General features: G+C 42.8%; 2 protein-coding genes and 1 long non-coding RNA gene across 7 annotated transcripts in view; 2 read left to right on the top strand and 1 right to left on the bottom strand.

The window, feature by feature from the left end:
- Positions 1-21740, bottom strand: part of ECSIT (evolutionarily conserved signaling intermediate in Toll pathway, mitochondrial) — a 148887-nt gene extending 127147 nt beyond the window's left edge. For 2 of the 4 annotated variants that reach the window (XM_053775696.2, XM_053775697.2), the window contains exons 1-2: positions 21572-21740; positions 5270-5474 (exon numbers count right to left, since the gene is read on the bottom strand). In XM_053775696.2, the coding sequence (XP_053631671.1) occupies positions 5270-5430 (161 nt within the window). In that variant the 5' untranslated portion in view covers positions 5431-5474; positions 21572-21740. The other 2 variants (XM_053775694.2, XM_053775695.2) reach the window with 2 other exon arrangements.
- A 24287-nt stretch (positions 21741-46027) lies between these two features.
- LOC128687859 (uncharacterized) lies at positions 46028-123402 on the top strand. Of its 2 annotated transcripts, none has more exons than XM_070083755.1 (7): positions 46028-46083; positions 77806-77887; positions 82256-82321; positions 99308-99529; positions 100019-100249; positions 100544-100939; positions 120843-123402. In XM_070083755.1, exons 2-7 carry the CDS (start codon positions 77842-77844, stop codon positions 122600-122602), a joined length of 2721 nt encoding a protein of 906 aa, XP_069939856.1. In that variant the 5' UTR covers positions 46028-46083; positions 77806-77841; the 3' UTR covers positions 122603-123402. The 2 variants fall into 2 exon arrangements, with proteins under 2 accessions (XP_069939856.1, XP_069939855.1); XM_070083754.1 differs by lacking the exon at positions 46028-46083 and adding an exon at positions 46209-46372 and having other exon boundaries at positions 77809-77887; positions 120843-123400.
- A 2941-nt stretch (positions 123403-126343) lies between these two features.
- Positions 126344-127392, top strand: LOC138852504 (uncharacterized). The gene is made up of 2 exons (XR_011391823.1): positions 126344-126983; positions 127159-127392. It is a non-coding gene; the product is annotated as an uncharacterized lncRNA (long non-coding RNA).
- The last annotated feature ends 16787 nt before the right edge of the window (positions 127393-144179 follow it).

Genomic DNA, 144179 nt, shown 5'->3' with positions numbered 1-144179 from the left:
GGCCACACGTGGGACGCGTCCCGGATGAATCACGTAAGGCGAGTTTTTTATCATAAGGCGAGGCAAAATTTTTGCATTCAAATGCTTTGTATGGCGGATTTAAGGTAATGCAATGCGTTCTTAAGGCAGGGGTCCACTGTATTTAGGTACAGGTACACATAAGCATAAGTTTAAAACCCTTAAATGGTCCAAACATTTACATATGTTCACTTGCGTAGTGCCCCAAATTTTTTGAGGAAAAAAAATCATTTTTTTTAATAGGAAAAAAGAACATATGGTACCCAGGCATCCCCAATTATTTAAATATGGTGCACAGTGAGTGCACACACCCATTCTCTCATGTCTAGGCAACTCAGGCTTATCGTGGCAATGTTGAATGAATGACAAAGAAAACGCATATAGTACATGTACAGTGGTCCCCCGCTTTTCGTAGTTCCCGGAAATCATAAAATTCGCCAATCATAGGGGTATTTTCATATAAACATGGACTCGCTTTTCATAGGTTGATTCGCGAGTCGTAGTTCGTCCGGGACGCGTACGCACGGCGTGAGCCAGGGCTGCAGCCAGTCTGACATTGTTTACCAGTGAGCGAAGGTCCCCTCACGTGCTCCAGCGAAATATTTCATAATATTCCATTTATTTTAGTGCTTGCAAGTATGTACTAAATAAGTTACCATGGCTCCAAAGAAAGCTCCTAGTGCCAAGCCTGTGGTAAAGAAGGTGAGAAATACGATTGAATTTAAGAAAACCATCATTGAACAATATGAAAGTGGTACAAGTGTGGCCGAACTGTCCAGGATGTATAAGAAACCCTACACAACCTTATGTTCCAAAGTGGCCAAGAAAAATGAAATAAAGGATGCTGTTGTTGCAAAGGGAGTAACTATGCTGACAAAAATGAGATCACCAGTACTGGAAGAGGTTGAGAAGTTATTATTGGTGTGGATAAATGAGAAACAATTAGCAGGAGATACTCTTATGACTTCGTTTATTTGTGAAAAGGCTAGGCAGTTGCATAAAGATTTGGTAAAGAAATTGCCTGCAAATAGTGGTGAAGTGAGTGAATTTAAGGCCAGCAAAGGCTGGTTTGAGAGATTTAAGAACCGTACTGGCATACACAGTGTGGTAAGGCATGGTGAGGCTGCCAGTTCAGACCACAAGGCGGCTGAAAAGTATGTGCATGAATTCCAGGAGCACATAAACAGTGAAGGACTGAAACCTGAACAAGTGTTCAATTGTGATGAAACAGGCCTCTTTTGGAAGAAAATGCCAAAGAGGACCTTCATTACACAAGAGGAAAAGGCAATGCCAGGACATAAGCCTATGAAAGACAGGCTGATGCTAATGTTCTGCACTAATGCTAGTGGGGATTTCAAAGTGAAGCCAATACTAGTGTACCATTCTGAAAATCCCAGAGTGTTCAGGAAAAACAATGTTATGAAGAGTAAATTGTGTGTGTTTTGGAAATCTAATAGTAAGGCATGGGTCACGAGGGAAATTTTCGTCGAGTGGTTCAATGAAGTGTTTGGCCCTAGTGTGAAGGAGTATCTCCTGGAAAAGAAATTGGATCTCAAGTGCGTGCTAGTACAGTGGACCCCCGCATACCGTCGGCATCACATAACGTACAATCCGCATACCGCTCGCTTTTATCGCAAAAATTTTGCCTCGCATACCGCTCAAAAACCCGCTCACCGCTCTTCGTCCGAGATGCGTCCAATGTGCGCCCTTAGCCAGCCTCACATGTTCCGCCGGTGGCATTGTTTACCAGCCAGCCTCCGCGGTAACATCCAAGCATACAATCGGAACATTTCGTATTATTACAGTGTTTTTGGTGATTTTATCTGCAAAATAAGTGACCATGGGCCCCAAGAAAGCTTCTAGTACCAACCCTACAGCAATAAGGGTGAGAATTACTACAGAGATGAAGAAAAAGATCATTGATAAGTATGAAAGTGGAGTGCGTGTCTCCGAGCTGGCCAGGTTGTATAATAAACCCCAATCAACCATTGCTACTATTGGTGGTACAGCTGCTGCTGCTGCTGTACCACCGTCAGCTGCTGCTGCTGCTGTAGTACCATCTGCTGCTGCTGTAGCATCGTCTGCTGCTGCTGTAGCATCGTCTGCTGCTGCTGTAGCATCGTCTGCTGCTGCTGTAGCATCGTCTGCTGCTGCTGTAGCACTGTCAGCTGCTGCTGCTGCTGTACCACCGTCAGCTGCTGCTGCTGCTGTAGTACCATCTGCTGCTGCTGTAGCATCGTCTGCTGCTGCTGTAGCATCGTCTGCTGCTGCTGTAGCATCGTCTGCTGCTGCTGTAGCACTGTCAGCTGCTGCTGCTGCTGTACCACCGTCAGCTGCTGCTGCTGTAGTACTGTCTGCTGCTGCTGTAGCATCGTCTGCTGCTGCTGTAGCATCATCTGCTGCTGCTGTAGCATCGTCTGCTGCTGCTGTAGCACTGTCAGCTGCTGCTGTAGCACCGTTGTTGGTGTGGCTTATTGAGAATACCAAGAAACAATTAACCCCAGAGGATTTGCCACCCAGGATAACCCAAAAAAGTCAGTGTCATCGAAGACTGTCTAACTTATTTCCATTGGGGTCCTTAATCTTGTCTCCCAGGATGCAACCCACACCAGTCGACTAACACCCAGGTGAACAGGGAAAAATGCCTGGAACTAGTGCTCATATTGGTGAATTTAAAGCCAGCAAAGGTTGGTTTGAGAGATTTAAGAATCGTAGTGGCATACACTACGACCTACAGTACTCAGGAGGAAAAGGCACTCCCAGGACACAGTGTCTCATCAGTCATTGCTGCATCTTCAATAAAGGTGTCATTTATTCTTCATTTAGTAGAGTAGTACATGCACAATATATATTGTGCATGTACTACTCTACTATTGTGCATGTATCCTTCTCTCTGTGTGTAGGAAAATGTATATTTCATGTGGTAAAAATTTTTTTTTCATACTTTTGGGTGTCTTGCACGGATTAATTTGATTTCCATTATTTCTTATGGAGAAAATTCATTCGCATACCGATCATTTCGCATAACAATGAGCCCTCTTGCACGGATTAAACTCGCTATGCGGGGGTCCACTGTAATGGACAATGCACCTGCTCATCCTCCAAACTTGGATGACCTAATTTTCGAGGAGTTTGGGTTCATCACAGTAAAGTTCTTGCCCCTGAATACCACTCCTCTCCTCCAACCCATGGACCAGCAGGTTATTGCAAACTTTAAAAAACTCTACACAAAAGCAATGTTTCACAGGTGCTTGACTGTGACCACAGACACTCACTTGACCCTAAGGGAATTTTGGAGAGAACACTTCAGCATCCTCCACTGCATAACCCTTATAGGTATGGCTTGGGAGGGAGTGACTACCAGGACTTTGAACTCTGCCTGGAGAAAATTGTGGCCAGATTGTGTCGACAAGGGGGATTTTGAAGGATTTGGGACTGACCCTAATGAGCCTATGTCTGTTGTAAAATCAATTGTGGCACTGGGGAGTTTCATGGGGTTGGATGTGAGTTTGGAGGATGTGGAAGAATTGGTGGAAGACCACAATGAAGAGCTCACCACTGAGGAGCTGCAAGAGCTTCAGCAGGAAGAGCAACACATCGCAGCTCAGAATCTTGCTGCAGAGGAGGAGGAAGAGAGATGGAAGAAGGTGCCTTCTTCAGAAATTAAAGAGATTTTTACTATGTGGGGTAAGATGGAAAGCTTTATGGAGAAACATCACCCTAACAAGGTTGTTGCAAGCCAGGTTGGCAACATGTACAGTGACAAAGTCTTGGGCCATTTTAGGGAAGTGTTAAAGAGACGCCAGAAACAGAGCTCTCTCCACAGTTATTTTGTGAGACAGGACTCCAGTGACTCTCAAGGTGGCCCAAGTGGCATTAAGAAACAGAGAAGAGAAGCAACCCCAGAAAAGTAAATGGTACCTGAGGTGTTGATGGAAGGGGATTCCCCTTCCAAACTACAAACAGTCCATTCTCTCTCCTCCTCCAGTCTCCCATACACTAAGAAGAATCTCCAATAAAGGTAAGTGTTATGCTGTTAATGTTTCATTCACCATTTCCCATTGTATTGTTTATGTACTACATGTATATTTCATGTTAAAAATTTTTTTGTTTTAATACTTCTGGGTGTCAGGAACGGATTAATTGTATTTACATTATTTCTTATGGGGAAAATTGATTCGTAAATCGTAAATTTCGTGTATAGTAACGGCTCCAGGAACGGATTAATTACGAACAATGAGGGACCACTGTATACGTTTGGGGGCACTACACGAGAGAACGTATATATACGTTTGGACCGTTTAGGGGTCAAAACACTTGAAATTTTGGAAAATTTCCAGACATAATACATGTGCTCACAAGCAATGTAAACAAACCGGGTAGGGGGGGGTGGTATTTGAAAGACCACTTGCCGTATAGCAAATTTTGGTCATAATTTGAAAACACTGTATTAGCGGAATGCCGTAAGGCGAAACGCCATAAAGTGGGGCCCTACTGTATATGTAAAATATGAAATAACTTTTAAAAACACTTGAAATTTTGGAGTTTCCAGACATAATGGAGAGACGTAGTGCTTACAGATCTCACATAGAATGTAAACAAACCGGGTGGGGTGCGGTGACCGTATTAGAAAGTCAGGTGGGGGGAGCCGTATAGAGAGTTTTGGTCATAATTTGAAATGACCATATTAGCGGAATGCCGCAAAGCGAAATGCCATAAAGCGAGGCCCTACTGTATTTTTTTTTTGTGAATATTTTTGGGTTTCTTGAATGGATTAATTGTATTTACATTATTTCTTATGGGAAATATTGCTTCAAGTTTTGAACGTTTCGACTTTAGAACTAGCTCCTGGAACGGATTAAGTTCGAAACTCGGGGTACCACTGTACTTCAGTTTTTGTCTATTTCGGATTTCAACCGACCTTCTGGAATGAATTAAGGACGAAAACCGGGGTTCCACTGTATTTCAAGAACTTCTATTCTCACTAATTGGCCTGTCCAGTGTCTTTATGCCAACTAAAGACTGCATCAAACTACAATTTGATTAAATTGTAAGTTTTAGGATTAATTTGCTCAAAATGCTTTGCATATTAAGTGGCTTTCTTTTTAACATACAACTGAATAAAGTAATTTTTACCAAAATTGAATCAAACCTATGACCAAACTGAACTTTTCAATCATTTTAAGTTCTATGTATGCTTCTTATAAATAAAGATTTTGACTTGATTTTGATATGTAAAAGTACTTCTTACCTCGCTGCCTCTAATACAGAAGAAGTTGAAACTCTTCTAATGTGACGTGGCAAGGTTTGTGTCGAGACTGGTGAATGCAGTGTTCTATTAACGCTGCTTAAAAATGTAAGAATAGTTCTGGATGATGCTCTACCACAGAGCAGGGATGTTGATGCCATCATGAAAATTTTGTGGAAAAATGTTAGCTTGTAGTCTCAAATGTCATCTGAAATAAAGAGACAATAGCAAGGTTAGAATACCACACCTTAGCACCTTGTTGTGTATATAATACTGCATTTTATGCACCCTGTTGTGTATAGAATACATCTTATGCACCTTCTTGTGTATAGAATACTGCATCATATGCACATTGCTGTGTATAAAATAATGCATCTTATGCACCTTGACCTTGCTGTGTATATAATACTGCATTTTATGCACCTTGTGTATAGAATACTGCATCTTATGCACCTTGCTGTATATAGAATACTGCATCATATGAACCTTGCTGTGTATACAATACTGTATCTGATGCACCTTGTTTTGTATAGAATACTGCGTCATATGCACCTTCATGTGTATATAATAATGCATCTTATGCACCTTGACCTTGCTGTATACAGAATACTGCATCATATGAACCCTGCTGTGTATAAGTGTGAAGGTCCAACAGAACATACACAGTAGGAATACCTTTCTGTGCACATAATTGGTAAAACATAAGTTGGATGCACTTCCCTATCTGTGACAATATGCCTTTATCAAGTACACACACACACTAAACCATGGTATATAAAAATTATGAAAAATTAATGAATATTGTATTGTATAACAGTATTTGATAAGTAAATGAAAATGCCTAGCCTCACATTAGGCATTTTCATTTACTTATCAAATACTGTTATACAATAGGGGAGAAAAGGGGAATTTATAGGCGCATCAAAAGAGGAGAGGTTAACCTTACTGACCAATATGTTCAGCTAAAAGAGAAGTAAAAAAGGAGATTAGAACGGCTAAACGTGACTATGAAATTAGAGTTGCTAATGAACCAAAGATTAATCCTAAGGGGTTCTTTCAAGTATATAGGACAAAGGTGAAGGAAAAAGTAGGACCTCTGAAAATTGAGAATGGACAGCTGATGGATAACGAACTGGAAATGAGTTCCCTGACTAGCTTGTGCTTGGACTAGCTTGTGCTTGGACCTGACTAGCTTGTGCTGCTGGGTCTGGTGCCATGCTCCATCCTTGAGTGGAGGTGACCAGACTGGGTGAGTCATTGGGTTAATCCGGGGAGGGGGTCATTGGGCTAATTCAGGGGGGGGGTCATTGGGCTAATCCAGGGGGGGGGACATGGACCTGCTCCGCATGGGTCAGTAGGCCTGTTGCAGTGTTCCTTCTTTCTTATGTTCTTATGTTCTTATTTAATGACTATTTTTTGTCAGTTTTTACACAGGAAGACATAATTGAGATTCCAGAAATTAACAATTATTCAGTTCCTGATGAATTCAAATTAACTAATATTACTGTCACGAGGGACATGGTTATCAAACAGATAGTCAAAATGAAGCAAAATAAGTCCCCGGGACCTGATGAGTTGTTTTCCAAGGTACTTAAAGAATGCAAGATGGAACTTAGCCATTAACGAGTGTGTGTAATGTGTCCATCCTTACTGGTGTTGTGCCTGAGATGTGGAAGATGGCTAATGTGATTCCTATATTCAAATCAGAGGATAAGTCCATTCCTTCAAATTACCATCCATTAAGCCTGACGTCTATAGTAGGCAAATTATTATAATCAATTTCAGCTGACATTATTAGAAGTCACCGTGAAGAGCATAATTTGATTAATGAATCTCAGCATGGGTTCACGAGAGGTCGTTCCTGCCTAACAAATTTACTGACGTTCTTCAATAGAACATATGAGACAGTAGACAGTGATAAAGAATATGATATTGTTAATCTGGATTTTAGTAAGGCCTTCGAAAGAGTACCTCACAAGAGACTCTTAAGAAAAGTGGCAGCTCATTGTATAGGAGATAAAGTCCTAGCATGGATAGAGGCATGGGTTACCAACAGAAAGCAGAGAGTTTCCATTAATGGGGTCAAATCTGAATGGGGATTAGTCACTAGTGGCATTCCACAAAGATCAGTTTTAAGCCCTATGAATGAAAGTTAAGACACAATTGTTAAAAATTTGTTTAACCCTTTGAGGGTCGACAGGCCCTCTCAGAAACTCGTTCTCAGGGTCGGCCAAATTTAAAAAAAAAAATATTTTTTTCTTATGAAAAGATAGAGAATCTTTTCCCGATCATAATGACACCAAAATTATGACATTTGATGGAAAACTTATGGAATTATGCTCTCGCGAAGTTAGCGGTCTCGGCGATTTTTACGCATCGGCGATTTTGCCCACTTTGAGCCCCATTTTCGGCCAATTCCACTGTACTAGTCGACAAAAAACATGAATATTTCGCTAGAACTACATTTTTTCTATTGAATAAGTGCAAGAAACCACCCATTTACCATTTTCAACTATCCAATACAGAGGTCAGAATTTAGCAATTTTGCCAATTTCACACAAATTTCAAAAAATGTCAATTTCCGAATAGGGTCCAGAACAAACAAAAAATACATTCCTGGCACTAAAATGACATTTCCTCTGTTCATTAGTCACGTCTCAAGGCCCCTCTTACATTCTTTTACTTTCCACTTTGAATTTTTATTCTCACAAAAAATAGAAGATTTACTGTTATGCAGACTACTGCATTAGTGTAAAAAATAGTATAAATCATATTGGCGCACTTGCAAAAGAATATTAGACTCACCAGTTGACGTGTATTGGACGCTTGGCATGATTTGTTTACTTTTGAACTTTGGTAAAAATCAAACATTTCTGCTACTTTGAGCTCAATTTCAAGGTACTTTTCATTGTAAAACCAGTCAAAATCATCTCAATTTATGTGATATGCCTTCCATTCTATAAAATGAGACCAAGAAAACTAGAATACAACAATAAATACCATACGAAAATACAGTGCAATGTGGCTGTTTTATTCCAAAAAAACGGTCAAAGTTTTTTTTTTCTCATTATGCGCTGTGTGCTGCAGGATTTTTTTTATACTGTGCACACTGACCATATAGACTCATTCTTTCATATGGAGGCCTACCAGCCTTTTCCCGCGAGATTTGACGGCGCTAGAATTTATGCGTACTAGTACATCAAAAAACCCTGTGCGTAAGACGTACTAGTACGTCCGAAACCCTCAAAGGGTTAATACCATAATTACTATCAGTGCATTTTACTTCTGTATATTTTTTACATATTATTAATTACCATTACAGTGGACCCCCACCTTACGAACGCATCGCGTTACGTTAAATCCACCATACAAAGCATCTGAACGCAAAAATTTTGCCTCGCCTCACAATAAAAAACTTGCCTCACGTGATTCGTCCGGGACGCGTCCCACGTAGCCTCAGCTGCCCCGTGCGTGCCAGTGTTTACAAGCCAGCCAGTGCGGTCGTATCTAAGCATACATTTGGTACATTTCATATTATCACAGTGATTTTAGTGCTTGTAGCTGCAAAATAAGTCACCATGGGCCTCAAGAAAGCTTCTAGTGTCAACCCTGTGGCAAAAAGGGTGAAAATTACTATGGAAATGAAGAAAGAGATAATAGCTAAGTACGAAAGTGGAGTGCGTGTCTTGGAGCTGGCCAGGTTGTATATCAAATCCCAACCAACCATCGCTACTATCTTGGCCAACAAAATGGCAATCAAGGAACCTTTTCTTGCAAAAGGTGCAAGTTTGTTATCGAAACAGAGATCACAAGTACTCGAAGATGTTGAGAGACTGTTATTGGTGTGGATAAACAAAAAACAGATAGCAGGAAATAGCATCTCTCAAGCGATCATATGTAAAAAGGCTAGGAAGTTGCATGATGATTTAATTAGAAAAATACCTGCAACTAGTGGTGATGTGAGTGAATTTAAGGCCAGCAAAGGTTAGTTTGAGAGATTTAAGAATCGTAGTGGCATACATAGTGTGATAAGGCATGGTGAGGCTGCCAGTTCAGACCAAAAAGCGGCTGAAAAATATGTGAAGGAATTCAAGGAGTACATAAACAGTGAAGAACTGAAACCTGAACAAGTGTTTAATTGCATCAAAACAGGCCTGTTTTGGAAGAAACTGCCAAGCAAGACCTAAATTACTCAGGAGGAAAAGGCACTCCCAGGACATAAGCCTATGAAAGACAGGCTTAATCTTCTGATGTGTGCTAATGCTAGTGGTGATTGCAAAGTGAAGCCTTTATTGGTGTATCACTCTGAAACACCCAGAGCGTTCAGGCAAAACAATGTCATCAAGACTAATTTGTGTGTGCTGTGGAGGGCAAACAGTAAGGCATGGGTCACTAGGGACTTTTTCTATGACTGGTTACACCATGCATTTGCCCCCACTGTGAAAAATTACCTAATGGAAAAGAAATTGAACCTTAAGTGCCTCCTGGTATTAGACAATGCTCCTGGTCATCCTTCAGACTTGGCAGAGCGACTTTCTAGGGACATGAGCTTCATTAAGGTCAAGTTTTTGCCTCCTAATACGACTCCTCTCCTGCAGCCCATGGACCAGCAGGTCATTTCAAACTTCCAAAAATTGTACACAAAAGCTATGTTTCAAAAGTGCTTTGAAGTGACCTCAGACACTCGAATGACTCAAAGAGAGAGTTTTAGAAAGATCATTTTAGCATCCTCAGTTGTGTAAACCTTATAGAGAGTGACTAAGAGGACCTTGAACTCTGCTTGGAAGAAACTGTGGCCACAATGTATAGAAGAAAGGGATTTTGAAGGGTTTGGGGCTAACCCTGAGAAGCGTATGCCAGTTGTGGAATCCACTGTGGCACTGGGGAAGTCCTTGGGGATGGAGGTTAGTGGGGAGGATGTGGAAGAGTTGGTGGAGGAGGGGAGGAGGACAATGAAGAACTAACCACTGAAGAGCTGCAAGATCATCTTCAACAGCAAGAGGCCAGACCTGAGGAAACTGCTTCAGAGGAGGGGAGAGAGAAATTGAGGTAGTTGCCTACTTCAAAGATTAAGGAAATATGTGCAAAGTGGGTTGAACTGAAAACCTTTGTGGATGAAAATCACTCTGACACAGCTATTGTAAGCCGTGCTGGTGACTATTACAATGACAATGTTATGGCCCATTTTAATAAAGTCTTAAAGGAATGGGAGGTACAGACCTCTATGGACAGATTTGTTGTGTGACAGAGGTCCAGTGATTCTCAAGCTAGTCCTAGTGGCATTAAAAGAAGAAGGGAAGTAACCCCGGAAAAGGACTTGATACCTCAAGTCCTAATGGAAGGGGATTCCCCTTCTAAACAATAACAACTTCCACACTCCCCTCCTCCCATCCCATCAATCATCACCAGATCTTCAATAAAGGTAAGTGTCATGTATTGTATTGTATTCTTAGTAGAGTATTAGCCCTTTCAGGGTTTCCGACATACTAGTATGGCTTACGCACCAGGGTTTTTGATGTACTAGTACGCCTAAATTCTAGTGCCCTCAGTAAATCTTCTATTTTCTGTGAGAATAAAAATTCAAAGTGGAAAGCAAAAGAATATAAGAGGGCCGTGGGACGTGACTAATGAACAGAGGAAATGTTATTTTAGTGCCAGGAATGTCTTTCTTGTTTATTGTGGACCCTATTTGTAAATTGGCATCTTTTGAAATTTGTGTGAAATTGGCAAAATTGCTAAATTCTGACCACTTTATTGGATAGTTGAAATTGGTAAATGGGTGGTTTCTTGTACTCATTCAATAGAAAAAATGGAGTTCTAGCAAAATAGTTATGATTTTTGTCAACTAGTACAGTGGTCCCTCAATAATCGTCCGGCCTGAAAGTTGTCCATTTCAGAAATAGTCCCATTATTTCGTCTAAACATTGGCTCGCAAATGGTCCGTTAACTCGCAAATCGTCCTGCGTCTGGGACGCGTACTCACGCTCTGAGCCGCCTGGACCTGTCTTCCCAGCCAGTGTGCCATTGTTTACCAGCGAGTGACGGTCCCCTCACTTGCTCCTACGAAATATTTCATAATATTCCATTGATTTTAGTGCTTGCAAGTGCTAAATAAGCTACCTTGGCTCCAAAGAAAGCTTCTAGTGCCAGCCCTTTGGTAAAGAATGTGAGAAACACATATAATTTATGAAAAAGTTTGTAGAAAAATACAAAAGTGGTGGTAGTAGAGTGGAAGCAGTTGTGATAGTGGATGATGGTAGAAGGTAGTAGTGATGGTGGTAACAGTTGTAATAGTGGTAGAAGGTCATAGTGATGGTGGTAGAGGGTTCCTTCTTTAGTGATTCAGCAATTCTACCAACTCCTCCAATGTTGTTGGAGTTATATAGGGCTACAGAAAACACCCCTGCCTCAGCTGCTGCTTCACCACCATTATGGACGGCTTACTCTCAGTGGCCCTTATATACCCAACAACAACACAACACCTCTTGTGACATACGTTATGACTTATTTTATTCATTCTAGAGTATATTCCATGTTTCTATGTTATTAATATTGTTTATTATGTCATATTAGTTGAATTGCGATAGATAAATAAGCCGTAGAGTTGATATTAGTGTCATATTCTCCAACAATAAACTTACCATCCCTCCCTCACACACCCTTCAAGGGAGGTTCCTGGATGCTGGTGAGGGGCTCTTGATCTAGGGAATTGGATCTGTGCTCCAGTTCCCTGAATTGAGCCTGAATGCCTCCCATCCCCCCACATGCGCTGTATAATCCTACAGGTTTAGCGCTCCCCCATAATTATAATAATAATAATCCCTCACAAACAAGTCTTCAATAAGAACATAAGAAAGGAGGAACACTGCAGTAGGCCTGCTGGCCCATACTAGGCTGGTCCTTCACAAATCCAACCCACTAACAGAACAAATGCTACCCAAGCAATAAGCTCAGGTGCAAGTCCGACTCAAATCCAACCCCTCTCACTCGTGTATTTATCCAACCTAAATTTGAAACTACCCAATGTTTTAGCTTTGGTCACCCTACTAGGCAGACCGTTCCACTCATCAACTACCCCTATTACCAATGTTCATTTATACATTTTATTAGTGCTTTACATTTATTTGGCATTCTTTTCTGCATGTAAATCTATATTTATGCTAGGGAAGTGACCCCTGAAGTGACTTAGAGTCCTTATGGATTCCCCTTCCAAACAATAACCTCTCTTCCCTCTCTCCTCCTCCCTGTCTTCCATTCATCAGCAACAGCCTTCAGTAAAGGTAACTGTCATGTTGAATGTTCATTCTTTTGTGCATGTAAATCTATCTTTTAGGTAAAAAAAAAATTGTTGTTGATACTTCTGGGTGTCTGGAACGAATTAATTGGATTTACATTATTTCTTATGGGGAAAATTGATTCGAAAATCGTCTATTTCAATAATAGTCCCACTTCCAGGAAAGGATTAAGGACGATAATTGAGGGACCACTGTACACTGGAATTGGCGGAAAATAGGGCTCAAAGTGGGCAAAATCGCCGATGCATAAACATCGTCGAGACCGCTAACTTTGCGAGAGCATAATTCTTGTAAGTTTTCCATCAAATTTCATATTTTTGGTGTCATTATGATCGGGAAAAGATTCTCTATCTTTTCATCAGAAAAAAATAATTTTCTTTTTTTGAAAATTTGGCGACCCTGAGAACAAGTCTGGGAGAGGGCCTGTCGACCCTGAAAGGGTTAATTGCGCATGTCTTCTTAAGTTTGTGTGTATTAAAATTAATATTTCATGTGGTAAAATTTTTTTTTTTCATACTTTGTGGTGTCTTGCACGGATTAATTTGATTTCCATTATTTCTTATGGGGAAAATTAATTCGCCATATGATAATTTCAGCTTATGATGAGCTCTCATGAACGGATTAATATTGTAAGGCAGGGGTCCAATGTACTTACTAAAAACTTATTTTAATATCACATTTATTATCAGTCCATTCTACTTTATACAATTAATCACTATACTCTCTTAGTGTAGTTCTTTACTTTTAAATAGTTTCTATTGCCTTTATAAGCTCTAGTATTACTACCAGTGCAATACTGAATCCTATACAGTGGAACCTTGACTTACGAGTGTCCCAACTTATGAGTTTTTTGAGATACAAGCTGTCCCTGGGTCAATTATTTGCTCTGAGTTACGAGCCAACATTTGAGTTACGAGCCAGCTCCCCCCCTCCCTCTTCCCCCTCAACCCAAAACCTGGACACCTCACTTGTTTATCTATGATTTCATGCTTAATTCCATGGAAATCATTCTCTTTTTCTTCTTAGCAATAATAATAATAATAATACAATATTATTACAGTCGAGTCACTCAGTAAGTCAGTCAAGTCACTCAGTAAGCCAGTCAAGTCACTCAGTAAGTAAGTAAGTCAGTCAGTCAGTCATTCAGTAAGTAAGTCAGTCAGTAAGTCAGTCATTCAGTCACACAAACTCATGTTAACCTCTTTTTCTGTGTACGAAGTAACACTTCAATTATGACTACAGGTTATCTCTTGTCTAATATCTTTGTTAATTCCAAGACCTAAGTGCTTATACCTCTTCGTGCCACTTTCAGCAACACTGTTATGGCTACTGGGTGTCATGATTGCTTGGCAGATACAAGATATAGTAATTAAAATATCATAACACAATTGACAAATACAGCTGCCTTGCAGCAGAGAAAGACTGGACACGAATTACGAGTGTTGGGATAATGGGGGGTGGTGTTGGGGAGTGGTAGGGAAGGGCTCCCCGGCTGCTCCACAACAAGGCGGCCGCTTGAGCAAAAGAGAATTTTTTTTTTCTTTCCACAAACTGAACAATTTTAAATTAATTATAGGACGTGTTACATAAAACTGTGCAGCAATTCTTCAGTGGCGGTCTACTGTATTATTATAATAACGATAAAGGTTCATTTCCCGAAATTAATAATAAGAGCAATAATAATAATATGCAATAATACTACTACTAATAATATAATATTATTATTATAGAGCTTCGGTTCCCTTAATAATAATAATAATTATTATAATTATGACAGACTTTCAGTTCCCTAAATAATAATAATAATAATAATAATAATAATAATAATAATAATGCATAATATGTACGTAATAATAATTCAGATTGCTTCTGCTAGTTGGCACAGCTGGTAAGCAGTAAACATGTTTACATCCCTGTGAGGGCAGTTCTCTCGTGCTTGTTTGCATTTTTTTAGCATTTGGCCAAATTTCTTTTTTCTAACCATGGGTCCTAGTGATCTACTGCAGTTAGCCTCAAAAATACTCTGTTTTCTCTTACAGTAAGAACATGGGAAGATACTATACTCAAATTGGGGCAGAAATGGCGACTCTTTTGCCACTGCCTCTGCCACCATATTATGGCCTCTTTTATTCATTCTAGAGTATATAGCATGTTTCTGTGCTAATTCTATTGTTTATTATGTCATATTAGATGATTTGTGATAGATAAATAAGCCATATAGTTGATAATAGCGTTATATTCAAGTATTTTTTCTCGTCTCTCCTGAGTGCAGGAACGAATTAATGGCTTTTTAATTAATTTAAATTAGGAAAATTAATTTGATATACGAGTAAATTGAGTTTCGATCTAGCTCCTGGAATGGATTAAACTCGTAAGTCAAGGTTCCACTGTAGTTGTTAATAAAAATATAATACTTGTAACAGAAATTATTTTTTTTTATATTTTTAAATTAATATTACTTACTTAAATTTTGTTCACTACCACATTTACTATCAGTCCATTGTACTTTAGTACAATTTTTACTTTAATATAATTTTTAATTTACCATTACTTGCTTACTATTATAAATTATTATTATCGAACTGATAACCAGTACAATATTATACTGTCAAACGTGTGCCATAATAAGAGTTAGCATAATCCTTGTATTTTATAATTACTTATTTTAATCTACTATTATAAACTATTATTTTTGTTTTCTCCTATTTCTTTATAACTACCATTACCTGCAGACTTTTAATTTAATTATCACTTCCAGTACTAAGCAATTTTACTGTGTTCAGTAAACTTCTATACTAAATCTACAACTTTTGTCAAACTTTTAAACTATAACCATTCAATATTAAATCATCAAATCTGTACCATATTAAGAGTAAACTGTATCTCTATATTTTTTAAAACTACTTATAACAATCCATTAGCTAGTAAGATAAATTAGTTTGGTATCATAATTATTAAGTTTAACATAACACTTTATTCAAAAGTCTAGTTGTAGAGCCACTCACAATCTTATGATTACAAGCATTGATCTTGATCTCAACCTTTTATTAAATGACTTACACGAATCGAACAGCAACTATAATTATTTTACAGCAGACCAAGCAAAGACATTACTCAGAGCCAACAATAACATAACCATCTTTAATTACAATCTCGGATCTTTGAGCAAACATTACGATGACCTCACAGCATTACTCAATTCCCTTCATACCAGTATGTCAAGCATTACACTCACAGAAACCTGGCTAAAGCCTGGTACCACAGATGTCTATGCCATTCCTGGTTACACAGCCATATACAACTGTAGGACAGAACAGCAAGGGGGTGGAACAGCTATATACTACTCAGATCAACTTGAATGTACACGTATCAATAATTCTTGCACAAGGGATGAACATGGAGAATATATTATAGCTAAATTTAAATCAAAAGACCTGCAAAAACCTCTCACAGTGATAAACATCTACAGAATACCACAGTCAAACATTTACCATTTTAGTGAAAAGTTAGGAAACATGATAACTGATGCACATATGAACAAAGACCACTTGCTGCTCACAGGAGATTTCAACATGACTACTACATGACCAGGACCCACAAGTAGCAGAATTCACAAACACTATGAGCAACTGCTTGTTGCTACCAGCAATAACAAAACCTACAAGAATCTCTGAGACTAGTTTCTCCTTATTAGACCACATCTGGGCTAACACCATATTCCTCTTTAAAATCAGGCATAATCACAGACAACACCACAGACTACTGCCCTACCTTTTTCATAACCAACCTAGGTAAATTGCCCCAAGACACTACAATATTAAAGTTACCTTCAGACTACATAACGAGACAGCTGTTAATAACTTTATAACAGCTATGAATAACATTGACTGGTATAATGAGCTTGAAACATATACAGATATGAATGAATGCATTAATAATTTTCTAAAAAAAAAAAAAAACCCACTACCTCTATAGCAAGCACTGCCCTAAAAAAAACTAAACAGATCACAGCTAAGAGACTGAATAGTCCCTGGCTAACACCCAGCATCCTTAAATCCATTAACACAAAGCACCTATATGAAAAACAGTACAGAATAGTTCAAATAACTAGAGACCATTCTAAATGTTGCTCATCAATCCTTGCCAGCCTGATAAGAAGGTCAAAAAAATTGTATTATGAAAACAGATTACATAACATAAAAGGTGATATGAAAAAGACCTGGAAAACCCTATCCAAAATTCTAGGAACTAAAAAGATATCCAAAAACAAAACAATCAAATTAACAAAATCAGACGAACCCCTACTCCCACCAACTGAAACAGCAAACAGACTCAATGTTTTCTTCTCCACCATAGGAAAGAATCTAGCGAGCAAAGTCCCAAGCTCAAACACCCATCCATCAGACTACCTCACGGCACCTACCCGAATACACTATTCCTAGCCCCAACCAACCCAACAGAAGTCTTGCTCATCATCAACACCCTTAAAAATAAGGCAGGGGACATAAATAACTTACCACCTTTCATGTACGAAAAAGCATCACAAGTACTGTCACCAATTATTGTAACACTCTTTAACAAATTCATCAAATCCTCCACCTCCCCAGCAATTCTCAAAATAGCGAGGGTCACCCCGATCCACAAAGGAGGTGATCAAACCAACTTGAATAACTATAGACCAATATCTAACCTACCTCTGCTCTCTAAAATCTTTGAAAAATTAATTCATAGAGAGATCTATTCCTACCTCGTCTCACACAACATACTAAACCCCTGTCAGTTTGGATTCAGGACTTATAAAAGCACAAATGATGCTATTATACACATGCTAGAACTAATATACACCGCTCTCGAGAAGAAAGAAGTCCCGCTGGGAATCTTCATTGATTTATGCAAATCTTTTGATACAGCTGATCATGATTTGCTGCACATTAAATTAACACACTTGGTATAAGAGGGCACTCCCTCAACTACCTAAAGTCATACCTTAGTAACAGAAGCCAATATGTGTACACAAACGAAGCAAACTCTTCCACTCAACCAATCACAGTCGGTGTCCCACAAGGAAGTGTCCTTGGCCCACTCCTCTTTCTCATTTACATCAATGACCTACTGAATGCATCACAGCAACTCAAACCCATATTATTTGCAGATGACACAACATACATCTTCTCTCACCCAAACCCAGTCATACTGGCTAACACTGTTAACCCTTTGACTGTCGCGGCCGTATATATACGTCTTACGAGGTACCGTGTTTGACGTATATATACTCATAAATTCTTGCGGCTTCAAACCAAGCAGGAGAAAGCTGGTAGGCCCACATGTGAGAGAATGGGTCTGTGTGGTCAGTGTGCACCATATAAAAAAAATCCTGGAGCATGCAGTGCATAATGAGAAAAAAAAAACTCCGACCGTTTTTTTTAATTAAAATGCCGACTTTGTGGTCTATTTTCGTATAGTATTAATGGTTGTATTCTCGTTTTCTTGGTCTCATTTGATAGAATGGAAAACATATTATAGAAATAGAGGTGATTTTGATTGATTTTACTATAAAAAGAACCTAGAAATGGAGCTCAAAGTAGGGGAAATGTTTGATTTTTGCCAATGTTCAAAAGTAAACAAATGATGCCATTGTCCAATAAATGTCCAACTAGCCATTCTAATATGCAGTCATGAATGGGTTGATGTTATTTGTACAACTATTACAGTATTGCAGTAGTCTGCATAATAGTAAGTCTTCTATTTTTTGTTTGAATAAAAATTCAAAATAGAAAGCAAGAGTAATATCAGAGGGGCCTGGAGACATGACTGATGAGCAAAGAAAATGTTATTTTAGAGCCAGGAATGTCTGCATTGTTCATTCTGGACCTTATTTTGAAATTGTCATATTTTTTAGTTTTTGAGAAATTGGCCAAATTGCAAATTTCTGACCACATTATTAGGTAGTTCATATCGGTAAATGGGCAGTTTCTTGTACTCAATCGATAGAAAAAATGGAGTTCTAAAGAAATAGCTATGAGTTTGGGCGACTGGAACAGTGGAATTAGCCGAAAATAGGGCTCAAAGTGGGCGAAATCGCCGATTTGTAAACAGCGCCGAGGTCGCTAACTTCACGAGAGCATAATTCCGTCAGTTTTCCATCAAATTTCGTTTTTTTTTGTGTCATTTCAATCGGGAAAAGATTCTCTATCATTTCATAAGAAAAAATAATTTTTTTTTTTTTAAATTTTGCGACACCAGGAGACACCTCAGGATTGGGGGTTGCGACAGTCAAAGGGTTAATGCCGAATTGCAGAAAATAACTACCTGGATGATGATAAATAAGCTTACCCTCAATACTGACAAAACCTATTTCATTCAGTTTGGAAACAGAGCTGCAAATGTTCCACTTAACATAACGCTAAATGGATCACCCATCACAAGACTCACAGAGGTAAAATTCCTAGGAATCCACCTTGACAGTAGCCTCAAATTCCAGACACACATACAACAAATTTCTAAGAAAATACACAAATAACCCGCACATAAAAGAGAGGCATACTATGAAAGATACGGTACTATGTTCCTTGCACTGTATCATTCACTCATCTACCCTTATCTCACATATGGAATTGTGCATGGGGATCAACAACATTAAATCACTTAAGGCCCAGGAAAAGGCAGCAGTCAGAATGATAACAAATTCCCACTCCAGACAGCATACTCCACCAATATTCAAAAGTCTAAAACTGCTCACCATTAAGAACATCCATACTTATTCTTGTGCCTACTACACTGTTACACGCCACTCCCTTATGCTCCATTGTATACGAAAAAGGCCTGACTATAATAAGTCCTGTAATATTATATCGTGAACTACTTTATTACCAGATAGATGAAGAAGGTTCGACTATATATTATTATCGGGTATTGTATAAATGATAGTTACTCTCGAGCAAGGTTGTACGTACTTAATAAGATTTATGTTATTCATTAGGTATTTCTATTGTATCATACACATGTCATGAATATTGTATTACAGTAGGTTGATTAATGTGTTCTGTTATGCAAGTGGGAAACCACTACTTTGGGGACTGGTTGATGGTTCCAGAATTGGCGCCTCGCGCTACCTCCTGACCGACCTGACGTCAGACCATTGAGTGTATTTGAACAGTCAGTCAGATCATAGCACTGACTCTGATCAGGTCTTCAACCCAGAGCTCTTAACTTAGTCAAGAATTCTAAATCATGCCTATTGTCTTAACTTTGCTGTTAATTCCCATAACTAATTTACTTCCTTGAAGCTCCCATAGTCGTTGAACGCTGGGATTGACAAATTAGACATTCTTATTTTGACTGTTCATTGTAATTATTGTATTATACTTAATTTATGAGGATTTGAACATAGAATTACATTCCTCATTGTACAGTCCCATTTCATTGATAATAGTGAATTGTCATTTTAATTCACTGACTGGATACCAATAAAGTTTCATAATTGGTAGTAAATAAAACTAACCAAAAAACAAAGCGAAGTAATTATTCCCCTATTGTGACGGCATAGAGCAAGTCGTAACATACATACATAGAACACTACTCTCAAATACAAACCCTCCACTCAAACTTCTCCTCACCAACCTTAACAGGACACACGACCATAACACAAGACACAGATCTTTGTTTGATGTACCCTGTGTCCATATCACACTGTGTAAAAACTCTGTGCACATAAAGGGCCCGAAAATTTGGAATTCATTACTAGTAAATACTAAAGTAACCAGGTCTGAACACCAATTTAGGGCTCTTCTCAAAAATCACCTACTCACCCTAAACTAAATACTCAATACTCAATACATAAATAACCTGCACATAGAAGAGAGGAGCTTACGACGACGTTTCGGTCCGACTTGTACCATTTACAAAGTCACACCAAAACGTCGTCGTAAGCTCCTCTCTTCTATGTGCGGGTTATTTTTATATCGTTCCAGTCACGGTATTGTGCCTTTTTTGTTATTCAATACTCAATATTTAACTTTACCAAAAGTCTCCCAATCACCGAAATCTTAAAACTTCAAATCTAGACGCCCAAAGTTCATACATTATTAATACTACATTGTAGTATAAATACGTACACAAAACAATACTGCCTCACACCCGACTGTAATATTGTAAACTACTTCCAACAACTCACAATGTTATATTCACATAATATAATGTCAATATTTACTATTGAAACTATTGTAATTTGAGTAAAATTAGTCTACAATAAATAAAAAAAAGATGTACAACTTAAACAAACTATGATCAATTTCTTTAGTATTAAGTAGTCTGTCAACCATTAAGTTAAGTCTGTCCATAATGCCTAGACATGATAGTGGCCTTTGTACTGCAACTCATTATTGTAATTTCATAATCTCAATGTAATCTTGCAAGGAAATAAAATTTGTTTGTTTGTTTACTGTACTTGTTTTAATTTTTAAGATTATAATCAGGATTGATTTCTGCTGTATCTAATATCGCCCCTCAAGGAAGGTTCCTTGATGTTGGTGAGGGGCTCTTGATTTAGGGAATTGGATCTGTGCTCCAGTTCCCCGAATTAAGCCTGAATGCCTTCCACATCCCCCCCCCCCCAGGCGCTGTATAATCCTCCGGGTTTAGCGCTTCCCCTTGATTATAATAATAATAATAATAATGTATCTAATATCTAACTTTTAAATAAGATATTACAAGGACCCCAATGGAAATTAGTTACTCTGACTTTGGGTTATCCTGAGTAATTTACACATATGTTACTATATATGATAATCGTAATCCCCTAAATCTGTATAACTGTACTTAGGTACCAGTACCTAACTAAACTTACTAAGACTTGCAGAGATCCTAATGGAACTGCGCTGATGTTTGAGCCACATGCAACACCTCTGCCTAAATCTACATAATGTAATATTTTATGTGTGTGCTAACAACATGCGTCAGGGCAAGGCCAATTAAAAAAAAAATGTTGTGTGATACCAAAATAAAAACATACTTGTTGGTGTTGTTGGGGTTTATAGGGCCACTGAGAACCTGTGCAGTATCGAGCTTTTCCTTCCAATGTCCGGGAAAAAACCTCAACCACACTGAGAGGATGTTTACTAGTGGTGGGACATATATGTCCCATCAAGGTGCAAGCACAGGAAATGATCTCCTGACGGTCTGGAAGATCAAACCTCTCCCCATTGAGGTGCAGGTTTCGATTCACTGCGAGGGTTGAAACACTGGGAGTGTTTCTCTACAACGATTGTCTATGTTCCCCATCAGTAAAATGAATACCTGGGTATTAGTCGACTGGTGTGGGTCGCATCCTGGGGCAAAACTGACCTAATTTGCCCGAATTACTCTGCTTATTATTATTATAATCAAGGGGAAGCGCTAAACCCGGAGGATTATACAGCGCCTGGGGGGGATGTGGAAGGCATTCAGGCTTAATTCGGGGAACTGGAGCACAGATCCAATTCCCTAAATCAAGAGCCCCTCACCAACATCAAGGAACCTTCCTTGAGGGGATTACTCTGCATAACAAGTGGCTTTCCATATAGTAGTATGTCATTGATGTCAGCTAGGACTGTATACCTTGTACATGTACTTCTAGAAATATTACTATTATTATTTTATTTATTAGAGATGTAAGGTTAAGGACTGCTCTCCGAATTAGCTTAAGATTAGATTTAGATTTTGCCACCGAAGTGGCTAATTTACTGTGCACCCCAAGGCCTGAGCTTGCTACCATCTGCAGCTCATGACTGCCATCCCCACGAGTCCCTTTGGGGCGGGGCAGATGGCAGACCAGAGGCCTAGCTTCTCCCTACGAGCCCCGTGAGGGCGGGGACTGTGGCTAGGCCTGGGGACAGTTGGTACCTCCTCCCATGGGAGACTTAGGTCTCGAGACACTCCCCAGATAGGGAGCCAAGGCCGGGTCACCACTACTTGGAAAAGACCCGGGCCGGGAGAGTACCGGCGAATAAAAAAAAAAAAAAACTGTGCACCCCATGTCCATCGTGTGGACGGTAGCGCAAGAGGATATAAGAACATGAGAAAGAAGGAACACTGCAACAGGCCTACTGGCCCATGCGGAGCAGGTCCATGAGTTCCCTCCGGATTAGCCAAATGACTCCCCCCCCCCGGATTAGCCCAATGACCCACCCAGTCTGGTCACCTCCACTCAAGGATGGAGCACGGCACCAGACCCAGCAGCACAAGCTAGTCAGGTCCAACTCACACCCACCCACACCCACTCATGTATTTTTCTAACCTACACAACGTTTTAGCCTCAATAACTGTACTCGGGAGTTTGTTCCACTCATCCACAACTCTATTACCAAACCAGTGCTTTCCTATATCCTTCCTGAATCTGAATTGTTCCAACTTGAAACCATTGCTGCGAGTCCTGTCTTGGCTGGAAATTTTCAGCACGCTATTTACATCCCCTTTATTTATTCCTGTTTTCCATTTATACATCTCGATCATATCCCCCCTAATTCTGCGCCTTTCGAGAGAGTCCAGATTCAGGGCCCTCAGTCTATCCTCATAGGGAAGATTTCTGATACAGGGGATCATCTTTGTCATCCTCCTCTGTACGTTTTCCAGAGCAATTATATCCATTCTATAATACGGTGACCAGAACTGAGAAGCATAGTCTAAATGAGGCCTAAAAAAGGATATATAGAGTTGAAGAACAACCTGGAGTTTACCTGGAGAGAGTTTCGGGGGTCAACGCCCCCGCGGCCCGGTCTGTGACCAGGCCTCCTGGTGGATCAGCGCCTGATCAACCAGGCTGTTGCTGCTGGCTGCACGCAAACCAACGTACGAGCCACAGCCCGGCTGATCAGGAACTGACTTTAGTTGCTTGTCCAGTGCCAGCTTGAAGACTGCCAGGGGTCTGTTGGTAATCCCCCTTATGTGTGCTGGGAGGCAGTTGAACAGTCTCGGGCCCCTGACACTTATTGTATGGTCTCTTAACGTGCTAGTGACACCCCTGCTTTTCATTGGGGGGATGGTGCATCGTCTGCCAAGTCTTTTGCTTTCGTAGTGAGTGATTTTCGTGTGCAAGTTTGGTACTAGTCCCTCTAGGATTTTCCAGGTGTATATAATCATGTATCTCTCCCTCCTGCGTTCCAGGGAATACAGGTTTAGAAACCTCAAGCGCTCCCAGTAATTGAGGTGTTTTATCTCCGTTATGCGCGCCGTGAAAGTTCTCTGTACATTTTCTAGGTCGGCAATTTCACCTGCCTTGAAAGGTGCTGTTAGAGTGCAGCAATATTCCAGCCTAGATAGAACAAGTGACCTGAAGAGTGTCATCATGGGCTTGGCCTCCCTAGTTTTGAAGGTTCTCATTATCCATCCTGTCATTTTTCTAGCAGATGCGATTGATACAATGTTATGGTCCTTGAAGGTGAGATCCTCCGACATAATCACTCCTAGGTCTTTGACGTTGGTGTTTCGCTCTATTTTGTGGCCAGAATTTGTTTTGTACTCTGATGAAGATTTAATTTCCTCATGTTTACCATATCTGAGTAATTGAAATTTCTCATCGTTGAACTTCATATTGTTTTCTGCAGCCCACTGAAAGATTTGGTTGATGTCCGCCTGGAGCCTTTCAGTGTCTGCAATGGAAGACACTGTCATGCAGATTCGGGTGTCATCTGCAAAGGAAGACACGGTGCTGTGGCTGACATCCTTGTCTATGTCGGATATGAGGATGAGGAACAAGATGGGAGCTAGTACTGTGCCTTGTGGGACAGAGCTTTTCACCGTAGCTGCCTCGGACTTTACTCTGTTGACGACTACTCTCTGTGTTCTGTTAGTGAGGAAATTATAGATCCATCGACCGACTTTTCCTGTTATTCCTTTAGCGCGCATTTTGTGCGCTATTACGCCATGGTCACACTTGTCGAAGGCTTTTGCAAAGTCTGTATATATTACATCTGCATTCTTTTTGTCTTCTAGTGCATTTAGGACCTTGTCGTAGTGATCCAGTAGTTGAGACAGACAGGAGCGACCTGTTCTAAACCCATGTTGCCCTGGGTTGTGTAACTGATGGGTTTCTAGATGGGTGGTGATCTTGCTTCTTAGGACCCTTTCAAAGATTTTTATGATATGGGATGTTAGTGCTATTGGTCTGTAGTTCTTTGCTGTTGCTTTACTGCCCCCTTTGTGGAGTGGGGCTATGTCTGTTGTTTTTAGTAACTGAGGGACGACCCCCGTGTCCATGCTCCCTCTCCATAGGATGGAAAAGGCTCGTGATAGGGGCTTCTTGCAGTTCTTGATGAACACAGAGTTCCATGAGTCTGGCCCTGGGGCAGAGTGCATGGGCATGTCATTTATCGCCTGTTCGAAGTCATTTGGCGTCAGGATAACATCGGATAGGCTTGTGTTAGTCAAATTTTGTGGCTCTCTCATAAAAAATTCATTTTGGTCTTCGACTCTCAGTCTGGTTAGCGGCTTGCTAAAAACTGAGTCATATTGGGACTTGAGTAGCTCACTCATTTCCTTGCTGTCATCTGTGTAGGACCCATCTTGTTTAAGTAGGGGCCCAATACTGGACGTTGTTCTCGATTTTGATTTGGCATAGGAGAAGAAATACTTTGGGTTTCTTTCGATTTCATTTATGGCTTTTAGTTCTTCCCGCGATTCCTGACTCCTAAAGGATTCTTTTAGCTTAAGTTCGATGCTTGCTATTTCTCTGACCAGTGTCTCCCTGCGCATTTCAGATATATTGACCTCTTTTAGCCGCTCTGTTATTCTTTTCCGTCGCCTGTAAAGGGAGCGCCTGTCTCTTTCTATTTTACATCTACTCCTCCTTTTTCTTAGAGGAATAAGCCTTGTGCATACATCGAGTGCCACCGAGTTAATCTGTTCTAGGCATAAGTTTGGGTCTGTGTTGCTTAGTATATCTTCCCAGCTTATATCGGTTAGGACTTGGTTTACTTGGTCCCACTTTATGTTTTTGTTATTGAAGTTGAATTTGGTGAATGCTCCCTCGTGACTAGTCTCATTTTGTCGGTCTGGGGCTCCATGCATACATGTCTGAACCTCAATTATGTTGTGATCTGAGTATATTGTTTTTGATATGGTGACATTTCTTATCAGATCATCATTGTTAGTGAAGATGAGGTCTAGTGTATTCTCCAGTCTTGTAGGCTCTATTATTTGCTGGTTTAAATTGAATTTTGTGCAGAGATTTAAAAGCTCGTGTGAGTGTGAGTTTTCATCAGAGCTGCCTCCTGGTGTTATTACTGCAACAATATTATTTGCTATATTCCTCCATTTTAGGTGCCTTAAGTTGAAATCCCCCAGGAGCAAGATGTTGGGTGCAGGAGCTGGAAGATTTTCCAGACAGTGGTCAATTTTTAACAGCTGTTCCTGGAATTGCTGGGATGTTGCATCCGGAGGCTTGTAGACTACCACAATGACTAGGTTTTGGTTCTCGACCTTTACTGCTAAAACTTCCACTACGTCATTTGAGGCATTAAGCAGTTCTGTGCAAACAAGTGACTCTGCAATGTACAGGCCAACCCCCCCCTTTTGCCTGTTCACTCTGTCACATCTGTATAGGTTGTAACCTGGGATCCATACTTCGTTGTCCAAGTGATCCTTTATGTGGGTCTCAGTGAAAGCCGCGAACATTGCCTTTGCCTCTGCAAGCAGTCCACGGATGAAAGGTATTTTGTTGTTTGTAGCTGGCTTTAGACCCTGTATATTTGCAAAGAAGAATGTTATCGGACTGGTGGTATTGTTGGTACTGGGGGGGGATTTTTTTTCCGGCATTAGTATCTGTATCTGTTGGTTTGGAGTGGAGGCCATCGACTGTGGTTCCACTCCAGGAATGACTGGATTTGGTGTACGATTTCTGCCATTTCCTGCCAGTTTTTTTTCCTTCCTGGCACTAAAAAACCTCTCCCTCTTGAGTGGCTGTGGCTACCCAGGTTTTCCCATGGCCTGGATGTTTTGTATCTTTTTGTCCCCTTTAGATGGTATGCCTGGCAATTTAAGTTATAGCACAGTCTTTCCTGTACTGAAGAGGTACACATTTCAGGGTGAAAAAGCTTACAGGAAGGGAGTTTGCATTTTCCTGTTTTCATATGGGCATGGCATTTTCTAGGGTGGTCATAGTTGCATGTCCCATCTGTTTTTCCAGATTTCCCATGCCAGCAGATACCAGGCTTGGTTTCCGCTTGCCTTGGGTTTCTGTGACTGTATTCCCTGTTGGTGCATGTTTCCCTGTCTTACTTCTATCCTCCCTAGCACCAACAATGGAGCTCCCACCAGTTGTTTTTGGTAATTTATCCTCACTATTGCTATTGGAGTCCTCTTGTTTGCTATTTCCTGCGGTATTTCTAGTTTGCAATATTGGTTTTATCTTATCTTTGACTACACTTGTTTCCCTACTATGGCTCCTGTCCCCTATGAGATCATTTATATGTATTCCTTCCTGCGTATAATTCCCGACTACCTGGACAATATCTCCAGCTTCACCATTTCTGTCTCCCAGGACAGTATCTCCAGCTTCACCATTTCTGTCTCCCAGGACAGCACCTCCAGCTTCACCATTACTGTCTCCCAGGACAGTATCTCCAGCTTCACCATTTCTGTCTCCCAGGACAGCACCTCCAGCTTCACCATTTCTGTCTCCCAGGACAGTATCTCCAGCTTCACCATTTCTGTCTCCCAGGACAGCACCTCCAGCTTCACCATTACTGTCTCCCAGGACAGCACCTCCAGCTTCACCATTACTGTCTCCCAGGACAGCACCTCCAGCTTCACCATTACTGTCTCCCAGGACAGCACTATCAGCCCCACATTTACTGACTACCAGGACATCACCTCCAGCCTTACAGTTTATGACTACATGGCCAGTATCAAGGGCAGTACCATTCAGCCCAGACATTTTATGTTCCCATCTGTTGTAGAAAGCTTCCAGGTTTTCTATGAAAGCAGCTTTGATGTTGTCCTCTTTTAATACCCTTGTGATTTTAGTCCACAGATTTTCCTCATTTGAGCATACCCAAAAACACTTCTCTGTTTTAATACTGCTTGTAGCTAGTTCTGGGATATCTGCACAAGGGGCGTGACACCAATTTCCACAAAAATGACAATTTATCCATGTGGAAGCCCGTTTGTTTGACTGACCACAGACTACACAGGGCTTCATAATGATTTGAATGGTTGATTTACTGCAAATTCTACTAGCAACCTCTTGAAAATTCTATTCTATTATATATACTTCTAGATATGAAGCCAAGAATTCTGTTAGCTTTATTGCGAAAACTAATGCACTGTTGTCTTGGTTTTTAGATTACTGCTAACCAGAACTCCTAAATCCTTTTCGTAATCAGTAGTATTAAGATATACATTATTTAGTTTAAATGTGGCATGGTTATTTAACTGTCTAACATTTAGAACTCTGCATTTGTCAATATTAAACTGCATTTGCCACTTCTCCGACCATTGCATTATCCTGGAGTGCTCTAGTGTCCTCATTAGAATGAATTGGACGGCCTATTTTGGTGCCATCAGCAAATTTGCTTATTTTTTTTTTATCACACTGGCCGATTCCCACCAAGGCAGGGTGGCCCGAAAAAGAAAAACTTTCACCATCATTCACTCCATCACTGTCTTGCCAGAAGGGTGCTTTACACTACAGTTTTTAAACTGCAACATTAACACCCCTCCTTCAGAGTGCAGGCACTGTACTTCTCATCTCCAGGACTCAAGTCCGGCCTGCCGGTTTCCCTGAACCCCTGAACCACCGGGGGGCCCGGTGGCCTGGTGGCTAAAGCACCCGCTTCACACACGGAGGGCCCGGGTTCGATTCCCGCCGGGTGGAAACATTCGACACGTTTCCTTACACCTGTTGTCCTGTTCACCTAGCAGCAAATAGGTACCTGGGTGTTAGTCGACTGGTGTGGGTCGCATCCTGGGGGACAAGATTAAGGACCCCAATGGAAATAAGTTAGACAGTCCTCGATGACGCACTGACTTTCTTGGGTTATCCTGGGTGGCTAACCCTCCGGGGTTAAAAATCCGAACGAAATCTTATCTTATCTTATCTTATAAATGTTACTTTGCTCACACTCCAACAGCACGTAAAGTATTAAAAACCATTCGTCTCCATTCACTCCTATCAAACACGCTCACGCACGCCTGCTGGAAGTCCAAGCCCCTCGCACACAAAACCTCCTTTACCCCCTCCCTCCAACCTTTCCTAGGCCGACCCCTACCCCGCCTTCCCTCCACTACAGACTGATACACTCTTGAAGTCATTCTGTTTCGCTCCATTCTTTCTACATGTCCGAACCACCTCAACAACCCTTCCTCAGCCCTCTGGACAACAGTTTTGGTAATCCCGCACCTCCTCCTAACTTCCAAACTACGAATTCTCTGCATTATATTCACACCACACATTGCCCTCAGACATGACATCTCCACTGCCTCCAGCCTTCTCCTCGCTGCAACATTCATCACCCATGCTTCACACCCATATAAGAGTGTTGGTAAAACTATACTCTCATACATTCCCCTCTTTGCCTCCAAGGACAAAGTTCTTTGTTTCCACAGACTCCTAAGTGCACCACTCACCCATTTCCCCTCATCAATTCTATGATTCACCTCATCCTTCATAGACCCATCTGCTGACACGTCCACTCCCAAATATCTGAATACATTCACCTCCTCCATACTCTCTCCCTCCAATCTGATATCCAATCTTTCATCGCCTAATCTTTTTGTTATCCTCATAACCTTACTCTTTCCTGTATTCACTTTTAATTTTCTTCTTTTGCACACCCTACCAAATTCATCCACCAATCTCTGCAACTTCTCTTCAGAATCTCCCAAGAGCAGTGTCACCAGCAAAGAGCAACTGTGACAACTCCCACTTTATGTGTGATTCTTTATCTTTTAACTCCACGCCTCTTGTCAAGACCCTCGCATTTACTTCTCTTACAACCCCATCTATAAATATATTAAACAACCACGGTGACATCACACATCCTTGTCTAAGGCCTACTTTTACTGGGAAATAATTTCCCTCTTTCCTATGTACTCTAACTTGAGCCTCACTATCCTCGTAAAAACTCTTCACTGCTTTCAGTAACCTACCTCCTACACCATACACCTGCAACATCTGCCACATTGCCCCCCTATCCACCCTGTCATACGCCTTTTCCAAATCCATAAATGCCACAAAGACCTCTTTAACCTTATCTAAATACTGTTCACTTATATGTTTCACTGTAAACACCTGGTCCACACACCCCCTACCTTTCCTAAAGCCTCCTTGTTCATCTGCTATCCTATTCTACGTCTTACTTTTAATTCTTTCAATAATAACTCTACCATACACTTTACCAGGTATACTCAACAGACTTATCCCCCTATAATTTTTGCACTTTCTTTTGTCCCTTTTGCCTTTATACAAAGGAACTATGCATGCTCTCTGCCAATCCCTAGGTACCTTACCCTCTTCCATACATTTATTAAATAATTGCACCAACCACTCCAAAACTATATCCCCACCTGCTTTTAACATTTCTATCTTTATCCCATCAATCCCGGCTGCCTTACCCCCTTTCATTTTACCTACTGCCTCACGAACTTCCCCCACACTCACAACTGGCTCTTCCTCACTCCTACAAGATGTTATTCCTCCTTGCCCTATACACGAAATCACAGCTTCCCTATCTTCATCAACATTTAACAATTCCTCAAAATATTCCCTCCATCTTCCCAATACCTCTAACTCTCCATTTAATAACTCTCCTCTCCTATTTTTAACTGACAAATCCATTTGTTCTCTAGGCTTCCTTAACTTGTTAATCTCACTCCAAAACTTTTTCTTATTTTCAACAAAATTTGTTGATAACATCTCACCCACTCTCTCATTTGCTCTCTTTTTACATTGCTTCACCACTCTCTTAACCTCTCTCTTTTTCTCCATATACTCTTCCCTCTTTGCATCACTTGTACTTTGTAAAAACTTCTCATATGCTAACTTTTTCTCCCTTACTACTCTCTTTACATCATCATTCTACCAATCGCTCCTCTTCCCTCCCTCACCCACTTTCCTGTAACCACAAACTTCTGCTGAACACTCTAACACTACATTTTTAAACCTACCCCATACCTCTTCGACCCCATTGCCTATGCTCTCATTAGCCCATCTATCCTCCAATAGCTGTTTATATCTTTCCCTAACTGCCTCCTCTTTTAGTTTATAAACCTTCACCTCTCTCTTCCCTGATGCTTCTATTCTCCTTGTATCCCATCTACCTTTTACTCTCAGTGTAGCTACAACTAGAAAGTGATCTGATATATCTGTGGCCCCTCTATAAACATGTACATCCTGAAGTCTACTCAACAGTCTTTTATCTACCAATACATAATCCAACAAACTACTGTCATTTCGCCCTACATCATATCTTGTATACTTATTTATCCTCTTTTTCTTAAAATATGTATTACCTATAACTAAACCCCTTTCTATACAAAGTTCAATCAAAGGGCTCCCATTATCATTTACACCTGGCACCCCAAACTTACCTACCACACCCTCTCTAAAAGTTTCTCCTACTTTAGCATTCAGGTCCCCTACCACAATTACTCTCTCACTTGGTTCAAAGGCTCCTATACATTCACTTAACATCTCCCAAAATCTCTCTCTCTCCTCTGCATTCCTCTCTTCTCCAGGTGCATACACGCTTATTATGACCCACTTCTCGCATCCAACCTTTACTTTAATCCACATAATTCTTGCATTTACACATTCATATTCTCTTTTCTCCTTCCATAACTGATCATTCAACATTACTGCTACCCCTTCCTTTGCTCTAACTCTCTCAGATATTCCAGATTTAATCCCATTTATTTCCCCCCACCGAAACTCCCCTACCCCCTTCAGCTTTGTTTCTCTTAGGGCCAGGACATCCAACTTCTTTTCATTCATAACATCAGCAATCATCTGTTTCTTGTCATCTGCACTACATCCACGCACATTCAAGCATCCCAGTTTTATAAAGTTTTTCTTCTTCTCTTTTTTAGTTAATGTCTACAGGAGAAGGGGTTACTAGCCCATTGCTCCCGGCATTTTAGTCGCCTCATACGACACGCATGGCTTACGGAGGAAAGATTCTTTTCCACTTCCCCATGGACAATAGAAGAAATAAAGAAGAACAAGAGCTATGTAGAAAAAGGAGAAAAACCTAGATGTATGTATATATATATGCATGTGTATGTCTGTGAAGTGTGACCAAAGTGCAAGTTGGAGTAGCAAGATATCCCTGTTATCTAGCGTGTTTATGAGACAGAAAAAGACCAGCAATCCTACCATCATGCAAAACAGTTACAGGTTTCTGTTTCACAGTCATCTGGCAGGACGGTAGTACTTCCCTGGGTGGTTGCTGTCTACCAACCTACTACCAAATTTGCTTATGTCGCTATTTATTCCCTCATCTACGTCGTTTATGTAAATTGTGAACAACAACGGGCCCAACACTGACCCCTGAGGAACACCGCTTGTGACGTGCCCCCGTTCTGATTTCTCCCCATTTATGCAAACTCTCTGCTGCCTATTTGTCAACCATGCCTCTACCCAGGAAAAAAATTCTCCTCCTATTCCGTGTGCCTTAAGTTTCCTCAATAGCCTCTGATGTGGAACTCTATCGAAAGCCTTACTGAACTCCATATACACAATATTTTATTCATTACCATGATCTACCTCCTCAAAGATTAAGATAAGATTTCTTTCGGATTTTTAACCCCGAAGGGTTAGCCACCCAGGATAACCCAAGAAAGTCAGTGCGTCATCGAGGACTGTCTAACTTATTTCCATTGGGGTCCTCAATCTTGTCCCCCAGGATGCGACCCACACCAGCCGACTAACACCCAGGTACCTATTTGCTGCCAGGTGAACAGGACAACAGGTGTAAGGAGACATGTTGAAATGTTTCCACCTGCCGGGAATCGAACCCGGGCCCTCCATGTGTGAAGTGGGAGCTTTAACCACCAGGCCACCGGGCCACCACGTTAAAAAAGTTAGTAAATTCGAAAGACAGGAACGCCCCTTTGTAAAACTGTGTTGAGATTCATTAATCAATCTGTGCCTATCAAGATGGTTGCGAATTGCTTGGGCAATTATTGATTCCATAAATTTTCCCACTATGGAGGTAAGGCTTATTGGTCTATAGTTCAAAGTCAAGGACCTGTCACCTGCCTTGTAAATAGGTATTACATTTGCCATTTTCCACTTTTCAGGCACTATGCGAGTTTGTAGTGATATGTTAAAAAGATTAGCCAAAGGTATGCTAAGTTCCTCTTTACATTCCTTTAACGCCCTTGCAAAGAGTTCATCAGGACCTGGGGATTTGTTAGGTTTTAGTTTCTCTATTTGTCTGAGGACCATGTCACTAGTTACCGCAATCGTACATAGTTTATTATCATCCTGTTCTACGTAATCTATTATTTCAGGAATATCGCTAGTATTTTCCTGGGTGAAAACTGAGAGGAAGTACGTATTGAGAATTTCATATATATCCTTATCACTGTCAGTGATCTGACCAGAGTTACTCTTAAATGGGCCAATCTTGTTCCTAATCTTACTTCTGTATACCTGAAAGAACCCTTTTGGGTTAGTCTTTGAATCCCTTGCGACCTTAGCCTCATAATCCCTTTGTGGAAAATTTTATAGGGGTGATTACCTTTATGTACCTCGACATTATATACATACAAGTAATCTCATTGGGAGACAACCCTATATTGTTTACCGTAGTCACCCCGTGTAGATATGTGAGAAAACTTCACCACCTCTGGTCGCTGGAGGTGGGCCTTCGACCTCACAATCTTATCCATATCTATCCGAGACCAGTATAGATTGGATAGCACCCACAAGTACGGCGCTACTAATTAATTTTGGACTGTATAGATTATATTAGTGTAACTGAATGAAGGGGGGGGTAGGTTACACATGGATATATCCAACAAAGAAAAACATTTGTATGTATTCCCACCACTTACCAGATATTCTCTGGGGGTCACTTGATGTAGCTGTATCACCCATAACCTATCCAATTACAACATACCTAACTGGCCAGTATCGGTCTGCTATAACTAGAAGGGTTACTTAACTGTGGGTGATTGATACTCCTTATTTCCTCCATTCACCATCTCATTTCGATGTCCTGCTACACCGACACGGTTCTCATTCCAGCAGGACGAGGTATCCGTCGGTTTGTCCCGGTTTAGAAGTCGTGACTCAATGAACTTCACTTTCCTCGTGACGGAAACAACGTGGTCTAGCGTGTTCACTCGAAGCAAGGCGATTTATTTCACTTCACGCATTCTCTTAACTTAGCGTTATTATCATTAATTACATTACAATTCACAAGACGATTTAATGTCTCATAATTATTATACACATTAGAGATCACTCCATTAAGATCTGAGACCGATGAGTGATGATTAAACCAAGGGTAATTTTCCCCGGGACACAGTCCATGGCGACGTGCCAGTCACCCGGTCCTACCCTTATTCACTTATTTTACCACTCTATTACGGTGGTCCCGTAAATCACGTTCCCTCACTCTCCACCAGGAACAGTTACGACACTTCCTATTATGAAATGAGGCCTATATTAATCCTTAGGCCGCCGTGAACGCCAATTTCCTGGTTCCATGCTTTCCCAGGCTCCTCACTACCTTCAAAACACTCCCGCCTCTCGTGCCCCAGCTCTCCCCCCCCCCGGCACATCTGCGCAGGCGCAGCGGGAACCCAGTTGGTTCCATTCAAAATACAAATACATTTTGACCCAAATCAACACATTAAACACTTATTAGGCACTATAGCTTCGGAAATTAAATAATTTCCACACTCTTTTTGCTTTTCTTATTCCTTTCTTTATTTCTCTCTTTAATTGAATATATTGATTTCTTACTGCCCATCCCCTCTTTTGATACGCCTATATATGCCTCTCTTTTGACCAATGAGATGTTTTAATCTATTGTTCATCCATTTGGGATTATTTTTGTTAGCTCTAATTTCCCTACTCGGAACAAAAGTTGTCTGGGTAGCTAGAACTATGCTCTGAAAAACGTCATATTGGCAACCAAGATCACCTACCTGACCCATAGTCAGGACATCCCAATTTAGCCAATCCAGGTAGTTTTTTAGTCCTATGAAGCCGGCCAAGCAAAAATCTGGGACAGAGATTTGATTGCAGTTATCTGGGTAATTCCATGATATATTGAAACTAAGTGATTTGTGATCACTTTCCCCAAGCTCATCATTAACCTCAAGATTATTAATTAGTGAATTTTTGTTGGCAAGAACCAAGTCAAGCAGATTGTTTCCTCTAGTTGGTTCTGTCACAATCTGTTCTAAAAAGCAATCCTGAACCGTATCAAGAAAGTCACTAGACTCAAGATTTCCTGTCATATTGTTCCAATCAATTTGTCTAAAGTTAAAATCTCCCATTCTCACAACATTTTCATATCTAGATGCCTTATGAATTTCGTCCCATAACAGCTTACTGCACTCCCTATCAAGGTTTGGGGGCCTATAAATCACATCCAAAATTAATTTGTCACGTCCCTCGAGAAACTGTAGCCAAACAGATTCTGTGTTCGATGTTTCTAATCTTATATCATGTCTAAGACAGCAATTTAAATTTTCTCTGACACACATCGCCACTCCACCACCCTTCCTGTTGACCCTATCAGTGTGGAATAGTTTATAACCTTGTATGTTGCATTCAGAAGGCATTTCTCTATCTTTCAGGTTGAACGAGGTCTCTGTTATACCGGTAATATCTATATTACCTACACTTGCAAGTAATCTTAGCTCATCTATCTTATTTCTTAGACTCCTACTATTTGTATAGTAAACCTTAAGGGAGCTAGTCACTCGTTGCCCTCTACTATCTCTCTTTGTTTGTTGATCAATTGATTTGTCATTACTAGCAACTTTATTTTGAATATTGTCTTTTAAACATATCATTGAGGTATCCCGGTAATAACTGCTGTTTTTAACCCTAAGGGCTCATGGTCAAAATTTAAGCCTACTTTTTTATTTTTCAACTATTTTTTTTTATTTTTGGTGTACATTTAGAGGTTCATATGTAGAAGAATGTGACAAAGTTTCAGCATGATTGGCCAACAAACAACAGAGAAAAAAAATATTTAATGACTTTTCATATATGGCAGCAAGGCATGACAAAATGGCACTACGAGTGGCACTTCCGACAATCCCAACCGTTAGAATACATCTGACACGAATTTTTGATGCACATGTTTCATCTAATATATCTTATTATCATGGAAAAAAAAATGCATTTGATAGACTTTTTGGCATTCACCAAAATATCTGCCTTTTACCTCCCACAAAATCAAAAATATTTGATTTATTCCAAAAAAAAGAAGCAGCAAATAGTCAAACACACTTTGTTTTATATTGTCAGTGAAAATCATTTCAATACAATCATTAATAATGGTGTAGGTCAGCGAAATAAGTGAAAAAGTTACTTCCGAGATAAAGGCCTGGAACGCCAGCCTGCCCGCCGTCTCAATTTTTTTTTTCGCGAAAATCGCGTTTGTTTCAGTGGTTTTCTAAGTAAACTGATGTTCTAGTGCAGTTATCCTCTTCAAAATACCGTTTTCTATCACTCACAGACCAAACAATACAACAAGGAGACGAGAAGTAACTCATTTATATCGAAATATTGCTGGTGGACTCTCGCCATATTATGGCCTATTTTATTCAGTCTAGAGTATATAACATGTTTGTTTGTTATTTATAGTGTTTATTATATCATATTAGATCAATTTTGATAGATAAATAAGCCGTACAGTTGATATATAAGCTGATATAAACGTAATGATGAAGTGATTTCACCTGGCACCATCTGGAGGGGGAGTACTGCCGAGTGTTCTCAGATGGCTCCCGATTGGCTGGCACTCTACTGATAAGCTCCACCTACTCTTATATGATGCCAAATAATCAATTATTATATTAGAAAGAATAATGCAAAGAAAAAGCAATAAAAAACAAGGAAAAAATTCCAAAAAATACATGGGTTGAGAACAGACGCGCTACCTACATCGCCGTTACCATACATGATATAAATGACTATAATTTCTTGTAGAAACGTCTTATGTATGATAATTCTATGTAACTGTATTTGTGTATACCTAAATAAACTTACTTACTTAACGTTGATTCTTGTACCATTGTGTTGCCAAAGAGTTAAGCTATTTTTCGGTATATATAACCCAATTTCCATAATTTTTCGATTTTTGGTTCAGCGCGCGCGGAAATTTGCCCTAGCGCACCCTAATGCTGCAGCCTGATTGTTTCCCACAAACACCCATACCTCTATAATCTATCAGTTTAAATTCCTAGGCAAGTCATCAATTACCCTCTCAATTGAACTGGCTAATGCAACCACTCCATCCCCAGAGAGATGAACCCCATCCCTTGCATACATATCACGTTTGCCAAAGAAAAGGTCCCAGTTATCAATGAATGTGATTGCAAGTTCCTTGCAGTACCTGTCTAGCCAGCAATTTATACCAATTGCCCTGGACATCCATTCATTGCCCACTCCCTTTCTAGGCAAGATGCTACATATGACTGGGATCCCTCCCTTAGACCTAACTACTTCTATGGCTGACCTGTACTTATCCAGCAGCTCCTCTCTCCTGCCCTTCCCAATGTCATTACCCCCAGCACTAAGACAAATAATGGGCTTGTTCCCATTACCTGCCATAATATTATCCAACCTGCTGACTATGTTACCAACACCAGCTCCAGGAAGGCCCACTCTCTGTCTGACCTTTCTGTTACAAAATGCACGGCCCATATATCTTACCTGAGAATCACCTATTAAAATATTCTTACCTTGATTAGCAGGGGAACCTTCAACTTCACTAACCACTGAAGTACACTCGTCTTGGAGAACAGAGAATCGATTTCCTACCTTCACATCTTCTCTATTAACTCTCCTCATCTTCCCTCTTCCTGAGCTGTGAACCACTTGCCACTTAAAGCGGCTGCCACTATCACTGCTGGTGACCATTTCCTTCTTACCAGCTAAATCCTTCTCACACTCGCTCCCAAACTCATCTATGTGAAGCTTCAGCTTCCTATTTTCCTCCTGAAGAAGTAGAATCTCCTTCAACACTTGAACCTGAGATTCTAAAACACTACAACAAGCCATGGTGCTTGGTAACAGCCCACGATAACTCCCAAGAGCTTAGGCAGGTATGACCGCAGGCGACCACTGGCCTCAGCGTATACACAGCGGATACACAAAAGGCCTAGGAACTAATCCTCAAAAACGTTAACAGGTGTATATATGGATTTATATCTACATATCTACAGTTCACTTATGTGTCACAAGAAAGTCTAGGAAATTTGCTTAGTATATCTGGTATCTTATTTTCATTAATAAGATATCTTGACATGTCACATAGGTTATTATACTGTCTGTCACTGTATTCCTCAATAAGTGGACGATTAACCACACAGTGTTCAAGAAAGTGACCATATGCCTGGAGTTTACCTGGAGTTTACCTGGAGAGAGTTCCGGGGGTCAACGCCCCCGCGGCCCGGTCTGTGACCAGGCCTCCTGGTGGATCAGAGCCTGATCAACCAGGCTGTTACCGCTGGCTGCACGCAAACCAACGTACGAGCCACAGCCCGGCTGATCAGGAACCGACTTTAGGTGCTTGTCCAGTGCCAGCTTGAAGACTGCCAGGGGTCTGTTGGTAATTCCCCTTATGTATGCTGGGAGGCAGTTGAACAGTCTCGGGCCCCTGACACTAATTGTATGGTCTCTTAACGTGCTAGTGACACCCCTGCTTTTCATTGGGGGGATGTTGCATCGTCTGCCAAGTCTTTTGCTTTCGTAGTGAGTGATTTTCGTTTGCAAGTTCGGTACTAGTCCCTCTAGGATTTTCCAGGTGTATATAATCATGTATCTCTCCCGCCTGCATTCCAGGGAATACAGGTTCAGGAACCTCAAGCGCTCCCAGTAATTGAGGTGTTTTATCTCCATTATGCGTGCCGTGAAAGTTCTCTGTACATTTTCTAGGTCAGCAATTTCACCTGCCTTGAAAGGTGCTGTTAGTGTGCAGCAATATTCCAGCCAAGATAGAACAAGTGACCTGAAGGTGTCATCATGGGCTTGGCCTCCCTAGTTTTGAAGGTTCTCATTATCCATCCTGTCATTTTTCTAGCAGATGCGATTGATACAATGTTATGGTCCTTGAAGGTGAGATCCTCCGACATGATCACTCCCAGGTCTTTGACGTTGGTGTTACGCTCTATTTTGTGGCCAGAATTTGTTTTGTACTCTGATGAAGATTTAATTTCCTCGTGTTTACCATATCTGAGTAATTGAAATTTCTCATCGTTGAACTTCATATTGTTTTCTGCAGCCCACTGAAAGATTTGGTTGATGTCCGCCTGGAGTCCTGCAGTGTCCGCAATGGAAGACACTGTCATGCAGATTCGAGTGTCATCTGCAAAGGAAGACACGGTGCTGTGGCTGACATCCTTGTCTATGTCAGATATGAGGATGAGGAACAAGATGGGAGCGAGTACTGTGCCTTGTGGAACAGAGCGTTTTACCGTGACACTTTACTCTGTTGACTACTACTCTCTGTGTTCTGTTAGTGAGGAAATTATAGATCCATCGACCGACTTTTCCTGTTATTCCTTTAGCACGCATTTTGTACGCTATTACGCCATGGTCACACTTGTCGAAGGCTTTTGCAAAGTCTGTATATATTACATCTGCATTCTTTTTGTCTTCTAGTGCATCAAGGACCTTGTCGTAGTGATCCAATAGTTGAGACAGACAGGAGCGACCTGTTCTAAACCCATGTTGCCCTTGGTTGTGTAATTGATGTGTTTCTAGATGGGTGGTGATCTTGCTTCTTAGGACCCTTTCAAAGATTTTTATGATATGGGATGTTAGTGCTATCGGTCTGTAGTTCTTTGCTGTTGCTTTACTGCCCCCTTTGTGGAGTGGGGCTATGTCTGTTGTTTTTAGTAACTGTGGGACGACCCCCGTGTCCATGCTCGCTCTCCATAGGATGGTAAAGGCTCGTGATAGGGGCTTCTTGCAGTTCTTGATGAACACGGAGTTCCATGAGTCTGGCCCTGGGGCAGAGTGCATGGGCATGTCATTTATCGCCTGTTCGAAGTCATTTGGCGTCAGGATAACATCAGATAGGCTTGTGTTAACCAAATTCTGTGGCTCTCTCATAAAAAATTAATTTTGATCTTCGACTCTCAGTCTGGTTAGTGGCTTGCTAAAAACTGAGTCATATTGGGACTTGAGTAGCTCACTCATTTCCTTGCTGTCATCTGTGTAGGACCCATCTTGTTTAAGTAAGGGCCCAATACTGGACGTTGTTCTCGACTTTGATTTGGCATAGGAAAAGAAATACTTTGGGTTTCTTTCGATTTCATTTATGGCTTTTAGTTCTTCCCTCGATTCCTGACTCCTATAAGATTCCTTTAGCTTAAGTTCGATGTTTGCTATTTCTCTGACCAGTGTCTCCCTACGCATTTCAGATATATTGACCTCTTTTAGCCGGTCTGTTATTCTTTTCCGTCGCCTGTAAAGGGAGCGCCTGTCTCTTTCTATTTTACATCTACTCCTCCTTTTTCTTAGAGGAATAAGCCTTGTGCATACATCGAGTGCCACCGAGTTAATCTGTTCTAGGCATAAGTTGGGGTCTGTGTTGCTTAGTATATCTTCCCAGCTTATATCAGTTAGGACTTGGTTTACTTGGTCCCACTTTATGTTTTTGTTATTGAAGTTGAATTTGGTGAATGCTCCCTCGTGACTAATTTCATTATGTCGGTCTGGGGCTCTGCGCATACATGTCTGAACCTCAATTATGTTGTGATCTGAGTATATTGTTTTTGATATGGTGACATTTCTTATCAGATCATCATTGTTAGTGAAGATGAGGCCTAGTGTATTCTCCAGTCTAGTCGGCTCTATTACTTGCTGGTTTAAATTGAATTTTGTGCAGAGATTTAAAAGCTCACGTGAGTGTGAGTTTTCATCAGAGCTGCCTCCTGGTGTTATTTCTGCAACAATATTATTTGCTATATTCCTCCATTTTAGGTGCCTTAAGTTGAAATCCCCCAGGAGCAAGATGTTGGGTGCAGGAGCTGGAAGATTTTCCAGACAGTGGTCAATTTTTAACAGCTGTTCCTGGAATTGCTGGGATGTTGCATCCGGAGGCTTGTAGACTACCACAATGACTAGGTTTTGGTTCTCGATCTTTACTGCTAAAACTTCCACTACATCATTTGAGGCATTAAGCAGTTCTGTGCAAACAAGTGACTCTGCAATGTACAGGCCAACCCCCCCCCCTTTTGCCTGTTCACTCTGTCACATCTGTATAGGTTGTAACCTGGGATTCATATTTCGTTGTCCAAGTGATCTTTTATGTGGGTCTCAGTGAAAGCCGCGAACATTGCCTTTGCCTCTGCAAGCAGTCCACGGATGAAAGGTATTTTGTTGTTTGTTGCTGGCTTTAGACCCTGTATATTTGCAAAGAAGAATGTCATCGGACTGGTGGTATTGTTGGTACTGGGGGGGGGGGGATTTTTTTCCCGGCATTAGTATCTGTATCTGTTGGTTTGGAGTGGAGGCCATCGACTGTGGTTCCACTCTAGGAATGACTGGATTTCGTGTACAATTTCTGCCATTTCCTGCCAGTTTTTTTTCCTTCCTGGCACTAAAAAACCTCTCCCTCTTGAGTGGCTGTGGCTACCCAGGTTTTCCCATGGCCTGGATGTTTTGTATCTTTTTGTCCCCTTTAGATGGTGTGCCTGGCAATTTAAGTTATAGCACAGTCTTTCCTGTACTGAAGAGGTACACATTTCAGGGTGAAAAAGCTTACAGGAAGGGAGTTTGCATTTTCCTGTTGTCATATGGGCATGGCATTTTCTAGGGTGGTCATAGTTGCACGTCCCATCTGTTTTTCCAGATTTCCCATGCCTGCAGATACCAAGTGCATAGTATGTGCATAGGCTTGGTTTCCATTTGCCTTGGGTTTCTGTGACTGTATTCCCTGTTGGTGCATGTTTCCCTGTCTTATTCCTATCCTCCCTAGCACCAACAATGGAGCTCACACCAGTTGCTTTTGGTAATATATCCTCACTATTGCTAGTGGAGTCCTCTTGTTTGCTATTTCTTGTGGTATTTCTAGTTTGCAATATTTGTTTTGTCTTATCTTTGACTACACTTGTTTCCCCACTACGGCTCCTATCCCCTATGAGGTCATTTATATGCATTCCATCCTGCATATAATTCCCGACTACCTGGACAAAATCTCCAGCTTCACCATTACTGTCTCCCAGGACAGCACCTCTAGCTTCACCATTACTGTCCCCCAGGACAGCACTATCAGCCCCACATTTACTGACTACCACAATTTGCATTTAGTTTGATCATCATCTGTGTGTCTCCCAAACTGCCAGAAGTACTTGTAACCAAGCCTAACCCTCGCCACTACAACATCAGTCGGTCTGTTCACATTACACGTTGCTCCATAAACATACTTATCTACGTTCATGTTATCATAGTGGATTATAGATCTACTCAGGCTTCTAACTGCATTCCTATAACATTCATTTTTATTATTTACTTCTCTCCTAATATTATTCCTAATTCTAGACAAAGATATACCGAAGTTATATTCTACATTCTTCTTCTGGGCACTCTTCTTGGCTAACATATCAACTTTATCATGAAGGAGTAACCCAATGTGTGATGGGATCCATAGCAATTGTACTTTAATTCCTTTGTCCCTGATTTTTGAGTATCTGTACCTGACTTCTTCAATGAGCATGTTGTTGGAGTCATTATATGAGTCAAGAGCCTTCAATGATGACATAGAATCAGTAATGATGATAGATTCAAGCTCAGTGTCATAAGTTAGCTTTAGCGCCATTAGGATTGCAAACAATTCAGTTTGTAGTGTAGACGCCCAGTTGAAAGGGGCCCTTAGTATACAGCAATATTTCAGCCTAGAGAGAACAAACAATTTGAAGAGAATCATCATTGGCTTGGCATCCCTACTTTCGAAGGTTGTCATTATTCATCCTGTCATTTTCCTAGCAGATGTGACAGAAACAGTGTTGTGGTCTTTATGGAAAATTAAATTTACCTGGATGTAACTCATAAGATACATACCAGTAAATGGTAACAAAGATAATTATTCTTTATCAAGGTTACAGAGACAAGCAGGACTTTTAGGACACTTAGGTCGCAAAAAATGTCCTCCTTCGATACCTACGATAATCTACCTCTCCACAAGTCACTCTGGGCCTATATTAATTTCAAATGAAATATACATCACCAGGAATTCTGGTAAAAACATTAATATAAATATGTGGACTGTATATTAAATTTAAAATGTGAATACATATACATTGAAGGATAATTTATAATAATAAGACTCACCAATTAGTCTGGAGATTACGGTGTGTCATACCAACCCCCCCCCTCCTGCCTAAATTTATGAAGGAAATACTGGCCAGAATTCCAACATAAATAGACATGACTTAGCTGGGGTTCCTGGACCGTCCTGTCCACTCGCCTAATGTTCACGTTGTGCAGGACTGCAAATCCAACAATTTCGGCTCATATTCGAGAGGTTTTAAGCCCAATATAACCCCTAGAGCGACGAAAATTCTTCCGATTTTCACTAACGTTTGTCTCGGTCAATTCAAAACATGGCGATTCCCCCTGCTCGTCAGCACAGGTGCAGAGCTTCCCTGTCGGTTCTCTTCTTTAAAATACACGTTAGAGCAATAGTAATGTATTAATCAGGTATATTTACATTATAAAAAATATACAGCATAATTTTGGGAAATTATTTTCCAAAATCTTTGAAAGTGAGATTCTCTGAAATTATCACCCCCATGGCCTTCACAATAATTTTTTGCTCTGTTGTGTGGTTGGAATTTGTTTTATACTTCAATCCATTTTTTTTATTTCCTCGAGTTTTCTATATCGGAGTAATTGAATTTTCTCTTCATTGAACTTCATATTGCTTTCTGAAACCCATTTATAGATTTAGTTAATGTCCACTTGGAGATTTGCAGTGTCATCAGTGGATGACACTGTCATGCAAATTCCGGTATCATCAGCAAAGGAGGACACGGTGCTGTGACTTACATCTCTATGTCAAATACGAGGATGATAAGGATGGGAGCAAGTAATATACCTTATAGAACAGAGCGTTTCACTGTAGCCGCCTCTGACTTTTCTTGTTATTCCTTTATCACGCATTTTGTGTGTTATTATGCCATGATTGCAGCTGTCGTCCCTTCCGCTCAGTAGGAACCCAGAATGAATCTCATCACCTGTGAGGGATGAGGAAAAGGGACTGATTCTGCCATAATGACACCCGGCTGCAAGGATCGAGGAGAGGACCTTCCAAAAGACAACATTCCACTTACCTAACACTTGAATGGTACCAAGTGGTAAATTCCTGGTCAGAAAAGACTGACAATGAAGCCTTAGCCTTAGGGCAGTACCCCTATAAAGTTGTTGAACACCCCATCCACACAAGCCTTGCCTAATGGGGAGCCACTGATCGCATTGGTGACCTCCAGTGGGTTAGTGAAGGGTGTACCACTGTCGTTGAGGCATACAATAACCACCAATACATCCTGAGTCATTTGGGGTGGCGACTGAACAGAGTCTAGACCAAGGGATCCCAACCTGGAGTGCATTAACCCCCAGAGGGTGCGAGATGGCATTTCAGGGAGTGTGACAAAAGAATCCTAATGAAAAGCACAATTCACCTTCATTTCTGTTTTTGGTTCAATTAGAAATTTGACTTCATCTTCAAATGTGATATTACTTTTGTAGAGGGTGCAACATTAATCAATATTTCCTAGAGGTGCGGGGCATAGACAAGGTTGGGAACTCCTGGTCTAGGCGATAGGTGGGTTGACGTTTTTAGCCAGATGGTTGCCTGGCCCCCAGTAGCTGACACCGTAGCCATGTCATGGTCCGAATATAATAATGGTATACAATAACGACAATATAAAAAGACATATGTGCAAAAGTTAGGTATCTTTATTTCGAAATGTTTCGCCTACACAGTAGGCTTATTCAGTCAAATACAGTGGAAGCAGTAAAGATGTAAAAACGATGTAATCAATCCATCACCCTCGTTGATGCAGTTTTGAGGTGGTCAGTCCCTGAGCCTGGAGAAAAGTTCTATTCCATAATTTGGTACAACGTTAAACTGACGCAACAAACTGGAGATTTGTATACACTGTACTGTCAAGTTGAGGCACAGAAATCTTGACGACAGAAGAGGCAGGACCCACTAATAGAAGCAAGAATGTAATCACTGAGAGGCAGTGTAGCTAACCTACTGGGTAGTTCTCCTTTAAATCCAGCCTTTCTCACTCGTAAATAGTTGTCAGACAATAAAATTGTCGAAGAAGTCCTCTGTACCAAGATACCGTTGTGTTGCAGTGTCTGTGAGTGTGAATACGATAATGGTATATAATATTGACAAGTTTATAAGACACATGTCCATCACTCCTGAGAGAGTACAGCATATGCATGGAGAAATGACTTGTATACTGCAGACAGGAGAGTTGAAGCAGTAGGGGGCAGAGTCACCAGTGCAAAAAATCCACAAGTATAAGTAGGTCAAGCCTGTAGGTTAGGCAATCATTGAAGAATTCCGTATATCAATATCCCAAGATATTGCTATATATTGATACAAGGAATTGTTCAGTGTTTGCCTAACGTACAAGCATGACCTTCTTGCATTAGTTGAATTGTCCTCTAGTGACTCCGTCTGCTACTGCTTCAACTCAGCTGTCTGCATATATAAGCCACTTCTCCACACATATGCTGTACTAGTCTCAAGACTGATGGACTGAACACATCGACTCCAGGCTGAGGGACTGATTACCTCAAACCCCTCATCTCTTTCTATCGTCTTATAAACTGTACTGGACTGAAGAAGCCACTGGCTGGCGACACGTTTCTTCAACAAAAATTACTAAATGTTGCACAAGTGTCTGATTCTTCAATTTGTCGGGTTTCTAAACCATTTATATCATAACTTTTTCAATTGCATTTATAAAAAAATCGGACTTATTGAGGCGCTTTATCTAAGAAAGCCCCGGCTGTATATTTTGTAATAAGTTTATATATTGTGTCTTACTATTCCGTGACTATATTTTATCAACCCATGATACTGTAGAGCAGGGGGGGTGGGGGTGGGAGTGGGGGGCTGGGGGGGTTTGGGGTGGGGGTGGGGGGGGTGGGGGGGGTGGGGGGGGGGTAGGGGTGGGGGTGGGAGTGGGGGGCTGGGGGGTTTGGGGTGGGGTGGGGGGGAGGTGCATATCTCAAAATCTTTGAGAAGACAGAGAGTTACGTTGACACACTAGAGGAGAACCTTCACTATCTGCACCAGCACTTCCTCTCACCTCGCTGTTAATATTCAAGTATGTCTCAACCTCCATGATAATATGCCGGGATTACCCGCCTTAATTACATAACATGTGCAGCTCTCTACATGTGTACTTCGTGACGCCATCGAAAATTGAAATATTATTTCTCATCAGGAAACACATTCAAGTTATATTAGTGGTTCAGAGTGGTGGTTCAGAGTGGTGGTTCAGAGTGGTGGTTCAGAGTGGGACTGTCCACACTCTCACAAGTCTGTGTCCATCATTAAGTTATCCCGCCAAAGATGTGACTGAAAAATATTCAGTTACTGATAACTTCTGAAAGGCAAGACTTGTTGAGAAATATGATAGAAAAATACTGTGTGAGGGAAGGATTTGTCGACAAGTATGGTAGACAAACACTATGTGAAGCAAACTTGTCGACAAGTATGGTAGATAAACACTATGTGAGGCAAACTTGTCGACAAGTATGGTAGATAAACACTATGTGAGGCAAACTTGTCGACAAGTATGGTAGATAAACACTATGTGAGGCAAACTTGTCGACAAATGCTAGAAAAATGACAGGATGGATAATGAGAACCTTCAAAACTAGGGAGGCCAAGCCCATGATGACACTTTTCAGGTCACTTGTTCTATCTAGGCTGGAATATTGCTGCACTCTAACAGCACCTTTCAAGGCAGGTGAAATTGCCGACCTAGAAAATGTACAGAGAACTTTCACGGCGCGCATAACGGAGATAAAACACCTCAATTACTGGGAGCGCTTGAGGTTTCTAAACCTGTATTCCCTGGAACGCAGGAGGGAGAGATACATGATTATATACACCTGGAAAATCCTAGAGGGACTAGTACCGAACTTGCACACGAAAATCACTCACTACGAAAGCAAAAGACTTGGCAGACGATGCACCATCCCCCCAATGAAAAGCAGGGGTGTCACTAGCACGTTAAGAGACCATACAATAAGTGTCAGGGGCCCGAGACTGTTCAACTGCCTCCCAGCATACATAAGGGGGATTACCAACAGACCCCTGGCAGTCTTCAAGCTGGCACTGGACAAGCACCTAAAGTCAGTTCCTGATCAGCCGGGCTGTGGCTCGTACGTTGGTTTCCGTGCAGCCAGCAGCAACAGCCTGGTTGATCAGGGGCTGATCCACCAGGAGGCCTGGTCACAGACCGGGCCGCGGGGGCGTTGACCCCCGGAACTCTCTCCAGGTAAACTCCAGGTAAGTATGGTAGATAAACACTATGGGAGACAAACTTGTCGACAAGTATGGTAGATAAACACTACGTGAGGCAAGACATGTCAACAAGTATGGTAGATAACATTACACTGGATTTTTTAGGGTAAGTTGGTATGATACTGGAGACGGGCTTGTGACTCGTGTTGTTACTGTGACTTGTGTTGTGATCACCCATAGGCGCGTTACACCGTAACAATGTTGTTAATGTTACTGTTTCTTTGTCACTCACACTCATTACGGAATCAATTAAAAAAAAACGCAACTGTCATGGTATAACCATGGTGTGTCATGGCAGAGACATAGTGTTGTCATTGTATAGCCGTGGTGTGTCATGGTAGAGCCATGGTGTGTCATGGCAGAGACATAGTGTTGTCACGGTATAGCCGTGGTGTGTCATGGTAGAGATATGGTGTTGTCATAGTATAGCCGTGGTGTTTCATGGTAGAGTCATGGTGTTGTCACGGTATAGCCGTGGTGTTGTCATGGTAGAGCCATGGTGTGTCATGGTAGAGACACGGTGTTGTCATAGTATAGCCGTGGTGTTGTCATGGTAGAGCCATGGTGTGTCATGGTAGAGACACGGTGTTGTCATAGTATAGCCGTGGTGTTTCATGGTAGAGCCATGGTGTTGTCACCGTATAGCCGTGGTGTTGTCATGGTAGAGCCATGGTGTGTCACAGAGAGACATGGTGTGCCATGGTAGAGACATGGTGTTGTCATGGTATAGCTGTGGAGTGTCATGGTAGAGCCATGGTGTGTCATGGTAGAGACATGGTGTTGTTCATGGTAGACATGGTGTGTCATGGTAGAGCCATGGTGTGTCATATTAGAGACATGGTGTGTAATGGTAGAGACATGGTGTTGTCATGGTATAGCCGTGGAGTGTCATGGTAGAGCCATGGTGTGTCATGGTAGAAACATGGTGCTGTCATGATAGACATGGCGTGTCATGGTAGAGCAATGGTGTGTCATGGTAGGCATTGTGTTGTCATGGTATATCCGTGGTGCATTATGGTACTGCCATGGTAGAGCCATGGTGTGTCATGGTAGAGCAATGATATGTCATGGTACTGTCATAGTAGAGCCATGGTGTGCCATGGTACTGTCATGGTAGAGCCATGGTGTGCTATAGTACTGTCATGGTAGAGCCATGGTGTGTCATGATGCTGTCATGGCAGAGCCATGGTGTGCTATGGTACTGTCATGGTATAGCCATGGTGTATCATGGTACTGTTATGGTAGAACCATAGTGTGTTATGGTAGAGACATTGTTGTCAAGGTATAGCCATAGTGTGTCATGGTAGAGACCATGGTGTTGTCATAGTATAGCCATGGTGTGTTATGGTACTCTCATGGTAGAGCCATGGTGTGTCATGGTAGAGTTATGGTGTGTCATGGTACTGTGATGGTAGAGCTAAGGTGTGTCATGGTACTGTCATGGTAGAGCCATGGTGTGTTATGGTAGAGACATGGTGTTGTCAAAGTATAGCCGTGGTGTGTCATGGTACTGTGATGGTAGAACCATGTTGTGTCATGGTACTGTTATGGTAGAACCATGGTGTGTTATGGTAGAGACATTGTTGTCAAGGTATAGCCATGGTGTGTCATGGTAGAGACCATGGTGTTGTCATAGTATAGCCATGGTGTGTCATGGAACTGTCATGGTACAGCCATGGCGTGTCATGGTAGAGTTATGGTGTGTCATGGTACTGTGATGGTAGAGCTATGGTGTGTCATCGTACGGTCATGGTAGAGCAATGGTGTGTTATGGTAGAGACATGGTGTTGTCAAGGTATAGCCATGGTGTGTCATGGTACTGTCATGGTAGAACCATGGTGTGCCATGGTAGAGTTATGGTGTGTCATGGTAATGTTATGGTAGAGCCATTGTATGCCATGATACTGACATGGTAGAGCCATGGTGTGTCATGGTACTGTCATGGTATAGCCATGGTGTGTTACGGTAGAGTTATGGTGTGTCATGGTAGAGCCATGATGTATTGTGGTAGAGACATGGTGTTGTCATGGTATAGCCATGGTGTGTCATGGTAGAGACCATGGTGCTGTCATGGTATAGCCTTGATGCGTCATGGTACTGTCATAGTATAGCCATGGTGTGTCATGGTACTGTCATGGTAGAGCCATGGTGTGTCATGGTACTGTCGTCGTAGAACCATGGTATGTCATGGTAGAGTTATGGCGTGTCATGGTAGAGCCATGGTGTGTCGTGGTAGAGCCATGGTGTGTTATGGTAGAGTTATGGTATGTCATGGTAGAGTCATGGTGTGTCATGGTAGAGCCATGGTGTGTTATGGTAGAGTTATGGTGTGTCATGGTGCTGTCATGGTAGAGCCGTGGTGTGTTGTGGTAGAGACATGGTGTTGTCATGGTATTGTCATGGTGTGTCATGGTAGAGACATGCGTTCTCATGGTATAGCCGTGATGCTTCATGGTACTGTCATGGTAGAGCCATGGTGTGTCATGGCACTGTCATGGTAGAGCCATGGTGTGTCATGGTACTGTCCTGGTAGAGCCATTGTGTGTCATGGTAAAGCTATAGTGTGTCATGGTACTGTCATGGTTGAGCCATGGAGTATTATGGCACTGTTATGGTAGAGCCATGGTTGCGTCATGGTACTGTCATGGTAGAGCCATGGTGTGTCATGGTATTCTCATGGTAGAGTCATGATGTGTCATGGTAGAGTTATGGTGTGTCATGGTACTGTGATGGTAGAGCTATGGTGTGTCATGGTACTGTCATGGTAGAGCCATGGTGTGTTATGGTAGAGACATGGTGTTGTCAAGGTATAACCATGGTGTGTCATGGTAGAGACCATGGTGTTGTCATAGTATAGCCATGGTGTGTCATGGTACTGTCATGGTAGAGCTATGGTGTGTCATGGTAGAGTTATGGTGTGTCATGGTACTGTGATGGTAGAGCTATGTTGTGTCATGGTACGGTCATGGTAGAGCCATGGTGTGTTATGGTAGAGACATGGTGTTGTCAAGGTATAGCCATGGTGTGTCATGGTACTGTCATGGTAGAGCCATGTTGTGTCATGGTACTGTCATGGTATAGCCATGGTGTGTTACGGTAGAGTTATGGTGTGTCATGGTAATGTCATGGTAGAGCCATTGTATGTCATGATACTGACATGGTAGAGCCATGGTGTGTCATGGTACTGTCATGGTATAGCCATGGTGTGTTACGGTAGAGTTATGGTGTGTCATGGTAATGTCATGGTAGAGCCATTGTATGTCATGATACTGACATGGTAGAGCCATGGTGTGTCATGGTACTGTCATGGTAGAGCCATGATGTGTTGTGGTAGAGACATGGTGTTGTCATGGTATAGCCATGATGTGTCATGGTAGACACCATGGTGTTGTCATGGTATAGCCTTGATGCGTCATGGTACTGTCTTGGTATAGCCATGGTGTGTCATGGTACTGTCATGGTAGAGCCATGGTGTGTCACGGTACTGTCGTCGTAGAACCATGGTGTGTCATGATAGAGTTATGGCGTGTCATGGTAGAGCCATGGTGTGTCATGTTAGAGCCATGGTGTGTTATGGTAGAGTTATGGTGTGTCATGGTGCTGTCATGGTAGAGCCGTGGTGTGTTGTAGTAGAGACATGGTGTTGTCATGGTATAGTCATGGTGTGTCATGGTAGAGACATGTGTTCTTATGGTATAGCCGTGATGTTTCATGGTACTGTCATGGTAGAGCCATGGTGTGTCATGGTACTGTCATGGTAGAGCCATGGTGTGTCATGGTACTGTCCTGGTAGAGCCATTGTGTGTCATGGTAAAGCTATAGTGTGTCATGGTACTGTCATGGTTGAGCCGTGGAGTGTTATGGAACTGTTATGGTAGAGCCATGGTTGCGTCATGGTACTGTCATGGTAGAGCCATGGTGTGTCATGGTACTGTCATGGTAGAGCCATGGTGTGTCATGGTACGGTCATGGTAGAGCCATGGTGTGTCATGGTACTGCCATGGTTGAGCCATGGTGTGTCATGGTAGAATTATGGTGTGTCATGGTACTGTTATAGTAGAGCCATGGTGTGTTGTGGTATTGTCATGGTAGAGCCATGGTGTGTCATAGTACTGTCCTGGTAGAGCCATGGTGTCATAGTACTGTCATGGTAGAGCCATGTAGTGTTATGGTACTGTCATGGTAGAGTCATGGTGTGTCATGGTAGAGCCATGGTGTGTTATGGTAGAGTTATGGTGTGTCATGGTGCTGTCATGGTAGAGCCGTGGTGTGTTGTGGTAGAGACATGGTGTTGTCATGGTATTGTCATGGTGTGTCATGGTAGAGACATGCGTTCTCATGGTATAGCCGTGATGCTTCATGGCACTGTCATGGTAGAGCCCTTTTGTGTCATGGTACTGTCCTGGTAGAGCCATTGTGTGTCATGGTAAAGCTATAGTGTGTCTTGGTACTGTCATGGTTGAGCCATGGAGTGTTATGGCACTGTTATGGTAGAGCCATGGTTGCGTCTTGGTACTGTCATGGTAGAGCCATGGTGTGTCATGGTACTCTCATGGTAGAGTCATGGTGTGTCATGGTAGAGTTATGGTGTGTCATGGTACTGTGATGTAGAGCTATGGTGTGTCATGGTACTGTCATGGTAGAGCCATGGTGTGTTACGGTAGAGACATGGTGTTGTCAAGGTATAGCCATGGTGTGTCATGGTAGAGACCATGGTGTTGTCATAGTATAGTCATGGTGTGTCATGGTACTGTCATGGTAGAGCTATGGTGTATCATGGTAGAGTTATGGTGTGTCATGGTACTGTGATGGTAGAGCTATGCTGTGTCATGGTACGGTCATGGTAGAGCCATGGTGTGTTATGGTAGAGACATGGTGTTGTTAAGGTATAGCCATGGTGTGTCATGGTACTGTCATGGTAGAGCCAAGTTGTGTCATGGTACTGTCATGGTAGAGCCATGGTGTGTCATGGTACTGTCATGGTATAGCCATGGTGTGTTACGGTAGAGTTATGGTGTGTCATGGTAATGTCATGGTAGAGCCATTGTATGTCATGATACTGACATGGTAGAGCCATGGTGTGTCATGGTACTGTCATGGTATAGCCATGGTGTGTTACGGTAGAGTTATGGTGTGTCATGGTAATGTCATGGTAGAGCCATTGTATGTCATGATACTGACATGGTAGAGCCATGGTGTGTCATGGTACTGTCATGGTAGAGCCATGATGTGTTGTGGTAGAGACATGGTGTTGTCATGGTATAGCCATGATGTGTCATGGTAGACACCATGGTGTTGTCATGGTATAGCCTTGATGCGTCATGGTACTGTCTGGGTATAGCCATGGTGTGTCATGGTACTGTCATGGTAGAGGCATGGTGTGTCACGGTACTGTCGTCGTAGAACCATGGTGTGTCATGATAGAGTTATGGCGTGTCATGGTAGACCCATGGTGTGTCATGTTAGAGCCATGGTGTGTTATGGTAGAGACATGGTGTTGTTAAGGTATAGCCATGGTGTGTCATGGTACTGTCATGGTAGAGCCAAGTTGTGTCATGGTACTGTCATGGTAGAGCCATGGTGTGTCATGGTACTGTCATGGTATAGCCATGGTGTGTTACGGTAGAGTTATGGTGTGTCATGGTAATGTCATGGTAGAGCCATTGTATGTCATGATACTGACATGGTAGAGCCATGGTGTGTCATGGTACTGTCATGGTATAGCCATGGTGTGTTACGGTAGAGTTATGGTGTGTCATGGTAATGTCATGGTAGAGCCATTGTATGTCATGATACTGACATGGTAGAGCCATTTTGTGTCATGGTACTGTCATGGTAGAGCCATGATGTGTTGTGGTAGAGACATGGTGTTGTCATGGTATAGCCATGATGTGTCATGGTAGACACCATGGTGTTGTCATGGTATAGCCTTGATGCGTCATGGTACTGTCTTGGTATAGCCATGGTGTGTCATGGTACTGTCATGGTAGAGGCATGGTGTGTCACGGTACTGTCGTCGTAGAACCATGGTGTGTCATGATAGAGTTATGGCGTGTCATGGTAGAGTCATGGTGTGTCATGTTAGAGCCATGGTGTGTTATGGTAGAGTTATGGTGTGTCATGGTGCTGTCATGGTAGAGCCGTGGTGTGTTGTAGTAGAGACATGGTGTTGTCATGGTATAGTCATGGTGTGTCATGGTAGAGACATGTGTTCTTATGGTATAGCCGTGATGTTTCATGGTACTGTCATGGTAGAGCCATGGTGTGTCATGGTACTGTCATGGTAGAGCCATGGTGTGTCATGGTACTGTCCTGGTAGAGCCATTGTGTGTCATGGTAAAGCTATAGTGTGTCATGGTACTGTCATGGTTGAGCCGTGGAGTGTTATGGAACTGTTATGGTAGAGCCATGGTTGCGTCATGGTACTGTCATGGTAGAGCCATGGTGTGTCATGGTACTGTCATGGTAGAGCCATGGTGTGTCATGGTACTGTCATGGTAGAGCCATGTTGTGTCATGGTACTGCCATGGTTGAGCCATGGTGTGTCATGGTAGAATTATGGTGTGTCATGGTACTGTTATAGTAGAGCCATGGTGTGTTGTGGTACTGTCATGGTAGAGCCATGGTGTGTCATAGTACTGTCCTGGTAGAGCCATGGTGTCATAGTACTGTCATGGTAGAGCCATGTAGTGTTATGGTACTGTCATGGTAGAGTCATGGTGTGTCATGGTAGAGCCATGGTGTGTTATGGTAGTTATGGTGTGTCATGATGCTGTCATGGTAGAGCCGTGGTGTGTTGTGGTAGAGACATGGTGTTGTCATGGTATTGTCATGGTGTGTCATGGTAGAGACATGCGTTCTCATGGTATAGCCGTGGTGCTTCATGGCACTGTCATGGTAGAGCCATGGTGTGTCATGGTACTGTCCTGGTAGAGCCATTGTGTGTCATGGTAAAGCTATAGTGTGTCATGGTACTGTCATGGTTGAGCCATGGAGTGTTATGGCACTGTTATGGTAGAGCCATGGTTGCGTCATGGTACTGTCATGGTAGAGCCATGGTGTGTCATGGTACTCTCATGGTGGAGTCATGGTGTGTCATGGTAGAGTTATGGTGTGTCATGGTACTGTGATGTAGAGCTATGGTGTGTCATGGTACTGTCATGGTAGAGCCATGGTGTGTTATGGTAGAGACATGGTGTTGTCAAGGTATAGCCATGGTGTGTCATGGTACTGTCATGGTAGAGCTATGGTGTATCATGGTAGAGTTATGGTGTGTCATGGTACTGTGATGGTAGAGCTATGTTGTGTCATGGTACGGTCATGGTAGAGCCATGGTGTGTTATGGTAGAGACATGGTGTTGTTAAGGTATAGCCATGGTGTGTCATGGTACTGTCATGGTAGAGCCATGTTGTGTCATGGTACTGTCATGGTAGAGCCATGGTGTGTCATGGTACTGTCATGGTATAGCCATGGTGTGTTACGGTAGAGTTATGGTGTGTCATGGTAATGTCATGGTAGAGCCATTGTATGTCATGATACTGACATGGTAGAGCCATGGTGTGTCATGGTACTGTCATGGTATAGCCATGGTGTGTTACGGTAGAGTTATGGTGTGTCATGGTAATGTCATGGTAGAGCCATTGTATGTCATGATACTGACATGGTAGAGCCATGGTGTGTCATGGTACTGTCATGGTAGAGCCATGATGTGTTGTGGTAGAGACATGGTGTTGTCATGCTATAGCCATGATGTGTCATGGTAGAGACCATGGTGTTGTCATGGTATAGCCTTGATGCGTCATGTTACTCTCTTGGTATAGCCATGGTGTGTCATGGTACTGTCATGGTAGAGGCATGGTGTGTCATGGTACTGTCGTCGTAGAACCATGGTGTGTCATGATAGAGTTATGGCGTGTCATGGTAGAGCCATGGTGTGTCATGTTAGAGCCATGGTGTGTTATGGTAGAGTTATGGTGTGTCATGGTGCTGTCATGGTAGAGCCGTGGTGTGTTGTAGTAGAGACATGGTGTTGTCATGGTATAGTCATGGTGTGTCATGGTAGAGACATGTGTTCTTATGGTATAGCCGTGATGTTTCATGGTACTGTCATGGTAGAGCCATGGTGTGTCATGGTACTGTCATGGTAGAGCCATGATGTGTCATGGTACTGTCCTGGTAGAGCCATTATGTGTCATGGTAAAGCTATAGTGTGTCATGGTACTGTCATGGTTGAGCCGTGGAGTGTTATGTAACTGTTATGGTAGAGCCATGGTTGCGTCATGGTACTGTCATGGTAGAGCCATGGTGTGTCATGGTAGAGCCATGGTGTGTCATGGTACTGTCCTGGTAGAGCCATTATGTGTCATGGTAAAGCTATAGTGTGTCATGGTACTGTCATGGTTGAGCCGTGGAGTGTTATGGAACTGTTATGGTAGAGCCATGGTTGCGTCATGGTACTGTCATGGTAGAGCCATGGTGTGTCATGGTACTGTCATGTTAGAGCCATGGTGTGTCATGGTACTTTCATGGTAGAGCCATGGTGTGTCATGGTACTGCCATGGTTGAGCCATGGTGTGTCATGGTAGAATTATGGTGTGTCATGGTACTGTTATAGTAGAGCCGTGGTGTGTTGTGGTAAAGACATGGTGTGTCATGGTAGAATTATGGTGTGTCATGGTACTGTTATAGTAGAGCCATGGTGTGTTGTGGTAAAGACATGGTGTTGTCATGGTATAACTGTGATGCATCATGGTACTGTCGTGGTAGAGCCATGGTGTGCCATGGTACTGTCATGGTAGAGCCATGGTGTGTCATAGTACTGTCATGGTAGAGCCATGTAGTGTTATGGTACTGTCATGGTAGAGCCACGGTGTGTCATGGTATTGTCATGGTAGAATATGACGTGTCATGATACTGTCATGGTAGAACCATGGTTTGTCATGGTTCTGTCATGGTAGAGCCATGGTGTGTCATGGTAGATCTATGGTGTGTCATGGTACTCTCATGGAAGAGCCATGGAGTGTTATGATACTCTCATGGTAGAGCCATGGTGTGTCATGGTACTGTCATGGTAGAATATGGCGTATCATGATATTGTCAAGGTAGAGCCATGATGTGTCATGGTATTGTCATGGTATAATATGGCGTGTCATGGTGCTGTGATGGTACTGTCATGGTAGAGCCCTGGTGTGTCATGGTACTGTCATGGTAGAGCCATGGCGTGTCATGGTAGAGCAGTGGTGTGTCATGGTATTTCCGTGGTGTGTCATGGTACTGTCATGGTAGAACCATGGTGTGTCATGATACTGTCATTGTAGAGCCATGGTATGTCATGGTAGAGCCATGGTGTGTCATGGTAGAGTCGTGGTGTGTCATGGTACTGTGTTGGTAAAGCCATGGTGTATTATGGTACTGTCATGGTAGAGTCATGATGTGTCATGGTAGAGCCATGATCTACTATCTACCTGGAGTCTACCTGGAAGGTATTCCGGGGATCAACGCCCCCGTGGCCCAGTCCACGACCAGGCCTCCCTATGGATCAGGGTTTGATCAACTAGGCTGTTACTGCTGACCACACGCAGTCCAACATATGAACCACAGCCCGGCTGATCCGGCACCGACTTTAAATATCTGTCCAGTTCCCTCTTGAAGGCAGCCAGGAGTCTACTGGTAATTCCCCTTATGCATAGTGGGAGGCTGATGACCAGTCTTGGGCCCCGGACACTTATTGTGTTTTCTCTTAGTGTATTAATCCCGCCCCTACTCTTCACTGGGGGTATGTTGCATCGCTTGCCAAGTCTTTTGCTTTCGTAGGGAGAGATTTCTGTGTGCAGATTAGGGACCATTCCTTCTAGGATTTTCCAAGTGTAGATTATGATGTATCTCTCTCGCCTGCGTTCCAGCGAGTACAAGTCAAGTGCTTCCAAGTATTCCCAGTAGTTAAGTTGTTCATGGTACTGTCATAGTAGTGCCATGATGTGTCATGATAGAGACATAGTGTGTCATGGTGTTGTCATGGTAGAGCCATGGTGTGTCATGGTAGAGCTATGGTGTGTCATGGTACTGTCATGGTGCAGCCATGGTGTGTCATGGTGCTGTCATGGTAGAGCCATGGTGTGTCATGGTGCTGTCATGGTAGAACCATGGTGTGTCATGGTACTGTCATGGTGCAGCCATGGTGTGTCATGGTGCTGTCATGGTAGAGCCATGGTGTGTCATGGTACTGTCATGGTGCAGCCATGGTGTGTCATGGTACTGTCATGGTACAGCTTTGGTGTGTCATGGTGCTGTCAAGGTAGGGCCACGGTGTCATGGTGCTGCCATGATTGAGTCATGGTGTGTCATGGTATTGTCATGGTAGAGCCATGATGTGTCATGGAGCTGCCATGGTTCTCTCATGGTAGAACCATGGTGTCATGGTATTGTCTTAGTAAAGCCATGGGGTATATCATGGTGTTGTCATGTTACTATAATGGGCAACCCACGATGTGTCATGGTAAAACCATGATTTGTCATGGTAGAGCCATGACGTGCCATAGTTCTGTCATGGTAGAGGCATGGTGTGTCATGGCAGTGTCATGGTGCAGCCTAGGTACTGTCACAGTACTGTCATGGAAGAGCTATGGTGTGTCATGGTAATTATGATACTGCCTTTGTACTGATATGCTAAAGGCACGATTCTCTTATGGTGCAGCCATGGTGATGTCATGGTACTGTCATGGTGCTATCGTGATACTGTCATGGTAGTCATGGTGCAGCCGTGGTGCTGTCATGGTACAGCCATGACAGTTTCATGGTACAGATATGACAGTACATTGGTGTGTCATAATACTATCATGGTAGGGCTATGGTGTGTCATGATAATATCACGGTAGAGCCATAACAGCGGGTTGACACAGCCATGACGCTGTCATGGTAGTCATGGCAGAACCATGGTGTGTCATGGTACTGTCATGGTGGAGCCGTAGTGTATCATAGTACTGACATGGAACAGCAGTGGTGTCATGGTACTGTCATGGTAAAGGCACAGCACTATCATGGAACAGCAGTGGTGTCATGGTACTGTCATGGTAAAGGCACAGCACTATCATGGAACAGCAATGGTGCCATGGTACTGTCATGGTAAAGGCACAGCACTATCATGGAACAGCAGTGGTGTCATGGTACTGTCATGGTAAAGGCACAGCACTATCATGGAACAGCAGTGGTGTCATGGTACTGTCATGGTAAAGGCACAGCACTATCATGGAACAGCAGTGGTGCCATGGTACTGTCATGGTAAAGGCACAGCACTATCATGGAACAGCAATGGTGTCATGGTACTGTCATGGTAAAGGCACAGCACTATCATGGAACAGCAATGGTGTCATGGTACTGTCATGGTAAAGGCACAGCACTATCATGGAACAACAATGGTATTGCCTGAAATGCTTATAATTTGCAAAGCCTTTCGAACAGAACTAAATTCTTCTTCTTCTTCTTCTTCTTATCATTATTATTATTATTATTATTATTATTATTATTATTGTGATTTGACAATGGATTGTCCTTGACCCAATTGTCGAGTGATAATATATATATGTATATATATATATATATATATATATATATATATATATATATATATATATATATATATATATATATATATATATATATATATATATATATATATATATATATATATATATATATATATATATATATATATATATATATATATATATATATATATATATATATATATATATATATAAGTTTACTGAGTATACCAGGAAAAGTGTACGGTAGGGTTACAATTGAAAGAATTACAGGTAAGACAGAACGTAGGATTGCGGATGAGCAAGGAGGTTTCAGAGTGGGTAGGGGATGTGTAGATCAAGTGTTTACATTGAAGCATATATGTGAACAGTATTTAGATAAAGGTAGGGAAGTTTTTATTGCATTTATGGATTTAGAAAAGGCATATGATAGAGTGGATAGAGGAGCAATGTGGCAGATGTTGCAAGTATATGGAATAGGTGGTAAGTTACTAAATGCTGTAAAGAGCTTTTATGAGGATAGTGAGGCTCAGGTAAGGGTGTGTAGAAGAGAGGGAGAATACTTCCCGGTAAAAGTAGGTCTTAGACAGGGATGTGTAATGTCACTATGGTTGTTTAATATATTTATAGATGGGGTTGTAAAAGAAGTAAATGCTAGGGTGTTCAGGAGAGGGGTGGGATTAAATTATGGGGAATCAAATTCAAAATGGGAATTGACACAGTTACTTTTTGCTGATGATACTGTGCTTATGGGAGATTCTAAAGAAAAATTGCAAAGGTTAGTGGACGAGTTTGAGAATGTGTGTAAAGGTAGAAAGTTGAAAGTGAACATAGAAAAGAGTAAGGTGATGAGGGTATCAAATGATTTAGATAAAGAAAAATTGGATATGAAATTGGGGAGGAGGAGTATGGAAGAAGTGAATGTTTTCAGATACTTGGGAGTTGACGTGTCGGCGGATGGATTTATGAAGGATGAGGTTAATCATAGAATTGATGAGGGAAAAAAGGTGAGTGGTGCGTTGAGGTATATATGGAGTCAAAAAACGTTATCTATGGAGGCAAAGAAGGGAATGTATGAAAGTATAGTAGTACCAACACTCTTATATGGATGTGAAGCTCGGGTGGTAAATGCAGCAGCGAGGAGACGGTTGGAGGCAGTGGAGATATCCTGTCTAAGGGCAATGTGTGGTGTAAATATTATGCAGAAAATTCGGAGTGTGGAAATTAGGAGAAGGTGTGGAGTTAATAAAAGCATTAGTCAGAGGGCAGAAGAGGGGTTGTTGAGGTGGTTTGGTCATTTAGAGAGAATGGATCAAAGTAGAATGACATGGAAAGCATATAAATCTATAGGGGAAGGAAAGAGGGGTAGGGGTCGTCCTCGAAAGGGTTGGAAAGAGGGGATAAAGGAGGTTTTGTGAGCGAGGGGCTTGGACTTCCAGCAAGCGTGCATGAGCGTGTTAGATAGGAGTGAATGGAGACGAATGATACTTGGGACCTGACGATCTATTGGAGTGTGAGCAGGGTAATATTTAGTGAAGGGATTCAGGGAAACCGGTTATTTTCATATAGTCGGACTTGAGTCCTGGAAATGGGAAGTACAATGCCTGCACTTTAAAGGAGGGGTTTGGGATATTGGCAGTTTGGAGGGATATGTTGTGTATCTTTATACGTATATGCTTCTAAACTGTTGTATTCTGAGCACCACTGCAAAAGCAGTGATAATGTGTGAGTGTGGTGAAAGTGTCGAATGATGATGAAAGTATTTTCTTTTTGCGGATTTTCTTTCTTTTTTTGGGTCACCCTGCCTCGGTGGGAGACGACCGACTTGTTGAAAATATATATATATATATATATATATATATATATATATATATATATATATATATATATATATATATATATATATATATATATATATATATATATATATATATATATATATATTATATATATATATATGTAGATATATATTATATATATATATTATATATATATATATATATATATATATATATATATATATATATATATATATAGTATATATATATATATATATATATATATATATATATATATATATATATATATATATATATATATATATATATATATATATATATATATATATATATATACATAGTGTGTGTGTGTGTGTTTACGAGATTATTTGGTGTTTCTGGTAGCAGGGAGTAAATGATACGTCTTCGGAGGCTTCTTATACTTTATTTGCGGTGTCTGGGGTACACAGGCAGTGTGTTACATGCCCATGGCCCGGGAGGGCCATGCCTATTGAGGGAGAGAGGAGTAGGACCTGTTGTCTGAGTCTAGGTCGCTGAGTGAGTGAGGTAGAGGCAGGTCTGGGCATACTGAAATAGCATAGGCCTATAGGTGGCAGCACCAGCATGGCACAAAATATGAACTCAGCTGGCAGACAGCACAGGCTGTCTATGCAGACAGTACAGGATGTCTACATTCGCTCAGCCACTTACCACATGGTCGACCCGACCATGTCTGGCAGTAAAAAGAACTCAGTCTCTCTCTCGTAGGAACAGGGCACAGAACACAATATAAAAACATATATATACATATGGACATGGGAAAAAAACTTCCTACAGGGAGGGAAGAAAAAACATGTGGGGTGTGCTAAACATCGTGGTCATAGGCAGTGAGTGTCGATGGGCATCAATGCACGCCTTCCTGCATCTGGACAGATACTGCAACACAGGAGACATCGTTGAGGCTGAACTGTGACATAACAGGGTACGGTCTCCTCTAGAATGGTGAAGCAGTCATCGTAGGAGTTGCTGCAGGGTTTCACTCAACTTGGGGCACGACCTGCTGGTGCCCTCGAGTGAGGTGTTGTCAGTACTCGGCAACTGGGCAGGACTTCTTCTGGTAAGCGACTCAAAAGGACATTTCTCGACTGGTACTGTTGCTGGGGCTGTCACTACCGGTGAGCGTGAAGTGAGTCATGGCAGAGACGACTCGGCGAAACATCTGGGAGTTGTAACAGCATACACCATACTGCACTGAGCGGGCTAGCAGTCAAAGTGACATCATCTTTGTGCAGGCTGCTCACCGAAGCTATGACAGGAGGCTGACACAGCTCCTGCCGACAGGGCTAACTGCGGCTTGACGAGTGTCATTCTCTCGGCAGTTGGAGTTATAGCAGAGGTTAGTCTAAGCACTCCCAAATTTGTTTCTCTACATATAACTGCACTCTGATGGTCTGGAGGTGAAGTGAAACAAATCTCGATGGGAATCATAGCAGGTACGATTCTGCTGGGCATCATGAGTGACGGGCATAAGAGCTTTCTGTACAAGAGGCTTGGACACATGGGCTGACTAATATCAGCTGTCAAACGCGTGGGTCACACTGGGTGACAAGTAACATGAGGTGCTACACTGGGGTCTGACCGCAGACCTATGGTTGACACAGCTGGGATCAAGACCACACAGGACACATGGAAAACTGTGCACACATGCACTGCACATGCAGTACTATATGGCTTACACTAACAAACGACGCTTTTCTGTGCAAAAAATAGACACTAAGCTATACAGGAACATGTGAGAACAATGACTGAGAGGAATTAACACATGACATATATCTTCTCTCAATCTTCTCAACAATACTGAAATAATTACTAGAACACTCGATGTGACATCATGTGATGTCAGGCGTGACGTCAGCAGCATGGTGATGTCAGCAGACATCTTGAGGTGATGTCAGGCAGACATCTTGAGGTGATGTCAGGCAGACATCATGACATCATGAAGTCAGGCAGCATCATGGGTGATGACGTCGTGAAGTTGGGCAGCATCGTCGGTGACATCAATGTGATGTGGGCAGCAGACCACAGCATGTGGCCTGGGACATCTGGCTTGGTAACCCACGTTGCTTGTAGATCCACGTGATATCATCGACACTCTGCGTGGCTTGCTCCACGTGGCTTGCTGATCTACGTGGCTTGGTGATCCACGTAGCTTCGAGTGGCCTCGGGCACTTGGAAACACAGCTCTGGCAATGAATTCACATGGAAAACAGCAGAAAACACAGCAGAGGGAGTGAGTACATAGTGGTGGAGTGTGGTGGTAGGCTGGGCGAGCGTGGGCGAGGCAAGGAACGGCCACTTCTTCCTCTCCCACCCACAGACATGAGGAGAACACTCAAACTGGACGCAGAAATCACCACAAACTCACCTCTGACTTGCTGAAAGAGCTGTGCTGAGCTGAACAACAACGGCAGAACATACAGGTGACGCTGAACACATGACTTGAGAAAACAGCATGGGATGCTGTGGCGTGGAGTCCCAGGAACGCCACTTACAATTCTCGAAGAAATTCGGTAAATTTCGGCTAGATCCTGCTTGTACCTGTGTCTGGATGCTGAAACGTGCAGACACGACATCAGGATAACTCGTTGAGAGATGGATGCTTCTTATATGGGGTAATGAAGTGAAGATGACTTCATCTCTCTTCCTTCCTCTCCCCGGGCAAACACACTTGCTGCGACCACCGCTTCTACCAATGTTTACGAGATTATTTGGTGTTTCTGGTAGAGGGGAGTATATGATACGTCTTTGAAGGCTTCTTACTTCATTCGTGGTGTCTGGGGTACACAGGCAGTGTGTTACATGCCCATGGCCTGGGAGGGCCATGCCCATCAAGGGAAAGCAGAGTAGAATCTGTTGTCTGAGTCTAGGCCGCTGAGTGAGTGAGGTAGAGGCAGGTCTGGGCATACTGAAATGGCATACTATAGGTATAGGCCTATAGGTGGCAGCACCAGCATGGCGCAAAATATGAACTCAGCTGGCAATATATATATTATCTCTCAATCCACAGCAGGACTCGAACCTGCAAGCTCGGCATCAGAGTACACATACATATATTTACATATATATATATATATATATATATATATATATATATATATATATATATATATATATATATATATATATATATATATATATATATATATATATATATATATATATATATATATATATAACATAAATTATTTATGCAAATAAAAACATGTAGAGTGACGATGTTATCACAGAGCATCCTGAGAAGACCTGAGAAGAGGCTCCCTCCTCTTATATCAGGAGGAAGCTTGTCTTCCTCTCTAGAAGATATATCTATGAGTGATTATATCTCTGTAGTAAGACAAGCAAGAATGGCCACTGTGGTCTTGACACTGCTACAAGACAAGCAAGAATGGTCACTGTGGTCTTGACACAGCTACAAGACAAGGAAGGATGGTTACTGTGGTCTTGACACTGCTACAAGGCAAGCAAGAATGGCCACTGTGGTCTTGACACAGCTACAAGACAAGCAAGGATGGCCACTGTGGTCTTGACACAGGTACAAGACAAGCAAGGATGGTTACTGTGGTCTTGACACAGCTACAAGACAAGCAAGCATGGCCACTGTGGTCTTGACACAGCTACAAGACAAGCAAGGATGGTTACTGTGGTCTTGACACAGCTACAAGACAAACAAGAATGGTCACTGTAGTCTTGACACAGCTACAAGACAAGCAAGGATGGTCACTGTGGTCTTGACACAGGTACAAGACAAACAAGGATGGTTTCTGTGGTCTTGACACAGCTACAAGACAAGCAAGGATGGTCACTGTGGTCTTGACACAGATACAAGACAAGCAAGGATGGTCACTGTGGTCTTGACACAGCTTCAAGACAAGCAAGGATGGTCACTGTGGTCTTGACACAGGAACAAGACAAGCAAGAATGGCCACTGTGGTCTTGACACAGCTACAAGACAAGCAAGAATGGCCACTGCGGTCTTGACACAGCTACAAGACAAGCAAGGATGGTCACTGTGGTCTTGACACAGCTACAAGACAAGCAAGGATGGTCACTGTGGTCTTGACACAGCTTCAAGACAAGCAAGGATGGTTACTGTGGTCTTGACACAGCTACAAGGCAAGCAAGGATGGTCACTGTGGTCTTGACACAGGTACAAGACAAGCAAGAATGGTCACTGTGGTCTTGACACAGCTACAAGACAAGCAAGGATGGTTACTGTGGTCTTGACACAGCTACAAGACAAGCAAGAATGGCCACTGTAGTCTTGACACAGCTTCAAGACAAGCAAGGATGGTCACTGTGGTCTTGACACAGCTTCAAGACAAGCAAGGATGGTTACTGTGGTCTTGACACAGCTACAAGGCAAGCAAGGATGGTCACTGTGGTCTTGACACAGGTACAAGACAAGCAAGGATGGTCACTGTGGTCTTGACACAGCTACAAGACAAGCAAGGATGGTTACTGTGGTCTTGACACAGCTACAAGACAAGCAAGAATGGCCACTGTAGTCTTGACACAGCTTCAAGACAAGCAAGGATGGTCACTGTGGTCTTGACACAGCTACAAGACAAGCAAGGATGGTAACAGTGGTCTTGACACAGCTACAAGACAAGCAAGGATGGTCACTGTGGTCATGACACAGCTACAAGACAAGCAAGGATGGTCACTGTGGTTCTGACACAACTGCAACACAAGCAAGGATGGTCTCTGTGATTCTGACACAACCACAACACAAGCAAGGATGGTGTCTGTGGTTCTGACACAACCACAACACAAGCAAGGATGGTCTCTGTGGTTCTGACACAACCACAACACAAGCAAGGATGGTCTCTGTGGTTCTGACACAAGTACAAGACAAGTAAGGATGGTCTTTGTGGTTCTGACACAGCCACAACACAAGCAACGATGGTCTCTGTGGTCCTGACACAACCACAACACAAGCATGGATGGTCACTGTGGTTCTGACACAACCACAACACAAGCAAGTGTGGTCACTTTGGTCTTAACACAATTACAAGACAAGCAAGAATGGTCTCTGTGGTTCTGACACAAGTACAAGACAAGTAAGGACGGTCTCTGTGGTTCTGACACAACCACAACACAAGCAAGGATGGCTTCTGTGTTTCTGACACAAGTACAAGACAAGTAAGGATGGTCTCTGTGGTTCTGACACAACCACAACACCAGCAACGATGGTCTCTGTGGTTCTGACACAACCACAACACAAGCAAGGATGGCTTCTGTGGTTCTGACACAAGTACAAAACAAGCAAGGATGGTCCCTGTAGTCCTGGAACAACCACAACACCAGCAAGGATGGTCTCTGTGGTTCTGACACAAATACAAGACAAGTAAGGATGGTCTCTGTGGTTCTGAGACAACTACAACATGAGGAAGGATGGTCTCTGTGGTTCTGACACAAGTACAAAACAAGCAAGGATGGTCCCTGTAGTCCTGGAACAACCACAACACCAGCAAGGATGGTCTCTGTGGTTCTGACACAAATACAAGACAAGTAAGGATGGTCTCTGTGGTTCTGAGACAACTACAACATGAGGAAGGATGGTCTCTGTGGTTCTGACACAAGTACAAAACAAGCAAGGATGGTCCCTGTAGTCCTGGAACAACCACAACACCAGCAAGGATGGTCTCTGTGGTTCTGACACAAATACAAGACAAGTAAGGATGGTCTCTGTGGTTCTGAGACAACTACAACATGAGGAAGGATGGTCTCTGTGGTTCTGACACAAGTACAAAACAAGCAAGGATGGTCCCTGTAGTCCTGGAACAACCACAACACCAGCAAGGATGGTCTCTGTGGTTCTGACACAAATACAAGACAAGTAAGGATGGTCTCTGTGGTTCTGAGACAACTACAACATGAGGAAGGATGGTCTCTGTGGTTCTGACACAAGTACAAAACAAGCAAGGATGGTCCCTGTAGTCCTGGAACAACCACAACACCAGCAAGGATGGTCTCTGTGGTTCTGACACAAATACAAGACAAGTAAGGATGGTCTCTGTGGTTCTGAGACAACTACAACATGAGGAAGGATGGTCTCTGTGGTTCTGACACAAGTACAAAACAACCAAGGATGGTCTCTGTGGTTCTGACACGAGTACAAAACAAGTAAGGGTGGTCTCTGTGGTTCTGAGATAACCACAACATGAGCAAGGATGGTCTCTGTGGTTCTGACACAAGAACAAAACAGGCAAGAAAGGTCTCTGTGGTTCTGACACAAGTACGAAACAAGTAAGGTTGGTCTCTGTGGCTCTGAGGAAACCACAATATATGAGCAAGGATGGTTTCTGTGGTCCTGACACAACCACAACACAAGGAAGGATGGTCCTTGTGGTCCTGACACAACCACAACACAAGGAAGGATGGTCCTTGTGGTCCTGACACAACCACAACACAAGGAAGGATGGTCCTTGTGGTCCTGACACAACCACAACACAAGGAAGGATGGTCCTTGTGGTCCTGACACAACCACAACACAAGGAAGGATGGTCCTTGTGGTCCTGACACAACCACAACACAAGGAAGGATGGTCCTTGTGGTCCTGACACAACCACAACACAAGGAAGGATGGTCCTTGTGGTCCTGACACAACCACAACACAAGGAAGGATGGTCCTTGTGGTCCTGACACAACCACAACACAAGGAAGGATGGTCCTTGTGGTCCTGACACAACCACAACACAAGGAAGGATGGTCCTTGTGGTCCTGACACAACCACAACACAAGGAAGGATGGTCCTTGTGGTCCTGACACAACCACAACACAAGGAAGGATGGTCCTTGTGGTCCTGACACAACCACAACACAAGGAAGGATGGTCCTTGTGGTCCTGATGCAACCACAACACAGGCGATGATGGTTAGGGTATTTTTTGATAATGGTGGATAATATGTTACTCTGGATAAAATACTTTGACATGTCTTGAACATTTCTGAGTGAATAATCTCTGAATTCATTAATCTGATCGCATTCCAGCACATATTGACGCAAGGTGTGACAATTGTCTATTTGAGAAAGTTTACATTTATTTATGTCTACCTCATCTGGTGGTGGTGATGCAACCACCTAGATAAACTTGCAGTACCCAGCTGGAGCCTGGCAGTGGTGACATCCAAGAGTCTGCTATCTCAATACCTTAATTTTTAAAGGGGTGGACAGGGAAACCAGAGGAAGGCCTCGGTCTTATGACCAAAAGCTCCAGTGGTAGGTTATCATATGACCCGCCACTGGAGCCTTAGTAGGTCTTAGACGGATGCGTGATGTCAATATGGTTGTTCAATATATTTGAAGATGGGGTTGTAAGAGAAGTGAGTGCTCGGGTGTTGGGAAGAAGTGTGGGACTAAAAGATAAATAATCTAATACAAAGTGGGAGTTGCCACAGTTGCTTTTTACTGATAACACTGTGCTTTTAGGAGAATTCTGAGATTCTGAAGAGAAGTTGAAGAGTTGGTGGACGAATTTGGGAAAGAATGTAAAAGAAAGAAATTAAAAGTGAATATAGGAAAGAGTAAAGTGATGAAAATAACAAAAATTTAGGAAATGAAAAATTAGATATCAGATTAGAAGGAGGGACTACAGTGGAGGTGAATGTTCTCATATATTTGGGAGTGAACTTCTCAGTAGATGGGTTTATGAAAGACGAGGTGAACCACAGAAATGATGAGGGGAAAAAGGTGAATAGTGCAGTGAGGAGTCTGTGGAGACAAAGAACGTTATCCATGCTAGGTAAAAAGGAAGCAAGTGCAACTAATGTGACATTTTATTGTGGAAACGTATCCACAATAAAATGAACGAAACGTTGTCACAGTAAAATGCCATATTATTGTCGGTAATTCTACCAACATTAATACAACGTTGTATGTATGTATGTATATATATATATATATATATATATATATATATATACATGTATATATATATATATATATATATATATATATATATATATATATGTATGTGTGTGTGTGTGTGTGTGTGTGTGTGTGTGTGTGTGTGTGTGTGTGTGTGTGTGTGTGTGTGTGTGTGTGTGTGTGTGTGTGTGTGTGTGTACTCACCTAGTTGTACTCACCTAGTTGAGGTTGCAAGGGTCGAGTCCAAGCTCCTGGCCCCGCCTCTTCACTGGTCGCTACTAGGTCACTCTCGCTGAACTATGAGCTTGATCATACCTCTGCTTAAAGCTATGTATGGATCCTGCCTCCACTACATCGCTTCCCAAACTATTCCACTTACTGACTACTCTGTGGCTGAAGAAATACTTCCTAACATCCCTGTGATTCATCTGTGTCTTCAGCTTCCAACTGTGTCCCCTTGTTACTGTGTCCAATCTCTGGAACATCCTGTCTTTGTCCACCTTGTCAATTCCTCTCACTATTTTGTATGTCGTTATCATGTCCCCCCTATCTCTCCTGTCCTCCAGTGTCATCAGGTTGATTTTCCTTAACCTCTTCTCGTAGGACATACCTCTTAAATCTGGGACTAGTCTTGTTGCAACCCTTTGCACTTTCTCTAGTTTCTTTACGTGCTTGGCTAGGTGTGGGTTCCAAACTGGTGCCGCATACTCCAATATGGGCCTAACGTATACGGTGTACAGGGTCCTGAACGATTCCTTAAGATGTCGGAATGCTATTCTGAGGTTTGCTAGGCGCCCATATGCTGCAGCAGTTATTTGGTTGATGTGCGCTTCAGGAGATGTGCCTGGTGTTATACTCACCCCAAGATCTTTTTCCTTGGGCGAGGTTTGTAGTATCTGGCCCCCTAGACTGTACTCCGTCTGCGGTCTTCGTTACCCTTCCCCAATCTTCATGACTTTGCACTTGGTGGGGTTGAACTCCAGGAGCCAATTGCTGGACCAGGTTTGCAGCCTGTCCAGATCCCTTTGTAGTTCTGTCTGGTCTTCGATCGAATGAATTCTCATCAACTTCACGTCATCTGCAAACAGGGATACTTCAGTTCAATTCAATTCAATTAAAGTTTATGCTCTATAAGGGTTACAATGTCGGAGTCTATTCCACCGGGGGGGAGGGGGTGAAACATGGACCTGCTCTGCTTGGGTCAGTAGGCCTGTTGCAGTGTTCCTTCTTTCTTATGTTCTTATGTTCCGTCATGTTGTTCACAAATACCAGAAATAGCACTGGTCCTAGGACTGACCCCTGTGGAACCCCGCTGGTCACAGGTGCCCACTCTGACACCTCGCCACGTACCATGACTCGCTGCTGTCTTCCTGACAAGTATTCCCTGATCCATTGTAGTGCCTTCCCTGTTATCCCTGGTCCTCCAGTTTTTGCACTAATCTCTTGTGTGGAACTGTGTCAAACGCCTTCTTACAGTCCAAGAAAATGCAACCCACCCACCCACCCCTCTCTCTCTTGTCTTACTGCTGTCACCATGTCATAGAACTCCAGTAGGTTTGTTACACAGGATTTCCCATCCCTGAAACCATGTTCGTTGCTGTTGATGAGATTATTCCTTTCTAGGTGTTCCACCACTCTTCTCCTGATAATCTTCTCCATGACTTTGCATACTATACATGTTAGTGACACTGGTCTGTAGCTTAGTGCTTCATGTCTGTCTCCTTTTATAAAGATTGGGGCTACATTTGTTGTCTTCCATGCCTCAGGCAATCTCCCTGTTTCGATAGATGTATTAAACATTGTTGTTAGGGGTACACATAGCGCCTCTGCTCCCTCTCTCAGGACCTATGGAGAGATGTTATCTGGCCACATTGCCTTTGAGGTATCTAGCTCACTCAGAAGCCTCTTCACTTCTTCCTCGGTTGTGTGTACTGTGTCCAGTACTGGGTGGTGTGCCCCACTTCTCCATCTTTCTGGAGCCCCTTCTGTCTCCTCTGTGAACACTTCTTTGAATCTCTTGTTGAGTTCCTCATATACTTCATGGTCATTTCTTGTTGTCTCTCTTCCTTCCTTCCTCAGCCTGATTACCTGGTCCTTGACTGTTGTTTTTCTCCTGATGTGGCTGTATAACAGCTTCGGGCCAGATTTGGCTTTCGCTGCTATGTCGTTTTCATATTGTCGTTGGGCCTCCCTTCTTATCTGTGCATATTAATTTCTGACTCTATGACTGCTCTCCTTATTCTCCGGAGTCATTTGCCTTCTATATTTCTTCCATTCCCTGGCACACTTGGTTTTTGCCTCCCTGCACCCAAAGGTGCAGGGAGGCTTTTTCATTATTCCTGTTACCCTTGGGTACAAACCTCTCCTCAGCCTCCTTGCACATTATTGCTACATATTCCATCATCTCATTAACTGGCTTCCATGCCAGTTCTCTGTCCCACTGAACCCCGTTCAGGAAGTTCCTCATTCCCTTGTAGTCTCCTTTCTTGTGGTTTGGCTTCATTTGTCCTGGCCTTCCTGCTTTCCCCTCCACTTGTAGCTCTACTGTGCATTCAAAGCTTAAAACCACATGATCGCTGGCCCCAAGGGGTCTTTCATATGTGATGTCCTCAATATCTGCACTACTCAAGGTGAATACTAGGTCCAGTCTTGCTGGTTCATCCTCTCCTCTCTCTCTTGTAGTGTCCCTTACGTGTTGGTACATGAAGTTTTCCAGTACCACCTCAATAATCTTAGCCCTCCATGTATCTTGGCCCCCATGTGGATCCAAGTTCTCCCAATCGATCTCCTTGTGGTTAAAGTCACCCATGATCAGGAGCTTTGCCCTGCATGCATGAGCTCTTCTGGCCACTGCAGCCAGTGTGTCAACCATCGCTCTATTGCTCTCATCATACTCTTTCCTTGGCTTCCTGCTGTTCTGTGGTGGGTTATACATCACTGCAATTACCTCCTTGGAACCTCCAGAGTGAAGCATTCCTGCCATGTAATCGCTTGTTTCTCCGCTGTCTCCTCCCTCCAGCTCATCAAAATTCCATCGGTTTTTGATCAGCATTGTCACTCCTCCACCCCCCCCCTGTTCCCTCTGTCTTTCCTTAGGATCTGGTATCCTGTTGGAAAGATGGCACCTGTTATCATACACATAAGCTTGGTTTCTGTGAGAGCTATGATGTCTGGTGATGCCTCTTTGACTCTTTCGTGCCACTCCTCCCACTTATTTGTTATTCCATCAGCGTTTGTGTACCAAACCTTCAGTTTCTTTTCCAACACTGTGGTTTGGGGGGCCTGTGAAGGTGGGAGACCTGGTAGCATACTGTGGGATTCTATAGCTGGGTGTTGGGTGGAAGCTGTGAGTATGGATTGTAGTTTGTTTTGGGATGGTGTCATAGGTTGTGGGGTTCTGAGGATAGTTCTGTGTGTGCTTGCCCTTGCTGCTCTGTCCTGCTCTGATTGACCTCTGCTGGTTCCATCCTTGTCTCCTTTCCTAGCTACTTTCACTTTTTTTGCCCTCTCCCTCAGCTGCTGTTGTTCTGTTTGTGCTCTGTCTCTGTCTAGGAACACCCTCTTGTACTCTTCCGAGTATTTCAACCATGGTTTCTCTTGGAGGATCCTGTTCTGCACTGTTTCTGTCCTGAGAATCAGCTTGATTGGTCGTTTTCTCCCCTTCAAGTACCCCCCTGTTCTCTGAAAATTTACAATCTCATCCATGTCTTCTTCACCTATTTCCATGATGATGTTCTCAATCTCCTTTCTTTCTGCCTGTCGTCTTTCAGTGTGTGTCCTTTCCTCTCTCTCCTGAAGCCCATGGATAAACACTGATTTTGACTTTCCTCCTCCCATTGCCTCTCCCTCTGTTACTCTGGTTCCTGTCTGTGCGTGGTCATTTTCTCCCTTGTTTTTTCCAGTGGCTCTTGGTAGCATGGTTGTGCCTCAGCATTTGACCTATCACCCTCTCCAGCTGCACCCAGCTGCTCTCCCCTTTCACTCCTTGGCCCTTCTTGGCAGGCTGATATGACCTTAGCATAATTCATATCTCCTTCCTTCCTGATCGCCTCTCAGCTTCATATGCCGTGTCTTCTCTGGTCAATGCCCTTATAACTTGCTTCAGCCTGTTTACCTCATCTTCTAGGACCCTTATCCTGGCTACTGCAGTTTTGACTTGTGCCTCCCAATTCTTCTTCTCCCTCTCCAAACTCTTTTCTAATTTCACAGAAAGCTGTCTCCATTTTTGTCAGAAAGCTCTCCTAATTTTCTCTCCCACTCTTGTTCCATCCTTTTCCACTGCTCCTCCATCCACTCCTCCCTACCAGAACCATTCTCATCTGATTCTTGGTTCCTTCCACTACCCAACATTTTTTTCCTTCTTTTTTCCCTTTTCTTCCCTTTCTTTTTTCTTTTTTTTCGTTTTTTTGAAGGAGAAAAGAGTGAGATAGAGAGAGAGAAAGAGAGAGAAGGGAAAGGTGGAAGGAAAGAGAGAGGGGGAGAGTGAGAAGGGAAAAGGGGGGAGAGAGAGAGCAAGAGAGAGAGAGGGAAAGAGAAGGGAAAGGTAGGAGCGAGGGGGGAGAGTGAGAAGGGAAAAGGGGGGAGAGAGAGTGAGAGAGAGAGAGAGGAGAGAAGGGAGAGAGAGAGAAGAGGCAAAGAGAGGGGAGAGAGGGGGAGAGACAGGGGAGAAGGGGGACAGAGGGGGGAGATGGAAGAGAGAGACGGGAGAGAGAGGATAGGGGGAGAGAGAGGGAAGGAGGGGAGAGAGAGGGGAGAGAGAGAGATGGGAAATGGGAGATGGGAGAGATAATGAGAGGGGGAGAGATGTTAGAAGGGGAGAGATGTTTGAGGGGGGGAGGTGTTAGAGGGGAAGAGATGTTAGAGGGGAGAGATGTTAGAGGGGAGATATGGGAGAGGGAGAGGGAGAGACTGATAGGTAAAGAGAGAGACAGGTAGGGAGAGATAGGTAGAGAGAGAGATATGTAGAGAGAGAGATAGGTAGAGAGAGAGAGATAGAGAGAGAGAGATAGGTAGAGGGAGATAGGTATTGAGAGAGAGAGAGAGAGAGAGAGAGAGAGAGAGAGAGAGAGAGAGAGAGAGAGAGAGAGAGAGAGAGAGAGAGAGAAAAGAGGGAGATAGTGGATAGTGGAATGTTAGAGTGAGGGTTATCAGGTCAGTTAACAGGAAGGTGTGAACCCCTGTGTATGTGTGTGTGTGTGTGCGTGTGTACTACAGCTTTTGAAAGTGCCTGACTGCTTGTTCCTGTGTGTGTGGGTGTGTGTGTGTATGTGTGTGTGTGCCCCCACTTCTAAGTATTCGTACTAAAACTTACCAAATTTCCAAGACCGTAGGCATACTATCAAAGATACGGTACTATGTTCCACAGTCAGCCCTCCTGGCCCTATATCACTCACTTATTTAACCCTATCTCACCTATGGAATTTGTGCATGGGGCTCAACAACAATAAACCATCTCAGACCACTAATTACCCAATAAAAGGCTGCAGTCAGAATGATAAATTCCCACTACAGGCAGCACATTCCACCAATACTCAAAACTCTAAACCTACTCACCATACAAAACATCCATACTTATTACTGCACCTATTACATACATAGAACACTTAACTCTGATATTAACCCTCCCCTCAAACGTCTCCTTGCCAACCTCAACAGAACACATGACCATAATACAAGACACAGATCACTCTTTGATGTTCCTCGTGTCCATCTCACGCTATGCAAAAACTCAATGCACATAAAAGGCCCTAAAATCTGGAATTCATTACCTGTGAATATAAAAGAAACACTACCTGTTTATAAATTCAAGTCTCTTCTCAAAAATCACTTACTCCCCCACAACTAAATAAATACTGAATAATTGTATCTCATAAATTGTATCTCATTATTGTATCTCATAAATGTCTAACCTGTGACCCAATCAAACTTTATTTTTTAATTACATTACCTAACAGAATACTCCATTCTACTAATTACACAGCAACACAGTAAATGACCATATAACCTGTCTTTGTTTTATTATTATTAAAGATTAGCCGGTATTCTCCCGGCCCGGGCCTTTCCCAAGTGGTGGCCCGGCCTTGGCTCCCTCTTTAGGGAGTGTCTGAGACCTAAGTCTCCCATGGGAGGAGGCACAAGTACCTCCTCATCTTTGGGAAAAACTGTCCCCAGGCCTAGCCACAAGCTAGGCCTCTCTGGTCTGCCATCCCCGCCCCAAGGGGGCAAATGGGAATGACAGTCTTATGAGCTAAAGGCTCGTGCTCAGGCACCTACCCTACCCTAGAAGGGTTAGGCATGGTATCTTTTTTTTTTTTTTATTCGCCGGTATTCTCCCGGCCCGGGTCTTTTCCAAGTAGTGGTGACCCGGCCTTGGCTCCCTATCTGGGGAGTGTCTCGAGACTTAAGTCTCCCATGGGAGGAGGTACAAGTACCCCCTCATCTGCATGGTGTCGATGTGTGTCTGTCTTTGTAATACTCATTTGTGCTAAATTGTTATCTGTTTACAATAATGTTTTATACCACTGAATACATCATTGCTTAGTTAATCTTAGGTTAATTTTAAGCCTACCCATAATGCTCTGCATACAAGGGGCTTTGGCATGTTGCACTGTAATAACTTTATTCCTTTGTACTTCACTGTATCATGTTCAAATTAATGATAAATAAATAAAATAAATAAATATAATAATTGACTATAAGCTCCGCCTACTTTTATAAGTAGGCGGAGCTTATACGTAGACTTCCAGCCAATCAGGAACCCTCTGAGAACAGAGCAGAATTCCCGCTCCAGAGAGCCAGGTGAAATCACTTCATTATAACGCTTATATATCAATTCTACGGCTTATTTGCCTATCAGAATTGATCTAATATGATATAATAAACACTATAAATAACATACAAACATGTTATGTACTCTAGACTGAATAAAATAGGCTATAATATGACGAGAGACCACCAGGAATATTTCGATATAAATGTGTTACTCCTCTCGATGTCGTCTTTGAGTAAGAGAAAACGCTGTTTTGAAGAGGATAACTGCACTAGAACATCAGTTTACTAAGAAATAAATCGAAATAAACGCGATTTTCGCGATTTTTTTTTTCCGAGACGGTGGGCCGGCCGGGGGTCCAGGCCAACATCTCGGAAGTAGCTTCTTCACTTATTTCGCTAAGGTACGCCTTTATTACTTAATTATATGTAATAATATTCACAGAAATGGTAAAATAATGATTTCTCTAATTAATTTCGAGGGAATTTTGGAAATATTCCAAATACTTTGTGAGTTATGTGGGAGTAAAGGGCAGATTTTTTTCAACATTCCAAGAACTAACAAACTTTATTTTTTTGTGAAATAAAGATAAGTTATTTAGAGGAAAGGTCTCGAGGAAAATTAGTATTAGCATTGTTGTGTGGGCACCAAGTGTCCAAACAACCTTACGTCGTCCCATGTAGGACTACCTTCCTGCCAAAGGGCCTTTTCTGTAAATCAGTCCTTTTTCAGTCTTTTCTCAGTTGTTGTTTGAGGTAATTTATTGATAAATATTTACAGGAACTAGAGAAAACACTTCGTCTTATACATCAAAACTGAAGGAAATCTGACGGTAAACAAAAAAGCAACAATTAATTGGATGACAGGCTCCCCCCTCCATACTGTACAGTTCTATAGTGTATATTGTTCAACTGCCTGCCAGCATGCATCAGGGGGATTACCAATAGACCTCTGGCTGTCTTCAAGCAAGTACTGGACAGGCACCTAAAGTCAGTATCTGATCAGCCGGGCTGTGTTTCGCACTTTGGATTACATGCTGCCAGCAGTAACAGCCTGGTTGATCAGGCCCTGATCCACCATGAGGCCTGGTCAGAAACCGGGCCGCGGGGGTGTTGACCCCCGGAACTCTCTCCAGGTATACTCCAGGTATACTCCAGCCACCTTCACATTACTGCTGACCCGCTAAAACGATAATCAGTATTTTAAATTCTCATTTATTTGCAGCAACTGTGATGGTGTTGTGTTGGTGAGTGAGAGTCATGACTGTGATGGTGTTGTGTTGGTGAGTGAGAGTCATGACTGTGATGGTGTTGTGTTGGTGAGTGAGAGTCATGACTGTGATGGTGTTGTGTTGGTGAGTGAGAGTCATGACTGTGATGGTGTTGTGTTGGTGAGTGAGAGTCATGACTGTGATGGTGTTGTGTTGGTGAGTGAGAGTCATGACTGTGATGGTGTTGTGTTGGTGAGTGAGAGTCATGACTGTGATGGTGTTGTGTTGGTGAGTGAGAGTCATGACTGTGATGGTGTTGTGTTGGTGAGTGAGAGTCATGACTGTGATGGTGTTGTGTTGGTGAGTGAGAGTCATGACTGTGATGGTGTTGTGTTGGTGAGTGAGAGTCATGACTGTGATGGTGTTGTGTTGGTGAGTGAGAGTCATGACTGTGATGAAGACTGTGTGTGGAAAATACTGTATATTTTCTGGAAATATGGTAATTTATAGGTAAATAGATGGCCTATATTGTATTTAATAAAAATTATGTTATAAAAAGTAGGAAGCCCTGCGCCTGCGCAGAGGAGAGTCGCCATTGTTGTTTGAATTGGACAAGAAACGTTAGTGAATAATCGGAAGAATTTTCGTTGCTCTAGAGGTTAAATTGGGCTGACACCTCTCAAATAGGAGCCGAAATTGTTGGATGTGCATTTCTGCATAAGTTGAGCATTAAACCGATGTACAGGGCAGCTCCAGGAACCTCAGATAAGTCTGTTTATGTTAAATTCTGGCCAGTAAATTTATCATAAATGTAGGCAAAAAGGGGGATCCTGTACATGATACACCTTAAAATCTCCAGTCAAATTGGTGAGTGATATTACGATATATTCTCCTTCTGTTATATAAATGTGTATAGATAATCATTTATTAATTTTAATATACAGTCCACAATTTTATATATTTACCAGAATTCTTGGTGATACATATTTCATTTGTAATTAATAGGTCTAGAGCAACTTTTGGATATGACAGTTGTATGTATCGAAGGGGGACATTTTTGCGACCTAGGTGTCCCAAATTCCTACATGTCTAAGTAACTTTGATAAATAATAATTATCTGTGTTACCATTTACTGGTATGTACATTATGAGTTACATCCAGATAAATGTAATTTTCCACACTGAAGATGTTGCTACCGTTGGATCAACACTAATACGCACATTTGTGATGAAGTTTTTTTTCAACCTCCAGAAAAAAAAAATATTAATTTTCTTATACTCTTCTGAAGCAGTGAGTCAAGTGTTGCTGAATTTCGCTGAAGACAATGTTCAGTTGGCCGCCGCTGCTGCTGCTACTGACCTTCCATGCCAGTAAGTGAACTAATAATTCACACTTGACGACTAAGGGAAATTTACAAGTCGTAAATAGGATGAGTCTGTGAGACATGATCGAGAGTGACAGCGTAGTGTAGACCTGCGACACAGAATAAGACTTAGCCAAGTTCCTCAACTAACAAGTTCGTCAGTAACACCAGCTTGTAGATCAGTCATCTCCTGAGAGTCAGAATGTTACCATCAACCATAGATCACCTTCCCAGAAGTTACCTCATCGTAATTTTCTTTTCTCATAGAATAATTTACATTTACATTCATGTTCCCGATCACAGGTACGAGACGTGAGTCTCAGGTGTATAATAATAAAATATTTTCAATACTTTAATCAGTTACACTTCTCTCTACTAAATGATCAAGCTATTTAATACAAGAATTATTGTATACTACAAATGTGAAAGCGTCAATGGTCATAAAATTAAAAAGTAAATATTTTAAGGTATTCCTCTGACAGAAATTATTCAGATAACACCAGACACTACTGACAAGTGATCGTCATTAAAAACATCCATACAATAATAACTTCAAGCACAGCATTATATAATACATAATATAAAGTCGTCAGAGAGTTAGTATAATTACGCCAAGTAGTGTTTTCACAAGTAAGGTTGTGTTTTACCAGGTAAGATACTCAGTCCTCCAGCCTTGATACATATTAAGTCCCCCAGCCTTGATAGATGTTCAGCTCCCAGCCTTAATAGATATTAAGTCCCTCAACCTTGATAGATGTTCAGTCCCTCAGCCTTGATAAATCTTCAGTCCATCAACCTTGATAGATATTCAGTCCCCCAGCCTTGAAAAATGTTCAGTCTCCAGCCCTCATAGATGTTCAGTACCACAGCCTTGATAAATGCTGATTTCCCCAGCCTTGGTAGATATTGATTCCCCCAGCCTTGATAGATGTTGATTAACCCAGCCTTGATAAATGTTCAGTCTCCAGCCTTCATAGATGTTGAGTCCCCAAGCCTTGACAAATGTTAAGTCCCCCAGCCTTGATAAATGTTGATTAACCCAGCCTTGATAAATGTTGAGTCCCCAGCCTTGATCAATGTTGAGTCCCCAGCCTTAATCAATGTTGAGTCCCCAGCCTTGATCAATGTTGAGTCCCACAGCCTTGATCAATGTTGAGTCCCACAGCCTTGATCAATGTTGAGTCCCCAGCCTTGATCAATGTTGAGTCTCCAGCCTTGATCAATGTTGAGTCCCCAGCCTTGATCAATGTTGAGTTCCACAGCCTTGATCAATGTTGAGTCCCCAGCCTTGATCAATGTTGAGTCCCCAGCCTTGATCAATGTTGAGTCCCCAGCCTTGATCAATGTTGAGTCCCCAGCCTTGATCAATGTTGAGTCCCCAGCCTTGATCAGTGTTGAGTCTCCAGCCTTGATCAATGTTGAGTCCCCAGCCTTGATCAATGTTGAGTCCCCAGCCTTGATCAGTGTTGAGTCTCCAGCCTTGATCAATGTTGAGTCCCCAGCCTTGATCAATGTTGAGTCTCCAGCCTTGATCAATGTTGAGTCCCCAGCCTTGATCAATGTTGAGTCCCCAGCCTTGATCAATGTTGAGTCCCACAGCCTTGATCAATGTTGAGTCCCCAACCTTGATCAATGTTGAGTCCCCAGCCTTGATCAATGTTGAGTCCCACAGCCTTGATCAATGTTGAGTCCCCAGCCTTGATCAATGTTGAGTCCCTCAGCCTTGATCAATGTTGAGTCCTTGATCAATGTTGAGTCCCCAGCCTTGATCAATGTTGAGTCCCCAGCCTTGATCAATGTTGAGTCCCCAGCCTTGATCAATGTTGAGTCCCCAGCCTTGATCAATGTTGAGTCCCCACCCTTGATCAATGTTGAGTCCCCAGCCTTGATCAATGTTGAGTCCCACAGCCTTGATCAATGTTGAGTCCCCAGCCTTGATCAATGTTGAGTCCCACAGCCTTGATCAATGTTGAGTCCCCAGCCTTGATCAATGTTGAGTCCCCAGCCTTGATCAATGTTGAGTCCCACAGCCTTGATCAATGTTGAGTCCCCAGCCTTGATCAATGTTGAGTCCCCAGCCTTGATCAATGTTGAGTCCCCAGCCTTGATCAATGTTGAGTCCCCAGCCTTGATCAATGTTGAGTCAGCCTTGATCAATGTTGAGTCCCACAGCCTTGATCAATGTTGAGTCCCCAGCCTTGATCAATGTTGAGTCCCCAGCTTTGATCAATGTTGAGTCCCCAGCCTTGATCAATGTTGAGTCCCCAGCCTTGATCAATGTTGAGTCCCACAGCCTTGATCAATGTTGAGTCCCCAGCCTTGATCAATGTTGAGTCCCCAGCCTTGATCAATGTTGAGTCCCCAGCCTTGATCAATGTTGAGTCCCCAGCCTTGATCAATGTTGAGTCCCCAGCCTTGATCAATGTTGAGTCTCCAGCCTTGATCAATGTTGAGTCCCCAGCCTTGATCAATGTTGAGTCCCCAGCCTTGATCAATGTTGAGTCCCCAGCCTTGATCAATGTTGAGTCCCACAGCCTTGATCCCCAATGTTGAGTCCCCAGCCTTGATCAATGTTGAGTCCCCAGCCTTGATCAATGTTGAGTCCCCAGCCTTGATCAATGTTGAGTCCCCAGCCTTGATCAATGTTGAGTCCCCAGCCTTGATCAATGTTGAGTCCCCAGCCTTGATCAATGTTGAGTCCCCAGCCTTGATCAATGTTGAGTCCCCAGCCTTGATCAATGTTGAGTCCGACAGCCTTGATCAATGTTGAGTCCCCAGCCTTGATCAATGTTGAGTCCCCAGCCTTGATCAATGTTGAGTCCCACAGCCTTGATCAATGTTGAGTCCCCAGCCTTGATCAATGTTGAGTCCCACAGCCTTGATCAATGTTGAGTCCCACAGCCTTGATCAATGTTGAGTCCCACAGCCTTGATCAATGTTGAGTCCCACAGCCTTGATCAATGTTGAGTCCCCAGCCTTGATCAATGTTGAGTCCCACAGCCTTGATCAATGTTGAGTCCCCAGCCTTGATCAATGTTGAGTCCCCAGCCTTGATCAATGTTGAGTCCCCACCCTTGATCAATGTTGAGTCCCCACCCTTGATCAATGTTGAGTCCCACAGCCTTGATCAATGTTGAGTCCCCACCCTTGATCAATGTTGAGTCCCACAGCCTTGATCAATGTAGAGTCCCCACCCTTGATCAATGTTGAGTCCCACAGCCTTGATCAATGTTGAGTCCCCACCCTTGATCAATGTTGAGTCCCACAGCCTTGATCAATGTTGAGTCCCACAGCCTTGATCAATGTTGAGTCCCACAGCCTTGATCAATGTTGAGTCCCACAGCCTTGATCAATGTTGAGTCCCCAGCCTTGATCAATGTTGAGTCCCACAGCCTTGATCAATGTTGAGTCCCACAGCCTTGATCAATGTTGAGTCCCCAGCCTTGATCAATGTTGAGTCCCCACCCTTGATCAATGTTGAGTCCCACAGCCTTGATCAATGTTGAGTCCCACAGCCTTGATCAATGTTGAGTCCCCACCCTTGATCAATGTTGAGTCCCACAGCCTTGATCAATGTTGAGTCCCACAGCCTTGATCAATGTTGAGTCCCCACCCTTGATCAATGTTGAGTCCCACAGCCTTGATCAATGTTGAGTCCCCACCCTTGATCAATGTTGAGTCCCACAGCCTTGATCAATGTTGAGTCCCACAGCCTTGATCAATGTTGAGTCCCACAGCCTTGATCAATGTTGAGTCCCCACCCTTGATCAATGTTGAGTCTCCAGCCTTGATCAATGTTGAGTCCCACAGCCTTGATCAATGTTGAGTCCCCAGCCTTGATCAATGTTGAGTCCCCACCCTTGATCAATGTTGAGTCCCCACCCTTGATCAATGTTGAGTCCCCACCCTTGATCAATGTTGAGTCCACAGCCTTGATCAATGTTGAGTCCCACAGCCTTGATCAATGTTGAGTCCCCAGCCTTGATCAATGTTGAGTCCACAGCCTTGATCAATGTTGAGTCCACAGCCTTGATCAATGTTGAGTCCCACAGCCTTGATCAATGTTGAGTCCCCAGCCTTGATCAATGTTGAGTCCACAGCCTTGATCAATGTTGAGTCCACAGCCTTGATCAGTGTCAAGCAGTGACTGATGAAGGTCACACAATCTTCAGTGTCTCCAGGATGTAATAACTCAGGTGTTGATGTAATAACTCAGGTGTTGATGTAATAACTCAGGTGTTGATGTAATAACTCAGGTGTTGATGTAATAACTCAGGTGTTGATGTAATAAAACATTTACTACTTGACCACACGTCTTGATAGTGAAAATCCTCAGGTGTTATACAAGTGTATAATGTTTGTTTACCTCTTACAGCAGGTGTTGATGGTGCTTGGTGGGACGAGACCCACCTCAACACACCTGCCACACACCCTCCTTCAGGTAGGTCTTCCTCAACACACCTGCCACACGCCCTCCCTCAGGTAGGTCTTCCTCAACACACCTGCCACACACCCTCCCTCAGGTAGGTCTTCCTCAACACACCTGCCACACACCCTCCCTCAGGTAGGTCTTCCTCAACACACCTGCCACACACCCTCCCTCAGGTAGGTCTTCCTCAACACACCTGCCACACACCCTCCCTCAGGTAGGTCTTCCTCAACACACCTGCCACACACCCTCCCTCAGGTAGGTCTTCCTCAACACACCTGCCACACACCCTCCCTCAGGTAGGTCTTCCTCAACACACCTGCCACACACCCTCCCTCAGGTAGGTCTTCCTCAACACACCTGCCACACGCCCTCCCTCAGGTAGGTCTTTCTTAATACACCTGCCACACACCCTCCCTCAGGTAGGTCTTTCTTAATACACCTGCCACACGCCCTCCCTCAGGTAGGTCTTCCTCAACACACCTGCCACACGCCCTCCCTCAGGTAGGTCTTTCTTAATACACCTGCCACACACCCTCCCTTAGGTAGGTCTTCCTCAACACACCTGCCACACACCCTCCCTCAGGTATGTCTTCCTCAACACACCTGCCACACGCCCTCCCTCAGGTAGGTCTTTCTTAATACACCTGCCACACACCCTCCCTTAGGTAGGTCTTCCTCAACACACCTGCCACACACCCTCCCTCAGGTATGTCTTCCTCAACACACCTGCCACACGCCCTCCCTCAGGTAGGTCTTTCTTAATACACCTGCCACACACCCTCCCTCAGGTAGGTCTTCCTCAACACACCTGCCACACACCCTCCCTCAGGTAGGTCTTCCTCAACACACCTGCCACACGCCCTCCCTCAGGTAGGTCTTTCTTAATACACCTGCCACACACCCTCCCTCAGGTAGGTCTTTCTTAATACACCTGCCACACGCCCTCCCTCAGGTAGGTCTTCCTCAACACACCTGCCACACACCCTCCCTCAGGTAGGTATTTCTTAATACACCTGCCATACACCCACCTCAGGTAGGTCTTCCTCAACACACCTGCCACACACCCTCTCTCGGGTAGGCCTTCCTAAACACACTCTTCTTCAGGTAATGTTCCTCAACACACCCTCCCTCAGATAATGTTCTTCAACACACCCTCCTTCAGATAGTGTTCGTCAACACACCCTCCTTCAGATAATGTTCTTCAACACACCCTCCTTCAGATAGTGTTCCTCAACACACCCTCCTTCAGATAGTGTTCCTCAACACACCCTCCTTCAGATAGTGTTCCTCAACACACTCTCCTTCCGGTAGTGTTCCTCAACACACCCTCCTTCAGATAGTGTTCCTCAACACACCCTCCCTCAGATAATGTTCTTCAACACACCCTCCTTCAGATAGTGTTCCTCAACACACCCTCCTTCAGATAGTGTTCCTCAACACACTCTCCTTCCGGTAGTGTTCCTCAACACACCCTCCTTCAGATAGTGTTCCTCAACACACCCTCCCTCAGATAATGTTCTTCAACACACCCTCCTTCAGATAGTGTTCCTCAACACACCCTCCTTCAGATAGTGTTCCTCAACACACTCTCCTTCCGGTAGTGTTCCTCAACACACCCTCCTTCAGATAGTGTTCCTCAACACACTCTCCTTCAGATAGTGTTCCTCAACACACCCTCCTTCAGATAGTGTTCCTCAACACACCCTCCCTCCTTCAACACACCCTCCTTCAGATAATGTTCTTCAGATAATGTTCTTCAACACACCCTCCTTCAGATAGTGTTCCTCAACACACTCTCCTTCCGGTAGTGTTCCTCAACACACCCTCCTTCAGATAGTGTTCCTCAACACACTCTCCTTCCGGTAGTGTTCCTCAACACACCCTCCTTCAGATAGTGTTCCTCAACGCACCATCCTTCAGGTAGTGATCCACAACACACCCTACTTCAGGTAATGCTCCTCAACACGCCTTCCTTTAGGTAATGTTCCTCAACACACCCTCCTTCAGATAGTGTTCCTCAACGCACCATCCTTCAGGTAGTGATCCACAACACACCCTACTTCAGGTAATGCTCCTCAACACGCCTTCCTTTAGGTAATGTTCCTCAACACACCCTCCTTCAGGTAGTGTTCCTCAACACACCCTCCTTCAGGTAGTGTTCCTCAACACACCCTCCTTCAAGTAGTGATCCTCAACACACCCTCCTTCAGGTAGTGTTCCTCAACACACCCTCCTTCAGGTAGTGTTCCTCAACACACCATCCTTCACGTAGTGATCCTCAACACACCCTCCTTCAGGTAATGTTCCTCAACACACCCTCCTTCAGGTAATGTTCCTCAACACACCCTCCTTCAGGTAATGTTCCTCAACACACCCTCCTTCAGGTAATGTTCCTCAACTCACCCTCCTTCAGGTAGTGTTCCTCAACACACCCTACTTCAGGTAGTGTTCCTCAACACACCTTCCTGCAGGTAGTGTTCCTAAACACACACTCCTTCAGGCAGTGTTCCTCAACACACCCACCCTCAGATAGTGTTCCTCAAAACACCCTCCTTCAGGTAGTGTTCCTCAACACATTCTCCCTCAGATAGTGTTCCTCAACACACCCTCCTTCATATAGTGTTCCTCAACACACCCTCTCTTGGATAGTGTTCCTCAACACACCCTACCTCAGACAGTGCTCCTCATCACACCCTCCTTCAGGTAGCGTTCCTCAACACACCCTCCCTCAGATAGTGTTCCTCAACACACCCTCCCTCAGATAGTATTCTTCAACACATCCTCCTTCACGTAGTGTTCCTCAACACATCCTTGCTCAGATAGTGTTCCTCAACACACCCTACTTCAGTTAATGTTCCTCAACATACCCTCCTTCAGGTAGTGTTCTTCAAGACTCCCTCCTTTAGGTAATGTTCCTCAACACACCCTCCTTCGGGTAGTGTTCCTCAACACACCCTCCTTCACGTAGTGATCCTCAACACACCCTCCTTCAGGTAGTGTTCCTCAACACACCCTCCTTCAGGTAGTGTTCCTCAACACACCATCCTTCACGTAGTGATCCTCAACACACCCTCCTTCAGGTAATGTTCCTCAACACACCCTCCTTCAGGTAATGTTCCTCAACACACCCTCCTTCAGGTAATGTTCCTCAACACACCCTCCTTCAGGTAATGTTCCTCAACTCACCCTCCTTCAGGTAGTGTTCCTCAACACACCCTACTTCAGGTAGTGTTCCTCAACACACCTTCCTGCAGGTAGTGTTCCTAAACACACACTCCTTCAGGCAGTGTTCCTCAACACACCCACCCTCAGATAGTGTTCCTCAAAACACCCTCCTTCAGGTAGTGTTCCTCAACACATTCTCCCTCAGATAGTGTTCCTCAACACACCCTCCTTCATATAGTGTTCCTCAACACACCCTCTCTTGGATAGTGTTCCTCAACACACCCTACCTCAGACAGTGCTCCTCATCACACCCTCCTTCAGGTAGCGTTCCTCAACACACCCACCCTCAGGTAGTGTTCCTCAACACACCCTACCTCAGACAGTGCTCCTCATCACACCCTCCTTCAGGCAGTGTTCCTCAACACACCCTCCTTCAGGTAGTGTTCCTCAACACACCCTACTTCAGTTAATGTTCCTCAACACACCCTCCTTCAGGTAGTGTTCTTCAAGACTCCCTCCTTTAGGTAATGTTCCTCAACACACCCTCCTTCAGGTAGTGTTCCTCAACACACCCTCCTTCAGGTAGTGTTCCTCAACACACCCTCCTTCAGGTAGTGTTCCTAAACACACCTTCCTTTGAGTAATGTTCCTCAACACACCCTCCTTCAGGTAGTGTTCCTCAACACACCCTCCCTCAGATAGTGTTCCTCAACACACCCTCCTTCAGGTAGTGTTCCTAAACACACCTTCCTTTGAGTAATGTTCCTCAACACACCCTCCTTCAGATAGTGTTCCTCAACACACCCTCCTTCAGGTAGTGTTCCTCAACACACCCTCCTTCAGGTAGTGTTCCTCAACACACCCTCCCTCAGATAGTGTTCCTCAACACACCCTCCCTCAGATAGTGTTCTTCAACACACCCTCCTTCAGATAGTGTTCCTCAACACACCCTCCTTCTGATAGTGTTCCTCAACGCTCCCTCCTTCATATAATTTTCCTCAACACACCCTTCTTCAGGTAGTGTTCCTCAACACACCCTCCTTCAGGTCGTGTTCCTCAACACACCCTCCCTCAGATAGTTTTCCTCAACACACCCTTCTTCAGGTAGTGTTCCTCAACACACCCTCCTTCAGGTAGTGTTCCTCAACACACCCTCCCTCAGATAGTGTTCTTCAACACATCCTCCTTCAGGTAGTGTTCCTCAACACATCCTCCTTCAGATAGTGTTCCTCAACACACCCTCCTTCAGTTAATGTTCCTCAACATTCCCTCTTTTAGGTAGTGTTCCTCAACGCACCCTCCTTCAGGTAGTGTTCCTCAACACGCCTTTCTTTAGGTAATGTTCCTCAACACACCCTCCTTCAGGTAGTGTTCCTCAACACACCCTCCTTCAGGTAGTGTTCCTCAACACGCCGTTCTTTAGGTAATGTTCCTCAACACACCCGCCTTCAGGTAGTGTTCTTCAACACACCCTCCTTCAGGTAGTGTTCCTCAACACACCGTCCTTCAGGTAGTGTTCCTCAACACACCCTCCATCAGGTAGTGTTCCTCAACAAATCCACCCTCAGATAGTGTTCCTCAACACACCCTTCTTCAGGTAGTGTTCCTCAACACACCCTCCTTCAGGTAGTGTTCCTCAACACATCCACCCTCAGATAGTGTTCCTCAACACACCCTTCTTCAGGTAGTGTTCCTCAACACACCCTCCTTCAGGTAGTGTTCCTCAACACATCCACCCTCAGATAGTGTTCCTCAACACACCCTCCTTCAGGTAGTGTTCCTCAACACATCCACCCTCAGATAGTGTTCCTCAACACAACCTTCTTCAGGTAATGTTCCTCAACACACCCTCCTTCAGGTAGTGTTCCTCAACACATCCACCCTCAGATAGTGTTCCTCAACACACCCTTCTTCAGGTAGTGTTCCTCGACACACCCTCCCTCAGATAGTGTTCCTCAACACACCCTCCTTCAGATAGTGTTAATCAACGCACCCTCCTTCAGATAGTGTTCCTCAACACACCCTCTCTTGGATAGTGTTCCTCAACACACCCTCTCTTGGATAGTGTTCCTTAACACACCCTCATTCAGGTAATGTTCCTCAACACACAATCCTTCAGGTAGTGTTCCTCAACACACCCTCCCTCAGATAGTGTTCCTCAACACACCCTCCTTCAGATAGTGTTTATCAACACACCCTCCTTCAGATAGTGTTCCTAAACACACCCTCCTGCAAGTAGTGTTTCTCAACACACCCTCCCTCAGATAGTGTTCCTCAACACAACCTCCTTCAGGAAATGTTCCTCAACACACCCTCCCTCAGATAGTGTTTATCAACACACCCTCCTTCAGATAGTGTTCCTAAACACACCCTCCTGCAAGTAGTGTTTCTCAACACACCCTCCCTCAGATAGTGTTCCTCAACACAACCTCCTTCAGGCAATGTTCCTCAGCACACCCTCCTTCAAAAAGTGTTCCTCAACACACCCTCATTCAGATAGTGTTCCTCAACACACCCTCCTTCAGATAGTGTTCCTCAACACACCCTCCTTCAGGTAATGTTCCTCAACACACCCTCCTTCAGGTAGTGTTCCTCAACACACCCTCCTTCAGGTAGTGTTCCTCAACACACCCTCCCTCAGATAGTGTTCCTCAACACACCCTCCTTCAGGTAATGTTCCTCAACACACCCTCCTTCAGGTAGTGTTCCTCAACACACCCTCCTTCAGATAGTGTTCCTCAACACACCCTCCCTCAGATAGTGTTCCTCAACACACCCTCCTTCAGGTAATGTTCCTCAACACACCCTTCTTCAGGTAATGTTCCTCAACACACCCTCCTTCAGGTAGTGTTCCTCAACACATCCACCCTTAGATAGTGTTCCTCAACACACCCTTCTTCAGGTAGTGTTCCTCAACACACCCTCCCTCAGATAGTGTTCCTCAACACACCCTCCTTCAGATAGTGTTAATCAACACACCTTCCTTCAGATAGTGTTCCTCAACACACCCTCTCTTGGATAGTGTTCCTTAACACACCCTCCTTCAGGTAGTGTTCCTCAACACACCCTCCCTCAGATAGTGTTCTTCATTATACCCTCCTTCAGACAGTGTTCCTAAACACACCCTCCTGCAAGTAGTGTTTCTCAACACACCCTCCCTCAGATAGTGTTCCTCAACACAACCTCCTTCAGGTAATGTTCCTCAACACACCCTCCTTCAGGTAGTGTTCCTCAACACACCCTCCCTCAGACAGTGTTCCTCAACACACCCTCCCTCAGATAGTGTTTATCAACACACCCTCCTTCAGACAGTGTTCCTAAACACACCCTCCTGCAAGTAGTGTTTCTCAACACTCCCTCCCTCAGATAGTGTTCCTCAACACAATCTCCTTCAGGTAATGTTCCTCAACACACCCTCCTTCAGGTAGTGTTCCTCAACACACCCTCCCTCAGACAGTGTTCCTCAACACACCCTCCCTCAGATAGTGTTCCTCAGCACACCCTCCTTCAGAAAGTGTTCCTCAACACACCCTCCCTCAGATAGTGTTGCTCAGCACACCCTCCTTCAGATAGTGTTCCTCAACACACCCTCCTTTAGATAGTGGCAGCCGCTTTAAGTGGCAAGTGGTTCACAGTTCAGGAAGAAGGAAGATGAGGAGAGTAAATAGAGAAGATGTGAAGGTAGGAAATCGATTCTCTGTTCTCCAAGACGAGTGTGCCTCAGTGGTTAGTGAGATTGAAGGTACCACTGATTCCCCTGCTAATCAAGGTAAGAATACCCCTAAAAAAAACTAAACAGATGACAGCTAAGAGACTGAACAGTCCCTGTCTAACACCCAGCATTCTCAAATCCATAAATACAAAACACCGATATGAAAAACAGTACAGAATGGGTCACATAACCAGAGACCAAACAAAAAGTTACTCGTCAATCCTAACCAGCCTGATAAGAAGGGCAAAAAAATTGTATTATGAGAACAGATTATCCAACTTACGAGGTGATATAAAAAAGACCTGGAAGACCCTATCAGAAATTCATGGAATAAAAAAGATATCACGACATAGCGAAATAAAATTAGCAAAATCAGATGAACCCCAACTCCCACCAACAGAAACAGCAAACAGACTCAATGATTTCTTCTCCACTATAGGTCAAAACCTTGCCAATAATATCCCAAGCTCAGATACCCCACCAAATGACTACCTCACTGGCAACTACCCGAACACACTGTTCCTAGCTCCGACTAACCCATACGAAGTCTCCCTTATTATCAACGCACTGAAAAACAAGGCAGGAGATTTAAATACCTTACCACCCTTTATATACAAAAAAGCGTCACAAGTACTATCACCAATCATTGCAACACTCTTTAACAAATCCATTGAATCCTCCACCTCCAAGGGTCACCCCGATCCATAAAGGAGGAGACCAAACAGAGTTGAATAACTATAGGCCAATATCCAATTTACACCCTCTCTCAAAAATCTTCGAAAAATTAATTCATAAACGAATCCACTCCTACCTCATCTCCCATAACATTCTCAACCCCTGCCAATTTGGATTCAGGCCTAATAAAAATACTAATGATGCTATTATACACATGCTAGAACATATATACACTGCAATAGAGAAAAAAGAAGTCCCACTGGGGATCTTCATTGACTTACGTAAAGCTTTTGATACAGTTGACCATGACTTGCTCCATGTAAAATTGTCACACTATGGTATTAGAGGGCACTCCCTCAACTACCTCAAGTTTTACCTCAGCAACAGAAGCCATTATGTGTACGCAAATGGGGCAAGCTCTTCCGCACAACCAATTACAGTTGGTGTCCCACAGGGAAGTGTCCTCGGCTCTCTTCTCTTTCTCCTATACATAAATGACCTTGCAAATGCTTCGCAATTACTCAAACCCACACTTTTTGCAGATGACACCACATACGTCTTCTCTCACCCGAGCCCAGTCACGCTAGCCAATACTGTAAACACCGAATTACAGAAAATATCTACCTGGATGAGGACTAACAAACTTACACTAAATATTGACAAAACCTACTTCATTCAGTTTGGTAACAGAGCTACAGATGTACCTCTTAACATAACGATAAACGGATCACCTATCACAAAGCTAACAGAGGGAAAATTCTTAGGAATCCACCTCGATAATAGACTGAAATTTCATACACATATACAACAAATTTCTAAGAAAATTTCCAAGACTGTAGGCATACTATCGAAGATACGGTACTATGTTCCACAGTCAGTCCTCCTGGCCCTTTATCACTCTCTTATTTACCCCTATCTCACCTATGGAATTTGTGCATGGGGCTCAACAACAACTAACCATCTCAGACCACTAATTACCCAACAAAAGGCTGCAGTTAGAATGATAACAAATTCTCACTACAGGCAGCACACTCCACCAATATTCAAAACACTCAACCTACTCACCATACAAAACATCCATACTTATTATTGCACTTATTACATACATAGAACACTTAACTCTGATATTAACCCTCCCCTCAAACATCTCCTTGCCAACCTCAACAGAACACATGACCATAATACAAGGCACAGATCACTCTTTGATGTTCCTCGTGTCCATCTCACGCTATGCAAAAACTCAATGCACATAAAAGGCCCTAAAATCTGGAATTCATTACCTGTAAATATAAAAGAAACACTACCTGTTTATAAATTCAAGTCTCTTCTCAAAGATCACTTACTCACTCAAAATCAAATAAATACTGAATAACTGAACCATATAAATTGTATATCCTAAATGTTACTCACAATTATATCACACAAATGTTAAACCTAACTTTGTTATTTTTTTAAATACACTACCTAACAGAATACTCCATTCGACTGAATGTACAACAATGCAAGCAACCATATGACCTGTCTTTGTAATACTCATTTGTATTTTATAGTTATCTGTTTACAATAATGTCTTATCACTGATTTCATCATTGCTTAGTTAATCTTAAGTTAATTTTAAGCCAGCCCGTAATGCTATGCATATAAGTGGCTTTGGCATGCTGCTCTTACCTGTATTTTTTGTACCTCTGTTTGTATGCTAAAATTTCTAAATAAAATAAAATAAAAAATAAAAAAAATAGTAGGCGATTCTCAGGTAAGATATATGGACCGTGCATTTTGTAACAGAGACAGAAAAGTCAGACAGAGAGTGTCTTCCTGGAGCTGGTGTTGGTGACATAGTCAGCAGGTTGGATAATATTATGGCAGGTAATGGGAACAAGCCCATTATCTGTCTTAGTGCTGGGGGTAATGACATTGCCAAGGGCAGGAGAGAGGAGCTGCTGGATAAGTACAGGTCAGCCATAGAAGTAGTTAGGTCTAAGGGAGGGATCCCAGTCATATGTAGCATCTTGCCTAGAAAGGGAGTGGGCAATGAATGGATGTCTATGGCAATTGCTATAAATCGCTGGCTAGACAGATACTGCAAGGAACTTGCAATCCCATTCATTGATAACTGGGACCTTTTCTTTGGCAAAGGTGATATGTATGCAATGGATGGGGTTCAACTCTCTGCGGATGGAGTGGTTGCATTAGCCAATTCAATTGAGAGGGTAATTGATGACTTGTCTAGGAATTTAAACTGATAGATTATAGAGGTATGGGTGTTTGTGGGAAACAATCAGGCTGCAGCATTAGGGTTAAAAACAGCAGTTATTACCGGGATACCTCAGGGATATGTTTAAAAGACACTATTCAGAATAAAGTTGCTAGTAATGGCAAATCAATTGATCAACAAACAAAGAGGGATAGTGGAGGGCAATGAGTGACTAGCTCCCTTAAGGTTTACTATACAAATAGTAGGAGTCTAAGAAATAAGATAGATGACCTAAGATTACTTGCAAGTGTAGGTAATATAGATATTACCGGTATAACAGAGACCTCGTTCAACCTGAAAGATAGAGAAATGCCTTCTGAATGCAACATACAGGGCTATAAACTATTCCACACTGATAGGGTCAACAGGAAGGGTGGTGGAGTGGCAATGTATGTCAAAGAAAATTTAAATTGCTGTCTTAGACATGATATAAGATTAGAAACATCGAACACAGAATCTGTTTGGGTACAGTTTCTCGAGGGACGTGACAAATTAATTTTGGGTGTGATTTATAGGCCCCAAACCTTGATAGGGAGTGCAGTAAGCTGTTATGGGACGAAATTCATAAGGCATCTAGATATGAAAATGTTGTGATAATGGGAGATTTTAACTTTAGACAAATTGATTGGAACAATATGACAGGAAATCTTGAGTCTAGTGACTTTCTTGATACAGCTCAGGATTGCTTTTTAGAACAGATTGCGACAGAACCAACTAGAGGAAACAATCTGCTTGACTTGGGTCTTTACCAACAAAAATTCGCTAATTAATAATCTTGAGGTTAATGATGACCTTGGGGAAAGTGATCACAAATCACTTAGTTTCAATATATCATGGAATTACCCAGATAACTGCAATCAAATCTCTGTCCCAGACTTTCGCTTGGCCGACTTCATGGGACTGAAAAATTACCTGGGTGGGCTAAATTGGGATGTCCTGACTCTGGGTCAGGTAGGTGATCTTGGTTGCCAATATGACGTTTTTCAGAGCATAGTTCTAGCTGCCCAGACAACTTTTGTTCCGAATAGAGAAATTAGAGCTAACAAAAATGATCCAAAATGGATGAACAGTAGATTAAAACATCTCATTGGTCAAAAGAGAGGCATATATAGGCGTATCAAAAGAGGGGATGGGCAGTTAAGAAATCAATATATTCAATTAAAGAGAGAAATAAAGAAAGGAATAAGAAAAGCAAAAAGGGATTATGAGGCTAAGGTCGCAAGGGATTCAAAGACTAACCCAAAAGGGTTCTTTCAGATATACAGAAGTAAGATTAGGGACAAGATTGGCCCACTTAAGAGTAACTCTGGTCAGATCACTGACAGTGATAAAGATATGTGTGAAATTCTCAATACCTACTTCCTCTCAGTTTTCACCCAGGAAAATACTAGCGATATTCCTGAAATAATAGTTTATGTAAAACAGGATAATAAACTATGTACGATTGCGGTAACTAGTGACATGGTCCTTAGACAAATAGAGAAACTAAAACCTAACAAATCCCCAGGCCCTGATGAATTTTTTGCAAGGGTGTTAAAGGAATGTAAAGAGGAACTTAGCATACCTTTGGCTAATCTTTTTAACGTATCACTACAAACTGGCATAGTGCCTGATAAGTGGAAAATGGCAAATGTAATGCAGGTGACAGATCCTTGGCTTCGAACTATACACCAATAAGCCTTACCTCCATAGTGGGAAAATTTATGGAATCAATAACTGCCTAAGCAATTCACAGCCATCTTGATAGGCACAGATTGATTAATGAATCTCAACACGGTTTTACAAAGGGGCGTTCCTGTCTTACGAATTTACTAACTTTTTTCACTAAGGTGTTTGAGGAGGTAGATCATGGTAATGAATATGATATTGTGTATATGGACTTCAGTAAGGTTTTCGATAGAGTTCCACATCAGAAGCTATTGAGGAAACTTAAGGCACACGGAATAGGAGAAATTTTTTCCTGGGTAGAGGCATGGCTGACAAATAGGCAACAGAGAGTTTGCATAAATGGGGAGGAATCGGAATGGGGGCACGTCACAAGCGGTGTTCCTCAGGGGTCAGTGTTGGGCCTGTTGTTGTTCACAATTTACATAAACGACATAGATGAGGGAATAGATAGCGACATAAGCAAATTTGCTAATGACACCAAAATAGGCCGTCCAATTCATTCTAATGAGGACATTAGTGCACTCCAGGATGATTTGAATAGACTGATGCAATGGTCGGAGAAGTGGCAGATGCAGTTTAATATTGACAAATGCAAAGTTCTAAATGTTGGACAGTTAAATAACCATGCCACATATAAACTAAATAATGTAGATCTTAATACTACTGATTGCGGAAAGGATTTAGGAGTTCTGGTTAGCAGTAATCTAAAATCAAGACAACAGTGCATTAGTGTTCGCAATAAAGCTAACAGAATCCTTGGCTTCATATCAAGAAGTGTAAATAATAGAAGTCCTCAGGTTGTTCTTCAACTCTATATATCCTTGGTTAGGGCTCCTTTAGACTATGCTGCTCAGTTCTGGTCACCGTATTACAGAATGGATATAAATGCTCTGGAAAACGGACAGAGGAGGATGACAAAGATGATCCCATGTATCAGAAATCTTCCATATGAGGACAGACTGAGGGCCCTGAATCTGCACTCTCTCGATAGGCGTAGAATTTGGGGTGATATGATCGAGGTGTATAAATGGAAAACAGGAATAAATAAAGGGGATGTAAATAGCATGCTGAAAATTTCCAGGCAAGACAGGACTCGCAGCAATGGTTTCAAGTTGGAAAAATTCAGATTCAGGAAGGATATAGGAAAGCACTGGTTTGGTAATAGAGTTGTGGACGAGTGGAACAAACTCCCGAGTACATTTATTCAGGCTAAAACGTTGTGTAGTTTAAAAAAAATTTTTTTTATTATTATCACACTGGCCGATTCCCACCAAGGCAGGGTGGCCCGAAAAAGAAAAACTTTCACCATCATTCACTCCATCACTGTCTTGCCAGAAGGGTGCTTTACACTACAGTTATTAAACTGCAACATTAACACCCCTCCTTCAGAGTGCAGGCACTGTACTTCCCATCTCCAGGACTCAAGTCCGGCCTGCCGGTTTCCCTGAACCCCTTCATAAATGTTACTTTGCTCACACTCCAACAGCACGTCAAGTATTAAAAACCATTTGTCTCCATTCACTCCTATCAAACACGCTCATGCATGCCTGCTGGAAGTCCAAGCCCCTCGCACACAAAACCTCCTTTACCCCCTCCCTCCAACCTTTCCTAGGCCGACCCCTACCCCACCTTCCTTCCACTACAGACTGATACACTCTTGAAGTCACTCTGTTTCGCCCCATTCTCTCTACATGTCCGAATCACCTCAACAACCCTTTCTCAGCCCTCTGGACAACAGTTTTGGTAATCCCGCACCTCCTCCTAACTTCCAAACTACGAATTCTCTGCATTATATTCACACCACACATTGCCCTCAGACATGACATCTCCACTGCCTCCAGCCTTCTCCTCGCTGCAACATTCATCACCCATGCTTCACACCCATATAGGAGCGTTGGTAAAACTATACTCTCATACATTCCCCTCTTTGCCTCCAAGGACAAAGTTCTTTGTCTCCACAGACTCCTAAGTGCACCACTCACCCTTTTTCCCTCATCAATTCTATGATTCACCTCATCTTTCATAGACCCATCCGCTGACATGTCCACTCCCAAATATCTGAATACATTCACCTCCTCCATACTCTCTCCCTCCAATCTGATATCCAATCTTTCATCACCTAATCTTTTTGTTATCCTCATAACCTTACTCTTTCATGTATTCACTTTTAATTTTCTTCTTTTACATACCCTACCAAATTCATCCACTAATCTCTGCAACTTCTCTTCAGAATCTCCCAAGAGCACAGTGTCATCAGCAAAGAGCAACTGTGACAACTCCCACTTTATGTGTGATTCTCTATCTTTTAACTCCACGCCTCTTGCCAAGACCCTCGCATTTACTTCTCTTACAACCCCATCTATAAATATATTAAACAACCACGGTGACATCACACATCCTTGTCTAAGGCCTACTTTTACTGGGAAATAATTTCCCTCTTTCCCACATACTCTAACTTGAGCCTCACTATCCTCGTAAAAACTCTTCACTGCTTTCAGTAACCTACCTCATCTTCTGTACATAGTCTTACTGTCTTCAAGTTATGTCCTAGAATTTGTATAGATAAAACCACTGGATGGCGAAACGTCTACAATAAAGATACCCAGATGTTGCACATGTGTCTTAATTTCATCTTGTCGGTATTATATACCATTCTTGCACAACTTGTCAGACACTGCAACATCATGGAATCTTGATTCTGAGGACAGGTACATAACCTTCACGACTACGACAATTACTACTACAACTAACCCATCTCTTTGGGAAGGACCTACTTCCACTGGGGAATCCCGCCTACCAGTGACTATGCCTTCGTCTGCTACACCTGACGTTACTATATAAGCGCCAGGCTCCTTGCTTCTGCTTCAGAATCTCCACGACTACGGTGCTCTTCGCACCTACTCCTAGGTTGAGGGACTGATTACCTCATTTTCTGTACATAGTCTTACTGTCTTCAAGTTATGTCCTAGAATTTGTATTGATAAAGCCACTGGATGGCGAAACGTCTACAATAAAGATACCCAGATGTTGCACATGTGTCTTAATTTCATCTTGTCGGTATTATATACCATTCTTGCACAACTACTACCTCCTATACCATACACCTGCAACATCTGCCACATTGCCCCCTTATCCACCCTGTCATACGCCTTTTCCAAATCCATAAATGCCACAAAGACCTCTTTAGCCTTATCTAAATACTGTTCACTTATATGTTTCACTGTAAACACCTGGTCCACACACCCCCTACCTTTCCTAAAGCCTCCTTGTTCACCTGCTATCCTATACTCCGTCTTACTCTTAATTCTTTCAATAATAACTCTACCATACACTTTACCAGGTATACTCAACAGACTTATCCCCCTATAAGTTTTAAAAAATAGGTTAGATAAATACATGAGTGGGTGTGGGTGGGTGTGAGTTGGACCTGACTAGCTTGTGCTGTTAGGTAAGACACATATGCCGTATTCTACTCAAGATTGATGGACTGAACACATCGACTCAAGGTTGAGGGACTGATTACCTCATTCTCCTCCTGTTCTTCGAGTTTCTCCTATGTATGGACTGATGAAGCCACTGTGTGGCGAAACGTTTCCTCAATAAAGATACCCAAGAGTTGCACATGTGTCTAATTTATCAATATCTCCCTTGTTTATGCCTGCCATCCACTTATACACTTCAATGATATCTCCCCTCATTCTACGCCTCTCCAGAGAGTGGAGATTTAAGGCTTTAAGTCTATCTTCATACGGGAGGTTCCTTACACAGTAAATCATTTTAGTCGTTCTTCTCTGTATGTTCTCTAATGAGTCTATATCCATCCTGTAGTAAGGGGACCAAAACTGAGCAGCATAATCTGTAGATGAATGGTTCGGAGAACCGACATGTTGTTGAATTAGACACATGTGCAACTCTTGGGTATCTTTATTGAGGAAACGTTTCGCCACGCAGTGGCTTCATCAGTCCATACAAAGGAGAAATTAGAAGAACAGGAGGAGAATGAGGTAATCAGTCCCTCAGCCTTGAGTCGATGTGGTCAGTCCAACAATCTTGAATAGAATACGGCATATGAGCGGAGAAGCAGCTTATAAACCGTAGACAGGTGAGGGGCAGCAGTCGTAGGTGGTAGGTAAGACACATATGCAACAGTTAGGTATCTTTATTTCGAAACGTTTCGTCTACACAGTAGGCTTCTTCAGTCGAGTACAGAAAAGTTGATAGAAGCAGAAGAGACTTGAAGACGATGTAATCAGTCCATCACCCTTAAAGTTTTGAGGTGGTCAGTCCCTCAGTCTGAAGAAGAGCATTGTTCCGTAGTCTGAAACAATATGGAGTTGAAGTGACAGGATGGAGCCTTATATAGCGCCAGGAGGTGAGACGTAGGTCACTAGTAGAACGCAGATGTTGGGAGGTCAGGTCCCTCTCAAATCCAGCCGTTCTCACTAGTAGAGGTTGTCGAAGTTGATTTCAGGTCTGTACCAAGATACCCTTGTGTTGCAGTGTCTGACAGATTGAACATTAAAATGGTATAAAATACCGACAGGTTGTAGGTAAGACACATATGCAACAGTTAGGTATCTTTATTTCGAAACGTTTCGCCTACACAGTAGGCTTCTTCAGTCGAGTACAGAAAAGTTGATAGAAGCAGAAGAGACTTGAAGACGATGTAATCAGTCCATCACCCTTAAAGTTTTGAGGTGGTCAGTCCCTCAGTCTGAAGAAGCCTACTGTGTAGGCGAAACGTTTCGAAATAAAGATACCTAACTGTTGCATATGTGTCTTACCTACAACCTGTCGGTATTTTATACCATTTTAATGTTCAGTCGTAGGTGGTGTCACATTTGTCCAATTTGTCCATTTGTCAACATACCCTCCTTCTGATAGTGTTCCTCAGCATACTCTCCTTCAGGTAGTGTTCCTCAACACACCCTCCCTCAGATAGTGTTCCTCAACACACCCTCCTTCAGGTAGTGTTCCTCAACACACCCTCCTTCAGATAGTGTTCCTCAACACACCCTCTCTTGGATAGTGTTCCTCAACACACCCTCCTTCAGGTAGTGTTCCTCAAGACATCCTCCCTCAGACTTGATAAAGCTCTACACTGCGCGGAATGTTGGCCCAATGTAAGCTTGTCGTGCAGCTATTCTGTCTTTGTTGTTGTCATCAAACTCTTGTAAAAACATCACCTCCGCTAGGCATGTTGTCCACACACATTTATATTATAATACAGTGTTCCGGTGAGTAATGCTAACCTAATACTTTTTCTATAAATTATATTTTGTACACAGTATTGTTAATGAACTCTCAGAGAAGCGTTTGTTTAATCGACATATTCCACGTCCCCAGGTTAATAAAAAGAAAAGCAAGCGTTTCTGTCTTATTAGTAGACGGTGGAACGAGCCTCCACGACTCCTTGAAAGACCCTTGCGTGTTTACCGCTTCACGTGAGATTAATACATTGACCCGCCAGGGCCATATTATTTATAACCCTTTCCTTTCACGTTCCGCAACGACTGCGCAGTGAACGACTTGTGCCTGGTTCGCCGGTCGTTCTGGAACCACTCAGTGGAGGGCGTCGGGCCGCAGGTGTTCTTGAGGATTGACAACGACACAGACTCTCCTCCTGAGTCGTTCTACATAACATTGGACGACACCACTACTACTACTATCACCACGCGGCTTAAGTTCTCACTGCATGGCAGAAGCAAGGATGCTCATCACCTCTACTACAGTGTTAGAGATAGTACGTACATGTGTGTGTGTGTGTAGATTGTAAAACAGATACGGTAGCAGACTTATCTGACTACTACGGCAGTGATATGGGTGATTTTCTTCCAACTCATCGCATTAGGGTAGTTTGTGAACAAACATGAAGATTGTTGTGGCTTCAGCTACTGGGAAAAGAAAGTCTCCCCAGAATGGGACTTAATCAGATGGTGACACATATATTAAATATTCATGGGCCTACCCCAGCTCAGTTTTTCACTTTATACACCGTTCATAACAACCAAGGATCATTACACGGTAGTAAGACATGATATTGATGACCTTACGTGTACCGTAAAGACAATTTTTCCCTCTTGGTACACACTAGAATGAAAACTTAATTTCCTGTAGGCTAAAAGGGGTGTTTAGATGACTGCTGAGTAAGGTCCTAGGACCGAAACGCTCCCAAAAAAAGATATCTTATGTGTATGCACGTGTCTTTTTATGTTTTTGCTTCCTTCTTCAGTGGCAGCAGCAGTGGACAAGGAGTTGGTGAAGGTGGCACTGGGGATGAATGACTGGCAGGCACTGCTCGTGTCTGGCTCCAGACTGACTGTACAGGAGGTCAACAGCAACAACTCATTGATAATTAACCTCCACTCGACGACACAACAACATCAGTCCACAGAAATGAAGATCACCGTCAGCGTTACCAGCAAGAGAGGCACTGTTTACCTCTTCTTCTCCTGTCCGTCAGGTGAGCGAGTCTCCATCAATGACCTGTTCTGTAGGAGAGATTTAAGCCTCACATAATTTGTATTGTGGTAGACATGCTTTGTGCTTCTTTTCAAGGTAATAATAAATTTGTTAAATATGGTTAACAACATACTGTTATTATCTAGTGAGCCATTGAACCAATGTGGGTCATTCAGCGCAAGAAGTGTAGAGACTTGATTCTTCGTCCACTAATCACGGCCGGTCAGTGATCAGTCAAGTTGGTGGTGACTTATTATTAATGAAGGCTTTAGTGTGATGTCCATGTGTGTTGCAGGGTGTGTGATGCAAGAGACTCTGGCGGACGATAAGTTGAACACTATAGTACCATTACGGGAGCACAGGGATGTGTGGGTGTGGACACCGCGACTCAACGAGACTCTCCTGCAGGTAGTGCTTAACATAATGCACACACAGACTAAGAGTTTGACTCACCGGAATCTTACCTTCAGGCACTGTTGCAGCCCCTCTTGGACCAGGCTCAGAGTGATACTGTTCAACGAGACTGTTGTCATGGAGGTGCGAGGCATCAGTGATGACAAGCTAACAGAGCTCGGCACAACTGGTCCAATTCCCAAAGTAAAAGCAGAGGACCAGTTCTTCATCTCATTCCGGTCTGCCGACACCGCCTTCTGGAGCCTGGGATGCGACGCACGTCTGGTAAACATGCAAGGTCAGGGTAATTAATATTACAGTCTGGTCAGGCAGTTTTTTTTTTTAGTTTAATATTTTTGTTATGCACACCATACCCATGGTGTGGGCGGTAGTCAAAGGTTTACAGAGGTACATAATTGGTCCAGGGACTGGACCCCAAAGTTATAATAGCTGAACGAGATACAAAGGTAATGAACTCCAGGTAGATCTAGTCACAATCATGAACAAATTACAAATGTAATAAATCATCCACCCGTCATACATGGTCACAATCAAATAACAAAGTAATAAGCAGTCCACACCCGGTCACTACCGTAATGCGGTATTTTTTTATATTTTATTTAAAACAATTGCTAAAATACATACAGAGGTATAAACGTATAGTACAAATGGTACTATGATACTAGATATGAACAAGAATCTCCAACCGTCACAACCACAGGACAGAAAATAAACACACCATACATAACGGTGGTATTGCAACCCTAAACAACACATCCCACAACATACCTTTCAATACCAGGTATTACACAAAGTATTAATATTGCCTGTACTGACGAACAGCTGACGCTGCTCCCCCCCCCCCACACACTCACACACTCACACATATCCACCTTCACCAACCAAAAGAATCACAACATTAATTAAATATTCATCTAGTAACATATCCTGAAGTCGGTAACAACTGAAGTAATAAGTATTTACAAGCATTGGTGGTATAGGAACACCAAAGTCACACAACATACAAATAACATACTAGTAACAAAAGCGTAAACAAATCCCTAAACACATGTACACTTCTACAGTTAGAGTACTATACACATACAAGTGATAAATATTAATAATAACTTTACCAGTATGAAGTACAAGCTCTATTACAATATTGCCCAAGTTCAGTGCATAGATATTTATAGTGCTACTGAAAACAGTACATTACAGCATAATATATAAATATGAAATAAATAACGATAACATTGGTGTGTGAAGCACACTCCACCGTATAACCATGACAGGAGAAGTCCCACTTGCACTCATCACATTACACACATACCCCTCCTGACAATAAATATCATACAGAAAGCAAGAATACCAAATCAACACCCTGTTGGTACCAGTGATGTACACGACGTTCATAATACAGGACAACGTTACAGACATAATATAAGGACCCGGCTAATGGGGATACACCAAAAGCAGCCCATTTGTGGCTGGAATACTAAATGACATCTGCACAGAAACATGCAAGCACACTCATACGATAATGATGCTTCCTCTTCACATACGAGAACGTTATGAACGCAAACTCTAACATTTGTCATTCACACTGACAGCTACGAACACACGCTGCAACCAGCCCGTTATAAAACTCCTGAACATCACACCAAGCGTAAATCCCTTAACTCTAAAGCAGTATATACCGACGGGTAAACCCGCTCTCATCTCCACCCATATACTATCTTATTGCGACATTTAGTTCTGTAAAACATACCCGCCAAAACCTTAATCATACTGGCACCATCGATGTGCCTCATTGCCCACGACACAAAGATAATCAGCCACCATATACGACACTGCACCCTGAATCTTTTCCATCCCACCCACATCAAAACTTAACGCCCGGAGCAATGATAATCCGGCCCCCACACCAAACGCAAAACACTAACGAACCACTCACAAACCACACCTAAACCTTCGCAGAAATAAACAACATGAAATGCAGACTCCTCTCCTCCGCACGGTAAAATCCCATGCAAAAATTTAAAAACCACCTCCCTTACTTTGGCCGCAAGACGCAGCGTTTTAACCCTCCCCAAATGTTGTCCCACGCATACAAGGGATACACACCTTCCACCAGAGCCACCACCCTACCCACCCTCCCTCTCCAAGGTACTTAATTTAATGCACCATACATCCCTCACGTGCAACAATACACGCAACATGGACTCACACGCAAGCAAATCCCTCCCCCCCCACCTCTTTCGCAGTTCCTGGTGCAATAGAATGAACCCACCCTGCGTCCCACCCAATCGTAGGAACCCACGTTTTACATAGATCGCCATTACACGTGCCTCCAGAGGAATGACACCTAACCCACCTCAGTGCAGTGGTGTCTCCACAACCGCCCTTGCTAGCCAGTTGCAGCCCGAACATCACAAAAATTGATAGATCCTATGCAACAGACGTTTGACATCCCCCTGCAGCAGAGGATACATCGCAGCAACGAGCCATACTTTACTGTAAAACAAGACATTAATGACGACTGCCCTCTGATGCAGGGTTAAATGTCTCGGCCTTTAACCACCACTCTCGCCGAATTGCATGCATTGGCCTCGTCCACCTCACGCATATAATGAATACCGCATATAGTTAGCTGATCAACCACCGTCCACCCTTCCGCTCCCACTCCCCCAACTCTATAAACTTCGACTTTTCCCTATTAACACCAAGCCCTGTTGCCTTACCAAATACACCAACAAGTCTCCCTACATCACGTAACCCTTCCTACGTTCGCAGGAGCACAATTGTGTCGTTTACATAACCCCCAAGGGCCGATCGTGCTCTTCCCAAACCCCAAGATGGCTCCGCACCTCCTGCACATACTACCCAGTAAAATGGGTCTTGCAAACAAGCAGAGAGCATTTGTGACATGGGGCAACCCTGTTGTATGCCCCTGCCTAGCTGGACGAACCCACCCAACCTCCCATTTATTTGCATTTAAAACCAGCACCACTGTACAATGAATGGGCCCACATGACAACCTCGTTTCCAAATCCCTGCCATCTCATGAACCTCAATAAGACTTCTCTTTCCACACTATCAAAACCCACTCTCCAGTCTAATGCCAGGACACCCCCCTCCCTCTCACGACATCCCATGATGGAATCCCTGATATCCCCATGTCCCGCATAGATCGACCTACCTGGCACACCATACTGCCCCACATGTATCACTTTGTTGAGCACCTTCTTAATTAAGCCTGCTCGCCAAAGCCTTTGCATATATTTTGTAGTCGCAACACATCAGTGATATGGGACGGTAGTCCCTGATCACCAATGGTGCGTCACGTTTCTGTACCAAGATCAAAACCGCCATATGCCGCGACTCACCTAACACTCCTTCCATCTTCATAGCACTGAGTAAGCGAACCAAGAAACATTGCAACGCCTCCCAATGATGAAGACAGAATTTGCAGGGGATGTCATTAATGCCCGGTGCCTTCCCTTTACTCATCCCCTCTGCTTCCGATATAGGCCCACCCATGATATGTCGGTCACGATCATCCAACCTACATTGTATTCCCCTCCCAATTCCTGAATTGCTGCCTCATTCACACCCTTACTCTGCGTGTGGCACCTACTCCATGCATCTACATAAAAACTCATACCCTCAGTTGTCGTTAGTACCTGACCCACACCATACCCTTCGAACCCTTCATGCACCACTAATCTCATAATTTCCGTCGCCTTATGCCTGTTCATCTGACCACATAACATGCAGACCAAAGGCATATCACCCCATAGGGCCTCCACAACGCCTCCCACAATGCATGTCCCATCGAACCACTCATTTTTTTATAACCTAATCTGGTCTTTAGTGACCTTAATCTCTTCCACAGGGTAAACCCCACCTCTCTTTCCCTGTGCATAACATTGCCGCAGCTGGCCCTCCAGATACCCTAGGAAACCATGCGCCATGTGATTGGCCTCCCTACCCTGAAGCATATAAAAATCCCCAATTAGGGGCTTTATGGTCTTGTCCCACCATCTCACCAAAGCCCATCCCTCCCTAGTTCCAACTCTAATGGACGCACATAGTCCCATAAACATTACCTTGTCATCTGTGTCCTGAAGTAGCCTTGTATTCAACTTCCAATATCCCCGGAAATGTTTTGGCAAACCTCTCCAATCCAAATCTACAACTACCGCACTCTGATCTGAGAAAAAGACATCCAAAACGTTCACCCCGGTGACGACCACACACCAGGACACATGCACATTATCCAATTGCACCACATAACCCATATGCACAAATGTATGCACAATCCCCCAGTCCAAACTTCCCCTTGCCATCCATCAACCCCAGTCCAGGCAACAAATCTCCCAGAATAACAGAACAATAACCAGCTCCCCTAGGTTCTACATCCTTAAGGCACACCATGCAATTTCAATCCCCACCCACCACTGTTATCTGCGGCAGAGACCGCAAATGATAAACTAAGACATCCCTAACAAATGTATTTTTAACATTAACATCACCTTCTGCATGTCCATACACACAAAGCCCACCCTTCTACCGCCCCAGTCCCCTACCATTCTCACAACCGGTCCCTGCCCTCCCTCCTCCCAATGCATCATCACAAATGGGCTGGTTGCTCTTATTAACACAGCTACCCCACCACTCAACTGACTGGAATGAGTCACATACAGGTTGTAACCTTCCATCTCGAACGAACTCCCAGCCTTATGTTAGTATTCCTGTAGAAAACACATATCTACAGCAAAAAGGATCAACCACTTGCGAACTTGCACACACTTCCATACAGATCTCAGTCCATTAACACTGATGGTTACACACTTAACTGAGCCAAAGGTGGCTTTCCTCTTGGGGCCACCACTCCCTTACCCTCCTTGAGCTGCAAGGCACCCAGGGCTCCCCCCTCTCTTTTAGTAACCTCTTTGACCTTGCCTGCCATTCTGGAACTGCCCAGCCCCCCTGCCGGCAATTTCTGACCACGTCTTTTTCCCTGTACTTTGTCCAGGGGTCAAGACGTCGTTGGAGTGAGACAGAGTTGCCGCATGATTCCTAGAAACATCCTAGAGGCATATCCTTACAAGGAGAGCCCTCCTTGTGGATTTCCACAACAACACTATGACCTCCCTGACCCACCGAGGCACTCACGTCCTCAGTCTTGTCAGTACCATCCACCATCAATGTCACTACCTCTGGACCCTTATCCAAAGGCACACATGACATAGAATGAGCGTTGTGCGATGCTAAAAGATCATTCAAGGTGGAAACAATTGTGTTCTTCATGTCACCGACTTCCTCTGCCAAAGGCACACCACTGTCCATATGCTCCCTAGCGTCAGGTGGGGTATGCTCAGGCAGGGACACACAGGAAGGCTCCTGTGTCGTGGCCTGATCCACCTCAGAACTCCATGACGTCAGGTGCGGCCGCCTGGTGTCAGGGTGGAATAGGTGCAGCAGACAACCTCCCAGTGCATAGTGAGGTATTAGTGCAAATATTAATCAGGTCACACACACAAGCACACACACACACACACACACACGCACACACACACACACACACACACACACACACACACACACACACACACACACACACACACACACACACACACACACACACACAACTGAGGAGGAGGTGAAGAAGCTGCTAATTGACCTTGATACCTCAAAGGCAATGGGACCGGACATCTCCCCGTGGGTCCTTAGAGAGGGAGCAGAAATGCTGTGTGTGCCACTAACCACAATCTTCAACACATCCCTTGAAACTGGGTAACTACCTGAAGTATGGAAGACGGCAAATGTAGTTTCCATTTTTAAAAAAAGGAGACAGGAAAGACATACTAAACTATAGACCTGTGTCACTGACGTGTAAAGTATGCAAAGTTATGGAGAAGATTATCAGGAGGAGAGTGGTGGAGCACATGGAACGGAGCAAGTGTATAAACGCCAACCAGCACGGATTTATGGAAGGCAAATGCTGTGTCACAAACCTTCTGGAGTTTTATGATAAAGTAACAGAAGTAAGACATGAGAGAGAGGGGTGGGTTGACTGCATCTTCTTGGACTGCAAGAAGGCCTTCGACACAGTTCCTCATGAGAGATTAGTGCAGAAGCTAGAGGATCAGGTGTGTATAACAGGAAGGGCACTGCAATGGATCAGAAAATACCTGACAGGGAGGCAACAACGAGTCATGGTACATGATAAGGTATCACAGTGGGCACCTGTGACGAACGGGGTCCCACAGGGGTCGGTCTTAGGACCAGTGCTATTTTTGGTATATGTGGATGACATGATGGAAGGGTTAGACTCAGAAGTGTCCCTGTTCATAGATGATGTGAAGTTGATGAGGAGAATTAAATGAGATAAGGATCAGGCAGGACTTAAAAGAGACCTGGACAGAGTGGACACGTGGTCCAGCAACTGGCTTCTCGAATTTAACCCTGCCAAATGCAAAGTCATGAAGATCTGGGAAGGGCAAAGACGACCGCAGATGGAGTATAGGCTAGGTGGCCAAGGACTGCAAACCTCGCTCAAGGAGAAAGATCTTAAGAGAGTATAACACCGAGCATGTCTCCGGAAGTACACATAAACCACATAATTGCTGAAGCATATGGGAGTCTGGCAAACCTGAGAACAGCGTTCGAATACCTTAGTAAGGAATCGTTCAAGACACTGTACACCGTGTATGTCAGGCTCATACTGGAGTATGCAGCACCTATTTGGAACCTACACTTGATCAAGCACGTCAAGGAATTAGAGAAAGTGCAAAGATTTGCAACAAGGTTAGTTCCAGAGCTAAGGGGAATGTCCTATGAAGAAAAGTTAAGGGAAATCGGCCTGACGATACTGGAGGACAGGAGAGTTAGGGGAGACATGATAACGACATACAAAATACTGCATGGAATAGACAAGGTGGACAGAGACAGGATATTCCAGAGATGGGACACAGAAACAAGGGGTCACAATTGAAAGTTGAAGACCCAGAAGAGTCAAAGGGATGTTAGGAAGTATTTCTTCAGACATAGAGTAATCAGGAAGTGGAATAGCCTAGCAAGTGAGGTAGTGGAGGCATAAACCATACATAGCTTTAAGATGAGGTATGATAAAGCTCATGGAGCAGGGAGAGAGAGGACCTAGTAGCATTCGGTGAAGAGTCGGGGCCAAGAGCTGAGTCTCGACCCCTGCAACCACAATTAGGCAAGAACACACACACACACACACACACGCAAGGCTGGACTTAGTATTCACCTTGAGTAGTGCAGATATCGAGGACATCACATATGAAAGACCCCTTGGGGCCAGTGACCATGTGGTTTTAAGCTTCGAATACACAGTAGAGCTACAAGTGGAGGGAGAAGCAGGAAGGCCAGGACGAATGAAGCCAAACTACAAGAAAGGGGACTACACAGGAATGAGGAACTACCTGAACGGGGTTCAGTGGGACAGAGAACTGGCAGGGAAGCCAGTTAATGAGATGATGGAATATGTAGCAACAAAATGCAAGGAGGCTGAGGAGAGGTTTGTACCCAAGGGTAACAGGATTAATGAAAAAGCCAGGATGAGCCCATGGTTTACCCAAAGGTGCAGGGAGGCAAAAACCAAGTGTGCTAGGGAATGGAAGAAATATAGAAGGCAAAGGACCCAGGGGAATAAGGAGAACAGTCGTAGAGCCAGAAACGAATATGCACAGATAAGAAGGGAAGCCCAAAGACAATATGAAAATGACATAGCAGCGAAAGCCAAATCTGACCCGAAACTGTTGTACAGCCACATCAGGAGGAAAACAACAGTCAAGGACCAGGTAATCAGGCTAAGGAAGGAAGGAGGAGAGACAACAAGAAATGACCGTGAAGTATGTGAAGAACTCAACAAGAGATTCAAAGAAGTGTTCACAGAGGAGACAGAAGGGACTCCAGAAAGACGGAGAGGTGGGGCACACCACCAAGTGCTGGACACAGTGCACACAACCGAGGAAGAAGTGAAGAGGCTTCTGAGTGAGCTAGATACCTCAAAGGCAATGGGGCCAGATAACATCTCCCCATGGGTATTGAGAGAGGGAGCAGAGGCGCTATGTGTACCCCTAACAACAATATTCAATACATCTATCGAAACAGGGAGATTGCCTGAGGCATGGAAGACAGCAAATGTAGTCCCAATCTTTAAAAAAGGAGACAGACATGAAGCATTAAACTACAGACCAGTGTCACTGACATGTATAGTATGCAAAATCATGGAGAAGATTATCAGGAGAAGAGTGGTGGAACACCTAGAAAGGAATGATCTCATCAACAGCAGCCAACATGGTTTCAGGGACGGGAAATCCTGTGTCACAAACCTACTGGAGTTCTATGACATGGTGACAGCAGTAAGACAAGAGAGAGAGGGGTGGGTGGATTGCATTTTCTTGGACTGCAAGAAGGCGTTTGACACAGTTCCACACAAGAGATTGGTGCAAAAACTGGAGGACCAAGCAGGGATAACAGGGAAGGCACTACAATGGATCAGGGAATACTTGTCAGGAAGACAGCAGCGAGTCATGGTACGTGGCGAGGTGTCAGAGTGGGCACCTGTGACCAGCGGGGTCCCGCAGGGGTCAGTCCTAGGACCAGTGCTGTTTCTGGTATTTGTGAACGACATGACGGAAGGAATAGACTCTGAGGTGTCCCTGTTTGCAGATGACGTGAAGTTGATGAGAAGAATTCACTCGATCGAAGACCAGGCAGAACTACAAAGGGATCTGGACAGGCTGCAGACCTGGTCCAGCAATTGGCTCCTGGAGTTCAATCCCACCAAGTGCAAAGTCATGAAGATTGGGGAAGGGCAAAGAAGGCCGCAGACGGAGTACAGTCTAGGGGGTCAGAGACTACAAACCTCACTCAAGGAAAAAGATCTTGGGGTGAGTATAACACCAGGCACATCTCCTGAAGCGCACATCAACCAAATAACTGCTGCAGCATATGGGCGCCTAGCAAACCTCAGAACAGCATTCCGACATCTTAATAAGGAATCATTCATAACCCTGTATACCGTGTATGTTAGGCCCATATTGGAGTATGCGGCACCAGTTTGGAACCCACACCTAGCACACACACACACACACACACACACACACACACACACACACACACACACACACACACACACAGCTGAAGACACACACACACACACAGTAAGTGGAATAGTTTGGGAAGCAGTGGAGGCAGGATCATACATACACACACACACACACACACACACACACACACACACACACACACACACACACACACACATGTCCAGGAACAGATAAGCACAGGGGCACCAGATAGGGAAGAGACAGTAGGAAGCAACACATCAATGGCAGGAACTAATTCATATCAGAGGATGCTCAGGGAAGTTTAGTTGGAGGACGAAAGGGAGAGGGCTCCAAGAAGTAGATGGGGAAACTTACGAGGCAAGGAAACAGGAGGAGAAAAAAACGATTGAAAACATCATGAAAGCAATAGGAGAGGACGACATGACCCACCTGACAAATTTTCGAAGAATTGGGTGGTTTGCGAGAGGAAAAAAGCGTCCAGTCAAAGTTATTTTCAAGGCAGAGTCAGCTCAAAACTGGATCCTGCAGGAGAAAGCATCAGGAGTTCTGGAGTGTGTACCTGGGCCGAGACAGAACACAAGAAGAAAGGATGATACTGAAAGAGAGGGTGCAACTTCGCAAGGAGGAGCAGGAGGCAAGGAAGGTGGGGGAGCAGGAGAAATCAGGCCCAGGTGGAAGAGCAAGCACAACCCCCTCCAGTACCACCCACAGAAGGAACACAACCATGGCAATCCCAAAGCAATCAAACAACCTAACCCAAAACCCACTCAGTGTACCTTCTGCCCCATCACCCTCAGCACAAACCCCACCCCCCAGAAACCCACAGTAACCCACACATCCCCCTCAGCTCAAACCCCACTCCCACAGAAACCCACAGCAACCCACACAATGTACCCTCTCCTCCATCCCCCTCACCACAACCCCCACCCCCACTGAAACCCCCCATAGACTCTCTGCCTTCACCCCCCCCACACCATAGACCCCACCCCCACAGCAACCCCCTGTAGGCCCCTGCCAGAGCACATGCTCCCCTAACCCACCTTCCCGAGACTACAGTTATAGGAAAGAAGTAGAAGGTTTGGTACAAGAACGCGGATGGAATAACAAATAAATGTGAGGAGTGGCATGAAAGAATCAAGGAGATGTCCCCAGACATCGTAGCGGTTACAGAACAAAGCTCACTGGGATAATAACAGATGCAACCTTCCCACCTGGATATCAGATCCTGAGGAAGGATAGAAGGAGCAGAGGGGAAGGAGGGGTTGCACTACTAATTAAAAACCGGTGGAGTTATCAAGAAATGGAAGGAATGGACGAGATTGGAGAAAGGGATTACATAGTAGGTACAGTTCAGTCAGGGGAACACAAGGTAGCCATTGCAGTGATGCATAACCCACCACAGAACTGCAGGAGGCCAAGAGAGGAATATGATGAGTGCAACAGAGCAATGGTGGATACTCTAGCTGAGGTGGCAAGAAGGGCTTACTCGAGTAGAGCAAAGTTACTGGTCATGGGCGACTTCAATCACAGGGAGATTGATTGGGGAAACCTGGAGCCACATGGGGGGTCCCGAAACATGGAGAGCCAAGATGATGGATGTAGTGCTGGCAAACCTCATGCACCAACATGTTAGGGACACTACCAGAGAGAGAGGGGAGGATGAACCAGCAAGACTAGACCTTGTGTTCACCCTGAGCAACTCAGACATTGAGCACATTACATACGAAAGGCCCCTTGGAGCTAGTGACCACGTGGTTATGAGCTTTGAATACATTGTGGAGCTAAAAGTGGAGAAGGTAACAGGAGTAGAAAAGAAAAAGCCAAACTATTAAAGGGGGGACTACACAGAAATGAGGACCTTCCTGCAGGAGGTTCAGTGGAAACAGGAATTGGTAGGAAAATCAGTAAACGAAATGATGGACTTCGTAACAACAAAATGCAAGGAGACAGAGGAAAGGTTTGTTCTCAAGGGTAACAGAAATACTGGGAAGGACAGAATGAGCCCTTGGTTTACCCAAAGGCTTAGGGAGGCAAAAACTACGTGCTCTAGAGAATGGAAAACGCACAGAAGGCAAAGGACTCAGGAGAATAAAGAGATTAGTCGATGAGCCAGAAACGAGTATGCACAGATAAGGAGGGAGGCACAGCGGCAGTATGAAAACGACATAGCCTCGAAAGTCAAGTCTGACCTGAAACTGCTTTACAGCCACATCAGGAGGAAGACAACAGTCAAGGACCAGGTAATCAGGTTGAGGAAAGAAGGTGGGGAGCTCACAAGAAACGACCAAGAAGTATGTGAGGAGCTCAACATGAGATTTCAGGAAGTATTTACAGTGGAGGCTGAAGGGACACTGGGAAGGCAAAACAGTGGTTTACATCAACAAGGGATATACCAACGAGTGTTGGATGAATTACACACAACTGAGGAGAAGATGGAGAAGCTCCTAAGTGACCTTGATACCTCAAAGGCTGTGGGACCGGACATCTCTCTGTGGGTCCTTAGAGAGGGAGCAGAAACACTACGTGTGCCACTAACCAAAATCTTCAATACTTCCCTTGAAACTGGGCAACTACCTGAAGTATGGAAGAAGGCAAATGTAGTCCCCATCTTTAAGAAAGGAGACATAAATGAAGCACTAAATTATAGACCAGTGTCACTGACGTGTATAGTATGCAAAGTCATGGAGAAGATTATCAGAAGGAGAGTGGTGGAGCACCTGGAGTGGAACAAGATTATAAACGACAGCCAGCACGGATTCATGGAAGGCAAATCCTGTGTCACAAACCTACTAGAGTTTTATGACAAGGTAACTGAAGTAAGAAATGAGAAGGATGGATGGGTTGATTGCATTTTCTTGGACTGCAAGAATGCCTTCAACACAGTTCCTCACAAGAGATTAGTACAGAAGCTAGAGGAACATGCACATGTAACAGGAAGGGCACTGCAATGGATCAGAGAATTCCTAACAGGGAGGCAACAGCGAGTCATAGTCCGTGATGATGTATCACAGTGGCGCCGGTGACGAGCGGGGTCCCACAGGGGTCAGTCATGGGACCAGTGCTATTCTTGGTATATGTGAACGACATGACGGAAGTGATAGTTTCAGAAGTGTCCCTGTTTGCAGATGATGTGAGGTTAATGAGAATTAAGTCAGATGCGGACAAGACAAGTCTACAAAGAGACCTGAACAGGCTGGATGCGTGGTCCAGCAACTGGCTCCTAGAATTTAACCCCACCAAATGCAAAGTCATGAAGATCGGAGAAGGGGAAAGAAGATTGCAGACAAAGTATAGACTAGGAGGCCAAAGACTGCAAACCTCACTCAAGGAGAAAGATCTAGGAGTGAGTATAATATCGAGTACATATCCAGAAGCACACATTAACCAGATAACTGCTGCATCACATGGGCGCCTGGCAAACCTGAGAATAGCGTTCCGGTACCTCGGTAAGGAATCGTTCAAGACTTTATACGCTTTATACACTATGTACGTCAGGCCCATACTGGAGTACGCAGCACCAGTTTGGAACCCACATCTGGTCAAACACGTCATGAAATTAGAGAAAATGAAAAGGTTTACAACAAGGCTAGTTCCAGAGCTAAAGGGAATGTCCTATGAAGAAAGGTTAAGGGAAATCGGTCTGACGACACTGGAGGACAGGAGGGTCAGGGAAGACATGATAACGACATACAAAATACTGCGTGGAATAGACAAGGTGGACAGAGACAGGATGTTCCAGAGATGGGACAGAAACAAGGGTCACAATTGGAAGCTGAAGACTCAGATGAGTCAAAGGTATGTTAGGAAGTATTTCTTCAGCCACAGAGTTGTTAGGAAGTGGAATAGTCTGGCAAGCGATGTAGTGGAGGCAGGAACTATACATAGTTTTAAGACGAGATATGATAAAGCTCATGGAGCAGGGAGAGGGAGGACCCGGTAGCAGGCAGTGAAGAGGCGGGGCCAGGAGCTGAGTCTCGACCCCTGCAGTCACAATTAGGTGAATACAATTAGGTGAGTACACACACACACACACACACACACTCAGAAGTGTCCCTGTTTGCAGATGATGTGAAGTTAATGAGGAGAATTAAATCTGATGAGGACCAGGCAGGACTTCAAAGAGACCTGGACAGACTGGACACCTGGTCCAGCAAATGGCTTCTCGAATTTAATCCTGCCAAATGCAAAGTCATGAAGATAGGGGAAGGGCACAGAAGACCACAGACAGAGTATAGGCTAGGTGGCCAAAGACTGCAAACCTCACTCAAGGAGAAAGATCTTGGGGTGAGTATAACACCGAGCATGTCTCCGGAAGCACACATCAATCAGATAACTGCTGCAGCATATGGGCGCCTGGCAAACCTGAGAACAGCATTCCGATACCTTAGTAAGGAATCATTCAAGACACTGTACACCGTGTATGTCAGGCCCATACTGGAGTATGCAGCACCTGTTTGGAACCCGCACTTGATAAAGCACGTCAAGAAACTAGAGAAAGTACAAAGGTTTGCGACAAGGTTAGTTCCAGAGCTAAGGGGAATGTCCTATGAAGAAAGATTAAGGGAAATCGGCCTGACGACACTGGAGGACAGGAGGGTCAGGGGAGACATGATAACGACATATAAAATACTGCGTGGAATAGACAAGGTGGACAAAGACAGGATGTTCCAGGGAGGGGACACAGAAACAAGAGGCCACAATTGGAAGTTGAAGACACAAATGAGTCAGAGAGATAGTAGGAAGTATTTCTTCAGTCATAGAGTTGTAAGGCAGTGGAATAGCCTAGAAAATGACGTAGTGGAGGCAGGAACCATACACAGTTTTAAGACGAGGTTTGATAAAGCTCATGGAGCGGGGAGAGAGAGGGCCTAGTAGCAACCGGTGAAGAGGCGGGGCCAGGAGCTAGGACTCGACCCCTGCAACCACAAATAGGTGAGTACACACACACACACACACACACACACACACACACACACACACACACACACACACACACACACACACACACACACACACACACACACACACACACACACACGAAACTGCTGTTTAGCCACATTAGGAGAAAGACGACAGTCAAAGACCAGGTGATCAGGCTGAGGAAAGGTGGGGAACTCACAAGTAACGATCAAGAGGCATGCGAGTAGCTCAACATGAGAATTAAGGACGTATTCACAGTGGAGACAGGAAGGACTCTGGGAAGACAGGACAGAGGGGGACACCAACATGGAATAGACCAACAAGTGCTGGACGATATGAACACAACTGAGGAGGAGGTGAAGAAGCTGCTAAGTGACCTTGATACCTCAAAGGCAATGGGACCGGACAACATCTTCCCCTGGGTTCTCAGGGAGGGAGCAGATATACTGTGTGTGCCATTAACCACAATCTTCAACAAATCCCTTGAAACTGGGCAACTGCCTGAGGTATGGAAGACCGCAAATGTAGTTCCCATTTTTAATAAAGGAGACAGAAAAGAGGCACTAAATTACAGACCAGTGTCACTGACTGTATAGTATGCAAAGTCATGGAGAAGATTATCAGGAGGAGAGTGGTGGAGCACCTGGAACGGAACAAGATTATAAACGACAACCAGCATGGATTTATGGAAGGCAAATCCCGTGTCACAAACCTTCTGGAGTTCTATGACAAAGTTACAGAAGTAAGACACGAGAGAGAGGGGTGGGTTGATTGCATTTTCTTGGACTGCATGAAGGCCTTCGACACAGTTCCTCACAAGTGACTAGTGCAGAAACTAGAGGATCAGGCATGTATAACAGGAAGGGCACTGCAATGGATCAAAGAATATCTGACAGGAAGGCAAGAACGAGTCGTCATGGTACGGGATGAGGTATCACAGTGGGCACCTGTGACAAGCGAGGTCCCACAGGATTCGGTCCTAGGACCAGTGCTATTTCTGGTATATGTGAATGACATGATGGAAGAGATAGACTCAGAAGTGTCTCTGTTCGCAGATGATGTGAAGTTAATGAGGAGAATTAAATCAGATGAGGACCAGGCAGGACTTCAAAGAGACCTGGACAGGCTGGACATGTTGTCCAGCAATTGGCTTCTTGAATTCAACCCTGCCAAATGCAAAGTCATGAAGCTCGGGGAAGGGCACAGAAGACCGCAGACAGAGTATAGACTAGGTGGCCAAGGACTGCAAACCTCGCTCACATTAGCACACTGGAGTTTACCTGGAGAGAGTTTCGGGGGTCAACGCCCCCGCGGCCCGGTCTGTGACCAGGCCTCCTGGTGGATCAGCGCCTGATCAACCAGGCTGTTGCTGCTGGCTGCACGCAAACCAACGTACGAGCCACAGCCCGGCTGATCAGGAACTGCCTTTAGGTGCTTGTCCAGTGCCAGCTTGAAGACTGCCAGGGGTCTGTTGGTAATCCCCCTTATGTGTGCTGGGAGGCAGTTGAACAGTCTCGGTCCCCTGACACTTATTGTATGGTCTCTTAACGTGCTAGTAACACCCCTGCTTTTCATTGGGGGGATGGTGCATCGTCTGCCAAGTCTTTTGCTTTCGTAGTGAGTGATTTTCGTGTGCAAGATCGGTACTAGTCCCTCTAGGATTTTCCAGGTGTATATAATCATGTATCTCTCCCTCCTGCGTTCCAGGGAATACAGGTTCGCAGGAGGGAGAGATACATGATTATATACACCTGGAAAATCCTAGAGGGACTAGTACCGAACTTGCACACGAAAATCACTCACTACGAAAGCAAAAGACTTGGCAGACGATGCACCATCCCCCCAATGAAAAGCAGGGGTGTTACTAGCACGTTAAGAGACCATACAATAAGTGTCAGGGGACCGAGACTGTTCAACTGCCTCCCAGCACACATAAGGGGGATTACCAACAGACCCCTGGCAGTCTTCAAGCTGGCACTGGACAAGCACCTAAAGGCAGTTCCTGATCAGCCGGGCTGTGGCTCGTACGTTGGTTTGCGTGCAGCCAGCAGCAACAGCCTGGTTGATCAGGCGCTGATCCACCAGGAGGCCTGGTCACAGACCGGGCCGCGGGGGCGTTGACCCCCGAAACTCTCTCCAGGTAAACTCCAGTGTGCTAATGTGAGCGAGGTTTGCAGTCCTTGGCCACCTAGTCTATACTCTGTCTGCGGTCTTCTGTGCCCTTCCCCGAGCTTCATGACTTTGCATTTGGCAGGGTTGAATTCAAGAAGCCAATTGCTGGACAACATGTCCAGCCTGTCCAGGTCTCTTTGCTAGTAATGAGTTAAAATAAGTGATCAGGAAGGCACCATGACACACACACCCCCGTCTTCACTTCTGTCTGGTAGACTAATTACCAGCAGGCAAAACACTATACAGTATTCTCGCATAAACAGGCCTCTGCATACTAGGGCCTTATAAATAAACATGAGAGCACTGAAACACAAACACCTATAGTATACACTAAAAAATTTACCAGAATTACCTACTCAAACTACCGCTCAAACATGGTGACTTCACCCCCGTCACCACCCGTTTCGTACTGAACTAAACACACCTCACCTGCTCCTGTCCTGGCCACACTGACCCACCAGAAATAATACGCGTTCAGATTCAGTACAAACACGGAAAATGACATGTGGAGCGTTATTTCTTATATAAATTTGTACAGTATTTTAAATGCTGCACACTGCATCATAATCCTGCACCTGCTCACTTGTTCATCCTGCCTGTTCACTTGTTCATCCTGCTGGTTCACTTGTTCATCCTGCTGGTTCACTTGTTCATCCTGCTTGCTCACTTGTTCATACTGCTTGTTCACTTGTTCATCCTGCTTGCTCACTTGTTCATCCTGCTTGTTCACTTGTTCATCCTGCTTGCTCACTTGTTCATCCTGCTTGTTCACTTGTTAATCCTGTTGGTTCACTTGTTCACCCTGCTTGTTCACTTGTTCATCCTGCTGGTTCACTTGTTCATCCTGCTGGTTCACTTGTTCATCCTGCTTGCTCACTTGTTCATACTGCTTGTTCACTTGTTCATCCTGCTTGCTCACTTGTTCATCCTGCTTGTTCACTTGTTCATCCTGCTTGCTCACTTGTTCATCCTGCTTGTTCACTTGTTAATCCTGCTGGTTCAATTGTTCACCCTGCTTGTTCACTTGTTCATCCTGCTGGTTCACTTGTTCATCCTGCTTATTCACATGTTCATCCTGCTTACTTGCTCATTTGTTCATCCTGCTTACTTGTTCATGTGTTCATCCTGCACCTTCTCACTTATTCACTTGGTGTTCATGTTGCTTTGTTCACTTGTTCATCCTGCTTGCTCACTTGTTCATACTGCTTTGTTCACTTGTTCATCCTGCTTGTTCACTTGTTCATCCTGCTTGCTCACTTGTTCATCCTGCTTGTTCACTTGTTAATCCTGCTGGTTCACTTGTTCACCCTGCTTGTTCACTTGTTCATCCTGCTGGTTCACTTGTTCATCCTGCTTATTCACATGTTCATCCTGCTTACTTGCTCATTTGTTCATCCTGCTTACTTGTTCATGTGTTCATCCTGCACCTTCTCACTTATTCACTTGGTGTTCATGTTGCTTTGTTCACTTGTTCATCCTGCTTGTTCACTTGTTCATGCTGCTCACTTGTTTACTTGTTCATGTTCATCTCTTGTTAACTTGTTGTTCATCCTGCTCATTTGTTGTTCATATTCATCTCTTGTTCACTTGCTGTTCATGTTGCACAGTCGTTCACTTATTCATGTTTCACACTTGTTCATGTTGTTCACCTGCTCATCCTGCTCTTGCTCGCTTGTTGTTCACCTTGCTCACTTGTTCACTTGTTCATGCTGTACACTTGTTCATGCTGTACACTTGTTCATGCTGCACACTTGTTCATGTTGTTCACTTGTTCATGCTGTACACTTGTTCATGTTGTACACTTGTTCATGTTGTTCACTTGTTCATGCTGTACACTTGTTCATGTTGTACACTTGTTCATGTTGTACACTTGTTCATGTTGTACACTTGTTCATGCTGTACACTTGTTCATGTTGTACACTTGTTCATGCTGTACACTTGTTCATGTTGTACACTTGTTCATGTTGTACACTTGTTCATGTTGTTCACTTGTTCATGCTGTACACTTGTTCATGTTGTACACTTGTTCATGTTGTACACTTGTTCATGTTGTACACTTGTTCATGCTGTACACTTGTTCATGTTGTACACTTGTTCATGTTGTTCACTTGTTCACACTTGTTCATGTTGTACACTTGTTCATGTACACTTGTTCATGTTGTACACTTGTTCATGTTGTTGTACACTTGTTCATGCTGTACACTTGTTCATGTTGTACACTTGTTCATGTTGTTCACTTGTTCATGTTCTGTACACTTGTTCATGTACACTTGTACACTTGTTCATGTTGTACACTTGTTCATGCTGTACACTTGTTCATGCTGTACACTTGTTCATGTTGTACACTTGTTCATGTTGTACACTTGTTCATGCTGTACACTTGTTCATGTTGTACACTTGTTCATGTTGTACACTTGTTCATGCTGTACACTTGTTCATGCTGTACACTTGTTCATGTTGTACACTTGTTCATGCTGTACACTTGTTCATGTTGTACACTTGTTCATGTTGTACACGTGTTCATGTTGTTCACTTGTTCATGTTGTACACTTGTTCATGCTCACTTGTTCATGCTGTTCACTTGTTCATGTTGTACACTTGTTCATGTTGTACACTTGTTCATGTTGTACACTTGTTCATGTTGTACACTTGTTCATGTTGTACACTTGTTCATGTTGTACACTTGTTCATGTTGTACACTTGTTCATGTTGTACACTTGTTCATGCTGTACACTTGTTCATGTTGTACACTTGTTCATGTTGTACACTTGTTCATGCTGTACACTTGTTCATGTTGTACACTTGTTCATGTTGTACATTTGTTCATGTTGTACACTTGTTCATGCTGTACACTTGTTCATGTTGTACACTTATTCATGTTGTACACTTGTTCATGTTGTACACTTGTTCATGTTCACTTGTTCATGCTGTACACTTGTTCATGCTGTTCACTTGTTCATGTCGTACACTTGTTCATGTTGTTCACTTGTTCATGCTGTTCACTTGTTCATGTTGTACACTTGTTCATGATGTACACTTGTTCATGCTGTTCACTTGTTTATGTTGTTCACTTGTTCATGTTGTTCACTTGTTCATGTTGTACACTTGTTCATGTTGTTCACTTGTTCATGCTGTACAATTGTTCATGTTCACTTGTTCATGCTGTTCACTTGTTCATGCTGTACACTTGTTCATGCTGTTCACTTGTTCATGTTGTACACTTGTTCATGTTGTTCACTTGTTCATGTTGTACACTTGTTCATGTTGTTCACTTGTTCATGCTGTACACTTGTTCATGTTGTACACTTGTTCATGCTGTTCACTTGTTCATGCTGTACACTTGTTCATGTTGTTCACTTGTTCATGTTGTACACTTGTTCATGTTGTTCACTTGTTCATACTGTACACTTGTTCATGTTGTTCACTTGTTCATGCTGTACACGTGTTCATGTTGTTCACTTGTTCATGTTGTTCACTTGTTCATGTTGTACACGTGTTCATGTTGTTCACTTGTTCATGCTGTACACTTGTTCATGTTGTTCACTTGTTCATGATGTACACTTGTTCATGCTCACTTGTTCATGCTGTTCACTTGTTCATGCTGTACACTTGTTCATGTTGTACACTTGTTCATGTTGTTCACTTGTTCATGCTGTTCACTTGTTCATGCTGTACACTTGTTCATGTTGTACACTTGTTCATGCTGTACACTTGTTCATGCTGTTCACTTGTTCATGCTGTTCACTTGTTCATGTCGCTCACTTGTTCATGTTGTTCACTTGTTCATGCTGTTCACTTGTTCATGCTGCACACTTGTTCATGTTGTTCACTTGTTCATGCTGTTCACTTATTCATGTTGTTCACTTGTTCATTTCGCTTCACTTCAAAACTTAATTTATTTTAATTATCACATCATAATCAGCATTATAAACATAATTATCATCATCATATTTTCAATATAATATTTCTTCATCAATTAGATCACGGTAACTTTGGTTTCAGATAAGTGGTCCAAGGATAGGTTCTCGCAGGTATGGCTGTGGGTGTGTCTTGCCGTCATGATGACGTTCCTAGCATTCTGTGTTGCTATCGCTTACATATGGAACGGTTGCAAGAGAAGCCGGGGCCAGCGCGGCGACAAACAATTACGTGACGAGTCACCACATTCCTGGTGGAACATGAGCTCCGTGTCCATTTGTGAGGCATCACTGAGAAGACGTCCACCTATGATATCCTTCCATGCTCCTTCGGTAGAGGAAAAGGAGGCAGTGCAGGAAGAGATGGAAAGGAAGTCATCATCTGACAAAAGGGCTTGTGTAGACGACTTTACTTCTGGTGCTGCTGAATGTCAGTATCCTTCGGGAAGCAAAAGTTCACCATCAGAGCTCCGAACTGAAAACAACATAGACATTTCTGATGAAACAGAAAACACTGGCAATAAAAGTCCTGTTTCAGTGTGCGTTATTTGGAGCTCTAGATGTAAGACTGGTCATGGCAGCAGTGGCTCTTCTTCTAGAGACCAGAAATGGCTACCACCTAGTAAAGATGCTTATGACAACAGAAATGTAGCCTCTTACTCACACAAGGATAATTTAGATATTAGAAATATTGCTCCTCCAGGGCTGAAGGGCATTACTTCAAGAAGCAGAGAAAACATTCACTTGTCCAGGAGGCACTCTCAGCCTCACAGACATCTTCACGAAGTTGCTCGCAGCCCCAAGAAACACCGTTGCTTCAAAGATTCAGATAAACATCAGGAAAAATTAGCCATTCAGGAGAGCTGTGGAGGCCTCGTCGTGAACAGTCAGCAACACACAGGCAAAATGGGAAAAGCTAATGAAAGGTATAGTAAGAAAAATGGACGAGAATATAAAATAACCAGAAAGTCCAAGAAAAATCTTAACTGCAGTCAGTACAAAGAACAAGAGCGAAGCCATCCTGGGATACCTGGTGGGGAGGTCGAGAACACTACCTACAGTAACAAAGGTATGTTAAAACAACTTCAGAAACTAAGCAGCACTGATATACAAAATGAAACACCAAAAAAGAAAAAGATAACTTCAGAGTTCCAGCCAGTGGACCGTAATTTGAGTTCAGATCAGGTACCAGCAATCGCAGTCCCATACAGTCTGAGCAGAGAAGACTACCATCAGGTGAAATATTGCTCGAATGAACATTTACTTCAAAAGTCGAACAATAAGGAAACGGCATGTTTATTAACCCAGATAGGCAAAGAAGCCTGGTGTAAGTCTCCCCCGCTCAAGACACTAGCGCACCCACCCACGCTGCAGCGAAAGGCTGCTTCACAAACCTACCTATCTGAAGGGTATTCCGGGGATCAACACCCCCGCGGCCTGGTCCACAACCAGGCCTGGTCGCAAAACCTGATACCTTCTAAGACTTTTTCAAGCAGCTCCAACTCAAAGGAACACTCACAAAAGTTATCTTTAAACAGAGCGCCCAGGACGCCCAAACTCTGCCACAACATAAGCGGAAGTCCCTCAGATGGTTCCTTTAATCATGAGGAAATATCCGCATCGAAACTTCAGATTCATTCCATGAACTGCAGCCCAATATCTGCTCCTCCGAGTCCACAACCACACACCAACGTCACCCACCAACCGACTGACAGCCCTATTCAACACACAAAGAATCTACAAGTTCGAGTTCTGCCGCCACTCCAGCACCAACCTGTAAGCCTCACTCCAGCTCCCGGGTCATCCAAAGAGTGTGGGAAATACCGCGATAAAGTGGAGTGGTGAGTGAGAAGCACGAGGTGAGGGAGTCCTTCAGAGGTAAAAGGAAGATCGTTATCTTCCTGCAGACTTGTTGTACAAACATTTTGTCTCGTAATGTGAAGTGAATCAAGGTAGAACAAAGATAAAAATCAATATCACACTTAGTTAATAAATGATAACAAATTTATTACTGCTACTGCTGTTATTACCACTACCACTACTATTACCACTACTACTATTATTACCACTACTGTCACTACTATTATTACCACTACTGCTATTATTACCACTACTGTTACTATTATTATTACCACTATTACTATTACCACTATTACTATTGCTATTACTATTATTACCGCTACCATTACCACTACTACTGCTGTTATTACCACTACCACTACTATTATTACCACTACTACTGCTGTTATTACCACTACCACTACTATTATTACCACTACTACTGCCATTATTACTACTATTATTCCACCACTACTGCTATTATTACTACTACTATTATTACCATTACTGCTACTACTATTATTACTACTACTAATACTGATGCTACGATTATTACCACTACCACTATTATTACCACTATTATTATTACAGCTACCACAACTATTATTACCAATACTATTATCACTAATACCACTATTATTACCATCACCACAACTATTATTAACACTACTACTACTATTATTACCACTACCACAACTATTATTACCACTAATACTACTATTATTACCACTACCACAACTAATATTACCACTACCACCACTAATATTATCACTACCGCCACTAATATTACCACTACCACCACTAATATTATCACTACCGCCACTAATATTACCACTAATACCAATAATATTACCACTACCACCACTAATATTACCACTACCACCACTAATATTACCTCTAATACCAATAATATTACCACTACCACCACTAATATTACCACTAATACTACTATTATTATCACTACTACTACTATTATTACGACTACCATTACTATTATTACCACTACCACAACTATTATTACCACTACTACTACTATTATTACCACTACCGCTATTATTACCACTACCACAACTATTATTACCACTAATACTATTATTATTACCACTACCACAACTATTATTACCACTACCACAACTATTATTACCACTACTACTACTATTATTACGACTACCATTACTATTATTACCACTACCACAACTATTATTACTACTACTACTACTACTACTATTATTACCACTACCACAACCATTATTACCACTACTACTACTACTATTATTTCCACTACTACTACTATTATTACCACTACCACAACTATTATTACCAATACTATTATCACCAATACCACTATTATTACCATCACCACAACTATTATTAACACTACTACTACTATTATTACCACTACCACAACTATTATTACCACTAATACTACTATTATTACCACTACCACAACTATTATTACCACTACTACTACTATTATTACCACTACCGCTATTATTACCACTACCACAACTATTATTACCACTACCACAACTATTATTACCACTAATACTATTATTATTACCACTACCACAACTATTATTACCACTACCACAACTATTATTACCACTACCACTGCTATTATTACCACTACCACAACTATTATTACCACTAATACTACTATTATTATCACTACTACTACTATTATTACGACTACCATTACTATTATTACCACTACCACAACTATTATTACCACTACTACTACTATTATTACCACTACCGCTATTATTACCACTACCACAACTATTATTACCACTAATACTATTATTATTACCACTACCACAACTATTATTACCACTACCACAACTATTATTACCACTACTACTACTATTATTACGACTACCATTACTATTATTACCACTACCACAACTATTATTACTACTACTACTACTATTATTACCACTACCACAACCATTATTACCACTACTACTACTACTATTATTTCCACTACTACTACTATTATTACCACTACCACAACTATTATTACCACTACTACTACTATTATTACCACTACCGCTACTATTATTACCACTACCACAACTATTATTACCACTACTACTACTATTATCACTACCACTACTATTATTACCACTACCACTAAGATTATTACCACTACCCCTACTATTATTACCACTACTAGTATTATTACCACTACCACTACTATTATTACCACTACTACTATTATTACCACTACTACTACTATTATTACCACTACCACTACTAATATTACCTCTAATACCAATAATATTACCACTACCACCACTAATATTACCACTACCACCAATAATATTACCACTACCACCACTAATATTACCACTACTACTATTATTACCACTACTACTACTATTATTACCACTACCGCTACTATTATTACCACTACTACTACTATTATTACCACTACCACTACTATTGGTACCACTACCACTACTATTATTGGCACTACCACTACTATTATTACCACTACCACTACTATTATTACCACTACCACTACTATTATTACCACTACCAGTACAACTACTATTATTACCACTACCACTATTATTACCACTACCACTACTATTATTACCACTACCACTACTATTATTACTACTACCACTACTATTATTACCACTACCCCTACAACTTTTATTAACACTACTACTACTATTATTACCACTATAACTACTATTACCACTACCACTACTATTATTACCACTACAACTACTATTATTACCACTACCACTACTATTATTACCACTACAACTACTATTACCACTATCACTATTATTACAGGTACAACTACTATTATTACCACTACCACTACTATTATTACCACTACAACTACTATTATTACCACTACAGCTATTATTATTACCACTACCACTACTATTATTACCACTACCACTACTATTATTACCACTACAACTACTATTATTACCACTACAGCTATTATTATTACCACTACCACTACTATTATTACCACTACCACTACTATTATTACCACTACAACTACTATTACCACTATCACTACTATTATTACAGGTACAACTACTATTATTACCTCTACAACTACTATTATTACCACTACTACTACTATTATCACCACTACCACTACTATTATTACCACTACTGCTACTACTATCACTGGTACTATTAGTCATGTTAATACTATCATTACTACTACTACTACAACTAACAGTAATGTTGAGGAGATACAACACATTTCAATGTGTAATAACCTTAATATTTGTGTGCAAATATTAATTTTAACATGATAGAATATATTTTTTGGTTTAAGCTTAGACAATGTTTTATTAAGTTTGTCAATATTTTGCTGTAGTCTCTCTGGTGGTAATATCAAATTAATTTTTTGTCCTTTAGTGTTTGATTTATTTACGATGGAACTCATTCAAAGAACATAATTTTTCCTGGGTAAGTCATGTGTGTCGTAAGAGGCGACTAAAATGCCGGGAGCAAGTGGCTAGTAACCCCTTCTCCTGTATATATCACTAAATTTATATTGAAAAACCTCAGTTTTTCTTTTTAGATCACTCTCTCTGGGTGGGATAAGATAAGATAAGATAAGATTTCGTTCGGATTTTTAACCCCGGAGGGTTAGCCACCCAGGATAACCCAAGAAAGTCAGTGCGTCATCGAGGACTGTCTAACTTATTTCCATTGGGGTCCTTAATTAATCTTGTCCCCCAGGATGCGACCCACACCAGTCGACTAACACCCAGGTACCTATTTGCTGCTAGGTGAACAGGACAATAGGTGTAAGGAAACGTGTCGAAATGTTTCCACCCGCCGGGAATCGAACCCGGGCCCTCCGTGTGTGAAGCGGGAGCTTTAGCCACCAGGCCACCGGGCCACAATACTGCCGGTTCGTTGAAAAATTACATATTTTATGAATATTATTCATAGGTACAGTAATAAAGATTTACTTCAGGGTAATATATATCCTGAACTTAAAGACTCAGAAAGGATAACTCTGCTGAGTCTTCTAATTATGCACCTGTTATCATATCTCTTTACTGAAATTATTTGAAATTCGTTTCTTGGATATATTAGAAAAAATCATACATATTGACTTCGGACAATTTGAGTTAAGAAACCATGATTTTTATTTTAATTAGTTTGTGTGGTGGAGTGCAGGCTGACCTAACATTGTCTTACGTCACATGTTGAATGACACTGTTATGATGTGTTATATGTGGGAGGTAGGAAGGGCAGTTGCTGCTGTCATGGAACTCTCGAAGACATGAACTGGTTTACTATATTCTAAGGAATGTAGTAATTAGTATAGAGATTCTTCTTGATATTGTGTATGTTATTATGTGTTATTATATGTGTTATTATATATTACTGTTAGGTTAGGTTAGGTAAGGTTCGTAAGGAAATAGGACAAATGTTTCCTGACGCGGGTCTTAGTCAGATGATGACCCGCCTTTGGAGCTTTTGGTCATCTGACCGAGGCCTTCCGCTGGCTTACCGGTCCACCCCTTTAAAAATTATGGTCATTTATAACCAGTCTATATTACTGTTAGTGAAGAACTGTGTGGGTCACAAAGATGGCCGATATTTATATCATTGATAAAGTTATACTACTATTACTACCACTACTACTACTTACTACCACCACTACTATTACTACTACTATCTCTCTTACTGCCACCACCACCACTATTACTATTTCTATTACCACGGCTACTACTACTATCACTATTCCTACTTCTGTTACCACTAACACTACCCCCATTACCACTACTACTATTACAACCTCTATTACTATTACTACCACTATTACTACTTCCATTACTACTATTACTACTACTGCTACTACCACTATCACTACTTCTATTACTACTAGTATTACTACAGCTATTTTTGCTACCACCACTACTACCACTATTACTACCACTATTACTACCTCTATTACTACTACTGCTACTACTACTACTACTACTGTTATTACCTCCATTACCACTACCACTACTACTACCACTATTACTACCTCTATTACTGCTACCACCACCACCATCACCACCACTACTATTACTACCTGTTCCAATATTAGTACAACCACTATTTCTACCCCTATTACTGCTACCACCACCACCACCACTACTACTTCTACTACTACTACTACTACTACTACTACTACTACTACTACTACTACTACTACAATAACTACTACTACTACTACTACTACTACTACTACTATTGCTACTACTACTACTATTACTACTACCACTACTACCTCTCTACCAATGTTACTACCACCACTATTACTACCTCCTTACCACTACTAGTACTACCACCACTATTACTACTACCACCATTACCACTATTACTACTACTACTAATACTACCACCTCTCTACCAATGTTACTACCACCACTGTAACTACCTCCATTACCACTACTAGTACTACCACCACTATTACTACCTCCTTACCACTACTAGTACTACCACCACTATTACTACCACCATTACCACTATTACTACTACTACTACTACTACTACACGTACATTTATGTGTACACTTAAGCAACGTTTATATAGGTTGTTTTATCTCAAACTTTTAACCATTCATCAATAAAAATTCAGCATTTTTGATCATTTTTCAAACTTGGTCTATGTGACACATCTGCCAACTCTTCACTCATACCTACTGTATAAGTTGATAGTTTTAATATAAATTTGGATGTATTAATATCTAGAATAAGTTTGGTTACAAAAATCTTGAAGAAAGTAGTTAAGATTATTTAGGTGCGAACAGACGAGTAATGTATTGTGGAGTGGTGTTGTATTTTGTATAGTGGGTGAGTAATGTATTGTGGAGTGGTGTTGTATTTTGTATAGTGGGTGAGTAATGTATTGTGGAGTGGTGTTGTATTTTGTATAGTGGGTGAGTAATGTATTGTGGAGTGGTGTTGTATTTTGTGTAGTGGGTGAGTAATGTATTGTGGAGTGGTGTTGTATTTTGTGTAGTGGGTGAGTAATGTATTGTGGAGTGGTGTTGTATTTTGTGTAGTGGGTGAGTAATGTATTGTGGAGTGGTGTTGTATTTTGTGTAGTGGGTGAGTAATGTATTGTGGAGTGGTGTTGTATTTTGTGTAGTGGGTGAGTAATGTATTGTGTGTTTTTATGATGTGATAAATATAATGTATTGTGAACAAGGTAAAGTAATGTGATAAATGTAATGGAATTTCGAGCAGGAGGAGTATTTAGAGATTAATAAACTACGTTATTATAACCGAACCTACATACAATTACAGCTGAATCCAGGTTGACCAAACGTATTAACAACCTCGTCCTACATGTGCTTGTTTTGCATATATATATATATATATATATATATATATATATATATATATATATATATATATATATATATATATATATATATATATATATATATATGTATGTATATATCGTAGACAGTAGGTTGGTAGACAGCAACCACCCAGGGAGGTCTTACCGTCCTGCCAAGTGAGTGTGAAGTGGAAACCTGTAATTGTTTTACATGATGGCAGGATTGCTGGTGTCTTTTTTCCTTTCTCATAAACACGCTGGATACCAGGTATATCTTGCTACTTCTGCTTACAACTAGGTCACAAAACACATGCAAATACATGCATGTGTATAGACACCCATCTGAGTTTTCTTCTGTTTTCTTAATAGTTCTTGTTCTTTATTTCCTGTTAACTCCATGGGGAAGTGGAACAGAATTCTTCCTCCGTAAGCCATGCGTGTCGTAAGAGGTGACTAAAATGCCGAGATCAACGGGCTAATAACCCCTCTTCTGTATAAATTAGTAAATGTAAAAAGAAATCAAGCAAGAGACACAGAACCGTCTTTGACCAGACTTGGTGGTAAGTCTGACATGGTTGATTCACGAGTGTCCATCATCGCTTCACAACTTTAGCTGACTTTTTTTTTGTGATTGGTTGATTGAACCATGGTGCTAGCATAATGAAGAGCCCCACTCATTATACTCTCAGCATCTGGTTTGCTGGTCGTGAGTGCAGCCTAGATGGTTGTGTGACATACGCTAAATAAAATGTAACGAACTCACAGCATGCCACACCCCCAACCAAAAAGGGCTTTCCTCTCAACCACCCAACTGTGATTGGGGTTCAACTGCAGCAACACACCTAAAGCCAATAATAACCCAACAAAAAGCCGCAGTAAGAATAATCACTAAATCCCATCCCTGCAACACACCCCCCCACTCTTCATAGATCTAAACTTACTCCCTGTTCAGTACATCCACACTTACTACTGTGCAATCTACATCTACAGGACCTTAAATTCCAATATTAACCTTGACCTAAAACGCTTTCTTGGTAGTTGCGACAGAACCCACAGGCACAACACCAGACACAAACATCTCTATGACATTCCCCGTGTCCGACTAAACCTTTACAAAAATTCAATGTATGTCAAAGGCCCTAAAATCTGGAACACCCTACCTGAAAATTCCAAAACTGCAGACACATTCATCACCTTCAAAACTACCATCAGAAAACATCTTATCTCCCTGATACACCCTGTCAACTAATAATACGAATACCACCTGGTGGTTCACACTTACACTCACTCACCCATTTGACCATAAACAGAAATATCAATCTCAATCTCAAAATAATGAATCTTAACTAGTCATAAGTTGGCCTGTGATACTCCAATACTGAAACTATGTATAGTGCCAAAACAAAAGCATTCACATTGCTAAACTCACAACTAGTATTTAGTCACTTAGCCATAATACCAACTTACCTCATAATTTTGTAACATTTTAAATCTAAGATTTAATATAAGTCTGCCCGAAATGCCTAGCCATGCTAGGCGTTCTAGTGGTACACTCTGTAATTATTATTTTATTACATGTAAACCACACAATAACCAAATTCTGTAAACTCAGCATTGTAATACTTATAGAGAATAAAGTTTGAATTTGAATTTGAATTTGAACTCGGTGAGTAGCGCTCAACCCAAGGCGACTTCCAAGTCAGGTACAACCTTAGAGCAGTACGAGAACGACGTAGCATCGAAAGTCAAGTCTGACCCGAAACTGCTTTACAGCCACATCAGGAGGAAGACAGCAGTCAAGGACCAGGTAATCAGGCTGAGGAAAGAAGGTGGGGAACTCACAAGAAATGATCAAGAAGTATGTGAGGCGCTCAACACCAGATTTCAGGAAGTATTTACAAGGAGGCAGAAGGGACACTGGGAAGACAAAACAGAGGGGTACACCAACAAAGGATATAACAAAAAGTGTTGGATGAAATATACACAACCCAGGAGGAGGTGAAGAAGTTCGTAAGTGACCTTGATACCTCAAAGGCGGTGGGACCGGACATCTCTCCATGGGTCCTTAGAGAGGGAGCAGAGACACTGTGTGTGCCACTAACCACAATCTTCAACACATTCCTTGAAACTGGGCAACTACCTGAGGTATGGAAGAAGGCAAATGTAGTCCCCATCTTTAAGAAAGGACACAGAAATGGAGCACTAAACTGTAGACCAGTGTCACTGACGTGTATAGTATGCAAAGTCATGGAAAAGATTATCAGGAGGAGAGTGGTGGAGGACCTGGAACAGAACAAGATAATAAACGACAGCCAGCACGGATTCATGGAAGGCAAATCCTGTGTCACAAATCTTCTGGAATTTTATGACAAGGTAACTGAAGTAAAACATGAGAGGGAGGGGTGGGTTGACTGCATTTTCTTGGACTGCAAGAAGGCCTTCGACACAGTTTCTCACAAGAGATTAGTACAGAAGCTAGAGGATCAGGCACATATAACAAGAAGGACACTGCAGTGGATCAGAGAATACCTAACAGGGAGGCAACAGCGAGTCATGGTCCGTGATGAGGATTCATAGTGGGCGCCTGTGACGAGCGGGGTCCCACAGGGACCAGTGCTATTCTTGGTATATGTGAACGACATGACCGAAAGGATAGACTCAGAAGTGCCCCTGTTTGCAGATGATGTAAAGTTAATGAGAATTAAATCAGATGCGGACCAGACAGGACTACAAAAAGATCTGGACAGGCTGGATGCGTGGTCCAGCAACTGGCTCCTAGAATTTAACCCCGCCAAATGCAAAGTCATGAAGATCGGGGAAGGGCAAAGAAGACCGCAGACAGAGCATGGGCTAGGAGGCCAAAGACTGCAAACCTCACTCAAGGAGAAGGATCTAGAAGTGAGTATAATACCAAGTGCATAGCCAGAAGCACACATTAACCAGATAACTGCTGCGGCATATGGGCTCCTGGCAAACCTGAGAATAGAGTTCCGGTACCTCAGTAAGGAATCGTTCAAGACTTTATACACTGTGTACGTCAGGCCCATACTGGAGTACGCATCACCAGTTTGGAACCCATACCTGGTCAAACACGTCAAGAAATTAGAGAAAGTGCAAAGGTTTGCAACAAGGCTAGTTCCAGAGCTAAGGGATATGTCCTACGAAGAAAGGTTAAGGGAAATCGGTCTAACGACACTAGAGGACAGAAGGGTTAGGGGAGACAAGATAACGACTTACAAAATACTGCGTGAAATAGACAAGGTGGGCAGAGACAGGATGTTCCAGAGATGGGACACAGAAACAAGGGGTCAGAATTGGAAGCCGAAGACTCAGATGAGTCAAAGGTATGTTAGGAAGTATTTCTTCAGCCACAGAGTTGTCAGGAAGTGGAATAGTCTGGCAAGCGATGTAGTGGAGGCAGGAACCATACATATTTAAGACGAGGTATGATAAAGCTCATGGAGCAGTGATAGAGAGGACCTAGTACCGGTCAGTGAAGAGGCGGTGCCAGGAGGTGAGTCTCGACCCCTTCAACCACAATTAGGTGAGTACAACATACAGTAAGGCTAGTGTAGGTTCAAGACACTTGTAACAGGGAGCAAAGTGTCCCCCTCACTAAAAAAGAAAAAAACTTGAAGCTAAATTTGCTCATAATTTATTTTATGATCATAAGGAATAAAAAAGAGCTTACTACCCATTTTTCCCTAACACACAAAAATACATCCTCATAATTCAAGCTCGGGACAGGTTGTCTGCCAGAATATTATCTTTCACGGCAATATGCCGTAAAAACAAATTATAGGGCTGTAGACGCAATACCCAGCGCATGAAACGAGTTATCATGTTCCTCATGGAGCTGAGGTAGGTCAGAGGATCGTGGTCACTGAAGACGGTGACCACATGTGATATGTTGGACTAGAACACGTTGAAATGTTCCAGCGGAAGTACCAGGGCCAGGTCTTCCCTTTCAATAGTGAAGCAAGCCTGCTGATAGGCCTGGTATGTGGCTGAATAATATACCATGGGCTACAGACATCCCTCACCAGATGCTTGAAGTAACACTGCCTCCATTCCAGATTCACATACATCAACCTGTAAGATGTCTTTGAAAAATCTAGGAACAATAGTATTGGAGCAGCTCATAAAAGACTTTTGACATGGTCAAAAGCCACTTGACAACTAGAAGTCCAAGTAAATTTAACATAGGTTAGGTGGGTAACCACATCTGCAAAATTTCCAAAATTCTTTGCAGACTTCCGATCCTGAGGAACGGGATAATTTTGAATGACCAAAATTTTGGCAAATTTAGGTGTCACTACTCACTTCATGACCTAAGAAAGTTATAGTAGATTGGCCGAAAAGATGACTTGCTAAGATTTATAGTTAGTTTAAATGTCTTGAACCTCTCAAAGAGGTATTAAAGACGGGACACATGTTGATCCCAAATATCACAAAGTACCACTATATCATCCAGGTAAACCGCTGTGCCTTTAAGTCCTTTGATAGCCTGATGAATCAATTTTTGAAATGAGGCAGGCAAGATTTTCATTCCAAATGGGGTCACAGTATATTGATAGTGACCTCCTGGAATTATAAAGGCAGAAATCTCCTTCGCTTTATCCATTAAAGGTACCTGGTAGTATCCTTTAAATAGATCTGGTTCAGAAACGAAGGGGGCCTTACCCACAAAGTCCATTTTATCGTCCATACGTGGAAGAGGGTAAGCATCTGGTACTGTGACCTCATTCGCCTTGCAATAGTCGGTTCATATCCAGAATCCTCCATCAGGCTTTCTAAGAAGGCTACATGGCGAAGCCCACAGGCTGGATGATTCCTCCACGAATCTGTGATCTAACAGAAACACTACTTCCTGCTGAAGTTGCTTGTTTTTCAGGATTAGCTCTGTACGGAGAAGTTTTAATAGGTTCAACAATTCCTACGTCCACATCATGATAACCCAGGTTGCACATTTCCGGAACATCATAAAATATGTCAAGACAAGTTTGTCAAAGGGTAGTGAGTACTACTTGTTCGGTCTTCTGCAAGTCCTGAACAGTATAGGGCGAGGATCCTGGAGGATGGTTGAGTTAGGAAGCCTTTTTTGAACCCTCGGAATTGTGTACAGGGAATCAGGGTCATCAATAGGGTCAGGGGCAGAGGACAAAGTCATTACTAAGACCTTAGTTGATTCCAAGAATAGTTTAATCTGAGTAATGTGGTAGACTTTACCCAAGTTGGATTTATCCAGAGCTACCACATAATTTATATCAGAATTCTTTTTTTACAACTTGCATCAGTCCCATAAACCTCGCTTTCATGGTGTGACCAGGCACAGGTTCCTACACCAACACCTTATCTCCTGAGTTAAAGGAGCAAAATTAGAAGTCTTGTCATACCTCTGCTTCGTGTTGTTTGAGCAGTGTTTAGGTTGGCCTTAGCCAGGTGACGAGCCACGTGCAATCTTGATGTAGGATTGTATGGCGTCTTGCAGGCGTCTTTTCCCAACTATCCTTCCTTGATCATGTATAGTGGATCTCTAACATTATGCCCAAACATCAGCTCAAAAGGACTGTACCCTGCTGATTCCTGCACAGTTTCTCGCATTGCTAGCAGGAACGGAGGAAACGATTCATTGCAGTCTGTAGGAAAATGCATGCAATATCTACGCATCATAGTAGTAAGTTTATTTCCCACTTTGGCATTTCACGATCGAGTCAAAGTGACCAGGGCACTAATTTCCTAGCAAAAGCATTCAGAGGAGCTATAACTAGGCTAGGAATTAATCAAAACCTGTCCACAGCCTATCATCCTCATTCCCATAGCGTCTTAGAGAGGTTTCACCCAATCTTAATGACGGCTTGAAGAATGGCTTTAGTATTAATACTACATATAGGTACTGCCTCAGGATATCTAGTAGTCTTATCAAAAATGGTAAACAGATATTGGTTACCTGACTTAGCCTTAGGTAAGGGTTCCACACAGTAGATGATTAGGTCTTCAAATGGTTCTTCTCTATTAGTTGTTATGGGACAAAGTGGTGCAGGTTTACTGTAGTGTCCAGGTTTACCCACTTGCTGACACTCATGGCAGGAGTGGATGTATTTCCGCACCTCTCATCTTATACTTGCCCAGAATGCTGCAATATCCTATAAAGTGTTTTAGTGATACCCAAATGTCCTCCTAAGGACGAAAGGTGAGCTATTTTCAGGACCTGAGTTCAGAATTTCTTTGGTATTACCAGTCTATCTGGTTTTAACACTCCCCGTACCTTCTTACCAGCAGCCGGGCTAACTAGTTAGTTTTAAAGACATATTTGACCGGGTGACTAGAGATGGATTCAACCGCTGCAGATTTAAGAGCGGATGCTAGGGAGGAGTCCCTTTGTTGCTCTTCTCGAAAGGACAGTCTCTCGGACATGTAAAAAGAAACGTCTAGTAATCCTGCGACCCTGAAATAGAAAGACTTGATCGGGAATTTTCAATTGATTTACTATGCCCGGCCAGTTTTCCTTGTAAAACAAATTGTCTAGCCCTAAATTGCAGTCCTCCCAGGTAAGGTTGGGATTCTTTTTGGACATTCCTTGACACATTGCCCGAGTTATAGCCAACATTGGAGAAGAAGCTTCGGTAGCTACAATGGGCTCGGGAGAGCACCTAGAATTTAAAACATTGTTGCATCTTTCATAGTGAATTCCATAGACACATCTACATTAAATGTTCAGTGTAATACTGACTTTCAATGAATATTCCATGCACAGGAACAGAAAATACAGCTCCCCCATAGGCTTCTAATAACACTGAAGATTTTAAAGAGGTCTCCTCAGAAACTGGAAGTACTCCTAACCTAACCTGCCGTATAAGTGGGGCCCTACTGTGAATGTGTGTGTGTGTGAAAGTAAGGTGATGAGTAAGGTGATGAGTAAGGTGATGAGGGCATCGAATGATTTTGATAAAGAAAAATTGGATATCACGTTGGAGAGAAGGAGTATGGAAGAAGTGAATGTTTTCAGACATTTGGGAGTCGATATGTCAGCAGATGGGTTAATGAAGAATGAGATTAACCATAGAATTGACGAGGAAAAAAAGATGAGTGGTGCATTGAGGTATATGTGGAGACAAAAAACATTATCAGTGGAGGCAAAGAAAGGAATGTATGAAAGTATATTGGTACCAACTCTCTTATATGGGTATGAAGCTTGGGTTGTAAATGCTGCAGCGAGGAGGCGGTTAGAGGCAGTGGAGATGTCCTGTCTAAGGGCAATGTGTGGTGTAAATATTCTGCAGAGAATTCGAAGTGTAGAAATTAGGAGAAGGTGTGGAGTTAATAAAAGTATTAGAGGTCTGAAGGGGGTTTGTTGAGGTGGTTTGGTCATTTAGACAGAATGGATCAAAGTAGAATGACATGGAGAGCGTATAAATCTGTAGAGGAAGGAAGGCGGGGTAGGGGTCGTCCTCGAAAAGGTTGGAGGGAGGAGATAAAGGAGGTTTTGTGGGCGAGGGGCTTTGACTTCCAGCAAACGTGCATGAGCGTATTAGATAGGTGCGAATGGAGACGAATGATTTTTGGGACCTGACGAGCTGTTGGAGTGTGAGGAGGGTAATATTTTGTGAAGGTATTCAGGTAAACCGGTTATTTTTATATAGCCGGACTTGAGTGCTGGATATGGGAAGTACAATGCCTGCACTCTAAAGGACGGATTTGGGATGTTGGCAGTTTGGAGGAATATGTAATAGGACGGTATATATATAATTGGGGCCCTGATATTATATTCTATATGGAGTTTATTATATTATTTTGGGTCACTTTTTATATTGTATCTTTATTTAGACTTCTAAACTGTTGTACCTGGACGCCTCTGCAAAAATAGTGATTATGTATGAGTGAGGTGAAAGTGTTGAATGATGATGAAAGTATTTTCGTTTTAAGGATTTTCTTTATTTTTGGGTCACCCTGCCTCGGTGGGATGTTACCCCATACCCCGGGGCACCATACCCCGGGGCACCATACCCCGGGGCACCAGGCTTGTTTTCAAAGTTATTTCATCAAATCCTACCACGCGCAGTGGACAACGAAAGAAATTTAAAATGCTTAACAATTCGCCAACAGGTGAAATTATTTACAAGCATTAGCTCGACTTCGACATCAGGACTCGAACTTACAAACTCTGTATCTGAGTACACAGACTTATCGGGGGTCTGGCTCCATGGTAAAGTACTGTGTACTCTGTTATAGAGTTTGCAGGTTCGAGTCCTGCTGTGGACGTAGAGATGATCTTTGTAAATAATTTCGCCAGGTTGTTGTCTATCAAACTACTACCTGGGTGGTTGTTGATAGATAACAACCACCCAGGGAGGTACTACCGTCCAACCAAATGAGTGTGAAACACAAGCCTGTAATTGTTTTCCATGATGGTAGGATTGCTGGTGTCTTTTTCTGTCTCATAAACATGCAAGGTTGCGGGAATGTCTTGCTACTTCTACTTACACTTTGGTCACAGTACACATGCGTGTACAAGCATATATATACTAACCCCTATTGGTTTTCTTCTATTTTCTTCCTAGTTCTTGTTCTTGTTTATTTCTGCTTATGTCCATGGGGAAGTGGAACAGAATTCTTCCTTCCTAAGCTATTCCTGTCGTAGGAGGCGGCTAAATGCCGGGAGCAATGGCCTAGTAACCCCTCCTGTATAAACTACTAAAAACAAGGAAAGGAAAAACTTTATAAAACTGGGATGTTTGAACGTGAGCGGACATAGTGCTGATGATAAGAAAGAAATGATTGCTAATGTTATGAATGAAAAGAAGTTGGATGTTCTAGTCCTAAGCGAAACGAAGCTGAAGGGGGTAGGGAAGTTTCAGTGGGGAGAAATAAATGGGATTAAATCAGTAGTATCTGAGAGGGTTATGCAGAGAGAAGAGGGAATATAAATGTATAAATTCAAGGATTATGTGGATTAAATTAACTGTTGGATGAGAAAAGTGGGTCAAATAAGTATGTATGCAACTGGAGAAGAGAGGAATGTAGAGGAGAGAGAGAGAGATTTTGGGAAATGTTAAGCGAGTGTGTAGGAACTTTTGAGCCAAGTGAGAGAGTAATTGTGGTAGGGGACCTAAATGCTAAAGTAGGAGAAGCGTTTAGAGAGGGTGTGGTAGGTAAGCTTGGGGTGCCAGGTGTAAATGATAATGGTGAGCATTTGACTGAACTTTGTATATAATGAGGTTTGGTTATAGGCAACACATATTTTAAGAAAAAGAGGATAAATAAATATGCAAGATATGATATAGGGCGTAATGACAGTAGTTTGTTGGACTATGTACTGGTAGAAAAGAAATTGTTGGGTAGACTTCAAGATGTGCATGTTTATAGAGGGGCCACAGATATATCAGATCACTTTTTAGTTGTAGCTACAGTGAGAGTAAAAGGTAGATGAGATACATGAAAAATGGAAGTAGCAAGCAAAAGAGAGGTAAAGATTTATAAATTAAAGGAGGCAGTTAGGGTAAGATGTAAACAACTATTGGAGATAGATGGGTTAGTGAGAATATAGACAATGGGGTCGAAGATGTATGGGGTAAGTTTATCAATACAGTGTTAGTGTTCAGCAGAAGTGTGAGGTTACAGGAAAGTGGGTGCGGGAGGGAAGAAGAGCGATTGGTGGAATGATGATGTAAAGAGAAAAATGTGAGAAAAAGTTAGCATATGAGAGGTTATTGGTTATTGCAAAGTAGAAGTGATGCAAGGAGGGAGGAGTAAATGGAGAGAAAGAGAGAGGTTAAGAGAGTGGTGAAGCAATGTAAAAAGAGAGTAAATGAGAGAGTGGATGAGATGTTATCAACAAATTTCGTTGAAAATAAGAAAAAGTTTTGGAGTGAGATTAACAAGTTAAGGAAGCCTAGAGAACAAATGGATTTGTTAATTAAAAATAAGAGAGGAGAGTTATTAAATGGAGAGTTAGAGGTATTGGGAAGATGGAGGAAATATTTTGAGGAATTGTTAAATGTTGATGAAGATAGGGAAGCTGTGATTTCGTGTATAGGACAAGGAGGAATAACATCTTGTAGGAGTGAGGAAGAGCCAGTTGTGAGTGTGGGGGAAGTTCGTGAGGCAGTAGGTAAAATGAAAGGGGGTAAAGCAGCTGGGATTGATGGGATAAAGATAGAAATGTTAAAAGCAGGTGGGGATATAGTTTTGGAGAAGTTAGTTTTTTATTTAATAAATGTATGGAAGAGGGTAAGGTGCCCAGGGATTGGCAGAGAGCATGCATAGTTCATTCGTATGAAGGCAAAGGGGACAAAAGAGAGTGTAAAAATTAAAAAGAAATAAGTCTGTTGAGTATACCTGGTAAAGTGTATGGTAGAGTTATTATTGAAAGAATTAACAGAAGATGGACAGCAGGATAGCAGATGAACAAGGAGGCTTTAGGAAAGGTAGGGGGTGTGTAGACCAAGTGTTTACAGTGAAACATATAGGTGAACAGTATTTAGATAAGGCTAAAGAGGTTTTTGTGGCATTTATGGATTTGGAAAAGGCGTATGACAGGGTGGATAGGGGGCAATGTGACAGATTTTGCAAATGTATGGAATATGAGGTAAGTTACTGCAAGCAGTAAAGAGTCTTTACGAGGTTAGTGAGGCTCAGGTTAGAGTACGTAGGCGAGAGAGATTATTTCCCAGTAAATGTAGGCCTTAGACAAGGATGTGTGATGTCACCATGGTTGTTCAATATATTTATAGATGGAGTTGTAAGAGAAGTGAATGCTCGGGTGTTGGCAATAGGTATGGGTTAAAAGATAAAGAATCTAACACAAAGTGGGAGTTGTCACAGTTGCTCTTTGCTGATGACACTGTGCTTTTGGGGGATTCTGAAGAGAAGTTGCAGAGGTTGGGGGATGAGTTTGGTAGGGTACATAAAACAAGGAAATTATAAGTGAATATAGGAAAGAGTAAGGTGATAAGGATAACAAAAAATTAGGAAATGGAAGATTGATATCAGATTGGAGGGAGAGAGTATGGAGGAGGTGAATGTATTCACATATTTGGGAGTGGACGTGTCAGCAGATGGGTCTATGAATGATAAGGTAAATCATAGAACTGATGAGGAGAAAAAGGTGAGTGGTGCACTGAGAAGTCTGTGGAGACAAAGAACTTTATCCATGAAAGCAAAGAGGGGAAGGTATGAGAGTACAGTTTTACCCATGCTCTAGTATGAGTGTGAGGCATGGGTTGCGAATGTTGCAACAAGGAGAAGGCTGGAAGCAGTGGAGGTGTCATGTCTGAGGGCAATGTGTGGTGTGAATATAATGCAGAGAATCTGTAGTTTGGAGATTAGGAGGAGGTGTGGGATTACCAAAACTATTATCCAGAGGGCTGAGGACTTATTGAGATGGTTTGGACATGTAGAGAGGATGGAACGAAATAGAATGACTTCAAGATTGTATAAATCTGTAGCAGAGGGACGGCTGGGTAGGGGTCGGCCTAGGAAAGATTTGAGGGAGGGGGTAAAGGAGGTTTTGTGTACAAGGGGCCTGGACTTCCAGCAAGCGTGCGTGAGCGTGTTAGATAGGAGCAAATGGAGACATGTTTTTTAGATGATAAGAACATAAGACAGAAGGAACACTGCAAGCAGGCCTACTGACCCATGCGAAGCAGGTCCATGCCACCCCCTGGCTTAGACCAATGACCTACCTAGTCAGGTCACTTCTATTTAAGGAAGGAGGACGGCATCAGACCTAGTAGCACAAGCTAGTCAGGTCCAACTGACACCCACCCACACCCACTCATGTATTTATCTAACCTATTTTTAAAACTGCACAACGTTTTCGCTTCTATGATGGTACTCGGGAGTTTGTTTCACTCATCCACAACCAGTGCTTTCCTATATCCTTCTTGAATCTGAATTTTTCCAACTTGAAACCATTGCTGCGAGTCCTGTCTTGGCTGAAAATTTTCAGCACGCTATTTACATCCCTTTATTTATTCCTGTTTTCCATTTATACATATCATATCCCCCTTAATTCTACGCCTTTCTAGAGAGTGCAGATTCAGGGCCCTCAGTCTATCCTCATAGGGAAGATTTCTGATACATGGGATCATCTTTGTCATCCTCCTTTGTACGTTTTCCAGTGCATTTATATCCATTCTGTAATACCAAGGATATATAGAGTTGAAGAACAACCTGAGGATTTCTATTATTTATACTTCTAGATATGAAGCCAAGAATTCTGTCAGCTTTATTGCGAACACTAATGCACTGTTGTCTTGGTTTTAGGTTACTGCTAACCAGAACTCCTAAATCCTTTTCGCAATCAGTAGTATTAAGATCTACATTATTTATTTAATATGTTGCATGGTTATTTTCTTGTCCAAAATTTAGAACTTTGCATTTGTCTATATTAAACTGCATCTGTCACTTCTCTGACCACTGCATCAGTCTATTCAAATCATCCTGGAGTGCTCTAATGTCCTCATTAGAATGAATTGGACGGCCTATTTTGGTGTCATCAGCAAATTTGCTTATGTCGCTATTTGTTCCTTCATCTATATCGTTTATGTAAATTGTGAACAACAAGGGGCCCAACACTGACCCCTGTGGAACACCGCTTGTGACATGCCCCCATTCTGATTTCTCCCCATTTATGCAAACTCTCTGCTGCCTATTTGTCAACCATGCCTCTACCCAGGAAAAATTTTTTCCTATTCCGTGTGCCTTAAGTTTCCTCAATAGCCTCTGATGTGGAACTCTATCGAAAACCTTACTGAAGTCCATATACACAATATCATATTCATTACCATGATTTACCTCCTCAAACACCTTAGTGAAAAAAGTTAGTAAATTCGTAAGACAGGAACTCCCCTTTGTAAAACTGTTGAGATTCATTAATCAGTTTGTGCCTGTCAAGATGGCTACGAGTTGTTTCGGCAATTATTCATTCCATAAATTTTTCCCTTATAAAGGTAAGGCTTATTGGTCTATAGTTCGAAGCCAAGGACCTGTCACCTGTCTTGTAAATAGGTGTTACATTTACCATTTTCCACTTATCAGTCACTTTGCCAATTTGTAGTGATATGTTGAAAAGATTAGCGACGAGAACTCACGCACACACGAGCCCTTAAATCTCTGCACAAAATTCAATTTAAACCAGCAAATAATAGAGCCTACTAGACTGGAGAATACACTAGACCTCATCTTCACTAACAATGATGATCTGATACGAAATGTCATCATATCAAAAACAATATACTCAGATCACAACATAATTGAGGTTCAGACATGTATGCGCAGAGCCCCAGACCGACATAATGAGACTAGTCACGAGGGAGCATTCACCAAATTCAACTTCAATAACTAAAACATAAAGTGGGACCAAGTAAACCAAGTCCTAACCGATATAAGCTGGGAAGATATACTAAGCAACACAGACCCCAACTTATGCCTAGAACAGATTAACTCGGTGGCACTCGATGTATGCACAAGGCTTATTCCTCTAAGAAAAAGGAGGAGTAGATGTAAAATAGAAAGAGACAGGCGCTCCCTTTACAGGCGACGGAAAAGAATAACAGAGCGGCTAAAAGAGGTCAATATATCTGAAATGCGTAGGGAGAGAGTGGTCAGAGAAATAGCAAGCATCGAACTTAAGCTAAAGGAATCTTATAGGAGTCAGGAATCGCGGGAAGAACTAAAAGCCATAAATGAAATCGAAAGAAACCCAAAGTATTTCTTCTCCTATGCCAAATCAAAGTCGAGAACAACATCCAGTATTGGGCCCCTACTTAAACAAGATGGGTCCTACACAGATGACAGCAAGGAAATGAGTGAGCTACTCAAGTCCCAATATGACTCAGTTTTTAGAAAGCCACTAGCCAGACTGAGAGTCGAAGATCAAAATGAATTTTTTTATGAGAGCCACAGAATTTGGTTAACACAAGCCTATCTGATGTTATCCTGACGCCAAATGACTTCGAACAGGCGATAAATGACATGCCCATGCACTCTGCCCCAGGGCCAGACTCATGGAACTCCGTGTTCATCAAGAACTGCAAGAAGCCCCTATCACGAGCTTTTACCATCCTGTGGAGAGGGAGCATGGACATGGGGGTCGTCCCACAGTTACTAAAAACAACTGGGGCAGTAAAGCAATAGCAAAGAACTACAGACCGATAGCACTAATATCCCATATCATAAAAATCTTTGAAAGGGTCCTAAGAAGCAAGATAGCCACCCATCTAGAAACCCATCAATTACACAACCCAGGGCAACATGGGTTTAGAACAGGTCGCTCCTGTCTGTCTCAACTATTGGATCACTACGACAAGGTCCTAGATGCACTAAAAGACAAAAAGAATGCAGATGTAATTTATACAGACTATGTAAAAGCCTTCGACAAGTGTGACCATGGCGTAATAGCGCACAAAATGCGTGCTAAAGGAATAACAGGAAAAGTTGGTCGATGGATCTTTAATTTCCTCACAAACAGAACACAAAGAGTAGTAGTCAACAGAGTAAAGTCCGAGGCAGCTACGGTGAAAAGCTCTGTTCCACAAGGCACAGTACTCGCTCCCATCTTGTTCCTCATCCTCATATCTGACATAGACAAGGATGTCAGCCACAGCACCGTGTCTTCCTTTGCAGATGACACCCGAATCTGCATGACAGTGTCTTCCATTGCAGACACTGCAAGGCTCCAGGCGGACATCAACCAAATCTTTCAGTGGGCTGCAGAAAACAATATGAAGTTTAACGATGAGAAATTTCAATTGCTCAGATATGGTAAACACGAGGAAACTAAATCTTCATCAGAGTACAAAACAAATTCTGGCCACAAAATAGAGCGAAACGCCAACGTCAAAGACCTGGGAGTGATCATGTCAGAGGATCTCATCTTCAAGGACCATAACATTGTATCAATCGCAGCTGCTAGAAAAATAACAGGATGGATAATGAGAACCTTCAAAACTAGGGATGCCAAGCCCATGATGACACTCTTCAGGTCATTTGTTCTATCTAGGATGGAATATTGCTGAACACTAACAGCACCTTTCAAGGCAGGTGAAATTGCTGACCTAGAAAATGTACAGAGAACCTTCACTGCACGCATAACGGAGATAAAACACCTCAATTACTGGGAGCGCTTGAGGTTCCTGAACCTGTATTCCCTGGAACGCAGGCGGGAGAGATACATGATTATATACACCTGGAAAATCCTAGAGGGACTAGTACCGAACTTGCACACGAAAATCATTTACTACGAAAG

This window comes from Cherax quadricarinatus, chromosome 10 (genome assembly GCF_038502225.1).
Source record: "Cherax quadricarinatus isolate ZL_2023a chromosome 10, ASM3850222v1, whole genome shotgun sequence".
Lineage (NCBI taxonomy): Eukaryota > Metazoa > Arthropoda > Malacostraca > Decapoda > Parastacidae > Cherax > Cherax quadricarinatus.
This window is presented reverse-complemented; position numbering and strand designations above follow the sequence as displayed.

Coding starts and splice junctions, on each gene's coding strand:
- LOC128687859 (XM_070083755.1), top strand. CDS start 77,842: ATGTTCAGTTGGCCGCCGCTGCTGCTGCTACTGACCTTCCATGCCA. Junction 99,530..100,018: donor CTACTACAGTGTTAGAGATA/GTACGTACATGT, acceptor TTCCTTCTTCAG/TGGCAGCAGCAGTGGACAAG. Junction 100,250..100,543: donor CTTCTTCTCCTGTCCGTCAG/GTGAGCGAGTCT, acceptor TGTGTGTTGCAG/GGTGTGTGATGCAAGAGACT.